At 36.1% G+C, this 144,179-nt stretch overlaps 2 protein-coding genes across 2 annotated transcripts; one reads left to right on the top strand and one right to left on the bottom strand.

Moving 5' to 3' along the window:
• Positions 1–6,217: 6,217 nt before the first annotated feature.
• On the bottom strand, positions 6,218–22,006 carry ANGPTL5 (angiopoietin like 5). The gene is made up of 8 exons (XM_019923740.3): positions 21,834–22,006; positions 19,490–19,634; positions 17,528–17,631; positions 16,538–16,631; positions 14,273–14,373; positions 12,292–12,412; positions 10,021–10,206; positions 6,218–6,792 (listed from the first exon to the last, which is right to left on the bottom strand). Exons 1-8 carry the CDS (start codon positions 21,927–21,929, stop codon positions 6,473–6,475), a joined length of 1,167 nt encoding a protein of 388 aa, XP_019779299.1. The 5' UTR covers positions 21,930–22,006; the 3' UTR covers positions 6,218–6,472.
• Positions 22,007–26,618: 4,612 nt separating this feature from the next.
• CEP126 (centrosomal protein 126) lies at positions 26,619–127,563 on the top strand. The gene is made up of 9 exons (XM_073808273.1): positions 26,619–27,036; positions 33,384–33,503; positions 62,351–62,496; positions 69,599–69,710; positions 91,205–91,400; positions 95,017–97,177; positions 121,637–121,749; positions 124,637–124,712; positions 126,534–127,563. The coding sequence occupies exons 1-9, from the start codon at positions 26,909–26,911 to the stop codon at positions 126,791–126,793; spliced, it is 3,312 nt and encodes a 1,103-aa protein (XP_073664374.1). The 5' UTR covers positions 26,619–26,908; the 3' UTR covers positions 126,794–127,563.
• Positions 127,564–144,179: the final 16,616 nt, after the last annotated feature.

Below are 144,179 nucleotides of genomic sequence, written 5' to 3'. Positions count from 1 at the left end.
TTCTTCGAAAAGTACGACCTTCTGAGACTGAACCAGGAAGAAATAGAAAATAAAAACAGACCAATCACAAACACTGAAATTGAAACTGTGATTAAAACTCTTCCAGCAAACCAACGTTCGGGACCAGATGGCTTCACAGAAGAATTCTATCAAACATTTAGAGAAGAGCTAACACCTATCCTTCTCAAACTCTTCCAAAATAGAGCAGAGGGAGGAACACTTCCAACTCATTCTACGAGGCCACCATCACCCTGATACCAAAACCAGACAAAGATGTCACAAAGAAAGAAAACTACCGGCTAATATCACTGATGAACATAGATGCAAATATCCTCAACAAAATGCTAGCAAACAGAATCCAACAGCACATTAAAAGGATCCTACACCATGATCAAGTGGGGTTTATTCCAGGAATGCAAGGATTCTTCACTATATGCAAATCAAACAATGTGATATACCATATTAACAAATTGAAGGAGTAAAACCATATGATGATCTCAATAGATGCAGAAATATCTTTTGACATAATTCAACTCCCATTTATCTTAAAAACCCTACAGAAAGTAGGCATAGATGGAACTTATCTCAACATAATAAAGGCCATATATGACAAACTCACAGCCAACTTCATCCTCAATGGTGAAAAACTGAAACCATTTCCTGTAAGATCATGAAAAAGACAAGGTTGTCCACTCTCACCACTATTATTCAACATAGTTTTGGAAGTTTCAACCACAGCAATCAAAGAAGAAAAAGAAATAAAAGAATCCAAATTGGAAAAGAAGAAGGAAAACTATCGTTGTTTGGAGATGACATGATACTATACATAGAGAATCCTAAAGATGCTACCAAAAAACTACTAGAGTTAATCAATGAGTTTGTCATAGTAGCAGGATACAAAATTAATGCACAGAAATCTCTTGCATTTCTGTACACTAACCATGAAACATCTTAAAGAGAAATTAAGGAAACACTCCCATTTACCATTGCAACAAAAAGAATAAAATACCTAGGAATAAACTTACCTAAGCAGACAAGAGACCTGTATGCAGAAATCTATAACACACTGATGAAAGAAATTAAAAATGATACAAACAGATGGGGAGATATGCCATGTTCTTGTATTGGAAGAATCAACATTGTGAAAATGACTATACTACCCAAAGCAATCTACAGATACAATACAAACCCTGTCATACTACCAAAGGCATTTTTCACAGAGCTAGAACAAAACATTTCACAATTTATATGGAAACACAAAAGACCCTGAATAGCCAAAGCAATCTTGAGAAAGAAATATGGAGCTGGAGGAGTCAGGCTCCTGTACTTCAGACTATACTATAAAGCTACAGTAATCAAGACAGCATGGTACTGGCACAAAAACAGAAATATACATCAATGGAAGAGGATAGAAAGCCCAGAGATAAACCCATGCACATATGGTCACCTTATCTTTGATAAAGGAGGCAAGAATATAGAGTGGAGAAAAGACGGCCTCTTCAATAAGTGGTGCTGGGAAAACTGGACTGCTATATGTGAAAGAATGAAATTAGAACACTCCTAACACCATACACAAAAGTAAACTCGCAACGGATTAAAGACCTAAATGTAAGGCTAGACACTATAACACTCTTAGAGGAAAATTTAGGCAGCACACTCTATGACATAGATCACAGCAAGATCCTTTTTGATCCACCTCCTAGAGAAATGGAAATAAAAACAAAAGTAAACAAATGGGATCTAATGAAACAAAAGCTTTTGCATAGCAAAGAAAACCATAAACTAGATGAAAAGACAACCGTCAGATTGGGAGAAAATATTTGCAAATGAAGCAACTGACAAAGGATTAATCTCCAAAATTTACAAGCAACACATGCAGCGCAATATCAAAAAAACAAGCAACCCAATCCAAAAATGGGCATAAGACCTAAACAGACATTTCTCCAAAGAAGATATACAGATTGCCAACAAACACTTGAAAGGATGCTCAACATCACTAATCATTAGAGAAATGCAAATCAAAAGTACAATGAGGTATCACTTCACACCAGTCAGAATGGCCATCATCAAAAAATCTACAAACAATAAATGCTGGAGAGGGTGTGGAGAAACAGGAACCCTCTTGCACTGTTGGTGGGCATGCAAATTGATACAGTCACTATGGAGAACAGTATGGAGGTTCCTTAAGAAACTAAAAATAAAACTACCATATGACCCAGCAGTCCCACTACTGGGCTGAGAAAACCATAATTCAAAAAGAGGAGTCATGTACCACAATGTTCGTTGCAGCTCTACTTACAGTAACCAGGACATGGAAGCAACCTAAGTGTCCATCGACAGATGAATGGATAAAGAAAATGTGGCACGTATATACAATGGAATATTACTCAACCATAAAAAGAAACAAAATTGAGTTATTTGTAGTGAGGTGGATGGACCTAGAGTCTCTCATACAGAGCAAAGTAAGTCAGAAAGAGAAAAACAAATTCCTTATGCTAACACATATATATGGTTTCTAAAAAAAAAGTTCTGAAGGACCTAGGGGCAGGGCAGGAATAAAGACACAGATGTAGGGAATGGACTTGAGGAAACGGGGATGGGTAAGGATAAGCTGGGACGAAGTGAGAGTGACATGGACTTGTATATACTACCAAATATAAAATAGAGAGCTAGTGGGAATCAGCCACATTGCCCAGGGAGATCAACTCGGTGCTTTGTGACCACCCAGAGTGGTGGGATAGGGAGGGTGGGAGGGAGACACAAGAAGGAGGGCATGTGGGGCTATATGTATATGTATACATGATTCACTTTTTTATAAAGCAGAAACTGACACATCATTGTAAAGCAATTATACTCCAATAAAGATATTTTAAAAGAAAACTGTTTATGCCTTTGAAATGAAAGATTTACTGTTAACGTTTGCCTCATATTTATCCAATAATTTGGACTTTTTAATATGTTTAATGAATCTGTAATCTATTTTTGTATAATTAGATGTTCCTTTTTATTTTCAAGTTGTTAGTAATTTTCCCTCTTTGCCATTTTTCAATCTGTCTCCTCCCCCACTAATATAAAACTCTACTTTTCCTGTATACTACATTATATATTTTTTAATAATTGTAGAATTTGTACTCTACTGACCTTTCTGCTTTTCTCATAATAATTATTTTGTCACTTTATTGCAGTAGGCAGAGTTCTAAGATGGCCCCAAGATTTCCAGACTCCATTTTACATATACCTTCTCCTAGTTATTCAATTAAACACTAATTTATGTATGGCTTCAAAAAGATTTTGCAGACATAATTAAGGTCTCAAATCAGTTAACCTGAAGATAAGATTATTCAGGTGCATCTGACCTAATCACATGAGCTCTTTTTAAAGCAGTGAGCTTTCTGTGGCTGGTCTAGTTGGCTGCAGAATAGGAAGTTAGAGAGCTGTTCTGGCTGCCTTTGAAGAAAACAAATATCCACCCTATAAACTGCACATCGGACCACATGGCAAGGAACCACAGGCAGCCTCTATGAGCTGAGAGTGGTCCAAGCTCACAACTAGCTGGACAACTGAGGCCTCAATCCTACAACCACAGGGAAATAAATTCTACCAACAACCAATGAGTTTGGAAGAGGTTCCTGAACCCAGAGGAGAGCTCAGCCTGGATGACATCTTGATTTGAGCATCATAATACCCTGAGCAGAACAGTGAGCTGGTAAATGAGTGTCATTTAATTTAAAGTCACTAAGTTTGTGGTAAGTTGTCCCATAATAATTTTTAAAAAATATATTTACAATATCAATTCTTTTTCAAACATTATCTGTTCTCATTCAATACACTTCAAGAAGCGCTTCAAATTTTCTCAAGTAAAAAAAAATCGTACTGACAATTCATGGTGTCCTTATGTTAAATTTATGGACTACTTTGGTGACAGATCCAAATAGTCTCCCTCCCTTTGGTATAAAGGAACAGGCTCAGAGGATCTGCAGTGGCTCAATGGAAAGAACAAGCTGGTACCAGCTGCTGAGTGAGTGAGCTCCCCTTTCAAACAAAGCCACTTTCTCAACCATGAAATTGTACTGTTACAAAAATGCCCTCCCGGAATGCACTATTCATTAGCATAAGTAGGCTCTCCTACCTGCCAGCCTGTACATTTTTTCCCAATAAACCCTATTTCATATATGCCAGTGAAGCAGTGTGTCAGTGATCTCCTTGGCATGACCTAAGTCCTCCTCACATATTGTTCTTGCAACTCCAAACTGCTCTTGGTTCTCAAACCCACTACTCCATTCATACATCTGGGGATATTTGCACCAAGTCCTCTATTCAAAGAACATGACTGTGCTGCTATTTAGAGTCATTTATGTTTCTTGGTAATGTTTTATAGTTATTTTTAAATAGATTATTAGCCTACTTCTATAGCTCTCAAAGCTATTATGAATGTTAACCTTTTTATTTATAACTAATATATGCTGGTATAGAGAGAAGCTTTTGGATCTGTATAGTTTCCTTTTGATTTTTAACTGGACACAGTTTCAATTTTACTGATAATTAAATTGACAAAATAATAAATTATTTGTATTTTTAAATGGGACCATTTATCCAGAGAAGTCCTCAGATTCTGAAAGAATGAATCTACAATGATGTCATGTAGACCTTGGGTATGATACTCCAATCTTTTATGCTTACTTCTAAGAGATGTGGGCATGGTGTTGGGATAATAGAGAGCACAAAAGGAACCGTTGTCTTGATACCATAACTTCTCCCAAGGTTAAGGTCACTTCATTTCTGGAAGTCTGAAGCTTAGGATTATTAACCAAAATATAGCTTCTCGTTTGCAGTGTGGGTTAAGGCCTCTTAGTACCTTCACACCTTCTCATAAGGCATCCTGGGGGCCATTGTCTCTTACCCATTCAAAGTCAAATACATCTTCTTATTCCCAAACCCAGAGAAATTAAAATTTCTTGCTTTTGTCTGGGTCTGTCATTCCCTTAACATCCCAACATTTATTCCCACTCTGCTTTTACCCTCAGTATCTCCGTAACCTTTATGGTAGGGTAAAAATGTGAAGCCCTTAGACCTTGCAGTACAATAAAGGAGATTCCCCTGTATAGGACCAAGAATTTCAAGGTCCAGAATCCACACATTAGACGTAGCTTGCTGAGTAGCAAAATTATTTCCTTAACTGTATATAAATTTGTTTCTAGTACTCGTATCACTGCAGGCAGTGAACCTACAGTTCTCTGCTCCTGCAACCTAGTAGACATCTTACTCCAATGTAAAGACACAGAACCTCAACTGTGCTTCTATGAGATGGACAGGAAGCCATGGGGAACCATGCTCAACCATTTGCAACTGTATCCCGTCTATAATCTGTACACGGTTTATTCACTGCTTGGTGAGGAGATCAAAGTGAAAGCAATCTTGAAAGGTGACCATGTCATTTTTGCTCATCCCTGAACTCAGATGAGGTTCTATGTTCTGATCAAACTAAGCCCTCTGCTGTACTCAGATAACTCACCGTGATCTCTATACCCTCATATGTATTTTTAATTCAGACCTCCTCCCACCTCACTTTTCAGTTACTTCTACCCACTGTATAGCCCTAACTCTGGACAAAGTACTTTTCCACTCAACACTAATTTTCTTAATTAACTGAATGTGGTCTAGCACATTCCTTGCTGTATTTTCCCATGGAAGCCTTACCACTCCAACTCCTTCCAACTTCCTAAAAAAAGCTTGCTCTTAGAGCCACCTCTAGACCAGTGATTCATTGTTCTTTCTCCTTCACTTAAAGCTCATACCATTCCTATTGCCTTAAAAAGAGTTAGGATATAAATGTGTTTTAGAATGCAACTGATCAGTATGCAAATGTACAGTAAGTTCATTACAAATAAGAATAAACTTATTAACCACAATAAAATAGGAAAACAAGAAGGACTTTATTTTTGCAGCAAACTCTTATTACCTGTAAAATATTATGGAATCACCTGGAAATAGTAAGGTTTTTAAACTATGTGAAGCTTATATATTAATCTGCACAAAATTATTCCTTGTAATTGTCTTCAACAGAAATTATCTGTAGATTATATATTTAGCTATTTCAAATAAATATAGAAATAAATATAACACTTTCTTTAATTTTCCTAATAATGCACTATGGTTTATATGTTTTAAAGAAAAGGGAAAATTTTTTAAAAGGACAACAGATTCCAGGTAGACAGGTTGCAATACACTCAAAACAAATTTTATTACACATTGTTAATATAATTAGTAGTAAAAACATACATTGAACCATGTTTTCCTTTATAAAACTCTACAAAATTAAAGATTTCTATTTAGACTCATAATACCTAGATGTCATCTATGGTTAAATTTTGGCTAATATGCTTGAAACACTCAGTAAAAAGAGAAACTATATAAAATTGTTTATATATTATTAAAAATAACTGTGGAACACTCATTACAATTTAAAATGAGATTACTTAAAATATGGATTGTAAATTCTTCTAATTTTCATTGAAACAGATTTAATCTTGACAGGTGAGTTGTTTTTGGTCCATGTGCCCCATCGAATTCCAGTTGCAAGCAATTTTCCAGGGAAGTAATGAATGCCATTCAGATTTGCGAGACCACACTGGTTGAACCACCAGCCGGTATTGTTACTGAGGTGGCTGCAGCTCTTCACAGGCTGACCATTGATGAAGCATACAGGGCGACATCCATCATTATCAACATCTGATGTGCTAAAAGGCATTGCATTTTGATTATCTTCTTTTCTGAAACCCCGGAATGCATCACCTAGGTAAAATAGATTTTTTTGATGATGAAATTGAAAAGCATTTTTTGTAATTTTAATCAACCTTTACCAACTCATTATGCAAAAGCATTACATCCCAGAACTAAGGTTTAAATTATATTTTAATAGGTGTTATATTAAAATCTCTCCTCCGGGTGCAATATGCCAAAATCTCGTAATAAATTCCTCAACATGATAGGCATGTTTAAGTAGACATTTGTTGGAACAAATTATGGTGGTCTGTGATGGCCTAGGAAAACTTTGCATATTATCAGTTAATAAATTGAAAACTATTAAATCGTTGCATAATTGTATGAAAGGACCAAACAGTAGCAGTATAAATGGAATGATAGTTTCCTTCGTATGCGTTAAAAACTAAATCCCATCCCTTACCCCTGGTAACCAGGGGTAATGTGCTCTCCATTTCTACAATTTTGTCATTCCAATTATTTCATATAAATAGGCTCAGAATATGTAAACATGAATAAGTGGACATTCAATATAAAATCACTAAATGGAAGCTTGGCTGTGTAGACAGAAGCAGATAATTTAGGTCAAAAATATGGTGTATAAACCTGTCATACTTTGGGGAAGAATAATATGGTAATTGGTAATTTAGGAAAAGAAAATAATTTACACACAAATTTTTATACCAGTACCATTTTACATCACTTTAGATAGAGAGGTATGGATGAAAGTGAAACCTCTACCTTTCAGGAACAAATTTATAACTGCAAAAGTTGTTTGATTTTATTTAGTGGCCACCAAGTTTATATTAAATGCCTAATGCCCTCAAGAAAAAAATCAGCTATACCACTGAGGTATGCCTTTTCTTCATGGCTCTCCATATGATATGCATACTAATTGGATAGTAGTTAAAACACCACCATATTTTAAAGACTTACATTGGACATTCTATGTATGGTATCCCTGATAGTCACAGTAATCTTCAAAGATTAAGTATCTTGGCCAAGGCAACCTGGCTAACTAAGTAGCAGGGGTAGAAGTCATGTTTGTTTGTTTCTTTTAAAACATATAAATAAAAGATTCTAATTAGTCCCATTGTACTTAGATTTCACTTATAGATAAAATTTGCTAAGATGTTTGAAACACTAAGTAAAAGTGAAGCTATGTAAAATCTTTGAAGAATTCAAAGCCCATGTTTATTTCATTATGTTCCAAATGTTTGGCATCTTTTGAGATATCTTTGAGGAACCTGGAGAACTTCACTAATGGTAGTGGCCTATCCTGTACCCCAGCCCTGTCTCTGACCATGCACTTCATAGGAACAAAATGCCAAAATTGCACATATTTGCAGGGAGAATATCATTTTCAATACCACATGGTGCAAAACCTTTCAGAAGTTCATGAGAAAGACAACACTTACGGAGCATTACCTAAATTATATGATCCCTCCACAGATACTCTCCCTGGTTAAGTCCAACCATCAGAAGGATCATACATTATATGAGCTCCTCACTGGATTATATTTAATAATTTACTCTAAAAATATAATGCATAGGTCTATTTTTAAAGAAATGGCCCATTAAAACTCACTGTTACGTTTTCTGTCCGAGTGTAATTAGAAAACATGACACTTTGTTTTCGCTAAGAACCCAGAGAAATGTCTCTCAAGTTTTAGAACCAGGGCAATGTGTCCTCATGGAACAACTGTGCTCCTCAAATGTTCAAATTTCATATTTCTATTTTTGTTCTGAGCTCAAAGTCAAATGTCTGGCTCACCTCTACCAAATACCTGATCATACTTAACTATACTGCTATCTTTACATTCTTTTGACATCTTTTTCTTTATCTTGATTATATTATGTGATCAACATTTGAAAGTTACTTAACAACTTTATGGGGAAAAGGCAGAATAAGGCATGACAAAATTTGAGGCTTCCAAAATGAAAAAATTCTTGCCATTATAAATTGTATCCTCTAATGAGATCCTAGTCATCTTCTAGAGAAATCCCACATAAACTTTTCCTAACATTGTATGTTCCATATTTAGATAGTTCGTTACTCTTTTAGAGATGAAGCCTCAAAAATTATATAACTCCTTAAAATTGCCTCTATATGTCAATATTTAAATTTCAGACTTTTACTTAATATCCTAAGTCTAAACCCCCTCAGATATCAGAGATTCCATCCATACCAGACAACCTCTCATGCCCAGTAATTTTCCTTCTTCTGTGCCTTGACTCAAGCTGCTCTGTTTGCCACCATTCATTTGCCAAAAGCCTATCCATTCCTCCAAGTACAGATCAGTGATTCTCAACTATAAGGATGCCAACATATCCATCTAGTGAATACAAATACCTGGGCCCAGACTTACTGAATCAGATTCTACATGAGTATGTACTTTCACAAAGCATCCCAGGTTGACTCTACCATTAATTCTTTGTTGAAAACTACCCTTCTCTGGATGTAATCCATTGGAATCATTCTTTCTCTTTAGCCCCCAAAGCTCTATCGGTATTCTGTGTTTTCAGTTTTATTTAATCTCCCTCTCTATATTGTGATCAGTTAAAGAACTGGAAACATAACTCATTCACTTTTGGATTTCTAACACTAAACATACCTAATGAACAAGTACAATGATGAGCAATGAACAGGAGAGCTGAATTTAGTATTAACTCAAGTTAAAAATATCAGCATCAAAATATGAATTTAATATCAAGTATTTTGAAGTTCTAAAAATTTAACTTATTTAGAAATGAGTAGATGTACCGAGATATAGCCAAAAAAAAGAAAAAACCTCACTAAACTAGTTGTTCTATCAACCTGGGTCCTTGCCCTTGCTCAGATGTGATGAGCTGGGACTCTTGGGCAAGTCACTTAATCTTTCAGGTTTCTTAACCTGCAGAGTGAGAAGAGTGAAGATCAGCTCTAACATTCTATGACTTCTAAACACCAGCCTCTCAGTACATGAAAATGTAAATAATGCCTTCCCAGCCTGCCCCACAGATTTGCTATCTAAATAATCAATTGTGATTACATATGGCAAAATTGTTTTAAAGTGTATAAAGCACTTCAAAATCACAAGGTGATGCAACCATCATAGCAGAGTTTCATAACTCAAGACTTAGCCAGTTTTCGCATTCCTAACCTATTCTGTTATCAGTTATGTGTCATATACCAAAAGAAATGCATTACTTTTATCTTCATCTAATATTGAGTCAGCTATATTTAAATCTTTTGGGTAAATTTAGGAATAAAAAACTTACCAGCATTTCCCGAATATCGTCCTAAGTGCATTTTAAAAAATCTTGTTTCATCCTCTAGCCAAAAATTATCATATGATGCATAAGCGAATGTGTCATCTTCAGATTCCAGTGCCACATACAGCATAAAACTGGTATTCTTCTGATTCACTATGTAAAAAATCTTTTTCAGCCCTAGCCAAAATTCACCTGTTTAAAAAAAATGCTTTTTTAAATATATTTTAATACAAGTTAGAATAACCCTTTGTTATTAAGTCTTTGGTTTTGCTTAGTGTTTCAATAACTCCAAGATGGCACACATAAATTATTTGAGAGACTAGATTGCCCTGGTTCAAATTATCAGTGTTTGCCTAATTTACCAAAACATATATAGATGTGTATCTTCCCACTTCTCCTTTACTAGACTTGGGATAACTAGTCTCTGTTTCATTTTTTTATCTCCCCAAATTAAATTCAAAAATTCATTTAAAGATCACATAAAAAGTCAAGTTTTACCTTAAGGCATGTCAACAAAAAATGAGTTCAAATATTATGACAGGTAACAAAATGATGTGTACCAGTAAATATAAGAGGTTTAGCCTCCAAATCAGCAACTCCTAAAGAACTATTTTCTGAAAATGCTCAGTAGAAATTATTTTTTCTGTCTTTGAGAATAATGTTTTGTGAACAAATATTTCTTTGTTGTAATGAAGCTCGTCAGTTACCTATGAATGAAGACATAATGTAGCAACACTGGAGCATACTCAGGTTAAGGGTCAATATTTTCAAGATGATTATAGATCCAAGATGGATTATTGAACTCCCTAATTCAGACTGCATTCTTCTTGCATGTTCTAGCCAATGACGTTCTACCTCCCTCTACCGACTGTGGCATAACCTAAATGTAGACACTCCTGCTCTGAAGTATATCCCTCTGCTTGAATCATGAAATTACTGAAGGAAGTAAGGTTCCAGTCAAAACAAACTTCAAGAGCTGGGAGACAATGTGACAGAATTCAAATCTTAAAACTATAGCTAAGATACTAAGTCACTCTCCAGGCCTTACAGGGGCATTTTAGCTACATACCCACTTAGAACTGAAAAGTATTCTGAAGAAATACTGGAAGAAAGGGAGTATAGGAAGTAAAAAATAAGTACAAGAAGGAAGGTGGGCCTGCTTAGTTTCTCACAGTCTGACACTACTATTTAAGTGTCCTTGCCATCTTTCCCCTCTACCCCAACCTCAGATTTAACTGAACAATACATTTTCCTTAATCCCAAGTTTATTTTTTTAAATAGGCCAAGTACAAAGCAGTCTGCTTATGTGAAGTATACCTTCCTGAAGACATTTTTTGTCAAAACTCAGATAATTTTCCCATGGAAATAAGCATTAAGTAAGGAAGATAACAACTTAGAGCCTGCAGATCTATGACAGCTCAATTCAGAAGGCAGCCCTTACTGGAAAATTGGAGGTAATGCTGAGAAAACACAAGTATTTCAAAGGCATTCCATAGCATGGCAGCTATTTGGCCTTACTTATGACATTTTATTACATTTCATGTCCCTTCTAACACCATTGGCATGCTGTAGGGTTTTTAGCAGTAGGACAAACACCACCACTTATTAAATCCTTGGATGACATTATTATGGGATGTTAAAGACTCTAAATTATAACAACAGTAACTTAAAATAATAGCATGAAAATGATCAAAGTCACCTGCAAATGTTCCAATTAATGTAAAATTCTGCAGGGTTCAGAAATACTGGTGCTTCTATTCACCAGCAAAAGTTGATGCTGCCATTTGGTAATAACGTGAACAGATTTTACAGTTCACCTGGGGTTTACATTTTTCAAGTTTTGAGCATAGTGATTTTATTGACATTTACATAATTTGAATTCCTACAGCTATGGACCTCAATTCTCTATTTCATTTGCTTATGTAGACACAGCACAAATCTCAAGAATTTCAAGGTCCCTGCTCATTCAGGTTTTCATTCTACAAATAGTTATTGAGTATCTGCCAGAATTCTGCTGAGAGCATAGTCAATACTTAATAAATAACACAATTTAGAATTTTCACTCAAATCACATTTCAACTAAAAATAAAGATTTTCATATCTCAACTGAAGACCTATTTATTTTAAGTAATTTGGCATATAACCAGAGGGTAATTTGTCATATTTTTATATTCACAAGGATTTGCTATTTTTACTAACTATTTGACCAATAGAGACAGAGTCCATAGGCATATTATCAAAAAGAAGAAAAAAGAGGAGAAATAAATAAAATTTGACCTAAAAGGTCACCAAATCCATCCAGATAGTCACACCATAACCTTTGGAAGTCAATTATCCCATCGATCCTTTTCTGTATCACAGTCCATCCACCTCCTCTGTAATCCATGTCACACATTACCTAAAATAAACCCAGAAAAGACAAAAATAATATAATATTATTTTCATTCTTTTATATAAAACTCATACTTCACCCTTAAAGCCTAGAGAAAGAGAAGATACTTCCACTGAAAGCTTCAATGCAACTGTATGTCATTAATGTATTCAGATTTTTTAAAAATCTCTAGAAATAATACTGTTTATTATAAAACAAACCTAATTGTGGTCCCTGTATCAGTCATTTTTTTAACATATGTGTTTGTAGCATTTTAAGGTTACCCTCTTATTCCTCAACTCCATAAATATTTTTCAGTTGAGTAATAACTGTACCAATCTGATATGGCAGAGTGATGTATTTCTTTATAAATTAACTCTTCCTTTTAATTAAAACACTGATTTTTTAAAAGAACAGTGTTAAATGTGCCTGTCTTTGATCGCTTTTTTCCTCCAAAAGCCTGGAAGGCCTGTGTTCAGACTGGGATTTTCAGACAGAAAGGCATGATTTGTGCCCCATCTCAGCAGGCACTCATAGGTGCATCTGTGGTGCTCTGTTAAATGCCTCTAAGAGGACAACTGTAGGGGACCCATAGAAGTGACACAGCGAGAAAATCAGACCAATCCTCCCCATCAGAAACTTCCCACACACAGACAGAAAAAGGCCGTGTGGAGGAAGTTAGGGAACCAACACTTTCCCACAAAAGAGGTAATTATGCATCCCACTCTTCACAAAATTAGAAGCCTTCCCTTTTCACATCTGTTCAGGTCCATTTTTGAATCTGTAGGTGAAGTAATTTAGGTAATTTAAAATTATTTCCCACTTAATTCCCAATTTTTGACATCCTGTCAATAGATGTCAAAAAATAACGTTAGTAACTCTGAGACGAGAAACTGGTTTAGAAAAAATATTTTAATATTTTAATAAAGACTATCAATAAGGTATGATATTGGTATTATAAATTTCTTATGCACAAAAAAGTAACCAGAAAATTATATATATATAATGTTTATATATTATATATACTGTATGTAATATAGTAATATTATAATACTAATTTTAATAACACAATTTCTAGTAGAAATTTCTTCTAGAAATCATGGTATAGAACTACTAAGGATAAATATGAGTAATATATTTTATTTGATTTAAGAAATGGATCAGCTTCTCAATCTGTCTCGCAATTCAGTGAAAGGATTTTTTAATTATTAATTTTTTATACAATCACAAAAAATCACTTATCATCCAAAGAAAGTATAAACAAGTGTAGGAAGAGAAACTGAAGTATTTTTAGCAAGCCCCAAGGCAAAGCACACAATTATTTTTTAATATCCATCAGCTAATTCAAGCAAGTATTTATTTTGCATAGTTCTGCCTACTGTAAGGATAATATAAGATCTTGCACCAAATGGATTTACTTTAAAGAGTGTAACCATGAACACTCAAATAGAAAAGTGAAAGACCCTCTAGTTCCTTTATTGGTTTGTGGTTTGGGCAAAGAATTCCAGAAAACAAAACTTTTTTTTTTTTTTTTTTTTTTTTTTTTTGCGATACGCGGGCCCCTCACTGCTGTGGCCTTTCCCGTTGCGGAGCACAGGCTCCGGACGCACAGGCTCAGCGGCCATGGCTCACGGGCCCAGCCGCTCGGCGGCATGTGGGATCTTCCCAGACCGGGGCACAAACCCGTGTCCCCTGCATCGGCAGGCGGACTCTCAACCACTGCGCCACCAGGGAAGCCCCAGAAAACAAAACTTTTGAAACTGGAACTTACACTGATTTATTTTTAAATTGTTAAGAAAAAATAAAATATTAAAACAATTAAAATTCTAATATTATTTAAATAAATTAGATGTCTATCCTATTCCATATAATAAGGGAAAACTTTACCTCAAATGGGTAACTAGATCCTTCTGGGTGGATTATATACAAACCACTTGGTGTTTTAGTGACAGAGCCAATGGTATCTTTAATATCAGTACAATCTAAACCTAGAAAAGTAAAATTAGTTATTTAGGATATTTCCACATATACATTTAAGACAATCATTTTATAAAAGAGAATTGACAGTGCTATCTGAAATTGTTATTATTAAAATGTTCAGTAATGATGATGATTTTAACTTTTGAAAATGAAAAATTATCTCAACTTTAGAAATAAGAAGAAACTAGATAGATAGGTGGAGGAACTGGGATTGAATAAGTTATGCTGCAATAAACCTTCACTAATAACTAACTCACTGTTATTGATTAGTATTCCATTTGGTATCAACATTTATTTAATATATTTTATGATTATGCATACTCTTGTCCAATAAATTATGCCCTTTAAGAAACCTAGGCTTACTTTGGGAACATAATATGTAACAGAAATCTGTGTGAATGAGGAGGAGAAAATCCAAAGGAATAAGTAGATTAATTACTATTGACACATCCTTTCTCCACTATTTGAAATTTCAGAGATTCTGGTGTTTTGGGGCCCACCATTACAAACAGGCAAAGGGAGAGGAGGGGGGAAATCACTTTCTTCACCAGAGAAAATGATGCTGAGGCTAGAGCCTGCTCTGTTGACAATAGCTAGAACTGTAGCAGTCTATAATCACCTTCTCTTAAGCACTCCCCTTTCTAGGGGATTGTAAATATATTATGTAGATATGATATTATAGTTTACACTTTGTGTTATCTTTTATGTAGATATGTAGATATGTATGTAGATATGATGTTATAGTTTACTTTACTTTGTGTTATCTTTTATAAATGTGATAAAACAAATTCAACCCTTACAGCATCAGTTACCAAGAGAAAAAACACATGAAAGCCTGATACTTCAGAGCCAGAAGCTTGGGTTAGATTCCTAGTACTACTATTTACTAGCCAGAACCATTAACTAAGTTACTTAACTACTTTTCTTCATGTGCAATATTGTTATAATAATAATACTATCTACTTCATAGTGTTATTCTGACGATATACATAGTAAGACATTATATCAATATAAAGCACTTAGCACAGTGCCTAGCGCACAGTATTTTGTTGCCTTCTTCTGAATTGCTAAGAGACATTTTCATAATAACTTTATGCTCAGAGATATGATAATAGAAGTTTACAATGAAGGACTAATCTGAGTTGGAATATCTGCTTTGCCATCACCATCCAAATAAATATGAACAGGTTATTCAGATGTTTCTGGGCTCCATATTCCTTATCTGATGATGAAGATCATCATAGCGAATGCTTATACTGTCTTACTATGCATCAAGCAATATTTTAGGAGCTTTTGGTGTATTTATTCATTTAATTCTCATAAGAACCATATGAGGTAGGTACTATCAGTTTACTGATGAGGAAACTGATATCAAGGAAACAGTGGATGAGGGATTTGAAGACAGGTGATCTGACACCAGAGTCCATGCTCATAACCACCATGTTACACTACCTACCTACACTACTCACTTATGGGAAATAAATGAGATATAATAGAACAACAAAAAATAACATGTGAAAGTGCCTGTCATAGTACCTGACACATAGGTGATTCTCAGTAACAGTTTATTTCCTTCTCTTTGTAAGGAAAAAAGATCATTCACTAGGCTGTCAATAAATATTTACTTGCTTGGAACTTTTTGTTATTAATTCACAACTGTAAGATATATAGGGCACTTTTCTTAGAAACCCATGACTTTAGGAATTACTATATATTGTTTTAGTATAAACAGTGCTAAATTCCACTTTCTTTTGTCTTAAGTTTCTTTTTCTTTTCAAATTTTGTGTCCCAATTTGAAACATCTCAAACATGTGAAAAATAGTTTTTACAGGTGGGAGGAATTCTGAGACCTTCTTTTCTTCTAGCTGAAGGTTGATTATTAATATTAAAATGCAAAAGGAGAGCCTGAATTCAGTTACATAAAACTATGCTATTTTCAACAGATTCAGAATATCTGTATACAGCCATAGCTTTCAAATGGTCAGAAAAGCTTCCCAATTCAGGAAAGTACACATTGTCTGGGTTGAAATTTGGCAGGTATTACTCCTCCAGTCTGTTAGATGATAATGAGCTGTATTTTTTAAACAAAAGTTCTAAATGCTCCAACCTGTCCAGGAAATTTTTAAGCAATAAAAGACAAGTATGAAAAGGGTGAAATACCAAAGTTCTCACCATGTGACTGAACTGGTCTGTGAGGAAAAGTATCCAGCTGTTTTCTAAAAACTTCCGTAGTCAAAATGAGAACTCGATTCATGAGCTCATTAACCTAAACACACATGCATACATTTAAGCAAATTTATATTTGAACAAAACTCTCTTAGCTGAATTTTATAAGTGATATCTCTAAGCCTCTTATAAATCCAGCTTTGAAATATATATATAATGTCCATTTTTCTTTTGAATTCCTTACTGCTCTAAGCAGTAAAGAAAGGCATTACTAAATAGCAGTCATTAAATTGAGTACTGTTTTCCTCCTACACATTGCTTTCATCTGCCCAGTTCTGCATTTGACTGCTCTTGCAGATCTGTTCTTTGTATCTTGCCTGCTCCTTTGCTGTAGTTTCTTATCTGATCTCCCTGTCTCCTCCCTCTGCTCTTCCTCAAGTCATCCTCCTCACTAGCTGTCAATCTAATCATCCTCACTAGCTGTCAATCTAATCATCGCATTTCCCTCCTTGGTGTGGCATGAGTTAGCTCCTATTTCTTTAAGTCAGTTTTCCTTATACACCTCAACCTCACCAGCCACTCCACCCCTGCACCACTTCAAGCAGTTCCCCAGAATGGAAGGTCCTACTCTTCTTACCCCACATTTGTGACCTTTGAAGCATTTATCCATCTTTCATGATTCAGTTCATAATCTCTGTCATCTGGGAACACTTCTCATAGCTCAGATATTGAATTTCTTTGGTGCATCTTTCTGACAGCAGTCACAACATTTTCAATACATTTTTCTGCTCTCTTAGACTGTATAAGCTTTAAGTGAAGATCTTTTTTTGTTGTTATTGCTTTCTGTTTGCCTGAGGCTTACTATGGTGCCTCTAACATAGTAGGCACTAAATAGATGTATGGACTTTAATGCATTAAAAAATTAAACAATTATACCTCTAGCTAAGTATATCAATGTACACATACAATAACAACACAATTCTAAAAAATCCATACCTGATTAGATAAATAATCCAAGGAAGCTTGCTGCTCATCCATCATATTTCTTAGTAGTTTTTTGGTACTTCGTGTATAAGAAACAATAGAATTTTGCAAATTTCCTTAAATCATAACAAAATGTGTTTGCTAAATATTATTTTGTTATAGAAAACAATTACAGTGAAAAATAATTTCAAAATGATTTTGGATAAATATGTAACAATAAAGCTCAATCTAATACATAGAATTGCATATTCTAGTCAGTACTTTTTTGTTTAACTCAGGATTATCCAAGAAAACAATTATTTCAATACCTCACAATGAAAGTATGCTTCCTAATAATTTAGATTACCCCCAAATAAGTTAATCTGATATAAATGCGAGACAACATTCTGAATATCAATTCTCACTTTATAAGATGAGAGGTACAGAAGCAGGAGGTCCAAGACTCATCAATTCTTACTACATAAGAAAGTAAAAGGCAATAATTCCATATCATGTAAGTTAATTTTAAAAGTAAATCTTTCTTTAAATTTTTTCTATTAATGATACATTTTTATATAAACAAATTACAAACACACATACATATATACTCATAATAAATCTTAGTCAAAAGTTTTAGCTGGTTGGTTTCTGGTTAAATTTTACTATGTATTTTTGTTTTTATTTTAAAACAATCTTACTTATAGAATAGTTTCAAGAACAGTATGAAGAACTTTTTCTTAATTCTTTTGAGCATGCCATCATGATGCCCCTGGATACTTCAGTGTGTTTTTCTTACACCAAAGACATTCTCCTCAACACAGCCATAAAAATCAGGAAATAAACATTGACTACCATGCACTTCTCAGATTTTATCCAAGTTTATTCAGTTATACTGATGATGTCCTTTACAACAAAAGGAGTCACACATTATGGCATACATTATTCTTTTAAAAATTATTTATTTCTATGTTCCTAACTTTTACTCTAGCAGTAGAATCACATTAATAATTCATGATATTTTAAAATCTACCTCACCCAGCTTCATCTCTCATTTTTACTTTCAGTCTCTCACTTTCTATTAGATACTCCCTGGATTTAGACATCTGTCTTAATGGATCTAAAGCCACACTCATAGGTTTGAGAAGCCTGAGATACCTGTGTTACACATAGAATTAAACACAATAAAGTGAGCTTTTTATACTTTCTGACCTAGGAGTTACAGTCCTATAAGAACTGGATCAGAACCTCCTCCCTTTCTGATCCCCTGTCTCATTTCACCGCCTATGTACATATAAATAGATCATGAAAATTACTGCACTATTACTAGTTTTAAAGAAAAATGGAGATTTAAAAACTTTTTATTTTTTATGCTTTGCTACATAAATTCGCTGTGAATTTGTATTATATCTATTGTAGCATTTACTCAATATTAGTGAATTCCTTCTCAAAACTCAGGTGAAATTTGCCATTTGTTCAGACGGAAGTAAGAAAATAGTGCTAGGCGAATTGATACCATCAGTGCGTTGCGGCTCGCCCCTTCCCTCTGTGGCTAGTTGGTGTCACTGGGCCATATTATACAAAAGAAGGATTTGTTCATTTACCAAACACTTACGAAGCACCTACTATGTGCCAAACACATAAAACTCCTGGCCTAGGATGATCAGGATATATATAAAATGACCCACACAAATGCTAATGTATATTTTTCCATCTCTACCCTAGAAATAATAAATCATATCCCTGTATAATTGTGGGTGGGGGTTTGTTTTGTTTTGTTTGTGGTACGCGGGCCTCTCACGGTTGTGGCCTGTCCCGTTGCGGAGCACAGGCTCCGGACGCACAGGCCCAGCAGCCATGGCTCACGGGCCCAGCCACTCCGCGGCATGTGGGATCTTCCCGGACCGGGGCACGAACCCGTGTCTCCTGCATCGGCAGGCGGACTCTCAACCACTGCGCCACCAGGGAAGCCCAATTGTGGTTATTTTTAATACTTACTACACATGAAATGTTTTTCTTCTCGTGTAATTTTAGTTTTAACATCACATGATTCCTCACAATCTTCTTTATAAACAGTAGCATTACTTTTACTTTCACCTTTTGCATTAGATTCATCTTCTACAATGTTAACTACTGGAGAATCCTTTATATTAAAAAAATAGAAATAAGAAAAAATATATGAAATATGTTATATTACCTAATATGTCATAAATAAGAAGAGTGTAGAAAAAAAGATGAGATTTCAGGACATATACAAGGATGATCATTAGAAAAAAACATAATTAACTGGTTAGTTCAAACTTCCACAAATAAACCTTATGGGTAAATTCTAGGTATGAACAATAAATGTATGTTAATTCATTATTTTTGCTCTCTGTTTTTCTTCTCCAATTCTAAAAGGAATCATTTAGGGTCTACGTTCTAGTGTGGTGGCTCTATGGCCTTGACCTTTAACTTTTACACAATTCCATGTGCGATATAGTTCTGACCATCCCTCTTCCAGAAATTGTGCAATTTGAAGTTCTTTGAATGGGTACTAAGAAGGTTCCCTGAGATGCCTACAACATTTCTATGCCAAAAACACTTTCTGCCACTAGTTATTAGGAATCGTGGTTTGGGGAAAATGTGCAGGAGAATTGTCGCTCTTGTATAAGCTAAAGTATTTACAGATTTGAAAGGTAAAGTATGCATAGATTTAAAAGGTACCGCTGAATATTTAAAAAGGATACCCAACAAGGACCTACTGTATAGCACAGAGAACTCTGTTCAATGTTATGTGGCAGACTGGATGGGAGGGGAGTCTGAGGGAGAATGGATACGTGTATATGTATGGCTGAGTCACTTTGCTGTGCAACTGAAACTATCACAATATTGTTAATCGGCTATACTCCAATATAAAATAAAAAGTTAAAAAAATTTTTTTAAAAAGGTAGCAGTGATAACAGAAAAAAAGCACGGAATTTTGCTTTGCAAAATCAACAACAGATATCATTTTAAAAAGCCAGCAACCTTATATATAGAATGGATAAATAACAAGGTCCTACTGTGTAGCACAGGGAACTATATTCAATATCCTGTAATAAACCATAATGGAAAAGAATATGAAAAAAGATATATATATATTCAGTTACATATGTATAACTGAATAACTTTGCTATACAGCAGAAATTAACACAACATTGTAAATCAACTACACTTCAATAAAATAAATTTTAAAAAAATTAAATTTAACTTAAAATAAAAAGCCAACAACCAACTACAAACCTGTGATTGCTAGTGGGGAGAAGGAAGGAGAAAGGTGCAAGATGGGGTAGGAGATTAAAAAGTACTAACTACTATTCAAAAAGAAAAAAGAAAGAAAGCCAATTACAGATGTCATTCCAAAGGTATCTATTCTTGTTGGCACACTACTGGTTTTTTTAATGTTGAAACATCCTTTGGTATAAGTTATGTGATTTAGAATAACTCTGTAATTTAAAGAAAATAATAGCAAGCTTTGTCCTCTTTGACCTGGATATTGAGAGAAAGGTAAAGAGCTAATCACAATATAAAAGATATTTGCCCAAAAAGATGCTTACATTTTGTTACATAGATCTACTTTTAACTTTTTGCTCTTTCCCCTAAACTCCTATAATAATTGACATAGTAGATGTTTTCAAAAACTTAGGTTACAACTATATTTTTTAGATCTAAATAAGATTCTTAAATTTTTAGTATAGAGAATTGTTATTAATATTTCTGTAGCTTTTTTAGAATTTATTCTTGCTTCAGCTTTGGAATTTAGTATTGATACAGTGGTAAATACATTTTATAACATTTAAAAATTATAAGCCAACATTTATATGTATAGAGATTCAAATCACAATCTACTCATAGTATTGCATACACTATCTTAGCTATCAATCACTCTGACATTGTTTTGAATAAAATTTTCTAATTCTAAATTTTAACATTTCCTAGGTAACCAGTCACAAGACTATATTTGAAGTATGAAAGTTTCTAGAATAGTTTTTTTTAAGCAAAGTGAATTTTTTTACTACCTACCAGATATTTCATTATTAAAGTTAACTGGAAAGTTGTTGGCTAGTTTTTAACCAAGGCCTGCAATTTCTTTAACAATTTTTCACAAGAAATGTATTAAGAGTCAATCTTCAGTTTATGGTTTCCTAAGTTTAAAAGTCATATTATTTAAGCATAAGTCTCAGCATTTCTAAATAAACACTTTAATTTTCCCATAAATTATATTGAGTACTGTAATTAATCTTTTCAAACATCTAATATATATCTTGAAAACTATATAATCATGCTTTCCTAGATGAAATAATATTGCTGAAATTCTTACCGTAGAATGATGAACACAGTTACATTGTATAACTTCTCCACAAGTAAAAATACATAGATTTAAAAACAAGAGTGAAGCTTGGAAAAGATAAATCATATTTTTCTTGGTTGGAGAAATGAAAATTTTCTTCAAATATCAGTCAGCTCTGTGTGGAAAGAACTCTAGTACACAGAGTCTTCAGTCAAAAATTTCTGGAAGGTGTACAACAAAAACAGAAGCCAGTACTTACTAGTTTCCATGCCCTCATTTGAAACACCCTTCATATGAGAAACAAGGTAGCCTCTAGAGATCCAGTCATTTTAAGTTATACAAACCTTTTTTATCACTACATGCCTGCCTTGTAAATCCACACTTTTGGAATACAGGCAGTAGCCAGCCAGCTAGGTAGCTAAATCAAGTAAGCAAGCAAGAATTTATAGCATCATCTAATTTTTATGTCAGATTATATTTTTTTTGCCCTTAGGAAAAAATACCTTTGATACGGTATAACTCTATAATTGCAAACCAGTTTGCATAAAAATAGTAAGAAAGTAGAAATGAGTGATGTAGAGGGAAGAATATTACATTGGAACTATTTCTACAAAATACTAAGTAGAAATTTAATCAGTGTGGACACCCAGAGCAGATAATTCAGACTTAAAATATGTTTGCAACTGAATTTAGCTATCAGTGATGGTCACATTAACCACATAATGCCAAATTTCTAGGACTCTAATTGATTTATATGTTTTACATCAATAGTGTCAAAACTTTAAAAATTGTGACTATAAGGGGACTATTGTTATTGAAAATTACCACTCTCTGAAAGTTGATAGATCAATGTCTGTGATGAATTTTCAAATTCTCCATGATAGTGGCTCCTGTTTTTCACCACTTAAGCATGCCTAAGTCTTCACTATCCTAAAATTAAGATTTTCCTGAGTCTTGCTTCCTATTCAAGGTATTATTTTATCCATTTCCTTTCCTAGCCCAAGAACAACAGGGCAGAGATCATAGTTTTTATGGTACTTGCATAGTGATTGGTATGGTATAGGCACTAGGATATCAATTAATGAAGTAATATCTTAAACAAATTATCTATTTTCTGACTTTACATCCTCACGCACTATTTAAATGCAAACACTCTTATCTCTTATTCTACTGAAAATTTCTCAGTTTCTCCAGTGAGGCAGCTTGGAGGGGGGGTTGGGAGTGCTGGCTCTGGTACCAGAATGCCTGGGTGAATCTTGACTCACCACTCCCTTGCTCTGGAAACTTGGGCAAAATTACCTAATATCACTATAGCTTACTTTCTTTGTAGAATGAGGATTGTTGTGTGGATTCAGTTATTTAATATATGTAAGCACTTAGCACAGTGCAAGAGACACAACAAGTACTCAAGTGTTAGGTGGTATAATTATTTTTTTTTATTATTATCATCATTATTATTTGACTTGCTCTAAAATACAGTTCTAACATTGCTGGCAATATTGATGACCTTTAAAATCTATATTAGAACTAGACGAGTATGTATCTTTAATCTTAAATTTCTAGTTGACGTCTCATAAAATTGAAAAGAAGATGGCAGAACTTTAGCAATTTTAAATCAATCAGACATTAATATACTTTATTCTTTCACAGCATGCCCAGAGACAAATTCAGGAAATTCTTACTTGAGCAAGAAAATACTTCAGCAGAAAAAGTAATAGCCTCAGCAAGAAAATACTTCAGCAGAAGAAAAAACAGCCTCAGCCAAGATGAAAGTGAAAGCTCAAGAAATTGTCCATCACATGCTGCCTCACATAATTCACAATGTTATTTATAATGGTATCCAAATTAGATAAATTACGTGAACATGTTTTGTAACCATAAATTGGTTATTATATTTTCTTTTGTAAACAAAACATCATTAACAATTTCTGAAACCATGTTAATGAAGTTGGGTGTCTAATAGGCATCTCACATTTAACATATTTGAAACCTAAATCTTATTCTTTCTCCCACCCTCAACCTACTCCTCCCCATTTTAGGAAATGCCAATACCCTTTAGGCAGTTGGTTCCAGCTCCAAATCTGAGAGTCACATTTGACTCTTTTTTAAAAAATTCCACTCACTTGCCACAACCATGCACCAACACATCTTACTGGCTCAAGTTTAAAATCTGGAAGACTTCTTGCCACCTCTATTACTACCATCCTAGTCCAAGCCGCCATAATCTCTCACCCAGCCTACCATTACAACATTCAATCTAGTCTCGTTTCTAGCCTTATCGACTGTAGCCTAGTTTCTCCATAGCCACTAGAGTGATCCTTTTGAAAGATTAAATTAGATCTTAATCTCCTACTCAAAAGTCTCCAATGGCTTTCCCTCCACTGGAAGCTGGATTTTATATTAATCCCTTGTATACTACATAAGTCTCCACTGCACTAGAAGGATATCCCCCATGCACTGTTCCAATTTCAAGTCCTAGCACACTTCCCCTACCCCACTCTTTTCTAGATACAGTGATCTTCTTGCTGTTCCTTGAACATATCAAATAAAATTCTGCCCTCAGAGCCTTTTGTATTTAAAGTATCCACTGCTTCTAGATAATATTCTTCACCCAAATATTTGAGTGGCAACCTTCTTTCTTCATTCAGACCTCTGCCCTAATTTCCCTCCTTGGAGGCCTTCCCTGAGCACCGTATCTAAAATAGAACTGACATCAGTCTCTATCCCTCTATACTACTCCATTTTTCCTCATAGCACTTTTCACTACCTCATATATTCTAGTAGGAAAGAAAAATAAATGTAAGCTTAATGAGCATAGGGACTTTGAAGTTTTGCTCACTACTGTATCCCAGCACCTAGAAAGTGCTCGGCACATAGTAGGTGCTCAATATTTATTTCCTTCATAAAAGAATGAATTATTTTATGGTTTTTGAAGTGTGAAAAGTTAACCATTATATTTAATTCATATGTCTCTTTTAACAAAATAGAGAGACTTTAATGTAATACTCTTTTTTATTGCTTAAATCATACTCATCTTTCCTGCCAAGAGAAAAAACTTATAAATGTCTCAAATTATCTTTCTATTATCCAAATATCTAACCTTAAAGCCTTTTTTTTTAGAATCAATACAACTTAATAAAGGACTGTACAACTTAAATAAAACATGAAAAACCTGCTTAAAATTTTGAAGAAAGAAATAAATAATTTAAAGGTGAAAAAATAGATCTGTAATTTTTAAAAAAGTTGGTAACATTGTGTTTAAATTTTCTTTTTTCTTGGGTATCATTGTAAAGCAACATTTGAATGAAGAATGATTATAAGAGTTAACATCTGTAAGCAACTAAGAAACCAAGTTATGCTTCTTAATGCTAATACACCATGTGACAAAGCAATAAGGTGCCTATGAGTGATGAGATATCAAACTAATAATATAGAAAACACTAGACTTTCAGGAAGGCTAACCATGCCCAAATACTTCAAACAGTAAGCACAACCTTCTCATTTTTATTTGCACTTTACACTGCCCTACTTTGCTTACTCTCTCTCAAATTGGCCCTGGAGAAACAGACTTGTGATGATAGCAATGGGAATAGAATCAACTTAAATTCCTGTGACTAGGCCAGTTAAAAATTTGCAAAGATAGCTAATCGTCCCAGTATACACATTTAGCCTTTCTTTGTGAAGATCATCTATTCTACCCTCTTGGCATGGTCCTGAAGGGGGCTTATGTGTTTTGTGTTTTAACTCAAAACTGGATTCGTTGTGGCACTTTTGAATCTCAGTCACCAGAACACATTCCAATTTGAGTCATTGTATCCAACTTTGCAAAAACTCTGTTTTAAATAGCTTCAACTGGAAAAGTTTATTATTTGAACTCTAAAAATGAACAAATTGATTCACAAAGACAGAGGCATTTGAATGGTGGGCGAGTGATTTTTATTCTGTTTGTACATTCTGCTTCCAATCTGGGAGTTTTTTCCACACAAAAAGAAAGAAAGAAAGAAAGAAAGAAAGAAAAAAACCTGGCTGAAATACAGTCAGAATTTATATGTACTTTTAAAATGAACTCCAACAAGGAGTTTCAGCCTTTTTTCAAATTTTTACTTGCAAAACCACTAAACCTGGTGGCTAAAATATCCAATTTTCCATAAGAGCTTGAAACAATTTCAATATGATGACCTCTTTTGGCATATCTTCCCAGGAGATTACTGAATTAAATCTGCACTACTTTCCTGGCCGCCGATGATCTATTTCCAGAATCTGGCAGCAAGGCTGGCACCATTAAAAGCCTTGAAATGCGACGTTATAAGTAGGGAAATGGCAAGGAGGACGACTTGCAGACGGAATGGCAGAAGCGTCAGGGAGTGGGTGAGAGAATGTAGAGAAAGGAAATTTCCACTCCACAAAGCCTTTTAAAAGAGATGGTGTTTGGGGATAGTGATGCTCCAGAAAGACACAACTCAAACCCCACAGCAGGACTCGGTAGTTAAACAACAAATCCTACCCTGAATTATCCCCGAGGCAATCATTTCAGAATCCCCACGGTGGCGTTTGCCTGTATCTGAAGATTCTGCATCTCACTGTCTTTCATCACTCTCAATACCCTCACGAAAACATCATCATAAAAAGGGAGGTGGAACGGAGTCAGGCTCCGAGGAACAAGTCAGCTCCGCATTCCTGCGAAGACTTGCGTCCCTGAGGATGCTAGGCTTCCAGGCCGCCGCCCGCAGTCCGCTCAGAGGGATGGGGGGAGTAGGCGGCAGTCCGCTCCTCCTATTGGCTGCCCCTGGAGCCCCGCCCCCACACACTGGTAGCCGTCGCGAAGGACGCGGTGTCGGTTGGCTGTCAACATGGCGGAGGCGTTGGGGTCGCGGCCGCCACCTCTGCCATTGCCAGGCAAGGTCGCCGCTGCTGCAGCTGCCGTCGCCACAACAGCCAAGAGCGCCACTGTGCGGGAACCAGAGCTGCCGCGGCCAACCTTCCCGCCGCAGTGACGCGGGGCCTGAGAGACAGAGTGCAGGGAGGGGCGGAGGAGGAGGAAGCCGGAGCTGCCATGAGGGAGACTCTGGGGGCGAGCCGAGAGGCGACGCTGAGGTGAATGAAGGATGATGACCGGGAGGCCCGGAGCCCGGAGCGCGGTCTCGAGACAGGGCACTGAATCCTCGGACACGCGCGTCAGAGCCCCCCTCAGCCCTCGGTTGAGCGACGGGCGTCACCGACCTGGCGCTTACCTGTATCCTTCCAGCCGTGGCTGCCGGCGTAGCGATGTTGGAAGCGGGGCCCATCTTTTTTCCCATTCGATTCCCGTTATCACAGATGCAAGGTGATAGAAACTAGCTAGTCATCTTAGTGCGGATATTTGATTCAGTAACTGTCGTTGCTCCCCTTAAACCTGAAATACCATTTTATCCTATTCTAGGACCGCTTTCCCGGCCACCTTGTTATCTCACCCCCATTCAACTTTGGTGTAAATTTTTTGTGAGTTTTCAAATAGATTAACCGTGTGTTCTGTGGGGATTGTTTTGTCTTCTAGAGTTATGCCATTATGCTCTTTACTTCATATTATCCACACCCTGATTAATCATGCTGCTTGGAGAAAAGAATTCCACAAACAGGTAAAATGTTTTGCTCTCCTGAAACAGTCCGTTTTAACAGTTAACCTATCACTTCCCTAATTTATTTACCAGAGCTGCTAAAGCCTAACACAGTTGGTTAATTTGTTTTGTTTTCCATCCTCTGCCCAGGCTGTTGTCAGAGAGACAACAGACAGAAAATTAGAAGCAAAGGACCCGGAGGCTTCGCACTGGATTATCTCTGACCTGTCCCTAAGAATTGGTCTAGCCCACCTTTGAGATTGCTGTTGGTTGCATTGTAGAAAATTGAAAGAGTGAAAGAGTTTTGTTTTCAAAATATGTAAACTATGTTTATTCCTTCAGAGAATGTTATGATAATTAGAGTGTAACCTTTGTATTCTCAAAGGACTTGGTTGGTAGAATCTTCATTCTTGTCAGAGAATGGAGTGTCTTCACTTTTCAAGTTAAACCCCATTTTCTTATCCTTATTGTCTTCCACTTCTGGGATGTTGCACTTTTAAAAGCAAGTCAATCAATTTTCATTTAGTGCCTGCTCTTTAACTAGGTGCTTGGGATACAACTCTAGTGAGGAAGACAGATATGTACAAAGCTTAACTGATGGTAAAATATCCCCCCCTCTGATCATGCTTTCCTCAAGCTTTTAACCCTTCTGTCTTTTCTTTCTTTAGTCAACTTCTCAGAAACCCTAACCGCAATAGCAGCTTCTAATTCTTTTCATCTATTCATTATTAACTCCATTCACTTTGGCTTTTGCCCTTACTACTCCTCAAAACTGTCCTCGCTCAAGAAGTAATCTGAAATAAACTATTGCTTTCTGTATGGATTTGATTCTGTCCCTTGACATTGTATTTTCTTGGACCCCGAACTCCTATTACACCGACCCTGATTTACAGCTAAATCAGAAAATAGGGAAGCACTGTAAGTGGCTCATTGACAAAGTGTATCTTTCCATCATTTTCATTAGTGAAATGGTCATAAACTTAATATTTTTAAATTTATGAGGTATGAATATTGATACAACAAAGGAAATATTTGTAAATAAGTTCAGTAGTACCTCAAATGAACAAAACCAAATAGACATAATTCCAGAATTATGTTGGTTTCCTATAAAGAAATGCATTACTAAAAATATACTTGAATTATAAATATATAGTTAAAATTAAGAAAGTTGTAGATGATTATTTCAATAGATGCCCAGGGCTTTGCTAAAATCCAACAACTTTTGCTAGTATGTGTGTATATATATGCATCTGTATGTATATATAAGTATATATACTTTTTGCTAGTTTATATATATATATATATTTGCTAGTATATATAAAATTAGTATATATATTTAAATTGGGATAGAGGAATTCTTTTGAACGTAATAAAGACTATGACACTAAATCAAGAATATCATTATGTTACTAGTTGGAGAAACACTTAAGCACCTTTTGTATTATTTTGGATGTTCTTAGTATCTGTAATGTTTCATATTGGATACCTGGTACAAAGTAGGTATGCAAATTTATTGAATTAATGACTAAATTTAAAAAATGAACTGCAGACTTAAAATAAGCAAGTGGCTTGGTAAAATTTCTACATGTGATTTCCAAATATGAATTCAATACTCAGAGGCCATCCAGCTTTCTGTTGAAGTTCTCTCACTCAAGTTAGAATTCCCTGACTCTAAAGGCAAGGAACAAAACCTTATGAAGTTCATCTAATTAAAATTAGCTGAAGTTCTATAATTTCAATTTCTTAAAATAATTCAAATATATATAGAAATAGAATAAAAAAGTGAAGTTTTCATGTCCCCTTCACACTATGCCTCTTATTTTCTCATAAATATCTCCAGTCTTTTCCCCTTCCATTTTATCCTAGCCCCCACTTTGCCTCTCTTTATTCGCTACCCAGTTTACACCCTATTCTTAATTATCTACACATATTCTCTCACCAACATCCTTGGTTCTTTGCACTCCTATTCTTCCTCAACCACCCAGTAACTACTACAACCCTATTTCTCTACTCCTTCACTCAACAATAAAAATGCTGTCAGAGAAAATATCACAAAACCGCTACAGCTTGATGGTTTCCAGCTTCACCAGAACAAGAACAGAGTTCTCTCTTGTTCCTCTTAATTAGTTTCTGTGCCGGATCTTGATCACCTCCCGTCACTCGCAGTAGACTGTCTTACTACAATACTTCATAAGAGAATGGATGCCATGAACTCCCTCAGGTCCCTCCCAACAAACAACACAAACCTTCTTACTCCCATCACCACCCTCAATCCCCTACCCTGTTTTTATTCCAGGCTCACTGATGGGATATCACTTTTACTGTAGAAGGTGAATCCATTCACTTGTGCCCTATTTTCATCACCTCTCTTCTCAGTAACCCTGGATTGTAAATTATCCTAACTCTCTCTTACAATTTACTTACAACTTTTGTCAAATAGCCTTCTTTCCCTACAGCCTGTAAACATGCTCTGGTCTTAACTATCCTTAAAACTAACAATCAAACCCTTTTAACTGTGTTCTAATATCTCCTGTCTCCTTAGTCAAACCTCTAAAAAAGCATAGTCTAAATTCACCATCTCTATCTTGAGTCACATTTTACACTAAATTCCAAAATATGCTTGAACTGATAAAAAGGGTAAATATAAAAATAAATACAAAATCATAAAGGAAAACTGACAGAAAATAGAACTTCAACACTTTCATAGTTTGAAGGTATAGTAACTTTACCTTTTGAAAAGAAAGAATCAATTTCAAGTGAAAAATATCTCAAAAATAACTCATTAATTTAAAACAGTGTAAGGAGAAATTGTATAATTAAATAAAACAAATTATCTGGGGAAAATACTTGTAGTAACTATGATAGAGGGTTAATATTTACACTATTCTATCTCTATTGAATTTACTGAAATTGATTTTTTAAATGACATTCTCAATAGATAAATGTCCAGTGACTCTGAACTAACGATTCACCAAAAAGGAAAATAAAAATTAGTTGCCCAACATGGCAATTATTCTATTTTGCTAATACATACATAATAAAACATGACTTTCCATTCGGTCTTTCTATAAAAAAAGTACTACCTTATGCTTGTGAGGTGTAGAAACTCATGTTCATATATTTCTAATGACATGTAGATTTATAGAACCCTTTTAGAAACCAATTTGTCTGTGAGGCACTAAAAGCTATAAAAATGTGTATACCTTTTTTCCTAGTTTATCTACTGAGAATTTTCTCCAAGGAAGTCATTCAGTAAGCTTTTATTAAGCCATTACCATATTCTAAGCACCATGCCAGGCATTGGAATTACAGAAATACAGAGGAGACACATATGACGTACCCATGAGGGTGTTAAGTCATCCAGTGAGGGTTAGAAGAAGCTTCACAGGGGAGAAACTTCTTGAGGTGTCCCTGAAAGGATGAGTAGAATTAGCCAGCAAGTGCCAAAAGATAATGGCATACTACATCATGGCTTGTTCTGTTAATAAGTATCTTAGTGTGGCTGAGCATCGGAGACATGCAGGGAAATGTTGAAAAATGAAGTTGAAAAAACAGACCAGATTATAAAATGCTGTATATTCCAAGAAATTTTTAATGCATCATGAAGGTGATAGGGAGATTTTAGAGAATAACAAAGAATGAGAAACCCAATTAGATTTCTGTTTAGCTGGTTTTGTGGAGGTTCAAATGGAGGACGGCAAGTTTAGGAGTACTGTAATAAGATGAGTTAGAAGACTACTGAAGTAGTCCAGGCAAGGGATTTAGAACATCTGAGCCAAGTCTGTGGAGAGGTACAGAGAAGAAGAAAAAGAATCTGGATGGCTCTAATAAACTTGACAAGAGTATGGGTTATATGATTCATAGTTATTAGTGATGGTAACATATTTAAAACAACCTAAATAAGCTACAATTAGAAAAAGACTAAATTGGGAGAAGAAGAGATGAGGATGAGGTGGGGTAGATTAGGCTATGCTTTTAAATTATAATCATTATGTATTACGTGCCCGTAGTATTCTCGGGTTTGTTGTTGGTTGGTTATTTTACTGTTAAATATATAAAAATTACCTTCCTTTGAACAAGTATTTAACAGTGATTCTTATGGAAATATCTTACCTTTACAACACAGCTTGTATGAAAAATAAAAATTTAACCAACCATCTAATATTTTTTAAATTTGGATACCATACTTTGAAGAGATGCAAAGGCAGCAGTATATTTTACAACTCGGCAGGCAATATTATACATATATTATATATAATACATGTGTATATTATATAGAGTAAGAGACATTTAATTAAATCTAACAATATATAGTTGTCAGAACATTATTACAAACGTTACGTTTGTGATTTTCTTTATGTTCCTGTGGTGAGACTTCAAGCATGTTAAACAGAGAACAGAATTATCTCCACATGCATCTTAGTCCTGCATATTTCTCACCTGAGCCAAAGCAACGTCTCCCTTTTCTCCCGACAATGCTGCTCTTGGGTACCCTGAAAGGAAGTTGCACTTTCCTCCACTGCCATGTTGTGACTTCGTAGTTAGCCATCTTGTTAAAGTCTGACTCCTTCTAATAAAGTACTCTATTAGAAAAGAACAAGCTAAATCTTTAGCTGTTTCTATGCTAACAAAAAACAAAAACAAAAACAGGTTGCTTCCCTTTCTGTTTCACTTTTATAAATCCTTCAAAAGAAACTTTAAGTAAAAATATTGTGTGTGAGTGCATGTATTTGTTTATGGTGAGGTAGTGCAAAATTTTTAATACAGGTAAATTAATTATGAGCAATGGCATAAAAATGGTTAAATAGCAACATAATTGAAAGCTCCCATTAGCAAAGTTTCAAATGACCAAAAATTTCAAATAGACGTGCTTGTTTTGAAATATATAAGGTTTTTTTTACTATGTTGATGCTGAAGCACTGCAGGATCCTAAAATTAACACATTTTGAATTAACAACTTATGTATAGCATAATTTATTATTTAATGTATTTCTTATATTCTGTTTTACCATTAATATTTATGACATATAAAAAAACTTGATTAAATAGAACTCTTAAAGAGAATTTCATACCTTTATTTTGAGGGGAGAAAATTTAAACACACTGTTTATTCTAAAAAGACAAATAGGCATGCCCTGCAATAAATAACTTCAGTACAATCTTGTATGCATCTACATCTAATGATGAGGTACTGAAAATGGTAATTGAATGACCACTTTTTACAACTTCAAAATCATTAAAAACAGAAAAATACTGTGATAAATTTGGTAAAGGCATTCATTAATGCCAGTTGAAATGTTACTAAATAAGCTCGGACATCAATTAACCATATCAATTCAACTTATTTAAAGAAAGTTTAATTTTATACAGTAAATTTCAAATGAATGGATAATTAGGATAACTAAAATACTCCATATTTGGCAAAATTCTGAGTAAACATTACTGTGTATGATTTTCCTAATGGCTTGTTTTTTAACTTATGAGTAAATCACTAAGTAATCTATATTCCCAAACTTCCCAGTTATATTGCTATTTGATTTTTAATATTTGAATATGACTTTCATGCTATGGATTAAAGGATCTACTGAAACGTTTAATTCATCGGCTTTCTATTAATGAGATATAACCTTCTTTCATTTTTCTATATACATGCCTAAGATAGTAACTTGTTAATAAGTACTCAAATATCTGTATAATGAATGAAAAGATATGTAGTCTCCTTATCTGGGCTCATGATGTCTAAAAGTAATTAATTTTTTTCCCCAAAGAAAGTAAAATATATCTTCAGTTCTAATACCAAGCCAAGAGTTTTTTTTATATAAAACATGTGCCGGTCATACACTAACAGTGATGTGTACACATACTAATTGTTCCACAAAAAATCATTACATCATTAGTATGAGGCTGTAATTGTACTTATCAGATAGCACTGATACTCATCCAGTAAAGACATAAACCACTGTCCTTAACTTTATGCTACCATTAGAGATATGAAAATCCATTTTGAGAAAAATTTAGAAGAAGAGCGCCAAATCTTACTGCAGCAACAAAAAATATGTCGAAATCAAGCACGTAAATATTTTGTGGAGTCAAACCGGAGAAAAAAGTAAGTAACTGTATTTTATTCAGAAGCATAGAAACTCAAAGGCATAAATTAATCATTTCTCTACTTTGTAGCATTTTATGAACCTAAGTCATGACAGTGTTTTATCTATAAAATTGATCAAGATTTTTGTGGCTTTTAAATTTTATTGTTTTTCTGCCACAGCACAAAGATAGTGATGTATCATCTAGTTTACTGACCATGACTGTAGCAGTCTTTTCTTGTCATAGAACTTATTAGTGTCATATTCACTTCTTAAAATGACTATAAAAAGTATTCTTCATTTTTTGTAACATTTTATGATAAAAGGTTACCAATTAGCATTTAGGCTCTAATAGAACATATTTCATTTTAATTCATTATTCACTTATATATAATTTTTCTATATGTGCTACCCTCATTCATCCAGTCAGAAAAATGGGGAAAATATGAATAGTTGTGGAAATATGATAAAAAAAATTTTATAAATGATTGCCATGAAAAAAGATGCTTTCTAATATAAACTGGAAACTAAATAAAGTAAAAATGCAAACCATCCTATCCCTGCTTGACATTTTTCAAGAGTGTTTGAATTATTAGATTTTTTTAATACAGAGTGGTTATGCCATTTTTATTGTTGTTTTTGCTACCTTGTTCATAGTTCTACAATAGGTGAATAGTAGAAAAGCCCTAGAATTTATTACTACATCATTGGGCATATGTTGCAAATCCCATTTGGGGAATACAAAATTGTTTATCTGTAATTTTTTTCTGGCGCTGAATTATCTTTAGACTAACTCTATATTGCCTGGCGTAGTTGAAAGTATTTAATGAAGCTTGTTTTTGTTTTTGTTTTATATTTGTGTAGTTCTGTTTTTCTCCTACCTTTCAGCTCCTGAAGCTTATAAGAGGCACATGATAGGAGTTCAATAAAAATGAATAATCATATGTTGAAAGGGTCATGGGCTTTGGAATCAGAGATCTAGGTTTAAATCCTAGCTCCATGAGTTAGAGCAAGTTATTTAATCTCTTTGAGGTTCAGTTTCTTATTTATGATTGGAATTAATACAATATTTTTCAAGGAATTGTTGCATAGAGCAAAAAAGGTAATATTAGAGATGAATAGTTGAGAACGCATGTAGAAGTATTTGTCTGTCACATAGTGCTCTTCATTAAGCTTATTTTATTGATTAATAAATAAATATTTGTCAGTTGTATATTTTCTAATAATTGTCTTGCTGTATGAAATAGCAGGCTTTACATGTGGAATTTGATTCATAAAGTTCCAACCTGTCTTCTCTTATCAAACACCCATAAGAATTCTGATGTAGAAAATATAGAAGAAAATTTTTGGTTTAAAATTCTAAGAGGCAGAACATTTTCCAATACAATTTGATTATATTTTATTTTTCTGTCACCCTACAGCGGTGTAAAAAAAAAAACAAACCCTTTTTGTTTTTGTAAAGCCACATAAAAATTTATTTTAAAACACTAATCTTTTGTTTCTATATTTCACCTTTTAAAAGGGGACCAAATTATTTGTACACTTCTGAATTTCAGAATATGTCTATCATTATGGATTTTTTGGCCTATCTATCTATGCTTAACCTCATCTAAGTTTATGCTGTCTATTCATATTATGGTCATAGAATTTATAAAAAAATATTTTTCCTACAAGTAGAGATATTCTCCTAACACTTTTTTTCTACAAAAAGAGACAAATTTATACTTTGACATTGTCAGTACTGTTTTCCCAATAGTACTCAAAAGATGTTCATAGCACCAAGTGCTCTTTGTTTACTTGCATTAATCACTTAAAATCACACACATTTTAATTTTCTTGTTATGTATTATTTTTTGCATTTCTATTGCCAGTATTTTTCTTGTATGTTTTTATCACATTCTTAAGTTTTCCATTCTGTCACTCAGTGTCCATACAGTGGAGTCCCCTTTGTTTCCCTCCAAGTCCTCCTCCTTTCATCACTAGGTACTGCTACAACAGATACAGGTTACCTTTTAGACCTAATGCACAACGGGCATCTGAGACTTCCCTTTATTGGTCTCAGGAACTGGAGCCACAGTTTCTTCCCTCGTAGCATCCCTTTTTTTGTTTTGTTTTATAACATTAGATTGCTGGATTACATCCTCAGGTAACTTTCTAGTAGGCTGCTTTGTGGACCAAGTAATTTTAATATATACACACATAAAGAAAATTAAATTATTTCCTACATTGTTTTTAATTTTCAACTTTAGAACTATCTTTTGATAAATTAGTGAATAAGCATTTATTCATTAGCAAGCATAACTAATTGAGTACCAATTATTAAACATCATATTGGAAGAAAAAAATAATTTTGGTTAACCTATTTTATCACTAAACATTAGAAATGTCAATAATCTGATTTAACGTGACTTCATGAGGAAAATAAATTGAAATAAATTTTAGGAAGTAAAGAACTCAAAAGGAACCTTCAGATAGTTTTAAAATAATATAAGCATGTAGGCTTAAAAGTTCAGATGATCAGACTATATAACTAACTGGCAGAATAAGAAAGAAAAGGACAGAATGGGGAAAACTCCCCAAAAAAAGAGAAGAGGAAACACTACCAAGTGGTGAGAGACAAGCACTTAGGAAGAATCACTAAAATCTATAATTAAAAAAGATTCCTTACATATCCTATAGGCAGAAAAAAAATTACCTAGAGAATCACGGAATGAATTACTTGGTGAACATGAAGTATGGGGTAGCTGCATTATCTATTCGTGAGAATGATGGAGTTTGGAGTTCCCCATGAAGCAGGAAAAATGTACCTTAGAATAAATAAGAAGGAATTATACTTTAAGCAATAAGTCATATTAATCAAACCTGCATATATAGAAGTTTGGTATAAGCTAAAAAATATAAACAGATTCAAATAAATCCAGGTATCAGTAGGTTTAAATATCCATGGGTATATTATCCATAATATATTCATAATGTATTAAAGGAAAATTAAAGGAATTTAGTATATTTAGAAGTTATCTTTGACCATTTAAAATGTCATACAGGACAGCACTTATTCATTCAACTAACATTTACTGGGTTTCATATACTAGAGGATAAAAATAAAATGCATGATTCTTGCCCTCAATTTACTAATAGTGAAGTAATAAAGGATGACAATGCTATGCAATAAATACTATGATTGAGTCACCTACAAGGTGCTGTAGAAGTACATCTCATATACTGCAGGACAAGGAAGAACTCCTGGAAGAGTAAAGTCTTATTAGATAACCAGGAGTTAGGGTACTTGAGAGATAAAGGAGAACAATAGGTGAAAAAGCTTAATGTTATGAAATAAAAGACAAAAGTTTTATGTGATTTAGGCACAGGAAAATGTGGAAGGGTATCAGGAAAGGAAGCTATAGAGATGATAGGAGTCATTTCATAAAATAACTTTTGTGTCAATCTGAAGAAATTAAACCCTATCCTTAGGACTCTGAGAGGTTGTTGAAAGAGTGAAATCATAAAAGTATCATGATTATGTTTATATTTTATCTCATTGTAGCAGAGGGGTAGAGGATGAATTGAAAGCGCAGGCTGGAGGCAAAGAAGACAGGTAGAAAGCTGTTATAGTGATCTAAGCCAGAGAAGGTATGAAGGTAGAGTATGGAGGTAGAGTCGGGATTGAGTAGGTAGGGTCAGTAGGAGTCAAAGGTCAGTTATGTGTGGTGCATGAAGAGCATTGTCAGAAATGGAATACTTATCAATTATGCAAATGTTATTGACATTATTAATATAAATCCTTCTAAATTGCAATGCATATTTCTGTAATCTTTTATACAAATTATGATAAATGCAGTTTGATCTATTCTTTATGCCTTAGAATCATTATTATGGGCATCAAATATTCTATTCTGTTGTATTACTGTATTGTCCTTGAGCTATTAAGCTTTATTTAGTTTACAGTACTAGCCTCAACTGGTAAGCTTGGTGAATTTTTTTTAATTTAATTTTTATTGAAGTATAACTGTTTTACAATGTTGTATTAGTTTCTACTGTACAGCAAAGTGAATCAGCTATATGTATACATATATCTCCTCTTTTTGGATTTCCTTCCCATTTAGGTCACCACAGAGCATTTAGTAGAGTTCTCTGTGCTATACAGTAGGTTCTTATTAGTTATCTATTTTATATGTAGTATCAGTACTGTATATAATCAATCCCAATCTCCCAATTCATCCCCCCCCCGCTTTCCACCTTGGTATCCATACGTTTGTTCTCTACATCTGTGTCTCTAATTCTGCTTTGTAAATAAGATCATCTATACCAGTTTTCTAGATTCCACATATATGCGTTAATATACGATATTTTTTTTTCTCTTTCTGACTTACTTCACTGTGTATGACTCTCTAGGTCCATCCACAATTCTACAACTGACCCAATTTCATTCTTTTTTATGGTTGAGTAGTATCCCGTTGTATATATGTACCAGATCTTCTTTAACCAGTCCTCTGTTGATGGACATTTAACTTGCTTCCATATCCTGGCTATTGTAAATAGTGCAGCAATGAACATTGGGGCACATGTGTCTTTCTTAATTATGTTTTTCTCTGGGTATATGCCCAGTAGTGGGATCACTGGGTCATATGGTAGCTCTGTTTTTAGTTTTTTAAGGAACCTCCATACTGTTCTCCATAGTGGCTGTACCAATCTACATTCCCAACAACAGTGTAACAGGATTCCCTTTTCTCTACACCCTCTTCAGCATTTATTATTTGTAGATTTTTTTGATGATGGCCATTCTGACTGATGAGAAGTGATACCTCACTGTACTTGTGATTTGCATTTCTCTCATAATTAGTGATGTTGAGCATCTTTTCATGTGTTTGTTGGCCATCAGTATGTCTTCTTTGGAGAAATGTCTGTATAGGTCTTCCGCCCATTTTTTGATTGGGTTGTTGTTTTCTGGGTTTTTTTTTTTTTTGACATTGAGCTGCATGAGCTATTTGTGTATATTGGAGATTAATACCTTGTCAGTTGCTTCGTTTGCAAATATTTTCTCCCATTCTGAGGGTTGTCTTTTCATCTTGTTTATGGTTTCCTTTGCCGTGCAAAAGCTAATAAGTTTAATTAGATCCCATTTGTTTATTTTTCTTTTTATTTTCATTACTCTAGGAGGTGGGTCAAAAAAGATCTTGCTGCAATTTATGTCAAAGAGTGTTTTGCCTATGTTTTCCTCTAAGACTTTTATAGTGTCCAGCCTTACATTTAGGTCTTTAGCCCATTTTGAGTTTATTTTTGTGTATGGTGTTAGGGAGTGTTCTAATTTCATTCTTTTACATGTAGTCGTCCAGTTTTCCCAGCACCACTTATAGAAGAGAGCATCTTTTCTCCATTATATATTCTTGCCTCCTTTATCAGAGATTAGGTGACCATAGGTGCCTGGGTTTATCTCTGGGCTTTCCATCCTGTTCCCTTGATCTATATTTCTGTTTTTGTGCGAGTACCATACTGTTTTAATGACTTAGTAGTATAGTCTGAAGTCCGGGAGCCTGATTCCTCCAGCTCTGTTTTTCTTTTTCAAGATTGTTTGGGCTATTCGGGGTCTTTTGTATTTCCATACAAATTGTAAATTTTTTATTCTAATTCTTTATAAAATGCCATTGGTAATTTGATAAGGATTACAGTGAATCTGTAGATTGCTTTGGGTAGTATAGTCATTTTCACAATATTGATTCTTCCAGTCCAGGAACATGGTATATCTCTCCATCTGTTTGTGTCGTCTTTGATTTCTTTCATCAGTATCTCATAGCTTTCTGATTACAGGTCTTTTGCCTCCTAGGTAGGTTTATCCCTAGGTATTTTACTCTTTTTGTTGCAATGGTAAATAGGATAGTTTTCTTAATTTCTCTTTCTGATTTTTTGTTATTAGTGTATAGGAATGCAAGAGATTTCTGTGTATTAATTTTGTATCCTGCAACTTTACCGAATTCATTGATTAGCTCTAGTAGTTTTGAGGCGGCATCTTTAGGATTTTCTATGCAAAGTATCATGTCATCTGCAAACAGTGACAGTTTTACTTCTTTCCAATTTGGAATCCTTTTATATCTTTTCCTTCTCTGATTTTGGCTAGGACTAGGCTAGGACTAGGACTTCCAAAACAATGTTGGCTAGGACTTCCAAAACAATGGCTAGGACTTCCAAAACAATGTTGAATAAAAGTGATAAAAGTGGTGAGAGTGGTCATCCTTGCCTTGTTCCTGAATTTAGGGAAAATGCTTTCAGTTTTTTACCATTGAGAATGATGTTTGCTGTGGGTTTGTCATATATGGCCTTTATTATGTTGAGGCTGGTTCCCTCTATGCCCATTTTCTGGAGAGTTTTTTAATCATAAATGGGTGTTGAATTTTGTCAAAAGCTTTTTCTGCATCTATTGAGATGATCATATGGCTTTTATTTCTCTATTTGTTAATATGGTGTATCACATTGATTGATTTGCATATATTGAAGGATCCTTGCATCCCAGGGATAAATCCCACTTGATCAGGGTGTATGATCCTTTTAATGTATTGTTGGATTCTGCTTGCTAGTATTTTGTTGAGGATTTTTGCTTCTATTTTTATCAGTGATATTGGCCTGTAGTTTTCTTTTTTGTGATATCTTTGTCACCTCTGGGTATCAGGGTGAAGGTGGCCTCATCGAATGAGGTTGGGGTGGTCCTCCATCTGCAATTTTTTGTAAGAGTTTGAGAAGGATAGCTGTTAGCTCTTCTCTAAATGTTTGATAGAATTCACCTGTGAAGCCATATGGTCCTGGACTTTTGTCTGTTGGAAGATTTTAATCACAGTTTCAATTTCATTACTTGTGATTGGTCTGTTTATAGTTTCTGTTTCTTCCTGGTTCAGTCTCAGAAGGTTGTGCTTTTCTAAGAATTTGTCCATTTCTTCCACATTGTCCATTTTATTGGCATATAGTTGCTTGTAGTAATCTCTCATGATCCTCTGTATTTCTGCACTGTCAGTTGTTACTTCTCCTTTTTCATTTCTAATTCTGTTGATTTGAGTCTTCTCCCTTTTTTTCTTGATGAGTTTGGCTAAAGGTTTATCAGTTTTGTTTATCATCTCAAAGAACCAGCTTTTAGTTTCATTGATCTTTGCTATTGTTTTCTTTGTTTCTATTTCATTTATTTCTGCTCTGATCTTTATGATTTCTTTCCTTCTACTAACTTTGGGTTTTGTTTGTTCTTCTTTCTCTTGTTGTTTCAAGTGTAATGTTAGGTTGTTTATTTGAGATTTTTTTGTTGTTGCTTGAGGTAGGATTGTATTGCTACAAGCTTCCCTCTCAGAACTGCTTTTGCTGAGTCCCATGGCATTTGGGTCATCATCTTTTTGTTATCATTTGTTTATAGGTATTTTTTTATTTTCTCTTTGATTTCTTCAGTGATCCATTGGTTATTTAGTAGCATATTGTTTAGCCTCCATGTGTTTGTGATTTTTATAGTTTATTTTCTGTAATTGATTTCTAATCTCATTGTATTGTGGTCAGAAAAGATGCTTGATATGATTTTGATTTTCTTCAATTTACCAAGGCTTGATTTGTGACCCAAGATGTGACCTATCCTGAAGGATGATCCATGTGCACTTGAGAAGAAAGTGTATCTGCTACTTTCAGATGGAATGTCTTATAGATATCAATTAAGTCTATCTGGTCTAATGTGTGATTTAAGGCTTGTGTTTCCTTATTAATTTTCTGTTTGGATGATCTCTCCATTGGTGTGAATAGAGTGTTAACGTTTCCCACTATTATTGTATTACTGTCAATTGCTTTTATGGCTGTTAGCATTTGCCTTATGTATTGAAGTGCTCCTATGTGGGTGTATAAATATTTACAATTGTTATATCTTCTTCTTGGATTGATCCCTTTATTCTTATGTAGTGTCCTTCCTTGTCTCTTAAAACAGTCTTTATTTTAAAGTCTATTTTTTCTGATGTGAGTATTGCTACTCCAGCTTTCTTTTGATTTCCATTTGCATAGAATATCTTTTTCCTTCCCCTCACTTTCAGTCTGTATGTTTTCCTAGGTCTGAAGTGCATCTCTTATAGACAGCATATATATGGATGTTGTTTTTGTATTTATTCAGCCAGTCTGTGTCTTTTGGTTGGAGCATTTAATCCATTTACATTTAAGGTAACTATCGATATGTATGTTCCTATTCCCATTTTCTTAATTGTTTTGGTTTTGTTTTTGTAGGTGTTTTTCTTCTCCTGTGTTTCCTGCCTAGAGAAGTTTCTTTAGCATATGTTGTAAAGCTGTTTGGTGGTCCTGAATTCTCTTAGCTTTTGCTTGTCTATAAAGCTTTTGATGTCTCTGTAGAATCTGAATGAGAACGTTACTGGGTACAGTGTTCTTGGCTGTAGGTTTTTCCTTTTCATCACTTTAAATATATCCTGCCATTGCCTTCTGGCCTGTAGAGTTTCTGCTGAAAAATCAGCTGATAACCTTATGGGGATTCCCTTGTATGTTATTTTTGCTTTTCCTTTGCTGCTTTTAATTTTTTTCTTTGTATTTAATTTTTGTTAGTTTGATTAATATGTGTCTTGGTGTGTTCCTCCTAGGGTTTATCCTGTATGGGATTCTCTGGGCTTCTTGCACTTGGGTGACTATTTCCTTTCCCATGTTTGGGAAGTTTTCCACTTTAATATCTTCAAATATTTTCTCAGACCCTTTCTCTTTCTCTTTTTCTTCTGGGACCCCTGTAATTTGAATATTGGTGGCGTTAATGTTGTCCCAGAGGTCTCTGAGACTGATCTTATTTCTTTTCATCCTGTTTTTTCTTTATTCTGTTCTGTGGCATTTATTTCCACTATTCTATATTCCAGTTCACTTATCCATTCTTCTGCCTCAGTTATTCTGCTATTGATTTCTTCTTGTGTATTTTTCATTTAAGTTATTGTGTTGTTCATCACTGTTTGTTTGTTCTTTAGTTCTTCTAGGTCCTTGTTAAACATTTCTTGTATCTTCTCGATCCATGCCTGCATTCTATTTCTGAGATCTTGAATCATCTTAACTATCATTACTCTGAATCGTTTTTCAGGTAAATTGCCTATTTCCTCTTCATTTATTTAGTCTTGTGGATTTTTACCTTGCTTCTTCATCCGAAACCTATTTCTCTGTCGTCTCATTTTATCTAATTTACTGTGTTTGTGGTCTCCTTTCCACAGGCTGCAGTGTTGTAGTTCCTCTTGTTTCTGGTGTCTGCCCCCTGGTGGGTGAAGTTGGTCCAGGGGCTTTTGTAGGTTTCCTGTTGGAAGGGACTGGTGCCTGAACTGGTGGCTGGAGCTGAGTCTTGTCCCTCTGATCGGCAGGGCCTCATCGGGTAGTGTGTTTTGTGGTGTCTGTGAGTTTAGTACAACTTTAGGCAGCCTGTCTGCTAATGGATGTGGCTGTGTTATTGTCTTGCTGGTTGTTTGGTGTGGGGTGTCCAACACTGGTGCCTGCAGGCAGTTGGGTGGAGCCAGGTCTTGCTGTCGAGATGAAGACCTCCCGGAGAGCTCACATCGTTTAATATTCCCTGGGGCCGGAAATTCTCTGGCATTCCAGCATCTTGGACTTGGTGCTCTTACCCGTGAGTCTCAGGCCTGACCCCTGGTTAGGGAACCATGACCCTGCAAGCTGTGTGGCACAGCCAGGAAAAAGAAAAGAAGACCAACAAAACCCAAGACAAATGATAAAAACAAAATGAAAGAAACAAGGAAAGAAAGATAGAAAAGAAAACCAAAAAAAGAAAACAAAAATCCAGAGAACAACCTAACAAACAAAAGAACCCAAAAACAAACAATAAAAACAAAATTAACAATAAAAACAAAACTAACAAAAACCAAGAACAGAACAAAAACAGAAAACAAGCTGAAAAAAAGAAAACATTAAACACACAAAAATGATAAAAACAAAACAAGAAAAATCACAAAACAATAAAAATTTTAAATTTAAAAATATATTTTGAAAATTTTTAAATTAAAGCAAAAAAAGAAATAAGTAAAGAAAAAGTAAGTAACAAATAAAATATAATTAAAAAAACAGAAAACAACAACAGAACAAAATGAAACAAAAAGGAAAAAGAGAGAAAAAATAATACTAGTAATAATATTTTCCTGAGTCCTTCACTGTCAGTGTCCTTGCCCCCCACTGACAGCAAGCCACAGTCAACCCCCACCTCCCCAGGAGGCCCTCCTGTACCTCTAGGTAGGTCTCTGGACCTGCCATGGGCACTGTGGGGGCAGCTCAGACTCTGACCTGGCCCAACTCCCACATGCACTTGCCCCCAAAGTCCACAGCTGCCAAAGTTAGACCGGTCTAAGTTGTGGGAGTACTCAGTGTCCATTCAGATATTCCACAGGTGCAGGGTTTACCAAGAAGATCACTGGGATTTAATCTGTGGCTTGTGCAGCTGCACAGAGAGATTTCCGTTCCTCTTCCTTAGTCAGACAGCCCCTGGGGCTCAGCTTTGGTTTTGGCCCCACCTCTGCATGTGGGCCACCCTCAGGTTTCTGTTCGCCATCCAGGTGAGAGAGAGGCAAAAGCAGTGGCCAGTTGGGTCCCTCAGTCTGATTGGGGCACTTATTCGCTCAGGCCAGGGAGGGAGAAGGAGACCACAACTGTGGCACATGCAAAGTGCTTGTGGCAGAGACCATCAGGAAGATGCAACAGACTGGGATGTGTCTGGTGGGAGTCCCTCCCAGTACCCATGGAGGCAGGGGTCAGCATGTGGGGAAGGGTTTTGCAGTGGTGACCCTGCCCCTTGTGCACCACTCAACAATGGCACCTTGTTTCCAAGGCAGACCATGCTTCCTCTAGCAGCATTTCCAGCCATGGAGCCCCTCACTCCCGTCTCCTCAAGTTGTCTCTGCACAGCCAACAGCAGTCCTCTCCCCACATCCACTCTTCTAACACCACACTTTAGCACTCAGCTTCTGCCAGCATTGGCGTCTTTCTATCTCAGTCTGGGGTGTCCAGGGCTGATTCTGGATGAGGCTTTGGCATGGGCATCGTGAGCAGGCCCCATGTGCACTCAAAGGAGGCTTTGGCAGTGGTGGAGCTCAGGACTCTGGAGCCTGTGCACCAAAGAGACCTTGGCTTGAGGAGCAGGTGGGCCTGCACAGACGGGTGCCCCTCCCAGTGCCCACAGAGGCAGGGGGCTGACAGGTGGGGAAGGGAGTTGCAGTGGTGGCCCCGCCCCTTGCATGCCACTCAACAATGGCGACTTGTTTCTATAGTGCTCCAGGATTCTTCAGAAAACTTTCCAGGTTGTGAAGCTCCTTACTCTGGTCCCTTCAGGCTGTCTCTTCACAGCCAGCAGCTGTCCCCTCCCTGGGTCCACTCTCCAAACCCCACTTTCCAGCACCCAGCCTCCCTCCACACCTGGAGACACACAACTCAGGCTGGGGTGTGCAGAGCAGCAGCATGGGCCATACACACAGTTCTTACTTTGTCCTGCCTTCCACAGACCAGTTGCTGCATTTCCCTTCAAACCCCTGAAGGTCCCTTTCTGCCCCAGCTGATTTCCCTGCCATGAATGGGCTTTTGTGAGTGCGGGAACCTCTGCTCACCTTCAGTTCCCTGCCAGGGGTGATGGTTCCTTCCTGTTTCCTTTTTTTTCTTTCTTTCTTTCATCTGTCCTGGTTGTGTGGGGATTTATCTTGTCCTTTTAGGTGTCCAGGGGCTTCCACTAGTGTTCAGCAGATGCTCTGTGAGAATTGATCCATTTGTAGATGTATTCTTAATGTACTTGTGAGGAGAGGCAAATTCTGAATCCTCCTATTCTGCCATCTGACTCCCCCCCACCAAATTTATTCCTTTTTGATTTTAGTCTTTCTCTTTCTAGAAGTTCCCTCACCTTTCTTCTTTTATATTTCTAATACATTATTACCTAAGTAAACAAAGGATTTTGTTGGAACTGAATCCAATAAGAATTCATGTGAATAAGGACCTAAGAGACTCTTATGATTAAAATTTATGGGCTTCAGTTAATTGATATTGACATGTTTATTTTGGCTGACACCTCAGCTTTTAGAGAAATGAGGTGCTATTATATTTTGCCTTTGTAGTATGTACATTACTAATTCTCTGTGTTAAATCAGAATATGGATCTTTGTTGTTTGGGTATTTTCCATTCCAATAGTCTGTTAAGGGTCATTTTTAATTTTTTATTTGTTTTCTTTTCCAGCAAAGTGACAGACAATAAGTTGGAAATATGATATTCAACATAGATTGGGGGATTTCAAATAAGTTTAAGTCTTGGCAAGTACAGGATTAATAACCACTGGGACATATGTGTTTCTTTGCCAAGCAGTGAAAACTGACAGTATATTCTTCAGTTGTTTTATTTCTTATAGGATGTTGACATTATTGTTTGTTTAAAATGTTATTCTTTATTTTTAAAAACTATATTTCTCCAATTGCATTTTTTAATTTAAAAGAATAATATTTTATCCTATTTTAAATGTCTTTAATTTCTATCTATCTAAAATAGTGCTGAGTTTTAAACTTAAATGTGATCATATCTCTAGAAAGTTATATTTACATAAGTCTGAATTATGGTTCCAAACAGGAAAAAGAAATACATCACAAATGGCTGGTCTCCAGTTCTAGTGGTGTCCCTTGTGACCTCAGTTACTCTTTCTTCTTTTTATTAACATCTTTATTGGAGTATAATTGCTTTACAATGGTGTGTTAGTTTCTGCTTTATAACAAAGTGAATCAGCTATGCATATACATATATCTCCATATCCCCTCCCTCTTGCATTTCCCTCCCTCCCTCCCTATCCCACCCTTCTAGGTGGTCAGAAAGCACCGAGCTGATCCTCCTGTACTATGCAGCTGCTTCCCACTAGCTATCTATTTTACATTTGGTAGTGTATATATGTCCATACCAATCTCTCACTTCGTCCCAGTTTACCCTTCCCCCTACCCGTGTCCTCAAGTCCATTCTCTACGTCTGCGTCTTTACTCCTGTCCTGCCCCTAGCTTCTTGAGAACCTTTTTTTTTAGATTCCATATATATGTGTTAGCATACGGTATTTTTCTCTTTCTGACTTACTTCACTCTGTATGACAGACTATAGGTCCATCCATCTCACTACAAAAAACTCAATTTTGTTTCTTTTAATGGCTGAGTAATATTCCATTGTATATATGTGCCACCTCTTCTTTATTCATTCATCTGTTGATGGACACATAGGTTGCTTCCATGTCCTAGCTATTGTAAATAGAATTACAATGAACATTATGGTACATGACTGTTTCTGAATTATGGGTTTCTCTGCCTATATGCACAGTAGTGGGATTGCTGGGTCATATGGTACTTCTATTTTTAGTTTTCTAAGGAACCTCCATACTGTTCTCCATAGTGCCTGTATCAATTTACATTCCCACCAACAGTGCAAGAGGGTTCCCTTTTCTCCACACCCTCTCCAGCATTTATTGTTTGTAGATTTTTTGATGTTGGCCATTCTGACTGGTGAGAGGTGATACCTCACTGTACTTTTCATTTGCATTTTTCTCATAATTAGTGATGTTTAGCATCTTTTCATGTGTTTGTTGGCCATCTGTATGTCTTCTTTGGAGAAATGGCTATTTAGGTCTTCCGCCCATTTTTGGATTGGTTTGCTTGTTTTATTGATATTGAGCTGCATGAGCTGCTTGTAAATTTTGGAGATTAATCCTTTGTCAGTTTCTTCATTTGCAAATATTTTCTCCCATTCTGAGGGTTGTCTTCTCATCTTGTTTATGGTTTCCTTTGCTGTGCAAAAGCTTTTAAGTTTCATTAGGTCCCATTCATTTATTTTCATTTTTGTTTCCATTTTTTTAGGAGGTGGGTCAAAAAGAATCTTGCTGTGATTTATGTCATAGAGTGTTCTGCCTATGTTTTCCTCTAAGAGTTTTATACTGTGTGGCCTTACTTTTGGTCTTTAATCCATTTTGAGTTTATTTTTGTGTATGGTGTTAGGGAGTGTTCTAATTTCACTCTTTTATAGGTAGCTGTCCAATTTTCCCAGCCCCACTTATTGAAGAGGCTGTCTTTTTTCCATTTTATATTCTTGCCTCCTTTATGAAAAATAAGGTGGCCATATGTGCATGGGCTTATCTCTCGGCTTTCTAACCTGTTCCATTGATATATTTCTGTTTTTGTGCCAGTACCATACTGTCTTGATTACTGTAGCTTTCTAGTATAGTCTGAAGTCAGGGAGCTTGATTTCCTCCAGCTCCATTTATCTTTCTCAAGATTCCTTTGGTTATTCAGGGTCTTTCGAGTTTCCATACAAATTGTGAAATGTTTTGTTCTAGTTCTGTAAAAAATGTCATTTGTAATTTAATAGGGATTGCATTGAATCTGTAGATTGCTTTGGGTAGTATAGTCATTTTCACAATATTGATTCTTCCAATCCAAGGATGTCATATATCTCTCCATCTGTTTGTATCATCTTTGATTTCTTTCATGAGTGTCTTATAGTTTTCTGCATAGAGGTCTTTCACCTCCTTAGGTAGGTTTATTCCTAGGTATTTTATTGTTTTTGTTGCAATGGTAAATGGGAGTGTTTCCTTAATTTTGCTTTCAGATTTTTCATCATTAGTGTATAGGAATGCAAGAGATTTCTGTGCATTAATTTTGTATCCTGCTACTTTACCAAATTCATTGATTATCTCTAGTAGTTTTCTGGTAGCATCTTTAGGATTCTCTATATATAGTATCATGTCATCTGCAAACAGTGACAGCTTTACTTCTTCTTTTCCGATTCGGATTCCTTTTATTTCTTTTTCTTCTCTGATTGCTGTGGCTAAAACTTCCAAAACTTTGTTTAATAATAGTGGTGAGAGTGGACAACTTTGTCTTGTTCCTGATGTTAGAGGAAATGGTTGAAGTTTTTCACCATTAAGAACTATATTGGCTGTGGGTTTGTCATATATGGCCTTTATTATATTGAGGTAACTTCCCTCTATGCCTAATTTCTGGTGGGTTTCTATCATAAATGGGTGTTGAATATTGTTGAAAGCTTTTTCTGCATCTATTCAGATGACCATATGGTTTTTCTCCTTCAGTTCGTTAATATGTTTTATTACACTGATTGATTTGCCTATATTGAAGAATCCTTGCATTCCTGGGATAAACCCCACTTGATCATGGTGTATCATCCTTTAAATGTGCTGTTGGATTCTGTTTGCTAGTATTTTATTGAGGATTTTTGCATCTATGTTCATCAGGCATACTGGCCTGTAGTCTTCTTTCTTTGTGACATCTTTGTCTGGTTTTGGTATCAGGGTGATGGTGGCCTCATAGAATAAGTTTGGGAGTGTTCCTCCCTCTGCTATATTTTGGAAAAGTTTCAAAACGATCGATGTTAACTCTTCTCTAAATGTTTGATCGAATTCGCCTGTGAAGCCATCTGGTCCTGCAGTTTTGTTTGTTAGAAGAATTTTAATCACAGTTTCAACTTCAGTGCTTGTGATTGGTCTGTTTATAGTTTCTATTTCTTCCTGGTTCAGTCTCAGAAGGTTGTGCTTTTCTACGAATTTGTCCATTTCTTCCACGTTGTCCATTTTATTGGCATGTAGTTGCTTGTAGTAATCTCCCATGATCCTTTGTATTTCTGCACTGTCAGTTGTTCTTTTTCATTTCTAGTTCTGTTGATTTGAGTCTGCTCCCTTTTTTTCTTGATGAGTCTGGCTAATGGTTTATCAATTTTGTTTATCTTCTCAAAGAACCAGCTTTTAGTTTTATTGATCTTTGCTCTTGTTTCCTTCTTTTCTTTTTCATTTATTTCTGATCTGATCTTTATGATTTCTTTTCTTCTGCTAACTTTGGGGTTTTTTGTTATTCTTCTTTCTCTAATTGCTTTAGGTGCAAGATTAGGTTATTTGAGATGTTTCTGATTTCTAAGGTAGGATTGTATTGCTCTAAACTTCCCTCTTAGAACTGCTTTTGCTGCATCCCATGGGTTTTTGGGTTGTCATGTTTTCATTGTCATTTGTTTCTAGGTATTTTTTGATCACCCCTTTGGTTTCTTCAGTGATCTCTTGGTTACTTAATAGTGTATTGTGTAGCCTCCATGTGTTTGTATTTTTTACAGATTTTTTCCTGTAACTGATATCTAGTCTCATAGTGTGGTGGTCAGAAAAGACACTTGATATGATTTCAATTTTCTTAAATTTACCGAGGCTTGATTTGTGACCCAGGATATGATCTGACCTGGAGAATGTTCCATAAGCACTTGAGAAGAAAGTGTATTCTGTTGTTTTGGGATGGTATGTCCTATAAATATCAATTACATCCATCTTGTTTAATGTATCATTTAAAGTTTGTGTTTCCTTATTTATTTTCATTTTGGATGATCTGTCCATTGGTGAAAGTGCAGTGTTAAAGTCCCCTACTATGACTGTGTTACTGTCAATTTCCCCTTTTATGGGTGTTAGCATTTGCCTTATGTATTGAGGTGCTCCTATGTTGAGTGCATAAATATTTACACTTGTTATATCTTCTTCTTTGATTGATCCCTTGATCATTATGTAGTGTCCTTCTTTGTCTCTTGTAATAGTCTTTATTTTAAAGTCTATTTTTGTCTGATATCAGAATTGCTACTCCAGCTTTCTTTTAATTTCCATTTGCATGTAATATCTTTTTCCATCCCCTCACTTTCAGCCTGTATGTGTCCCTAGGTCTGAAGTGGGACTCTTGTAGACAGCATATATAAGGGTCTTGTCTTTGTACCCATTCAGCCAGTCTATGTCTTTTTGCTGGAGCATTTAATCCATTTACATTTAAGGTAATTATCAATATGTATGTTCCTATTACTATTTTATTAATTTATGGGGGTTTTGTTATTGTAGGTATTTTCCTACTCCTGAGTTTCCTGCCTAGAGAAGTTCCTTTAGAATTTGTGGTAAAGCTGGTTTTGTGGTGCTGAATTCTCATAGCTTGCTTGTCTGTATAGGTTTTGATTTCTCCATCGAATCTGAAAGACGTCCTTGCCAGGTAGAGTAATCTTGATTGTAGGTTTTTCCTTTTCATCCCTTTAAATATGTCCTGCCACTCCTTTCTGGCTTGCAGAGTTTCTGCTGAAATATCAGCTGTTAGCCTGATGGGGATTCCCTTGTATGTTATTTGTTGTTTGTCCCTTGCTGCTTTTAATACTTTTTCTTTGTATTTAATTTTTGATGTTTTGATTAATATGTGTCTTGTCATGTTTCTTCTTGGATTTATCCTGTATGGGACTCTCTGGGATTCCTGGACTTGATTGACTATTTCTTCTCCCTTATTAGTGGAGTTTTCAACTATAATCTCTTCAAATATTTCTCAGTCCCTTTCTTTTTGTCTTCTTCTTCTGGGAACCCTATAATTCGAATGTTGCTGCATTTAATGTTGTCCCAGAGGTCTCTGAGACTGTCTTCAATTCTTTTCATTCTTTTATCTTTATCCTGCTCTCTGGTAGTTATTTCCACAATTTTATCTTCCTGGTCACTTATCTGTTCTTCTGCCTCAGTTATTGTGCTATTGGTTCCTTGTAGAGAATTTTTATTTTCAATTTATTTTGTTGTTCATCATTGTTTGTTTACTCTTTAGTTCTTCTAGGTCCTTGTTAAACGTTTCTTGTATTTTCTCCATTCTATTTCCAAGATTTTGGATCAGCTTTACTATCATTACTCTGAATTCTTTTTCAGGTAGACCGCCTATTTCCTCTTCCTTTATTTGGTCTAGTGGGTTTCTACCTTGCTCCTTCATCTGCTGTGTGTTTCTCTGTCTTCTTATTTTGCTTAACTTATTGTGTTTGGGGTCTCCTTTTCTCAGGCTGAAAGTTTGTAGTTCCGTTGTTTTTGGTGTCTGCCCCCAGTGGGTAAGGTTGTTTCATTGGGTTGTGTAAGCTGGGTCTTAGCCTTGAGATGGAGATCTCTGGGAGAGCTTCTTTTGCCACTTGATATTATGGGGAAGTGGGAGGTCTCTGGTGGACCAATGTCCTGAACTTGGCTCTCCCACCTCAGCGGCATAGGCCTGACACCCAGCCAGAGCACCAAGACCCTGTCAACCACATGGCTCAGAAGAAATGGGAGAAACAAACAAAGAAAGAAAAAAAGACAACAAAATAAAGTTATTAAAATTTTAAAAATATATTAAAAATTTTAAAATATTTAAAAGTAATTTAATAAAAGACAGACAGAACCTTGGGACAAATTGTAAAGACAAAGCTATACAGACAAAATCACACAAAGAAGCATACACATACACACTCACAAAAAGAGAAAAAGGAAAAATATATATATGTATATATTTTTTAAAAAAGGAAAAGAGCAACCAAATCAATAAACAAATCTACCAATGATAATAAACTCTAAATACTAAACTGAGATAAACATAAAACCAGAAACAAATTAGATACAGAAAGCAAACCCCAAGTCTACTGTTGCTCCCAAAGTCCAACACCTCAATTTTTGGATGATTTGTTGTCTATTCAGGTATTCTGGAGATGCAGGGTACATCAAGTTGATTGTTGACATTTAATCCACTGCTCCTGAGGCTGCTGAGAGAAATTTTCCTTTCTCTTCTTTGTTCGCACAGCTCCTGGGGTTCAGCTTTGCATTTGGCCCTGCCACTGCATGTAGGTCGCCTGGGGGCATGTGTTCTTCCCTCAGACAGGATGGGGTTAAAGGAGCATCTTATTAGGGGGCTCTGGCTCACTCAGGCCAGGGAGAGGGAGGGGTACAGAATGCAGGGCAAGCCTGCGGTGGCAGAGGCTGGCGTGATGTTGCAACAGCCTGAGGTGTGCTGTGTGTTCTCCCGGCAAAGTTGTCCTTAGTTCATGGGACCCTGGCAGTGGTGGGTTTGCCAGGCTCCCGGGAGGGGAGTTGTGGATAGTGACCTGTGCTTGCACACAGGCTTCTTGGTGGCTGCAGCAGCAGCCTTAGCATTTCATGCCCATCTCTGGTGTCTGTGCTGATAGCCACAGCTTGCACCCATCTCTGGAGCTCATTTAGGAGGTGCTCTGAATCCCCTCTCCTTGCGCACCCCAAAACAATGGTCTCTTGCCTCTTAGGCAGTTCCAGACTTTTTCCTGGACTCCCTCCAGCTAGCTGTGGCACACTAGCCCCCTTCAGGCTGTGTTCACACAGCCAACCCCAGTCCTGTCCCCGGGATCTGAACTCTGAAGCCAGAGCCTTAGCTCCCAACCCCCTCCAGTCCCGGTGGGTGAGTAGACAAGCCTCTCGGGCTGGTGAGTGCTGGTCAGCATTGATCCTCTGTGCGGGAATCTCTGTGCTTTGCCATCTGCACCCCTGTTGCTGCGCTGTCCTCCATGGCTCTGAAGCTTCCCCCCGACCACACGCCGTCTCCACCAGTGAAGGGCCTTCCAAGTGTGTGGAAACATTTCCTCCTTCACAGCTCCCTCCCAGAAGTGCAGGTGCTGTCCCTATTCTTTTGTCTCTGTTTTTTCTTTTTTCTTTTTCCCTACCCAGGTATGTGGGGAGTTTCTTGCCTTTTGGGAAGTCTGAGGTCTTCTGCCAGCATTCAGTAGGTGTTTTGTAGGAGTTGTTCCACATGTAGATGTATTTCTGATGTATTTCTGGAGAGGAAGGTCATCTCCACGTCTTACTCTTCCACCATCTTGAAGGTCTCCCCCTCAGTTACTCTTAATTACTACAGCTTGGGTTCTATTGTTAAAGAAAGTTATTGCAATGGTGGTTATTTGTTCTCTTCTTAAGAATATTTCCAATAGAAGAAAATTATATGTCATAGCTGTAAATTCCCAGGAAACCAGAACAAACAGTTTAGTATATGGCCATCATTTTATGAGGTGTCTCGCTTTGAGCCAAGGTGGTCTACATCTTTCATGAGGCAAATTGTACATGTTAAATAGACCCTTTTAATGTTTCTAAGGCACATTATTCACAATACACAATCTAAAAGTCTGTTAATGGATGAATGGATAAAGAAAATGTGGGATATATATACCATGGAATATTACTCAGCCTTAAAAAAAAGGAAATCCTGTCATTTGCAACAACATGAATGAATCTGGAGGACATTATACTAAGTGAAATAAGTCAGACACAGAAAGATAAGTATTACATGATCTTTCACTTATATGTAGACTCTAAAAAAAAAAAGTTGACTTCATAGTAACAGAGTGGAATTGTGGTTTATGGAGGCTGGTGGGAGGGTGTGGGCTAAAAGGAAAGAGATTGATTAAAGGATACAGACTTTCATTTATAAGATGAGTAAGTTCTGGAAATCTAATGCACAGTGACTGTAGTTAGTAATAATGTATTATATATTGGAAATTTGCTAAGAGAGTAGAGCTCAAGTGATCTCACCACACACACAAAAGAAGTAACTATGAGAGGTGATCGATATGTTAATTATTTTGCTTGTTGTAATCATTTCATAATGTATACATATATATCAAAATATGTTGTAAACCTTTAATATATATACTTTTTATTTATCAAAAAAAATGTTTTTCTGTTGCCAAGACAGACCATGTTTCTTCTGTGAAAAAGGCTAATCCCAGGGTTAATGGGATGCAGCAACATACTCTTCCAACTCTGCATTCTACAATGGTAGAGAAGCTATCTTTCTCATTTTTATCACCAGATCCTTCTATTCCCACAGCACTTACCACAGTGCCTGGCACTTATTAGCATAAAAGAAAATCAGTAACTAGTCATTAACTGAATAACGAAGGAACTACAGTAATCATCACTGCAATTGCTTATCAAAACTTTTTATTATTGGGCCTATTAGTTTAGGAGTGGAAACGTCTGCTTTTTGATCACATTCCGTCTCTGGTTTAATTTGATTCAGTCTATCACAGGCTTTATTTCCTATGGTCCAAGAAAGGGCTGTGTGAAATTATTATTACTATCTATATATGTTTTATCCCAGAGAACAGGGCCACTGTGGAACAATATAAAAATTGTTGAGGATGAGGTATAAGGAATCATTATTGCTACTCATTATCACTTCTAATAATTTCTCTCTCTTTTCTTTAAAATTCCCCAGTTCTTCTGAAGCAAATCCCATCAAACTATGTTGCTCACCACTTCCTCTCTGATTGTAGCCACTTATAGATCCTCTATGTCATCCCTTGAAAGTTTTAGCACCTGGCTCTTTTTGTCTCCCTACCACTATTACAGTGATTGTTCTTTGTAATTTTAATATTTGCCTAGACCACCCATCCAACCTGGTGACCTGTTATTTTCTTGAACTTCACCCAGTCAATGGCACCTCACCTCAGCTATTACCAATTACTCCTCCACCTCCAAAACCTAAATTTCAAGCATCTCAGTCTCTAATCTATACCTCCTATCTTTCCATATCACCTCCTCCTAGTACTCTGAATTCAGCAATTCTAAGACTACACCCCAGTCCACTTATCCTATCACCCTTTCTCTGTTCATTCCATGCCTCATATCTGCACTTTTATTCAAACTGAGCTTCTCACTCCATGATCTGTCATTATCATTCCCTTGCATATACCCTCAAATCCCTTGTAGTTAATTTCTACCTTTATAACAACCACTGCTCTGATTTCTGTCATCAGAATTCGTTTTGCCTGTTTTTGCACTTTTGTTTCTGGCTTCTTTTTCTTAATGTTGAGAGTCATCCATGTCATTACATATATCAGTAGTTCATTCTTTTTTATTGCTGAGTGACATTACATTGTAAGAAAATACCATAATTTGTTTATCCATTTTCCTATTGATGGACATTATGTTTTTTCAATTTATGACTATTAATAAAGCTGCTGACTGAAAGATAATTCACATGAAAGAATCAATAATTAAGAAAATTTTTTTGTGGACGTGTGTTTCATTTCTCCCAATAAATACCTAAAAGTAGAATTGCTGGGTCTTAGGGTATGTGTGTGTTTATCCATATATGAAGCTGTGAAACAGTTTTACAAAAGGGCTAACCATTTACACACCCACCAGCAATGTACATGAGCCCCAGTGGCTTTTATAACCTTCCAATCCAATCTGTTTCATTTTAGCCATATAATAGGTTTTAAATGGTTATATTTTGCACTTCCTTGACTAGCCATTCCTGTATGGTTTTTGTGAAGTTTCTCTTCTAATATTTTGTTCATTTTTTAATTGGGTTGTCATTTTCTTCTTGTAAGTTTTTTAATGTATTCTGGATACAATTTCTTCATATCATAAACATAAATCCCCTAATTCAAAGACAAAGAGTTTCCACAGGAAAAGCAGTAGCCAAAGCAATATCTTGTGTCAATTCCCCAACCTCCAGTCCCCAAAGGGCAGTGTACTGAAGGCCAGACAGCAGTTATACATGCAGTGGGGTTCATTACAGAGTCAGAACCACAGAATTGGGAAACTGATCTTATGCATGGCTACTGCCCATCCTCCCCTCCAGAGAGGGAGAGAGAGGCATCCTATCTTTACTCTGGAATGTAAGCAAGGAGAGATCTCTATCTTTACTACCCCAGGTTGTCTCCAGGAAGAGAAACCTCTCTAAGCTTTACTATCCTGGAATGTCTCCTTATACAAACATTTTGAACTGGGCTGTAAATGCCTTCACACAGAGGACCCGGACTGTGTGGAAACATGAAATATTCATAGAGAATTATCTCCCAAAACCAAGACTCTGCCTTTTAAATGGAGTGTTTCATCCATTTCCATTTAATAATTATTGAAATGGTTTGATTTAGGTCTATCATTTAACTTCGTTTTCTATTAATTCTGTATTTTTTCTACTGTTTGTCTTTTCCTCCTTCCCTGTCTTACTTTGGCTTAGTAAAAAAAAATTTTTTTCAATTTTCCTTTATTCAGTGGCACCTCTAGGAATTAAAAAATCCATTCTTAACTATTTGGAGTTAATATTGGATCATTTCACATAAAATATGAGGATCTTTTAACATTATAATTCTGTCTACCCCACCCCAACTCTGGCATCGTTTGTGCTATTATTGTCATTTCTTTTACATCTTTACATGTTAATAAACCCAAAATACAATGTTGTATTTTTTTGTATTAAACCCTCAGTAGTCTTTTTAACAGTTAGAGAAGAGAGAATTAACATACTATTTTCCATTTACCCACAAATTTATTTTTCCAGTGTTCTTCATTCCTTTGTGGAGATCCATGTTTCCATCTGGTGTAATTTCCCTTTAGCCTGAAGAACTTCCTTTGGCATTTCTTGTAGTGGAGGACATCTGGCAACAAACACTCTCAGCTTTTGTTTATCTGAAGATAACTTTAGTTTGCTTTCATTTTTGAAAGAGAGTTGCACTGAATACACAATTCTGAGTTAAGAGCTATTTTCTTTTAGCACTATAAAAATGCCACTCTCTTGCCTTCTGACCTTCATGTTTCTCACTGAGAATTAGCTGTCATTCATATTGTTGCTCCCCTATATGTAATGTGTCTTTTTAACTACCTTTAAGATTTTTTTAAATCATGCAAGTAATATATGTTTAATATAGAAATTTTTTTAATTTAACTTTTATATTAGAGTATAGTTTATCTACAGTGATGTGATAGATTCAGGTCTACAGCAAAGTGAATCCATTATAAACATATATCCATTCTTTTTCAGATTCTTTTCCCATAGCAGATGTTACAGAATGTTGAATAGAGTTCCCTGTGTTATGCAGTAGGTCCTTGTTGATTATCTGTCTTATATATAGTAGTGTTTGTGTTAAACCCAAACTCCTAATTTATCCCTCCCCTGCACCTTTCCCCTTTAGTAAACATAAGTTTGTTTACTAAGTCTGTGAGTCTGTTTCTGTTTTGTAAATAAGTTCATTTGTACCATTTTTGAAGATTCCACATATAAGTGATATATATGATATTTGTCTTTATCTGTCTGGCTTACTTCACTTAGTATGATAATCTCTAGGTCCGTCCATGCTGCTGCAAATGGCATTATTTCATTCTTTTTATGGCTGAGTAATATTCCATTGTATATTTGCACCACATCTTCTTTATCCATTCCTCTGTTGATGAACATTTAGCTTACTTCCATGTCTTGGCTATTGTAAATAGTGCTGCAATGAACATTGGGGTGCATATAACTTTTCAAATTATGTTTTCTCTGGACATATGCCCCAGAGTGGGATTGCAGGATCATATGGTAGCTCTATTTTTAGTTTTTTAAGGAACTGCCATACTGTTCATAATAGCTGTACCAATTTACATTCCCACCAACAATGTAGGAGTGTTCCCTTTTCTCCACACCCTCTCCAGCATTTGTTATTTGTAGGCTTTTTGATGATGACCATTCTGACCAGTGTGAGGTGATACCTCATTGTAGTTTTGACCTGCGTTTCTCTAATAATTAGTGATGTTGAGCATCTTTTCATGTGTTTATTAACCATCTGTATGTCTTCTTTGGAGAAATGTCTAGTTAGATCTTCTGCCTATTTTTTGATTGTTTTTTTTTTTAATTGAGCTGCATGAGCTGTTAGTATATTTTGGAGATTAATCCCTTGTCAGTTGCTTCATTTGCAAATATTTTCTCCCATTCTGAGGGTTGTTTTTTCATTTTGTTTGTGGTTTCCTTTGTCATGCAAAAGCTTTTAAGTTTAATTAGGTTCCATTTGTTTATTTTTGTTTTTATTTTCATTACTCTATAAGAAGTGGGTCAAAATATCTTGCTGTGATTTATGTCAGAAAGTGTTCTGCCTATGTTTTCCTCTAAGAGTTTTATGGTATCTGGCCTTACATTTAGGTCTTTAATCCATTTGGAGTTTATTTTTGTGTATGGTGTTAGGGAGTGTTCTAATTTCATTCTTTTACATGTAGTTGTCCAGTTTTCCCAGCACCACTTATTGAAGAGACTGTCTTTTCTCCATTGTATATTCTTCCCTCCTTTGTCATAGATTAGGTGACCATAAGTGTGTGGGTTTACCTCTAGGGTTTCTATCCTGTTCCACTGATCTATATTTCTGTTTTTGAACCAGTATCATACTGTTTTGGTGGCTGTAGCTTTGTAGTATAGTGTGAAGTCAGGGAGCCAGATTCCTCCAGCTCTGTTTTTCTTTCTCAAGATTACTTTGGCTATTAGGGGTATTCTGTGTTTTCATACAAATTATAAAATTTTTTGTTCTAATTCTGTGAAAAATGCCATTGGTAATTAGACAGGGATTGCATTGAATCTGTAGATTGCTTTGGGTAGTATAGTCATTTTCACAATATTGATTCTTCCAATCTGTCTGGTTTTGGTATCAGGGTGATGGGGACCTCATAGAATGAGTTTGGGAGTTTTTCTTCCTCTGCAAATTTTTGGAAGAGTTTTAGAAGAATAGGTGTTAGCTCTTCTCTAAACATTTGATCGAATTCGCCTGTGAAGCTATCTGGTCCTGGACTTTTGATTGTTGGAAGATTTTTTATCATAGTTTCAATTTCATTACTTGTGATTTGTCTGTTCATATTTTCTGTTTCTTCCTGGTTCAATCTTGGAAGGTTGTACCTTTCTAAGAAGTTGTCCATTTGTTCCAGGTTGACCATGTTTCACCATGTAGTTGCTTGTAGTAGTCTCTTATGATCCTTTGTATTTCTGTGGTGTCAGTTGTAACTTCTCCTTTTTCATTTCTAGTTTTCTTGATTTGATTCCACTCCCTTTTTTTCTTGATGAGTCTGGCTAAAGGTTTATCAATTTTGTTTATCTTTTCAAAGAACCAGCTTTAGTTTTATTGATCTTTTCTATTTTCTTCACCTCTATTTCATTTATTTCTAGTCTGATCTTTATGATTTCTTTTGTTCTGCTAACTTTGGGTTCTGTTTGTTCTTTCCCTAATTGATTTAGGTGTAAGGTTAAGTTGTTTATTTGAGATTTTTCTTGTTTCTTGAGCTGGGATTGTATTGGTATAAATTTCCCTCTTAGAACTACTTTTGCTGAGTCCCATAGGTTTTGGATTGTCATATTTTCATTGTCATTTGTCTCCAGGTACTTTTTAAAATTTTCTCTTTGATTTCTTCAGTGAGCCATTGTTTATTTAGTAACATATTGTTTAGCCTCCAAGTGTTTGTATTTTTTATGGTGTATTTTCTATAATTGATTTCTAGTCTATAGCGTTGTGGTTGGAAAAGACGCTTGATATGATTTCAGTTTTCTTAAATTTACCGAGGCTTTATTTTTGACTGACCATATGATCCATCCTGAAGAATTTCTATGTACATTTGAGAAGAAAGTGTATTCTGTTGCTTTTGGATGGAATGTCCTATAAATTTCAATCAAGTCTACCTGGTCTAATGTGTCATTTAAGGCTTGTGTTTCCTTATTAATTTTCTGTCTGAATGATCTGTCCATTGCTGTAAGTGGGGTGTTTAAGTCCCCCACTATTATTATGTTACTGTCAATTTCCCCTTTTATGGCTGTTACATTTGCCTTATATATTGTGGAGCACCTATGTTGAGTGCATATATATTTACAATTGTTATGTTTTCTTCTTGGATTGATCCCTTGATCATTATGTAGTGTCCTTCCTAGTCTCTTGCAACAGTCTTTATTTTAAGGTCTTTTTATTTTCATCTCTGTTTATTTGTTCTTTAGTTCTTCTAGGTCCTTGTTAAACATTTCTTTCTTTTCTCGATTTATGCTTGTATTCTATTTCTTAGATCTTGCATCATCTTTACTATCATTACTCTGAATTCTTTTTCAGGTAGATTGCCTATTTCCTCTTCATTTATTTGGTCTTGTCTATTTTTACCTTGCTTCTTCATCTGTAACTTATTTTTCTGTCATCTCATTTTGTCTAACTTTCTGTGTTTGTGGTCTCCTTTCTGCAGGCTACAGTGTTGTAGTTCCTCTTGTTTCTGGTGTCTGCCCCCTGTTGGGAGAGGTTGGTCCAGAGGCTTGTGCTGTTATCCCCTTGATAGGGGCTTTGATTTGTGTCGTGGTGATCAGATATTGCCCTAGATATTGAGCAGGGGCTCCCCTTTGCTCTGTGGTTGTCACTGCCCTGTCAGGGGTGGAGTCTGCTCCCTAGTTGTTGGAGTAGAGGCCCCCAGATCTGTTTCTTCACTGTGATTCTGATCTATGGTGCAAGGTAGGAAGAATTGGAGCATTCCCACTAGGAGAGAAGCCACTGAGTTTTCCTCCTTTAGAGCTGTTCACCTGTGTATATGCTCTGTTGTGTCCCCTTTCACCCACTGTGTGGGGTCAGAAAGTATCTGTTGTTGGCACTGCTCTCAGTCCCACCTTAACTGTGGGTATGCTGGTAATTGGCCCTGGTAACTCTCGGACATTCTTTTCACCCAGCCACCAGTGCAGGTCTACTGAGGTTAGGTCCCAGTACTGCAGTAATCATGCACCTGGACCCACTGTGGGGACTATGGAGGCAGCTCAAACTCGGTCTGGCCCTACTCCCACATGTACATGCCCACAGAGCCCACAGCTGGTAAAGCCAAACCCATCCCAGATGCAAGAGCACTTGTCCTTTCAGATGTTTCGCAGACACTGAATTTAGGAAGCTGTCAACCGAGGTGTAAGTCCACAGTTTGTGCAGCCACGAGGAGAGATTTAAGCTCTTATTTCTTAGTCACATAGCCCCTGGGGCTCAGCTGTGGTTTCAGCCCCTCCTCTGGGTGAATTTCCTAGTGCAGGGAACTATCTGCACCCTCCTGGGACACCATGGAAAGTCCTGGCACCCACTAGCAAATTTCCTAGTGGGAGGCGTTATCCACACACTCCCAGGACACCTGGCTGGTCCTGGAAGCCACTGGCGGATTTCCTAGTAGTGAAAGGTTTCCGTGCACTCCTGGGACAGCAGGGCCGGTTCAAGTACCCACTGATGGATTCTGGGGTAATTCTTGAAGGATATTGTTTTGAGAAGTAAAAATATCCTCTCCCACCTGTGGCACCACACCACTACCTCATACCTACCACAGAGATTGAACCACTTGAAGATCTATGGCCCTACTGCCCAGAATTATAGTTCCTAAAATCTGAGTTATTAAACTAGAATAATGCTCCAGCCAGTGGAGGTCTTCGGAAGGATGGTTAATAGTAACCTATGGCACTGAAAAATTTAAAGAGTTCTTACCAACCACCTCCCAACCCCATGTATTCCAAAGAGGTACTTGGAGGTTTCTCTACCAGTGAGTTGTAAACTTGCTTCTTCATTTTTCTCATTATCCAGAAGATAATTATTGAATCACTCAAACACACACATTCTTATGAACATAATTAATTCTTTGAAATTAATTCTTTGAATATAAACTCAAATGCCTAGGGACAATCAGAAATAAATGAAACAGGAAAGTTAAGAAAAATAGAGATGGTAAGAATTATGGGCAGGTGTTTATAACCATGTGTGAATAAGAGTCCAGGGTTGCCAAATCTTTCATATTTTCAAGAGAAGTCGAGAATCAAGATTTTTATGTAAATTGTCCAGATTTTTAGCACAGTTCAGACTCAACATGACTGCCAATTTTGAACTTTTGGCTAAAAGAAAAAGAGAAATATACAATATTTTCCTGGTTACTCCATAATTTGCAAGACTGATTTTTTTACCAATGAGTTAGTTCTTCACATTATAGAAAATAGTGTAGCTTTTTAGAAAAGACTTTTTCCACAGCAGGGCTTGGGAAGTGGAAGGGGGACGTGTGTGCAGGCCTGCCCAAAATTAGAAAGAGCTTCATTAAAGGCCTTCTCTTAGTTGCAAAAGACCTAAATAAGGTTCTGAAATTACTATTTGCAAAGGTATTTAAATTCTTAGCAAAGGGCCTTTTTTAATTTAAAACTTGTTTTTTCTAAGTAATTAAACTTTTGAAATATGAAAACACTCTTATATAATAAATGTATTGTTTTGGAACTATTTTCTGTGTTGCGATTTTATAAACTTATTGTCAGTTCTGTTGTCTACCTTGTGTTTTAAATACAGAGCTTTTGAAGAGAAACGAAAACAACAAGAAGAAAGAGAACACCAAATCAGAGAACAAATACTTCAACAACGAAAAAAAAAGTTTGAAGAAGTTACTGAAAAATTCCAGCGGGCCCATATTCCTCTTTCACAGCGGAAGAGAACAGGTGCCTTAATTTCTAGAACAATATAAAAACAAAAAATGAAAGTTATAATTACATTCAGCTTGAGTAGACAATAAAATAAATTAAGAAACAAAGTGGAAATTCAGACTAAAAAGGCTACTATGCCTTTTGAATAACAGGACTAAAGTAAAATGAAATGAAAAATTGCAATTTGATATAGGTTTAATTTGGAGAATTAATATTTTGTTGGCTCTATTTGTAAATTTGGAAAGCACACAAGTTTGATTCTACTTAATACTGGCTTACAGTGTTTTGTCTTTTTAAAACTGATTTAATAAATAGCTTAACATAAAAAGAAAATTTAGCATTTAGGTTTAGTAAATTTATATCTATATACATATATATATATATATACATATCCTTTTTTTTTTTTTTTGGCTGCACCACACGGCATGTGGAATCTTAATTCCCTGACCAGGGATCAAGCCCGTGCCCCCTGCAGTGGAAGCATGAAGTCTTAACCACTGGACCGGCAGAGAAGTCGTTAGGTTTAGTAAATTAATGTCAGATTCATTTTGGCATTTTGTCCACATTTTTGCTCAAATTCATATTTGAGAGACTGGCAAAATAAAACAAAAGTACAGAGTGACATAATCCAACAATCTAAGACTGAAACAAATTCAGAATTTTTAAATGATTATGTTTGATTCTTCAATATCACATCTATATTTTTTTATGCCTTACATAGTAACACAGAATTAGCAACAAAATGTCAAAGCTTCAAAAAAATAGGAGAAGCAGAACCTTTATGTATTCAGCAAACATATGTTGTGCTCCATTGTACACAGCCCTGGGCTAAGCTGAGATGCTGAGATACAGAGAAATCTAATTGTACTCTACCATTAAAGACCTCACAGTTTATTTTGGAGATGAGAGTGATATAAACAATTAATGTCAATAAATATAATTGCTATGGTAGCAGAATGTGTAAAGTACTATGAGAGCACAGAGGAAAGAACACTAAACTTATACAGGGATATGAGGGATATCATCCCTGGAAAATTTTGAATCTTAAAGAATAAGCATTTTGCCAAGCAAAGAGACAATTTAAAAACATCCCAGACATAAGGAACAGCTTTTACAAATAAATTATACATTGCAAATACAAAGTGTATCCAAAGCATAGGATGGGGAAAAAAATGGATATAAGGCTAGAAAAATGAGTTGGAACAATTCTCTAAGAACTTTGTATCCCATGCTAGGAATTTTGTCTTTATCCAATATGCAGTCCACTTAAAGTTTTTTAACTGTAAAGAAGCCAGTTAACTGGGTCAATAAAAGATCTTACTGAAAGTAAGGGCAGCTAGTAACACTGCTAAAAATAATAATATCTTAAACATCATAGGGGTTTATTTTTCTCTAGTGTAATATGAAGTCCTCAGTTCGGCAGTCAGGAGCTGGTTTGATGATTATGCAAAGTCACTGGGAACACAGACTCCTTCTGTCTCTCAGCTCAGCTGCCCTCAGTATGTGATTTACATAGCTTTACCCTCATGTTCATATGGTAGCGGCTGAAGCTCCAGACATAATGTCAGTGTTGTAGACAGGAAGAAGGAAGAAATGGAAAGGACAGAAGGGTATACCTCTGAGCTCCCTTTAAATTGTTTTCCTAGAAGCCCCCATCTATCTGCTTATATCTAATTGGCAACTCCATCTGCAAGGGAGACTGGAAAATATAGTTGTTGTTTTTTTTAATGTGGCTGTACTGCCACCCCTACCAATATAGGGTGTGTCACCAAGGAACAAAGGGAAAATGGATATTAGGTAGGAAACTAAGAGTCTGTGCTAAAATTAGATTTGTTGGAAAGGTAATTATCCATACAACATGGAAGGTGAATTGAAGTAGAGACATATTAAAGTAGGTAGACTAGTAGTAGACTATTTCAGTATTTGTGGCAAGAAGTGTTAAGCTGCTAAATTAAAGCACTGCACTGGATATAGAGACAGGAGGTAATATATTCAAGAGATATAATCAATAGATTCAGTTACTAATTTATCAAGATGGCTGGAAGAAAGACTAGGAGAACAGTGCCCCTAGGAACTAGCGCATAGCCTCACAAATTTTTAGCACTCAGTAAGGACTTGGTTAATGAATCAATTATTTTGGTGGATGATGATATTAATCAAGGTTGCAAGTAAAGAAGAAGAATCAGGTTAGAGATAAAGATTATTAAGTTTTAAATGCATTGATTTTGAGCTTCCCATGACTCATGCAAATAGGGAAATCAAATCAACAACTAGAAATATGTATCTGAAACTTAAGAAAAAGATATGGAATAGAAATTACATTTAAGAGTCACTGATGAATAGATATATAGTTGGTAAAGGAAGCCACGTGGAAAGGTAAGGTAAATATTGGATATAGATGCAGACTGAAGATAGGGCCTAAAATAGAACCTTAGTGCACACTAGCATTTATTATAAGTAGAGAAATGAAAACTAAAAATGGATTTTGAAAAGTAGTTATCAAGAAAGTAGGATGGGAAACAAAAGCAAACAAAGAAAATTGTTATAAGAGGCAAAAGAAAAGGTAGTTTTAAGAAAGCGGATGTGGTCAGTTGTATTAAATGCCTCAGAGTACTCACCACTCATGAGTATCATTTGCCCCAGAGGGGGTGCTGACTACCCAAGGGCCTACGTACAGAAAGTGAGGAGTTTTAGTAAAAACAAATGACGTACACATTCACTCAATGGAATATAATGCAGCTATTAAAAAACTGGGAAATTCTTTATGGACTTATATGGAACAAACTCCAGCAGAGATAGATTTACCATAAAGCCAATAAGGTTTCAGTTTCACTGTCATGGCCTCTACATCTAATTTTATATTAGTAGTTTTGCAGTATTTTTTCTTAATGAAGCCCCCCAAATTGCATAGATTCATATCAGTATACATAATATTCTACCTTCTGTGTAAGACAAGAGGGAAATTAGAATATATATTAAGGGAGGAGATCAAGATGGTGGAGTAGGAGGACACAGAACTCACCTCCCCCAACAAACACATCAAAAATACATCTACATGTGAAACAGTTCTCACTGGAAACTGGTAGAAAGACTCCTGTGCAGCCAAGGCTGAAAGAAAGATCCACATGGAATAGGGTAGGAAAGAAAGAGAAGCGATCAGGTTGGGACCTGTGCTCCAGGAAGGGTACTCAGAGGAAAAGGGAGATTACACAGGCAGAAATCCTCCCTGGGGAGTGAGTGATTCTGTTCCAGCCACATATTGGGCGCCCCAGTCCTGGACTCCAACACAGGGAAGATGAGCCCCTAGGCTGGTTGGAGGGCTGGTGGGACTAACAGGAGGGCTGTGGGAAGCCTGTACTTGAGTTTGGGGGGAGTACACGCACACTTGCTTACTCCCAAAAGAGGGCAGAGAGGCATATTGAAACTGCGCAGGTGGCTGACTGGTTTCCTGAAACTGCTCTGGAGCACACCGCAGCCTGAGCCAAGTGAATGCTCAATCCCTGCTTACTTCATGTCACAGCTCCACACTGGAACTAGGGCTGCCACAACCAAAGAAACAGCTCAGCCATGAGACACAGAGGCAATTCAGAACCAAAGTGGTATCCTTTGGGTGAGGGCAGCCATTATGGACACTTGCACAGGCAGCACATCAAAAGCAGCCCAAACTCTGTATGTGGCCAAACTGTTGCAGCCTGCACCTGGTCACACACCAAGAGCTCACACTGGCCCCTCTTGTTTCAGCACTGCTTACGTCAGGGGCAAGGGTGCTGGTGCTGGGAGAGGGGAAGCTCACCTTAAATGGAACAGAGCTAGCTCAGACCCAACCCTTCTGGGCTTCTGCTCCAGCAACTTGGGACCCGACCCTGGCCCCAATAAGGCGGTGACAGTCCCTGAGCAGAGAGGAAGCCCCAGCTCACTCCTGGCTCTGGACCTCCCCCACCCCCTTCTTCAGCCCCACATCCTTCCAAAGTGATAGCTGCCAGCACACCCTGAGGAAATACATGACTTGTGTTCATGTCAAATCCAGCCCTCCCACCAAAACCACTGGACACACAGGCTGTATAGGGATGCTCCCACATAAGGACACCCCTTCAAGATAGCAATAGGTAGCTGTTTCACCTAATTTCATAGAGACAGAGACTGTTAAGCAAAATGAGAAGACAGAAGAATTTGTCTCCATTGAAAGAGCAAGAGAAAAAAACAAATAATGAAACAGAAATAATTTACCAGATAAAGAACTCAAAGCAACAGTAATAAGAATTCTAACTGAATTAGGGAAAATATATACAATGGAATATTAGCCGCAAAAAAGAATGAAATTCTGCCATTTGCAACAATGTGGATGGACCTATAGAGTATTATCCTTATTGCAATAAGTCAGAGAAAGACAAGCTCTGTTATCACTTATGCAAAGTCAAAAAAAGAAAACAAATGAATGTATATTTAAAAACAGAAATAACTTTACAGATACAAAGAACAAACTAGTGGTTACCAGTGTGGAGGTTGAAAGGGTGGAACAAATAGGGGTATGGGTTAAAACAGGGGTCCCCAACCCCTGGATCGTGGACCACTACTGGTCTGTAGCCTGTTAGGAACAGGGCCGCACAGGAGGAGGTGAGCAGTGGGCAAGCGAGTGAAGCTTCATCTGCCACTCCCCATTGCTCCCCATCACTCGCATTACTGCCTGAACCATACCCCCCAACCCCATCTGTGGAAAAATTGTCTTCCACGAAACCAGTCCCTGGTGCCAAAAAGGTTGGGGACTGCTGGGTTAAAAGACACAAACTACTATGTATAAAATAGACAAGCAGCAAGGATATACTGTACAGCACAGGGAAATATAGCCATTATTTTTTAATAATGTTAAATGGAGTATAATCTATAAAAATATTGAATATCTGTGTTGTACACCTGAAACTAATATAGTGTTGTAAATGAACTATACTTCAACTTTTTAAAATAGAATATATACTTATGTATGTTTGTATTCGCATAAACAGTGATAGAATACACAAATGACCAATAAGAGCAAGATTTCCAAATGTGTATTTTATTTTTTTGATTTCTGAACATGAATATATTACCTGTACAAAATATTAGATTAAAATTTTAAGAAAATGTAATGCCATGAGTGAAGAGCAACAACAAAGCTATGATAAATAACTGTTTATTTAATTGTCTATTGGTTTAGTTTATTCCCAAATTATGAGAGTTAAACCAAAGGTTCACCCTATGTGCATGATAGCTGATGCTTCCCCTTGCTTCGAAAAAGGGATTGGGAGTTCCGATGAGGTCAGAAAATTTTTGGAGTCAGAGAATGTTGGAGTTAGAATATTAGAGCAAAAGAACTGGAAGGAGGAGTCTAGTGGTTTAAATGAAATAATAAAGCCCGAATACACCATAAGTACACAAAAAATGTAAACTTAAATTTTCATCAGTGAATATGAGGTAGTGACTAGAAGGTCATTAGACAACAGCAACAAGAAAGAGTAATGGGTGTTTGTAAACTGTTTGTAAAACTACCTTAGTTTTAAAGGTAGTTTTTAAGTTCTCTTTGATAGACAGTAAGTGGTGAGTGTTAATAAAAGCAAAGTCTCAGACTATAGTCTAGCACAACTAAACATTTTTTAGCAAAGCAGACAAAAAACGATTGATACTACTTGTTCGCTAAGCTCAATAAAGCCCCAGTTCTGTGTCCTTTTAGGTGCTTTGACTACACTTTATATGAAAGGTTCACTCAGACTTACACAGTCACATTCCAGAGACAAAATTTACGTGCCTTCTGGTATTGGACCATCAGAAATATTCCTGTTTAACAGCTGGAGCCAAGACTAATCAGAGATCAAACCTCAATACCATCTGTAAGGGTATAGGGTATAGACCTCCCTAGATTCTTATTCTCTGTTCATGCAAGGGTAGAGAGTGATTAAAATATTTTAGGAAAGTCCACTTAAATATCTTAAATTTCAACAAAGAAAATCCATTTTTAACATTCATCAGGCTGTGCAACTGGCCATTAGTTTTTCCAATAAGGAACCATTTGAGACATTGATTATGCTAATTAGAAAAACAATCAAAATCTAAAGCTTGATAGTTTCTGCTTCAAGACGATTGGCCCTTTATGATTAGAATATCCAGCAAACCATCTTGTAACTGTGCATTTTTCACTGGTATTTTATGCAATCACCCCTTGACTCTAGAGTTCAAGTTTGAACTAACCCATTCATAAAAATATACTGGTTTTGCTTAAACATTTTAAGGTAAATAACAAACATTATAATAGTGGAAAAGTCTGAGGACATGGGTTTTTTTAAAGAAGAAAGGAGGAAACAGTTTGTTAGTGTCATTGGAGAGCTAGAAAGTCACCTATTCTACCTTCAGATGTTGAGTTATTTTTAGTTATTTGTGCCTCCCCATAAGAGGGCTGAAGGAAAAGCAATATCCTTTAAAAAGAAGCTATGTTTCAACTGAAACAAGAAGGTGTGTACCAAAGTGCACAATGGAAATTCTTGGGAAAGTGGATACTTACGGGATCTAGGGTTGGATTAGAGGTTGTGCAGAGTGGTATGTGGAGGAGTGTCCATATAATGTATGACCTTGAACAAGTTACTTAGCTTCTCTATGCTTCAGTTTCCTCAGATGCAAAATGGAGATTCAAATAGCATCTGCCTCAAAGGCCTTAGTAAGAATTAAATTAGTTAATACTTATACAGTGCTTAAAAATAATGTATTTAACAGTAAATGCTCAATAAATGTTAAATGGTGTTTTTATATCTTCCCCTTTTCTTCATAAGAATATTTATAAATTTTGTCAGAAGTTTATGGAACTATGAAATCAGATATCATGGAGTTTGCATGCCACACTAAAAAGGCTGGACATTTCTCAATGTTTCATTTTTCCAAATAAATATTCTTAAAATTGGTGATGATAATTTTGAGGTAACTGTTTCTTATTGGGGAATTGGGTGTCTACATTTAAAATATTTACACTATTCTAAAAAATATTTTTTACAAAAATTTTAAGGTAGTATTTTATCATTGACCAATTAAGTTATATATAAAGAGAGTGTTGAAGATGAAGTGCTTCTGTACTATTTGACCTTTATTATCCCCTTAGTTTTTCAAAAACCAGTTCCTCCATTAGAAGAGGCCCTCAAACAAATTCAGGAATCCAACTTAAAATCAGAGGTAAACCTTCCCTCTTCCCACAGACCAATAATAGGCTGGAGGTAAGTAATTTATGATTATCATGTGTAATTTACTAATATATAATAATTAAATAGTTCTCTAGTTGCTGAGTTTGTAGGCCTTTTCATCAGTTACTCCTTACCTCTGTTTTAGAGTTTACTATTTTATTTTCACACATTGAATTGAGGTAGAGTACAATATAAGCTGCTTCAAGAGTAAGGAATTTTAATTTGTTGTCTTTGGTATTACAATGCTGCCTATGTTAGTACTTTTCTATGGGAATTATCATAAAACCCATTTAAAAATATTGATATTGGTTTTACTGAGAGAAAAAAAATTTTGAGTTGTAATGATATAAATTTAGGTAAGAGGAGTAACTTTATGGTAGAAATGGGTTTTTCCTCACTGAAAATCTTTCCTGGATATCTTTAAAAAGCTACAGTCCCTCCTGGTTCCTCTCCAGGTTAGTTTAAATGAATTATCTTGAAGCAATAGGATGGACCAACCAACCAGAGAGTACCCTCTGACATCCTGTATTTTCCATTTATTTATTATAAATGTTTCTTGAACCTACTATGTATGTAGCATTATATCAGGCATTGAGAAGGGGATATGGAGAAGTGTAATATTCAAAAATATAATCCCAAGAGTATAATCTAGGAGAGAAGTAAAATAATGCTTCAAAAAGTATAGAACAGTACCAAATGGGTAATGATAATAATATTTAATATTAATTTATGTAATGATGTCTACAATTCATATGTAATTTATGTTAATATTTTACCTGTTTATAATGTTATTTACTAAAGTACTTCCATTTTTAGAATACCTGTGGCAAATAGTTCCCTTGATCAGATCTAAGAACGATTAAATTCATTCAGTCTTTATTATAGTTCAAGAAAGACTTCATGGAATAAAAAACTCTTCAGCAAAACTTTGAAGAAAATAGGAGTTAATCATGAAACAAGTGGATAGTTGGTATTCCAGACAGAGGGATGAGCATGTGGAAAGGCCAAGAGTAACAGAAGGAATGATGTGTTCTAGGAGTCAGAGATGGCTGAATAATAGAATGCAGAATACCAATAGCTCACTAGATGTGAGATTGGAGAGGTAAATGACCTACATGCTAAGGAATATAAACTTTATCCTGAGCATTTAGGAGAAGTTAAGGATTTGAGCAGATGGGAGATAAGATCAACTTTTCTTTTTTAACATATCTTTCCAATCTATTGTGAACAAGTGTTGATAACTGATTGAAAGAGGACAAAACAGGAGGCTATTTCAATATATGTAATTGAAATTATATGGATCTAGAGCTCAAGAGAAAGATCTAGGCTTAAGACATTTGAAGCCAAAACAATGGATGAGATCACCTGTGGAGATTATATACTATGACAACAGAACTAGGTTAGAACACTAAAGAACAGTAACATTTAAGGAAGTGAAAAAAAGAGAAGCCTACAGATAGGAACAGAATGGTTGATACAGGACTATATAGTGAGAGAAGGTAGAACTAAGGAAATACAGACTTTCATGGGGAAAAAAGCAGTTTACAGAGATCAAATGGCTTCTAGGGAATCAGTAAAATAAAAAGTTTGTATCAGGATACTGGCAGAAAACATGTAATGTTTAAAAGGGGTAATGAAAAAAGGTTAGTAAGGAGACTGGGAAGCCAACAGTGGATGATGAAGCAACCCTAGAACTGACAACAAAGTCAGTATTACCACCACAGACCTGAACTGAAAAGAGCTATAGCTATACGAGAGGGCTGCTAGGTAGAGTAACATTGCCACTACTAAACCAAGCCCAGAAGAGAGGAAGCCAGAGGAACAAAGTCAGCCATAAATCAAAAGGCAAGGGATCATTTGGTCTCTGCCTAGCAGAGACAAGTAGAGAAGTACGGGAAGTGAATCAGGAGGGGCAAAGAAAAAATATCCAGCTTAGAGGCAATGTGTCCACTATACTTCACAACAAAAAAGTCACACTGGCAACTTTTGTCAGAGAAATTTCAGTGGAGGGATAGGGACAGAAAAGAGATTGTGATGAGTTGGAAAGAAATGGAGAGCAAGAAAGAAAAAATACCAAGTGTAGCTTGGCTGTGAAAGGAAAAGAACTGTAGAACAATAGCCAGAGGGGATATAGGGCCAAGATATGGCTTTTTCCCTTAAGATGGAAGAGATGTTATCATGTTTAAATATGGATGTCAAACTGATGAGTAACAGAATTGCAGTCTAGAAAAGTAGAGAATAAAAATGTTAAGTGTCTTAAGTACCTATTATTTGGACATTGATTAGCAAGGGTTATACATATGAAAGAGATATGGTCCTCTGCCCAAGAAGGGTTTGCAGTTACATTATAATACTCTTTAATGGTAGTTACAGTTACAGAAATACTAGCAAAATGATAAAGAATTATGAAATTTGACGTTGGAGAGGAGACTTAAAGAATGAGTACCCATTGTCTTCTAAAGTAGCATAGGTTGATTTTAGGCATGTTCAGGCCTACATTGTTGTAAAAGACAAAGACACCTAAGGAAATAGAACTTGTTCAGAGTGGCAGGGCTGTAGTATGTGTTGCTGGTAGGACAGGAGATTATCTAGAAATGTAGATTGAGATCAGATATGAAATGCTTGTATGTCTAGGAACTTTTAATTTCTATCCTATAACTAGTAGAGAATCAGTGGAGGTTTTTAAGCATGAAGTGATATAATCCTCTTTATTATTATTGAAAGATAATTGGTATGAATGTTGGAGAATGAAAAGAGTGGAAAGAAATTGGAAGCAAGGAGACTAAAAAAACTTAATGGGCTAATCCAAGGGATAGAACATTACTGCCTAAACTAAAATAGTACTATTTTGTATAGTGAGAAAAGGATAAATCTGACAAAGAATAAAAATATTTTCGGTGGTTAGAAGGAAAACATGAGAGAAGAAAAAATGAAAATGCCTTTTCACAGCAGAGAAGAGACATAAATAAGAGTTTAAGAATATTGATCAAATAGAAGTGTAAGAATTGGAGTAGGGAAGGTGGGAGATGAAGAGGATGTGAGCTTACCTCCCCTGACAAAGAATTCAAAAATACATCCACATGTGGAACAATTCTAATGGAAAACTAACTGGAAACATGTAGAAGGACTCCTATACAACCAAGGCTATAAGAAAGATACACATGTTATTGGCTAGGATGGCAAGAAAAGCATTAGGTAAGAGGCCTGTGCCTCTGGGAGAGGACTAAGAGGAAAAGGGAGATCACACAGGCAGACATTCACCCTGGGAAGTGAGTGGGTCAAGCCACAGACTGGACATCCCCCTCCTGGGGTCCTACATATAGGAGACAAGCCCCTTTGGCTGCTTGAAGAACCACTGAAAGGCTAGAGAAGCCTAGACTCCACTCATGAGGAGTGTGCAAGTGTTAGCTTACCACCAGACAGGGCAGAGAGAGGTGTGCCCTCATGGCTGCTGCCTTGCCACACCCCCCAGTCTGAGCCGAGTGAATGTCAAGCCCTGCTCACTCCAAGCCACAGCTTGGCCCTGGATCTAGGCCAGACAGGACCTGGGAAAAGACTCAATCTAAAGATGCAGAGGCTACCTAGGGCCTGGGGTGTGGTCTAAGTGGAACAGTGTCCATTGTTGGCAGTTACTTAAACAGCACCCCAGAAGCAGCCCAGATTTCTGATGGCAGTGCAGGTGCTTGAACTCCCATGACCACCATTCCATGCTCCCCAGTTCCAGACAAGCAAACGCTCCAACCCCTCCCACTCCATGCCATAGCCTTACACTAGATCTGGGACAATCACAACAGGGGAAAAGATGCAAACTTAGGCTACATCTGAGTGGAGTCACAGATGCCTACAGGGCAGCATATCAGCCCTCTATAATCACCTGAGCCCCATTTGCTTCAGCACTCCCCACCTTTGGGTCAAAGGCCCAGTGCAAGAAGAAGGAAAAACACACACTTAAAGGAAGCAGAACCAGCTTGAGCCGAAATCTCAGGGCCTCTGCTCCAGCAACTTCAGAGCAGATCTCACCCCTGACAGGGCAGTGATGGCCACTAAGCAGAGTGGAAGTACATCTCACGCCCCACACAGGCTCTAACTCCTCCATTACTAGCCACATTCCCTACCAAGGTGATAGAGGCCAGCATACCATGAGGAAAGATATGACTGGCATCCACATCAAATCCACCAAATGCACTGAGCACACACAGTCTGCATAGGGACACACCCACATAAGAACACCCCTTCAAGACCACAATAGGTAACTGTTTCACCCAAAATCATAGAGATACAGAAAGTTAAATACAGTAAAAAGGCAGAGGAACCTGCAACCTAAGATTGTCTACCCAGCAAGATTATCATTTAGAATAGAAGGTGAGATAAAGAACTTCTCAGACAAGCAAAAACTAAAAGAATTCAGCAATACTAAACCTACCCTAAAAGAAATGTTGATGGGTCTTCTCAAAATGGAAAAGAAGTAAGAATCTATCAGAAAGGGAAAAATCCCAATAGGAAAGACATATGTATGGGGATTGAAGATCACTTAAATAAGCCAGTACATAGATTAAAAGACAAAAAGTTGTAAAAGCAACTCCTACTACAATAAATACTTATGGGATAAACATGAAGCTGTAAAAAATACATCAAAAACAAAATATGGGGGAGGGGAGTAAAAAACGTAGATCTTTTAGAATGTGTTCAAAGTTAAATGACTATGAGTTCAAAGCAAGTAGATATAATTATGAGTTAACATATATGAACCCCATGGTAACCACAAAGCAAAAACCTACAATAGATACACAACAACCAAAAAGAAAGAAACTCAAGCATACTACAAAAGAATATCATCAAACCATAATGGGAGAAACAAAAAGAAGAAATCAACAGAGGAAAAAACACAAAACAACTGGAAAACAAGTAATAAAATGGCAATAAGTACATACCTATCAATAAATTACTCTAAATATCAATGGATTAATGCTTTAATCAAAAGAAATAGGATAGCTGATTGGTTAAAAAAAAAAAAGAACAAGACCCTTCAATATGCTGCCTACAAGAGACTCACTTCAGGGCAAAAGACACAAACAAACTGAAAGTAAGGGGATAGAAAAGGATATTTCATGCAAATGGAAATGACAAGAAAGTAGGGCTAGCAATACTCTTATCAGACAAAATAAAACAGAGGCTATAATGAAAGACAAAAAGAGCATTATATAATGATTTAAAGGGATCAATACAAGAAGAGGATATATACTCTTTAACATATACACACCCAATACAGGAGCAACTAAATGTATAAAGAAAATACTAACAGACATAAAGGGAGAAATTGACAATAGTACAATAATTGCAGGAGACTTTAACACCCCATGGATATCAATGGACAAATCATCTAGAAAGAAAATCAATAAGGCAATAGTGGTCCTAAATGACACAGCATGACTAGTTGGACTTAACTGATATCTTCAGGACATTTCATCCAAAACCAGCAGAATACACATTCTTTTCAAGTGCACATGCAATGTTCTCCAGGATATATCACATACTAGGTCACAAAACAAGCCTCAACAAATTTAAGAGGATAGACATTATATCAAGCATTTCTTTCAACCTCAGTTGTATCAATTAGAAATCAACTACAGAAAGAAAAACAGAAAAGAACAAACACATGGAGACTAAACAACATGCAACTAAATACCAAGGGTCAATGATGAAATCAAAGAGTAAATCAGAAAATACCTCAAAACAAATGAAAGTAGAAAACAACTTTCCAAAATTTGGGGGATACAACAAAAGCAGTTCTAAGAAGGAAATTCATAGCAAAACAGGCCTTCCTCGAGAAATAAGGAAAATCTCAAACAACCTAACCTACCATGTAAAAGAATTAGACAAAGAACAAACAAGGCCCAAAGTCAGCAGAAGGAAGGAAATAATGATATCACATACACATGGAATCTAAAAAATAATGCAAATGAATCTACATACAAAAAAGAAACTGACAGAAAGATTGGTTCAAGATGGCGGAGTAGAAGGACGTGTGCTCACTCCTTCTTGTGAGAGCACCGGAATCACAGCTAACTGCTGAACAATCATTGACAGGAAGACATTGGAACTCACCGAAAAAATACCCCACATTGAAAGTCAAAGGAGAAGCTACAATGAGACAGTAGGAGGTGCTCAATCACAATAAAATCAAATCCCATAACTGCTGGGCGGGTGACCCACAAACTGGAGAACACTTATACCACAGAGGTCCACCCACTGGAATGAAGGTTCTAAGCCCAACGTCAAGCTTCCCGACCTGGGGGTCTGGCAATGGGAGGAGGAATTCCTAGAGAATCAGACTTTGACAGCTAGAGAGATTTGATTGCAGGATTTCAACAGGACTGGGGGAAACAGAGACTCCTCTCATGGAGGGCACACACAAAGTAGTGTACACACTGGGACCAAGGGGAAGGAGCAGTGACCGCATAGGAGACTGAACGAGACCTGCTACTGTTGGAGGGTCTTCTGCAGAGGTGGGGGGGTGGCTGTGGCTCACCGTGAGGAAAAGGACACTGGCAGTAGAAGTTCTGGGAAGTACTCCTTCGCGTGAGCCCTCCCAGAGTCCACCATTAGCCCCACCAAAGAGCCGGGTAGGCTCCAGTGTTGGATCGCCTCAGGCCAAACAACCAACAGGGAGGGAACTCAGCCCCACCCATCAGCAGACAAGCTGATTAAAGTTTTACTGAGCTCTGCCCAGCACAGCAACCCCCAGCTCTACCCACCATCAGTCCCTCCCATCAGGAAACTTACACAAGCCTCTTCGATAGCCTCATCCACTAGAGGGCAGACAGCAGAAGCAAGAAGAACTACAGTCCTGCAGGCTATGGAATAAAAACCACATTCGCAGAAAGATAGACAAGATGAAAAGGCAGAGAGCTATGTACCAGATAAAGGAACAATATAAAACCCCAGAAAAACAAAAAAAAAAAATGAAGTGGAGATAGGCAACCTTCCAGAAAAAGAATGCAAAAAAATGATAGTGAAGATGATCAAGGACCTCGGAAAAAGAATGGAGGCAAAGATCGAGAAGATGCAAGAAATGTTTAACAAAGACCTAGAAAAATTAAAGAAAAAACACCTACAAGAATTAAAGAACAAACAAACAGAGATGAACAATGCAATAACTGAAATGAAAAATACACTAGAAGGAATCAATAGCAGAATAACTGAGGCAGAAGTATGGGTGAGTGACCTGGAAGATAAAATAGTGGAAATAACTACCGCAGAGCAGAATAAAGAAAAAAGAATGAAAAGAAATGAAGACAGCCTAAGAGACTTTTGGGACAACATTAAATACACCACCATTCTAATTAGAGGGGTCCAAGAAGGAGAAGAGAGAGAGAAAGGACCCGGGAAAATATTTGAAGAGATTATAGTCGAAAACTTCCCTAACATGGGAAAGGAAATAACCACCCAAGTCCAGGAAGCGCTGAGAGTCCCAGGGAGGATAAACCCAAGGAGAAACACGCAAAGACACATAGTAATCAAATTTACAAAAAATTAAAGACAAAGGAAACTTATTGAAAGCAACAAGGGAAAAATGACAAATAACATACAAGGGAACTCCCATAAGGTTAACAGCTGATTTCTCAGCAGAAACTCTACAAGCCAGAAGGGAGTGGCATGATACACTTAAAGTGATGAAAGGGAAAAATCTAAAACCAAGATTACTCTCCCCAGCAAGGATCTCATTGAGATTCAAAGGAGAAATCAAAAGCTTTACAGACAGGCAAAAGCTAAGACAATTCAGCACCACCAGATGAGCTTTGAAACAAATGCTAAAGGAAATTCTCTAAGTGGGAAACACAAAAGAAGAAAAGGACCTACAAAAACAAACCCATAACAATTAAGAAAATGGTAATACGAACATACGTATGGATAATTACCTTTAACGTGAATGGATTAATGCTGCAACCAAAAGACACAGGCTTGCTGAATGGATACAAAAACAAGACCCATATATATGCTGTCTAAAAGAGACCCACTTCAGACCTAGGGACACATACAGATTGAAAGTGAAGGGATGGAAAAAGATATTGCATGCAAATGGAAGTCAAAAGAAAGCTGTAGTAGCAATACTCATTTCAGATAAAATAGGCTTTAAAATAAAGAATGTTACAAGAGACAATGAAGGACACTACATAATGTTCAAGTGATGAATCCAAGAAGAAGATAGAACAACTGTAAATATATATACACCCAACATAGAAGCACCTCAATACATAAGGCAACTGCTAACAACTATAAAAGAGGAAAACAACAGTAACACAATAATAGTGGGGGACGTTAACACCTCACTTACACCAATGGAGAGATCATCCAGACAGACAATTAATAAGGAAACACAAGCTTTAAATGACACAATAGACCAGATAGATTTAATTGCTATTTATATGACATTCCATCCAAAAAAAACATATTACACTTTCTTCTCAAATGCACATGGAACATTCTCGAAGATAGATCACATCTTGGGTAACAGATCAAGCCTCAGTAAATTTGAGAAAACTGAAATCATATCAAGCATCTTTTCTGACCACAACGTTATGAGATTACAAATCAATTTCATGAGAAAAACTGTAAAAAACACAAACACATGGAAGCTAAACAATACGTTACTAAATAACCAAGAGATCACTGAAGAAATGAAAGAGGAAATTTAAAAATATCTAGTGACAAATTACAACAAAAACACGATGATTCAAAACCTATGGGATGCAGCAAAAGCAGTTCTAAGAGGGAAGTTGATAGCAATGAAAGCCTACCTCAAGAAACAAGAAAAATCTCAAATAAACAATCTAACCTTACACCTAAAGGAACTAGAGAAAGAAGAAAAAACAAAACCCATAGTTAGTAAAAGGAAAGAAATCCTAAAGATCAGAGCAGAAATAAATGAAATAGAAACAAAAAAAACAATAACAAAGATCAATAAAACTAAAAGCTGATTCTTTGAGAAGATAAACAAAATTGATAAACCATTAGCCACACTCATCAAGAAAAAGAGGGAGAGGACTCAAATCAATAAAATTAGAAATGGAAAAGGAGAAGTTACAACAGACACCGAAGAAATACAAAGCATCCTAAGAGACTGCTACAAGCAACTCTATGCCAGCAAAATGGACAACGTGGAGGAAATGGACAAATTCTTAGAAAGGTACAACCTTCCAAGACTGAACCAGGAAGAAATAGAAAATATGAACAGACCAATCACTAGTAATGAAATTGAAACTGTGATTAAAAATCTTCCAACAAACAACAGTCCAGGACCCAGATGACTTCACAGGTGAATTCTATCAGTTAGAGAAGAGCTAACCCCTATTCTTCTCAAACTCTTCACAAAACTTGCAGAAGAAGGAACACTCCCAAACTCATTCTATGAGAACACCATCACCCTGATACCAAAAACAGACAAAGATACTACCAAAAAAAAAAAAAAATTACAGACCAATATCACTGATGAATATAGATGCAAAAATCCTCAACTAAACACTAGCAAACAGAATCCAACAACACATTAAAAGGATCATACACCATGATCATGTGGGATTTATCCCAGGGATGCAAGGATTCTTCAATATACACAAATCAATCAATGTGATACACCATATTAACAAATTGAAGAATAAAAACCATATGATCATCTCAGTAGATGCAGAAAAAGCTTTTGACAAAATTCAACACTGATATATAATAAAAAAAACTCTCCAGAAAGTAGGCATACAGGGAAACTACCACAGAATAATAAAGGCCATATATGACAAACCCACAGAAAACATCATTCTCAATGGTGAAAACTGTAAGCATTTCCTCTAAGATCAGGAATAAGACAAGAATGTCCACTCTTGCCACTATTATTCAACATAGTTTTGGAAGTCCTAGCCACGGCAATCAGAGAGGAAAAAGAAATAAAAGGAATACAAATTGGAAAAGAAGAAGTAAAAGTGTCACTGTTTGCAGATGACATAATAGTATACACAGAGCATCCTAAAGATGCCACCAGAAAACTACTAGAGCTAATCAATGAATTTGGTAAAGTTGCAGGATACAAAATTAATGCACAGAAATCTCTTGCATTCCTATACACTAACGATGAAAAATCTGAAAGAGAAATTAAGGAAACACTCACATTTACCATTGCAACACAAAGAATAAAATACCTAGGAATAAACCTACCTAAGGAGGTAAAAGACCTGTATGCAGAAAACTATAAGACACTCATGAAAGAAATTAAAGATGATAAAAACAGATGGAGAGATAAACCATGCTCTTGGATTGGAAGCATCAACATCGTGAAAATGAATATACTACCCAAAGCCATCTACAGATTGAACGCAATCCCTATCAAATTACCAATAGCATTTATTACAGAACTAGAACAAAAAATCTTAAAATTTGTATGAAGACACAAAAGACCCCGAATAGCCAAAGCAGCCTTGAGGAAAAACACTGGAGCTGGAGGAATCAGACTCCCTGACTTCATACTATACTACAAAGCTACAGTAATCAAGACAATATAGTACTGGCACAAAAACAGAAATATAGATCAATGGAACCGGATAGAAAGACGAGAGATAAACCCATGCACATATGGTCACCTTATCTTTGATAAAGGAGGCAGGAATATACAGTGGAGAAAAGACAGCCTCTTCAATAAGTGGTGCTGGGAAAACTGGACAGGTACATATAAAAGTATGAGATTAGATCACTCCCTAACACCATACACAAAAATAAGCTCAAAATGGATTAAAGACCTAAATGTAAGGCCAGAAACTATAAAACTCTTAGAGGAAAACATAGACAGAACACTCTATGACATAAATCACAGCAAGATCCTTTTTGACCCACCTCCTAGAGAAATGGAAATAAAAACAAAAATAAACAAATGGGACCTAATGAAACTTCAAAGCTTTTGCACAGCAAAGGAAACCATAAACAAGACCAAAAGACAACCCTCAGAATGGGAGAAAATATTTGCAAATGAAGCAACCGACAAAGGATTAATCTCCAAAATTTACAAGCAGCTCATGCAGCTCAATAACAAAAAAACAACCCAATCCAAAAATGGGCAGAAGACCTAAATAGACATTTCTCCAAAGAAGATATACAGACTGCCAATAAACACATGAAAGAATGCTCAACATCATTAATCATTAGGGAAATGCAAATCAAAACTACAATGAGATATCATCTCACACCAGTCAGAATGGCCATCATCAAAAAATCTAGAAACAATAAATCCTGGAGAGTATGTGGAAAAAAGGGAACACTGCTGGTGGAAATGTGAATTGGTACAGCCACTATGGAGAACAGTATGGAGGTCCCTTAAAAAACTAAAAGTAGAACTACCATACGACCCAGCAATCCCACTACTGGGCATATACCCTGAGAAAACCATAATTCAAAAAGAGTCATGTACCAAAATGTTCATTGCAGCTCTATTTACAATAGCCAGGAGATGGAAACAACCTAAGTGTCCATCAACGGATGAATGGATAAAGAAGATGTGGCACATATATACAATGGAATATTACTCAGCCATAAAAAGAAACGAAATTGTTATTTATAGTGAGGTGGATGGACCTAGAGTCTGTCATACAGAGTGAAGTAAGTCAGAAAGAGGAAAAGAAATACCGTATGCTAACACATATATATGGAATCTAAGAAAAAAAATTTAAAAGGTCATGAAGAACCTGGGGCAAGAAGGGAATAAAGACACAGATCTACTAGAGAATGGACTTGAGGATATGCAGATGGGGAAGGTAAGCTGTGCCAAAGAGAGTGACATGGACATATATACACTACCAAACGTAAAATAGATAGCTAGTGGGAAGCAGCCACATAGCACAGGGAGATCAGCTCAGTGCTTTGTGACCACCTAGAGTGTTTGGATAGGGAGGGTGAGAGAGAGAGGGACGCAAGAGGGAAGATATATGGGAACATATGTATATGTATAACTGATTCACTTTGTTATAAAGCAGAAACTAACACACCATTGTAGAGCAATAATACTTCAATAAAGATGTTAAAAAAAATAAAACCATAAGAGAATACTATGATCAGTTACAGCCAACAAACTGGACAACCTAGAAGAAATGGACAAATTTCTACAAACATAGAGCTTACCAAAACTGAGTCAAGAAGAAACAGACAATTTGAACAGACCAGTCACTAGATGTGAAATAAAATTTGCAATTAAAAAAAGACTCCCAGCAATCAAAATGCCAGGATGGGACAGCTCCACAGGGGAATTCTATCAAATGTATAAAGAAGAACTAACAACTGTCCTAATCAAACTATTCCAAAACTTTAAGAGGATAGAACACTCCCAGATTCATTCTACAAGGCCACACTTACTGTGATACCAAAACCATGCAAAGACACTACAAAGAAATTAAATTACAGGCCAGTATTTTTGATGAATATAGATGCAGAAATCTTCAACAAAATATTCACAAACTGAATCCAACAATACATAAAAAGGATCATATATCATGATCAAGTTGGATTTATTCCAGGGTCACAAGAGTTGTTCACATTCACAAATCAATCACTAGGATCCACCACATTTAGAAAAGGAAAGATAAAAATTATGATTGTCTCTACAGATACAGAAAAAATATTTAACAAAATTCAATATTTATCATAAAAACTCTCATCAAAGTTTGTATGGAGGGAACATATCTCAACATAATAAAGTTCATTTATGACAAACCCACAGCCAAATCATACTCAATTATGAAAAATGAAAGTTTTTCTTTAAAATCAGGAACAAGACAAGAATGCCCACTTTTGCTGCTTCTGTTTAACATAGTGTTGGAAGTCCTAACCACAGCAATCAGACAAGAAAAAGTAATAAAATATATGCAGATTTTAAGAGGAAGAGGTAAAACTGTCACTAGTTGCAGATGACATGACACTCTATATAGAGAACCCTAAAGTCTCCACTGAAGAACTATTAGAACTGATGTATTCAGAAAGGTTGCAGGATACAAGAATAATATACAGAAATCTGTTGTCTTTCTATACACTAGTAATGAAATATCAGAAAGAGAAAGTAAACAATCCTGTTTATAATCACATAAGAAAATAAAATACTTAGGAATAAACTTAACCAAGGAGGTGAGAGACCTGTACTCTGAAAACTATAAAACACTGATAAAGGAAATTGAAGATGATCCAAAAAAATGGAAAGATATCCCATGCTCTTGGGTTGGAGGGAGTGATATTATTAAAATAGACATACTACCCAAAGCAATCTACAGATTTAAGCACTCTCTATCAAAATACCCATGACATTTTTCATAGAACTAGAACAAATAATCCTAAAACTTATATAGAATCACAAAAGATGCTGAATTGCCAAAGCAATCCTGAGTAAAAAGAACAAAGCTAGAGGCATAACCCTCCCAGACTTCAGACTATACTACAAAGCTACAGTAATCAAAACAACGTGGTATTGGCACAACAACAGACACATAGATTAATGGAATGGAACAGAACAGAGAGCCCAGAAATAAACCCACACACTTATGGTCAATTAACCAATGACAAAGGAGGCAAGAATATACAACGGAGAAAAGACACATAGTCCAGGGAAAACTGGACAGCTACATGTAAAAGAATGAAATTAAAACATTCTCTAACACTGTATGCAAAAATAAACTCTTAATGGATTAAAGACCTAAATGTAAGACTGGAAACCATAAAACTCCTAGAAGAAAACATAAGGGTAATGCTCTTTGATGTAAATTATAGCAATATTTTTTTGGATCTGTCTCGTAAAGCAAAGGAAATAAGAGCAAAAATAAACAGATTGGATCTAATTAAACATAAAACCCTTTGCACAACAAAGGAAACCATAGACAAAGCAAAAAGACAACCTACTCAGTGGGAGAAAATATTTGTAAATATTTTTTACAAGGAATAAGGGGTTAATAGCAAAAATATATAAACAGCTCATACAACTCAACTCAATACAGCAAAAAGAAACAACCCAATCAAAAAACAGACAGAAGACCTGAATGGATGTTTTTCCAAAGAAGACATACAGATGGCCAACAGGCATATGAAAAGATGCTCAACATCACTTTCGACTTAGTAGAGAAATGCAAATCAAAACCACAATGACGTATCACCTTACACCTGTCAGAATGGCCATCATCAAAATGTATACAAATAACAAATATTGAAGAGGATGTGGAGAAAAGGGAACCCTAGTACACTATTGGTGGGAATGTAAACTGGTGCAACCACCATGGGAAACAGTATGGAGATTCCTCAAAAAACTAAAAATAGAACTACCGTATGATCCAGTAATTCCACTCATGGGTATATATCTGGAAAAAATGAAATCACTAATTCAAAAACATACACGCACCCCAATGTTCATAGCAGCACCGTTTACAATAGCCAAGACATGGAAGCATCCCAGGTTCCCAGATGATTGGATTAAGAAGATGTGTTTTATATATGTGGTGGAATATTACTCAGCCATAAAAAAGAATGAAATTCTGCCATTTGCAGCAACATGGATGGACCTAGAGGATACAATGCTTAATGAAGTAAGTCAGACAAAGACAAAATACTGTATGATATTACCTACATGTGAAATCTAAATAATAATACGTATGGATGTACATGCAAAACATAAAGACACACAGATAGAGAAACAAACTTATGGTTGCCAGAGGAGAGGGGGGGAAGGACAAGTTAGGGATATGAGATTAGCTGATACAAACTACTATATATAAAATAGATAAACAATAAGAATATACTGTATAGCATAGGAAATTGTGCCCATTATCTTACCTGTAATGGAGCATAATCTGCAAAAATACTGAATCAGTTGCCATATACCTGAATTTAACACAATATTATAGATCAACAAAAAATAAATCAATTTTAAAAAATAAGAGTAATGTGATAGGTTTCATATAGAATAAAATGTCCCTTGATAGTAAAAAAAAAAAAAAAAAACTGGAGTTTGGATAAAACAGTGCAGGAAAATCAAGAGGTATCCAGCCATGAGTTTAAAAGGACCTATGTTAAAAGGGTGGTAGTGAAATAGAAAAGAAAGACAGAAGGAAAAGGTATTTCATGGAAAGACTAGATTATGACTTTGGTGTATGGTGGAATAATGAAAATGAAAAAAACAGAAAAATCAAAAGAACCTGAAATTTTGAGTCTTTGATAATTGAGGGAACTTGATGAATTTAAAAATTAAAAAGAATGTAATGAAAACGTACAGGTTTGGCAAGATATTATTAAATGTCATTTGAGCCTTCTGAGTTTAGGGAGTAAATATCCAAGTAGAAATGTATAAAACCAGTTTGACCTAAGATGAAACAAGAGGTCAAGGCTATGGAAATAAATTTTAAAGTCCTGATTGTGTATGTTGCTCAATTTTTATGTGTACTTATGTCTCCCCAACCAGATTGTAGTATTGTAGAGAACAATGGCTAAATCCTACACATGCAGATATTCCCTATGGTGCTTAGCTCAGTGCTATGCATGTTGGAGGTATTCAATAAATACTTTGAATAGAGAAACATCACTGGCATAATGAAAACTTCTCAGAGGATATAAACTTGACCTGAAGTTTAATAGATGAGAAAGATATTCATCAGAGACATTGAGAGGGAACTCCAGAAAGAGGGAACTCCAGAAAGAGGGAACAAGTAGTGCATGAAAAGGAAAGAAGGTATGAAAAGACATGTTGTATTAAGGGAGCTGAAAGTAGGTCATTCATTTTGTGGGGTTTTTTGTTTGTTTTTTATTTTATTTTATTTTATATTGGAGCATAGTTGATTAACATTGTTGTGTTAGTTTCAGATGTACAGCAAAGTGATTCAGTCATGCATATACATGTATCTATTCTTTTGCAATTTATTTTCCCATTTAGGTTATTACAGAATATTGAGCAGTGTTCCCTGTGCTATACAGTAGGTCCTTGTTGGTTATCTATTTTAAATAAAGTAGTGCATACATGTCAATCCCAAGTCTATCCCTCCACCCCACCCTTCCCCGCTGGTAACCATAAGTTCATAGGTAGTTCATTTTGACTAGTGTGTACAGTGAGAAATTGTAGGCAGTTAGGTTGTTTAGAAAGGAAACCATGAGTTAAATCATGAAGAGCCTTGTTAAGGAGTTTGTCCTAAAAACAATTGCTGAAAAATTTGAAGAAAGCATATAACATTTACATTTTAGAAATATTACCAGAATGAGAAAGAGTAAGGTAAGACTAAAAGTGGGAAAATCAGATAAAATGGTACTTTATTTAATGAACACAATGGCTTCTTAAGACCTGTTTAGGAGGTAGAATCAATGTGATTTGGTAATTTTTTAAGAACTGAAAAGTGAATGGGAGGAATCAAGGATGACTCTGGAGATGGAGTTTGGTCAGTTAATGGATAGTGAAACCATGTATCAAAATAAGGACCATTCAGTACAAAGAGGTTTAAGGGAGAGAGTAACTGGAAGGATGATGATAAACTGTGAGTTTGAGATACTTATGGGCTACTCTGGAGTCAATTTCTCATTTGTAAGATGTCTGGGCCGTGAATATAGATATGATAGCTGTCAATGAATGGATGAAGTTAAAGCCATGGTTCAATACCCACCAGTGGGGGTCTTGGTTCAGCTAAACAATCAAACTCCCATGACTACAATAGACCAGGTTTGCCTCAATTAGAAGACATAAAACATTGCATGTCGATAGGCAACATTCTTCAACAGGAGGACTTCTCATGGCATGCCACAAAACAGTCAAAGTGCTGATCTTTTCTGTGCCCCTATTCCCACAAGTGATGACATCACAATGAGCAGACAGCCACCCTGGGTTAGAAATCCCATGTTCCAAACAGAAGCCAATATTTCTTGTAATGGCTCTATATGAATAGTTTCCATGCAAGAGATATGTCCAGTTATAAGAATTACCACACTCAGGGAAACCTAAAGCTATAGCTTCCTACCAGGTATCTATGATTTATTCACAGTTGTCCCAGTACAGATAGAGTTTACCAATAAAGGGTCATTTTTTACATAGTCAATGTGCCTGAAACACAGTTCAAGTCCTGCTAGTAATCCAGGGAACAGAGTTAGAAAATTAACCCAAAATTGAATTGGTCCACAGAGGATGGATTTTGTTAACCCTTCACTCACATACAGATACAGATAAGATCACACAGACAGTATAAATAAGATTACACAGAGTATGGATATATAAGCAAAGAAGAGGATGACATAACTCTCAAAAATTCCAGCATATCCAAGCAAAGAAAGAAGAGCTCAAAAAGACCCTGAGAAGAAACAACCAGAGAAGTCAGAAAATAACCAGAAATGTATGATGATATGGAAATAAAGGGAACTAAAGTCAGGAAAGATAGTGGTCAAGAAGTGTCTAGGTCTGCAATTAGGTCAATTAGTTAATCGCTAGCAAAAGCAGTACATTGGAACAGTAGAGGTAGAAGCCAGATAGCAGTAAGTTAAGGATCAAATGGAAGTTGTGGCAGTGAACACAGTATAATTTTAGAGTACTCTGTGGAAAGTTTTATCTGAAAAGGAAGATGACAGACAATTAGTGGGGATGGGGGGCTAGGGTCAAGGGGAATTTAGAGTGATAAAAAATTCCAAATCATTTAGTATAGAAGTAATGTGCATTTTTGTATACAGGTTTTCTTCACTATTAGATTTCTTTTTCTGTGCATTATTACCCTTTGTGTTATCAGACATTTTCAATTAAAAAAGCTCTTTTGCATTATGAATGAAAAGATAGACTTTTTTGTTCAACAATGTCTCTTCTAAGACTTCCTTAAAGTCTTAGAAGAGATAACGCGTCAGACAATTTTGATTTCCCTGTAGCAAACAAACATACAGTTATTATACCAAATCTTGCTAGGACCATTATATCAACTTTGTTTTATGAGAAATTATCTCCATTCTAAATTAGAATACATAGTTTTCAGTTGTTATTGTAATATACTATTATGACTATGACTTCATGATATTTATATCTACCTATACATACACACACATAAATTTTATGTGTTTGGAAAACAAATGTATATAATTTATAGAGAGAACACTATTGTTTACTTATTTAAAAGTTGAACTCCTCTCCACAGATAACTAACAGTATTAAATCATGTATGTGAAAATGCTTTGTAAACTATAAAATGCTATACTATAAATATGACAGCTTGGAATATTAAAGATCAAGTATTAGGTTAATAGAAATATATGTACTGTTATTGAAAATATAATTAAACTACAAATACTTATAAGCTATTGTCACATTAAAAATACATTTTCTGTACAATATAAGCCTAAAATGTGTTAGAGAATAAAGTAATGTCAAGAAACAGGGAGCTTCCAAAGAAGGGGAGGTATATCAGTACTCACAAATGATTGTTCTAATGTAGAAAATATTAGTTGTAGATTAAAATAATTTAAGATGTTGTAATGTGATAATCTAAAGGAGAAAAAAAGTTGTATGAAAAAAATGGAGGGCATTCAATGCTTAAGCCTCAAGAAAAAGCAGAGACTTATGTCCATATGAAAATAAAAGCTACTTAGGAAATAATGAGATATAAGAATATTAATAAATGACTAATAAAATAAAAGCCTTCCATCACAACCAAATCCTTATCACAAAGATAATGTACTTGACCGTTCTTCTGGTAGATGTAGGGTAAAATAAGCTATATTTTCCCCATATTTTTATACTTTAAAATGATGTTATTAGATATCTATCTCCAATATCCATGTATTTGTGGTGAGACAGTTGATCCTGAACCACAGGCTACCCTGAGAAATCTGACCAGAGCTAAGCAGTAATCTATTTGACCTCTTTTTGCCCTTTGTACCAGTACTTTAAACCAGATTTTCTAGCCCATATTCATTATCTGTATGACTATCAGACTTCTGAGAGGTGAAAATACTCTAAGAGCAAGGAATGAGAAAGAGGAACCTGAATAAGTAGGCTATGTACATTTCTCAGCTCGTGAGAGGACACTGGGTGATCAGAAGAACATCATGCATGGACCCTCAGAACAAAACATAATATGAATTGAAAGCCTCGAGGCAGCCCAATAAATCAAAAAACCATCTTAATAAGGCTGTCTCTCTACTTCCTGTTCAAATGCTTTTCCACCTGTGCAGATCCATTCCTGCCTGTCCAGCTGTCTCCATACCTGATCCCCTCTTACCTAATCAGCTGTCTCCTTTAAGAGCCCCATTGCTGTCCCACTCCCAAATTCTTCCTAGCTATCCAACTGTTTCTCCCACCCACCAGCCCCATACCCTGCCTATCTGTCCATCTGTCCCCTCTACTCTTCCAAAGAACTTCTTACCAGCCCCATTACTGTCCTACCCAATCAAATATCTTCCTCGCCCTCCAGCCCCAGTTACTTCCAGCTTTTCTAGCAGTTTCCCTCGTCTACCAGCCCCAATTCCTTCTGCCCAATTCCTATTTACCCCACCCACCCCGAGGTTCACCAGTCATTCCTGATTCTGACTCACAGAGTAAGTTATTTTACAAAACTTTCAGACCCAAACATTTCCTTCCAGCACAACGTTCTACCCCAACCACTCTAATGCCGGCCCTTGTTCATCATTCCCTTCCAGCTCAACTGATTGTTTCCCCAAACCCTTTGGAAGGTCTCCCAGTTTTGAAGCCTTCCTGTTTGTCCAGTCATCCCCCTCATCAACCTATCCCCACTCTTTCTTCTATCACTCCATTGCCTGAACATCCTGCTAGCTTAGATCATTTTCAGTCAGTCCAGCAATCTGTTCCACAAACCATAACATTATCAAATCTGCCCCAGGCCTTTGTAGATCATCCACCTACATCAGTTTTCTCCCATCCACCTCCCTGTCATTCTCCATCCTCTTCTTTGTCTTCATCTTCTACTTCCATATCCTCTTCTTCATCCCCTGTACAGTTTCCTTCCTCCTCATCTGTTTTTTCCTCTCCTTCACCTTCCACTTCTACCTCTCCATTCTTACCGCTTTCATTTATCCCTCTTTTTTCCTCTCCTTTGCATTCATCTCCCTCTCTGTATTTGCCTCCAACAAATTTAGATTTCCCGCCTCTAATTCCTCCTGTTTCTTCTTCCTTTATGATTTCTTCTTCCCATGCTTCACTCTTCCTCTCTTTCTACCTCCCCATCTCCTCTTATTCCTATCCATTCCTTCAATCCTCCTCACGAATTGAAAGTGGAGAAGAGAAGAGAAGCAAGTGGAGTAGAGAAGAAAGAAATAGAGAAGAAAAAGTTGACAGATGACAACTTTAAAGGTAAAAAAAATTAGTTTATTAGGTATTTTGTAGATTTAGCAATACTTCATTTGGGAAGGGTGACTGAAGAGGAAGGAATATGTAAGAGTATAAGAGTAGGAAACCTAAAAGCAAGAGAGAGAAACATATTCTCAGTGTTCAGGAACTTGTGTTAGGTACCTTTTTGCTCTTGTTGATCCCTCTGTGGTCACAAAATGATAGTCAGGAATCTAGTAATCATTGACTTTGACTATTCCAGTCTGTCCAAATAAAGATATATATGGGTATTGGAGATAGATATATGTCACATGTGGCCATGTGTCACCTTCCAAAACATTTGAATCCTCATTGAACTGGGAATAATTCCAATGAATTGGGAATAAATACCCTTGGGGTTCTCACTACTGCCCCTAATGCAACAGCAGTCAGCTATTTGATATACTTCACCCCCCAAAAAGAAATTATTCCTTTGTTCTTTTCTTTTCACTTTGTACATATATTGAAATGTTACATGCTATAAGTTTCCAGAAGATGTGAAATTCTAAAAGAAGATGATGTCATCCACTAATAATTTGCGGATGGCACTTTAACACACTAAAAATAAAGGTAGCCCCCTCTGTGGCATGAAAACCATGCTTATATTTGTGGTACAACTGAAAATAAATATGTACACTCTTGTCCATGCAATAAAATCCAAGCTTCCAAAACTAGTAAAGTTAGATGGAAATTCCTGTCTACCCTAACAAGAAATTTTATTTTCTATCTGCTTGAATCTTCAACCAACTCTATTAGGGTTATAGGGATACCTACCATCCATGACATCAACTCAGATCTAAGGGTATGCAGCATATCATTATCCAGATAGGAATTCTCTTAAAGAGCTGAGGACTAACTCTATACATCTACAGGAATTACTTCTATATCTATCCCAAACAGTAGATAGAGGAATAGGATTTAATAATCAGAGCCATGAATAATTGGATATTCCTACATGAAGACGGAGTGCTTTATTGGCACTGTAATCTCACATCCACTTTTATTCTACTGTTGACTCCTTGAAATTCCCATTCTAATATGTCTATATATTTCTCCAATATCCTTATATGTGATTATCTGGACACACACACACACACACACACACACACACACATACATATGAATATATCATATGTATGCTAACTTTATTTAAATGTACTAAACATTTTTTATGTATGGTTCACAGAGTCATAGATAATTCCTTGCCTTCATCATTGTCAAAAAATGATCACAAGCATCAGAAACATCTATCCAAAATCAATTCTGATAAAGAAATGAAGGAAAACAGCAAGGCAAACTTGACTACTAACAAAGATGCATTCCAGCTTAAACTGGAGGAAACTCAGAAACTCCTAGAAGATCAGCATCTAAGCAGTTTGCAAGTATGAAACTCTAAATACATTATTAATATTTTAATATCTAGAAATAATTCTGTCCCATTTTTGCAGTGTTCTCCACTAAAGAAATGTATACCACTAGCCAAGGGTGTGTTTAGATGAATCAGCACAAATTCATCACAGATACTAATGAAATAAGTTTTTAATATTTTTTTAACCTTTTACTCCATTTTTCTCTCTGCTTTTATTCTTATTTTTCCATCTCTCATATTTAGAAAAATATGCTTTATGGATGCTATTTTCTGAAAAACATGAAAGCTATTTGAAAGTATAATGTAATATAAGTAACATTATTAAAGACTGGATTATAAAAAGCAACTTGAAAATTATAATACATATGGACATAAGGTTCTTAATGAAAATATGGCACAATTAGCTAGAAATGGTGTCTCTATTCTGACTCTAATATGGTATTTACTTTGGTTTTTCCCACAAATGAGCATGGAGTTCATACTACATTTCCTGAAATATTCATGCACTTTATTTTTTATGAGTAATTACACACAGTTATGAGATTCTTAGTAGGCTGATATCAAGATTAAATTCATAACCTTGGCCTAATTTATCCAATAACTGAGCAATTATGGCAAGACTAGAAAAGCGAAGCAGGAGACTTCTGGCTATGATGAAGTGCCTTACTGCCATAAACAACTATAATTCTGAATAAATAATATGAAACAATTATTTTTAGACAGTATAGAACAGGTAGTATAAGATATGATCACTAAAAATAAGGGAAACAAATGAGGTAAGCCCTATGATTACATAAGCTTTTTACCTGTACATGTCCTCTGGAAAAGCCTAAAAAAATTCCACAGGTATTCCAACTACCTGTCAAAAAAAAACCCAACCCTTTCTAAAGAAGATTGACATCTAAACATTCAGCATAATGTTCACAACGTCCAACACTCAATCAGAAATTACTAGACATATGAAAAAGCAGAAACCTGTATGGCCCATAACCAGGAGAAAAATTAGCCAATATAATCAGACACATAAATGACAGATATAACAGAATTATTAGGCAAGAATTTAAAGTAACTTTTTAAATATTTTCAAGGAATTAAAGAAAAATGAACATAATGAAAATGGAATATTTGGAAGAACCAAATAGAACTTCTAGATCTGAAAACATATTATCTGAGATTAAAATTACACTGGATGGACTTAACAGAGCAGGCATTATGGACAAAAAGATCAGTGGACCGAAATCATCCAAACTGAAGCATTGGGAGAAAAAAGACGGAAAAAATATATAACAAAATGTTAGTGACCTGAGGAACAATATCTAAATCTAACATACATTTAATTTAAATCTCACAAGGGGTAGAGGGAACCTTTAAAGAAAACAGTGGCTGAAAATGTTTCAAACTTGATGAAACTATGAATCCACAAATCAAAGAAGCTCAACAAACTCCAAGAAGGATAAGTGTGCACCCATGTGCATGTGCACACACACCCTTCATAAAAGCACATGAAAATTAGATTAAGCTAGAGGGGGGGAAAGATGTATTATGTGCAGGTGAACAAAGATAAGATGGACCATACTAATTTCAAGCCAGAAGACAGTGAAACAATATTTTTAAAGTTCTGAGAAAAAAACATATGACCAACTTATAATCTATATCTAACTAAAATGTCCTTCTAAATGTCCTTCTAAAATGAAGGCAAAATAGGCATTTTCAAACAAACATCAGCTGAACACCACCACCAGTATCTGCACTATAAGAAATGCTCCCAGAAATTTTTCAGGCAGAATGAAAATGATAACAGATGAAAACTCAGATCTATAGTGACAGAAAACAGATTAGTGGTTGTTAATGGGTAAGTATTGACTACAAAGAAGCATGATGGAAATTTCAACAGATGGAAAGGTTCTAAAATATTTCAGTATGATGGTTATGGGTAAATAATTTTTCAAAACCTATCGAACTATACATTTTAAATGAGTGCATTTTATTGTAGATAAGTATATCTCAATAAAGTTGATTTAAAGACTAAAACACAAGGCATGTTAAGTCTAGTACAGTTTATATCAGTAACTTACAAGCAAAACTTGAAGCTGATCATAATGTTTCATTTTTTAGTATAAGAAAATTTCTGAGGGAAAAAATAGTATAATTTAGTGAAATCAGAAGTTGATGAATTTCTTCTGAGGTGCTTTGGGAAATGAAGCCATCACAGACATATGTGAAGAGAAATCTTAAAGCCATGAACATCACACTTACAGCTAGAAGGACCTTCTAACCCAGATTTCTATATCTCATTAGATGCAATCTCAAAGAAATTCATATTAGAGTCATAGAGGTTTTAGGAGCCTCATTATCAATTAATATAACTCAATTCCAAAAACAGGCACTGAAGAAGCTGTGCTTTGATTTGTTCTAGTTAGGTAGAGTGACCATCTCTTTAAAAAGATATCACAGTACTGAAGGATGTGACAGGCAGGGAGTAAATGCTAGTAATAACAAACTCTTATGAATCATTTTCAAAACATTTCACAATAGTATATCAATAAGCATGAACTATACAAAGTAAAATATTTTATCTGTAATTGATTTCGTTGGTTTCTCAGTTTATTTGGGGGGCTATAAAAATAATAAATTTTTGTTTAATACCAAAATATTTAAATTTTCTAAAATTTTAAGGGAACTAATTTTCTTTGAGTCCAGTTAACTTCTTGACTAGATTAACAATTTAAAGTCTTCTTGAATTTATTTCTACATATGTGATACAGATTAATGCATTCTAAACATATGTCATATATGTGAGAAATTAGAAATAGTTTTAAACATTGACTATACTTTGAAGTGATCATGAAATTTTATTAAAAACTGATAATTTCCATGAAATTTCATTGAAGTAGCGATAAGAACATGTAAGGAATTCATAGAAATTATTACTGTGCTAAATCTCCAAAAACGAGTCATTAAAATCAATCCTAAATCCACATTAGAGTTACCTGGGGAATTTAAAAATAATAATAATACCACCAGTACCTGGACCCCATCCAAGTATTCAATCAGCAGGACCTGGCATGTTTTTACAAAGCTTCTTATGTGGTTCTAATATGCAGCCAGAGTTGAGAATGCTATTATACAGACCATGAGATTAACTTTTATAAAAAGATGTAGCCTGACCAATAGGAAGCTCATATTAGAGTCATAGGGCTTTTAGGAGCCTCGTTCACGTCCAGTGAAGGTTTCAGGAAAAAAATACCATTTGTAAATTACTATTTTTCAGAATTTCACATGCCATTATGAAATCTTCAAGAAACTCCATTCTCTGAATGGAATAGCAATAGCAAAATTATTTTTTAAGCTATAACTATGGCTAGGATAATTAAGTAATTATCAATACTTTAAGGTGAAGAAATTAAGGCACACACACTTTATTGTAAGTCTTTGTTGGCTCCCTCTTTTTCACTCTGAGGGCTACTCCAGGGATATAGATTATTTATATAACTATACAGTTTGTAGTCGTACTACTCTATTTTATATGCCAAATAGAATTGGGCTCAGTAACAATGGTGTGTTGAATCATTAATTTTGGCACTTAAAATTTTCTAAGCTATAAAACAATGTTCTTTTTTTTCTTTCAGAAATTTTGTGATGAAGTTAATCATATAACAAATTCTGAAACCCTCTCAAGTATAGACAGTCTTGAGGCTAGGGAATGTGAAGAAATATATTTAAAGCTTAATAAGGAGCCTTCTACATCAATCCAGCAGCAGAATTCTATTTCCCTCAAATCCACAAATCTTCAATCAACTAATCTAAGCTGCTTTGATGAAGATAAGCTGTCATTCTCTAAAACTCAATATATAAATAATTGGCTTGTAAATTTAGATGATCCAAACACTCAGACTGTCACACCTTTCTCAGATATTTTAAGTAAACCTAATGTTCTACCTTCACGTAAATGTCTTAATAGTGAAGAACAAAATTCATCTGCTCTGAGTAGAACTGTGGAAAGAGCCACAAATACTGCTAACAATTCAGTAGCCTTTGTATATAGTCCACCCATATTTGTAAAAGATATAAAAAGCAAAAAGACCTCTGAAACTAGTGCTATGAGGACAACTGACACCACTCCTGGATCATTCAAAAGGGAGAGACCATTAGTTACTGAGAGCCCAACATTTAAATTCAGCAAAGCCCAGGCCAATCCAGATTCTCCAACCCAGGAAATGGCAACAATTTCAGACCAAGAGAAATATTCTGAATTGACTCAAGAAAATAGAACTACTTCAGTACCCACTTCATTTGTACCCGTGGCAAAACCTTTAGTTTTGCCATCGAATACACAATCAGCTAGGCCTTTACCAAAAAAAAGTATACATATAAAAGAAATTGACCCAGTGCAGTGTTCTGATAAGTTAGGGGAAATGAAAGACATTAAAGATGAAAAGATAAGATATTCTAACTGTGATGAGGAAGAGTTGTCTTTATTTTCAGATAATTTTCAAGCTGGCTGTATACCTTACAACTCTGAATCAAAAGATAAAAAACAGAAAATAGCTGAAGCATCAACATCATTGTATAATATAATTTCTAATTGTGACTTAGTTGGTCAGCACAGGAAAATGAAATGCAATATTCATGAGAGAAATGGTGTGAGGTTTCTTAAAAGTATTTTAAAGAAAGAATCTAAATACGAACATGATTATTTTAAGGCACTGGTTACAAACCAAGGCTTTAAGTTAGGAAATCAAAAAGCAGCAGATATCAGAGATAGTATTGAATTAACAAAAGAAAAAGGGAAAAGTGCAGAAATTCCAAAGATTATTAAAAAACTGAGATGGATTGATGAAACTGAAGATACAGAAAAACATGTTGAAGATAATCATTCACTGAAAAATAGAATAGGAATAACTCAACAGTGGTCTCAACAATTCCACATTCAAACTAAAAGTGTTGCTGCCAGCAACATTACTAGTATTATTCCTGCTTCTTCTGTGAATTCTGCTGATAAGAAAAAGCCCAAGGATGATTTTATCTCTGAAAATGTCACTGCTTTAGGAGGATCTGGAATAGACCATGTGCCTTTGAACTGCTTTATACCTTCAGGTTATAACATTGCTAAACAAGCCTGGCCAGACTCAAAAGAAGAGGAAAGTAAATCCCCTGTAAATAGTGGTGGTTCTAAAACTCAGAAAACTAATCCACAAAAGGGTGGAGCAAAAGTAATTAGAAGAACAAGATCTGCTAAAGTTCAATCAGGCTTTATATATACGAACAGAAAAGGTGCTGTTATTCGACCACAGTCTGCGAGCAAAGCCAACACATTTTTACAAGCTCAGGGTAAATTAATTGTGCCTCATCCTCCTCCTAAATCTCAATTAAATATTAGAAGTTGTAAAAATATACAAGTATCTCAGTATCAAACTGTAATGCCTGAAAATTCTCAAAACATCAGTACATGTGACTATGTTAATTCAAAACATGTGCTTCCAACAGAACACAAGTTAAATCAGTGGAATCAAGAAAGTAGTCTTCCACTCTCACATGTTTGTCCTGACTTAGTCACTGCGATGCCATCTCTACCATATTGTTCTTCTGAGTGCCAAACTTTAGCAAAAATAAATCATTCAAATGGCAATCAAATGGTTGCCCAGCAAGATGGGACATTATATTACACCCAAAGATGTCCAGCATATGAAGAAAGTCATTCCTCTGTGACTCTTAAAACTACTAAAGAAGAATTTGTTCCCTTGTGGAAAATACAGCATAATATTCTGGGTCAAAATGAAAAGGCCGCTGGTAAGAATAAATTTATATATTTTTATAGGTAAAGAGTACAAGTTTTTAAATTCATGTGAACTTTCTCTTCTTGAGATATGGCAATATGCACCTTATAAGATATTAATATTAAATAATAACAGCTTTATAGAAATAACTTATCACCCTTAATATTGTACCCTTGTCTATCTAGTAGCTATTGCTTTTAAGCGAATGACCCAACCTTTGCTCAACTGAAACTAGAAACTTTTGCCAACCTCCATTTTTTCCATGACTTTTCTTGTTAGTTTAAAAATAAATTCTGTTATTATCCCAATATTACAGTCAAAATTTCTGTCAAGCACAGTGAAAAATGTTGTTTAAAATATTCTAAATAGGTGAATAAATGTGATTATAATACTTTTCTTTATTCTTCTTTAAAATGTTTGTTAAATTTAATTGTTATAAGCTAATAATAGGTGTGCCTACCCCTCTCATTCTCTTTCCAAAAGAGTGGCAACTTTACTTTTATCTGTTATGTATGTAGGGTTTCATATGGAGAAAAAATGATAGCATTCCTTTAAACATTTTTGAAAATTAATTCTCTATATTATGCCTTTGCCCTTAGTAGCTGGTTGATGCCTCATGAAGCTACTTTCCTCTAAGCGAATGGACTATAGGCCCATAAATTTTCCTACCAGTAGAAATCAATTGCCTATTCAGAAATAGATAAGACTTGGGAAACATCAGAAAAGCAACCCTTTTCTTCTCCCAAAGGTATGAATAAATATAAAGAGGATATAATGAGGTAGTTAGTTTAAATTTAAACTATTTAAAGCCTTCTTCAATTAGACCATGAGATTTTAAGGACAAGGGACTATTTTTATAATTCTTCACCTTATCCCCAGGTTTTAACACTGCCTGGCACTTAGTAGGCATCCAGTCTTTTCTTGAATTGAATGGACACAAGCCAGATTAGCAGATGGGAAGCTAAATGCAAAGACCTTAATCTAAACCTAGATTTTTAACTATTATTTCTCTCACTAAAAGGTTTCATTTTCTTTTTATCCAGCCACTTCACAATGTAACTTCAGTTTTCACACTCCTTCCAGAAAATGAAAGCATCATGTAGATTTGATATTTTAAAGGAAATTATGGTAAATAAATTATAATGGTTGCCTTTCTTGAATTCCTACTCTGTGCCAGTTATAGTGCTAAGTGCTTTACAATTATTGTCTCATTTAAACCTCACAGCAACCCTGACAAATAAGTATTTTTTAAAACCCCATTTTGCAAAGAAGGAAATAGAATTGCCCAAGGTCATGAGCTAGGAAATAGCAAAAATGGTACTTTCATTCAAATATCTATGGCTCCAAGTCCCATAGTTTTTCTACTAAAACTATGTAATAAATATAATTATTAAGTGAACATGTATCAGAGTCTGAGCTGATCAGGAAAAATATTAGGAAATATAGTTTCCCAATAGCTCAAGCATAAAAGGGTAACATATGAAAATTATGATCTCCTTCTCTGCTAAAAGAAATATATATATATATATATATATATATATAATCTAAAACACCAATAGTTTTCTAACATTTAACCAAAGTAGGTAATAGTTCTTAGGGGTCTTTGTATGATGAACACTGGAAAATGTAATGAATTTTAACATTTTTTGCCATGTTTTTAAAGAAATAGAAATATTGAAATTGTTATATATGTCTATACTTATTTTTTTGTTCATTGTTTTGCTTTTATTGAAGTATAGTTGATTTACAATATATTGGTTTCAGGTGTACATCATAGTGATTCAATATTTTTATAGATTATACTTTAAAGTTATTGAATATGATGGCTATATTTTCCTGTGCTGTACAATATATCCTTGTTGCTTATCTATTTTATACATAGTAGTTTGTATCTCTTAATTCCATACCCCTGTCTTGCCTCTCCCTCATTCCCTCTTCCCTCAAACCACTAGTTTGTTCTCTACATCTGTGAGTCTGTTTTGTTATATAGATTCATTTGTTTTATTTTTTAGATTCCGCATATAAATGATAACAGAGTATTTGACTTTCTCTGTCTGGCTTATTTCACTAAGTATAATACTCTCTAGGTCCATCCATGTTATTGCAAATGACAGAATCTCATTCTTTTTTGTGGCTGAGTAATATTCCATTATGCACTGCTTCCATATCCTGGCTATTGTAAATAATGCTGCTATGAACATTGGGGTGCAAGTAGCTTTTCAAATTCGTGTCTTCGCTTTCATCAGACATATATCGAGCAGTGAAAGTAGTTCTATTTTTAGTTTTTTGAGGAAGCTTCATGCTGTTTTCCATAGTGACTGCAGCAATTTACATTCCCACCAACAGTGTATGAGGGTTCCCTTTTCTCCACATCCTCTCCAACATTTGTTATTTGTAGACTTTTCGGTGATAGGCATTCTGACAGATGTGAGGTCATACTTCATTGTGGTTTTGATGTGCATTTCTCTACTAATTCTAAAGTGATGTTGAGCATCTTTTCACATGCCTGTTGGCCATCCATATGTCTTCTTTGGAAAAATATCTGTGCAGGTCTTCTGCTTTTTTTTTTTTTTGATTGGGTTTTTTGCTGTTGAGTTGTATGAGCTATTTATATATTTTAGATATTAATCCCTTATTGGTCATATCATTTACAAGTATTTTCTCCCATTCATGAGGTTGTCTTTTCATTTTGTTGATGGTTTCCTTTGCTGTGCAAAAGCTTTTAAGTTTAATTAGATTCCATTTGTTTATTTTTGCTCTTATTTCCTTTGCTTTAGGAGACAAAGCCAAAAAAATATTGCAATGATTTCTGTCAAAGAGTATTATGCCTATGTTTTCTTCTAGGAGTTTCCAGTCTTACATTTAGGTCTTTAATCCATTTTGGTTTTCAATCTTACATTTAGGTCTTTAATCCATTTTGATTTTATTTTTGTATACGGTATTAGAGAATGTTCTAATTTCATTCTTTAACATGTAGCAGTCCAGTTTTCCCAGTGCCACTTATGGAAGAGACAGTCTTTTCTCCATTGTACATTCTTGCCTCCTTTGAAGTAAGTTAATAGACCATAAGTGCATGGGTTTATTTCTGGGCTCTCTATTCTGTTCCATTGTTCTATGTGTCTGTTTTTGTGCCAATACCACTCTGTTTTGTTGTATATGTCTATACTTCTTAATACTGTAATTATACTTGGAAAATCTAATACTAACAGGATTACATCTGTTCAGTATTACATTACTGAACATCTTTGTATGTTCAGTCATTCAAGCTTTTTTTTTTTTCAAAACTATTTAAATATTAAACATTTCAAATGAACCCTTTGCTAATACTGGATTATAGTTCAGTGAGCATCTATTCATTTTTTTTCTACTCTCCTATTTGCCAGGTCACTTTTATTCTCACAGTGTACCCAGAGTTGACAATTGTGGAGGGCATCTTGCTCTCCATTAGCATATCCAGAACTCTCCAGCAAAACTCTCAGTAAAAACTCTATTTCCATGAGACCCAAGTCATTCAACTATGCCAACTCCTGATCTCTCAAGTAATTTTTCCCCTGAAAGAGGACTTTGGCATCTGGTTCACAGTCATTCTTTATTGGAAAAGTCTTTGCCAATATACTGGTGATTCAGTATTGATGTGAATGAACAATCCAATGCCCTGATCTCTCTCAATCCTTTCTCACCTCTAATGAATTTCTCTACCATTCTGCCTCAAGTACCCATTCCTTTTGTCATACTCTGGACCAGGTCAACATCAATAACTTATTTCTAAAATCAGTAATTATTTACATCCTTCTCTCTGACTACAATATGCTTTTTGCACCAGGATATTTACACCAATGGAACAGAATAGAGTCTAGAAACAGACCCACATATTTGAATGCTTGATTTTTGGCAAAGGTGGTACTGCATAGCAGGGAGAAAAGATTTGTCTTTTTTTTTTTTTTTTTTTTTGCAGTACACGGGCTTCTCACTGTTGTGGCCTCTCCCGTTGCGGAGCACAGGCTCCGGATGCGCAGGCTCAGCGGCCATGGCTCACGGGCCTAGCCACTGCAAGGCATGTGGGATCTTCCTGGACCAGGTCACGAACCCGTGTCCCCTGCAACGGCAGGTGGACTCTCAACCACTGTGCCACCAGGGAAGCCCAATATTTGTCTTTTTATTAAATGGTGCTGAGTCAATTGAATGATTATATGGAATTAGTAAAATGACCCTTACCTCACACCATACACAAAAGTCAATTCCAAGTGAACTGTATATATGAATATGGAAAGTGAAAAAGAAATGCTTCTAGAAGATAACATAGGGAATATGCTTATGACTTTGGGATGGGCAGGGATTTTTTACACAGACATAAAAGCACTAACCATTAAGGAGAAGATTGAAACTTTTTCATCCAAAACACCATTAAGATATTAAAAAAGCAAACTATAGAGTGAAAGAAGATAGTTATAATGCATAATACCAACAAAGAGCTCATATCCAGAATCTATAAAGAACTCCTACAATCAATAAGAAAAAGACAACCTAATTATATCAGTCAGGTTTGAACCAGAGAAACAGAACCAGTAAGATATATTAAGATTTAGTTCAATAGGTTGGCTTACATAAATGTGTGTGGAGTCGGGGGAGGAGGGTATCTAGGCAAGTCTGAAATTTTTAGGGCAGGCCAAGAGGAAAGGCAGGAACTCATAGGAATAGACAAACGTTGCCATTCACAGGCAGAATTTTGTATTCTCTCAAGAAAGCTTGCTTCTGAAGCCTTTGAATTGATTGACTCAGGTACACTAAGATTATCTAGGATAATCCCCTTTACTTAAAGCAAACTGATTATAGACTTTAATAACATCTACAAAATACCTTCACAGCAACACATTAGTGTTTGATTGAATAACTGGGGACAGTAGACAGATGACACATCCAAAAGACCATCACACCGATTTATTTTAAAGGCAAAATATTTGAATTAGCTTCTCATAAAGGAGGATAGCCAAATGGTCAATAAACATGGAAAGATCTCAGCTTCAGTCCTCAGAAAAATTCACATTAAAACAATTAGATACAACTACACACACATTATCAGAATGGCTAAAATTTTTAAAATACAATACTAAGTATTAACAAAGATGTGTAACACCTGGAAACTCAATGTCTACTAAATTTGAATATATGCATATCCTTTGACCTGGCAATTCCAGACCAAGAGATGTGTGTGTGTGTGTGTGTGTGTGTGTGTGTGTGTGTGTGTGTCAGAAATTCATTCATATGTAAAACAGAAGACATGTACAAGAACTTTCTAAAGTTCTAAAACTTTAGCAGCTTTATAGCCATAATCTAGAATGATCTCAAATGTTCTTCAACACTACAATATATAAAGTGAAATTTATTCATTCAGAGAAATACCGTAATAAAAAATGAATTGGCCACTGCTAAGAAACAGTAACATGGATGAATCACCATGATATTGTGCAAAAGAAGCCAGTCATTAAAATGCATATTATATTCCATTTTTATCATGTTGAAGAATAGGTACAACTATGGATGGGGGTATATGGAAACAGGTTATAAGGAAAGCTTTTTCAGTGGGTGTCTGTGCAATCTGGGTGTGTCTACATAACCTGTATACTTATAATTTGCACATGTTTCTATAGGTGGTTATACTTCACTTTTTTAAAAAGCCAAATGATGTTGGCATATCAAATACTTCGAAACCTGATTTCAGAAAGAATGTATTTTTTTTTCTTTTCTAGGAAGTATTAAAAATACCTTCAAGGAATCAAAATTTTGATTGCTAGAAAAGATCAAAGATGCAATTGAGCTTAACTCCATATTTTATGGATGAGGAAATTGACACATGTAACAATGAGATTATATAGCTCAAGATGACACAGGTAGTTCAAAACAAAGCCAGGATTTTGTATTGCAGCTCCAGTGTTCTTACCTTAGAATAAATCTAGTTTTCATGGAATCAGAAATGTAATCAGAGACACTGAAGCAAATTATTTTAGGTAAAAATTAGATAGCATCTACTGTGTGCCAATCACTATTCTGAGCACTTTACATATGGAAACAAATTTAATTCTCTCAATAACTCTGTGAGTAAATAATATTACCCCCATTTCATAAATGAGGAAACTGAAACAGTGAGAGGGCTAATAACTTGTGTAAGTCACATAACTAGTATAAATGGCAGAGCCAGGACTAAAATGCAGGCATTCTTTCTCTAGCATCTGTTCTCTTAATTACTTAGCTATTATGCTTGTTTAAAAAAAAACTCTCTCTGTGAGGAGATGGAGATAACCTTATTGTGGTGATTATTTTGAAATATATATGTGTATCTACTAATCACATTGTATAACTTGTAAACAAAATATGTTGTATTGTCAATATTTCAATAAAGCTGGAGAATATAAATTAATTTAATTTTTAAAATGCTGAATAACTAGATTTTTCAGTGATACACATTTTAAAAATAGTACATTCATCTATACAGTTTGTGGAAAGTACAGAGTAACAAAGGAAGTCATTAATAAAATGAAGAATGGCATGAAGATTTAAAATCATCTTTACTAACTGAAATGATAAACAAAAACTAATAAAGTTTGGTTTAGCAGAGATAACTATAGTCATGTATTTGCACTCAATATACTTTTTAAAGTTTCTCAATTGAGAAATATGTCTTACATACAAATAATGTACATAATGTACAAGAACAAGTTAAAGACTAATAATAAAAGAACCCTGTGCCCAATGCCCAGTTTCAGAAATAGAAAATCACTAGTATTGTTGAAATTTCACATGCCTCTCCTTAATTGCATCCCCCTCCTATCTTACAAAATGACACTACATAGAATTGTGTTAATTATTCTATGCTTTTCTTTATAATTTTACCATGTGTAAATGTATCTCAAACAATATATTGTTTAGTTTTGCCTAGTTTTGTAACTCATATAAATGGAGCCATTTCATCTATATACCTCTATGATTTGCTTTTCTCAATAGATTTGTTTTTTGGATCCATTATTCATTAGTTTAACTGTATTTCATTTGTATTCATTTTTGTATTACATTTCATTAAAATTGCTGTATTCTACAAAAATTTTTCATTCTCCTATTACTGGACATTGGGTTGCTTTCAGTTTCTTGCTTTTATGAATAATGCTTCTGGGAACAGTTTTGCACATCTACTGATAAACATGTTGCTGGGTCATAGAGTATGTGTATTTTTAAGTAGGTTAAGTGTATTTCAATAGGTAATGCCAAATTATTTTCCAGAGCAATATATGAAAGTCCCATTTACTACATGCTCACCAAAACTCCGATAATCAGACTTTTTAATGTTTTCAATCATATGGGTGAGAAATGGTGTCTAGTTATAACGATTTGCATTGCCCTGGTTACTAATGAACTGAGCATTTTTCATATGTTTATGCACTATTTGCATTTCCTCTTTTGTGAAATGTCTGCTCTTGGATTCTGGGGCAGGAAGGTGTTTCCCTTATTGATATAAGTTCCTTGTATACTCTAGGATTCTGCATCAGTTATATGTGTTGCATATATTTTCTGCCAATTTGTGATTTGTAGTTTCTCTCTTCTTGGTAAATAAAACTCACTTTTTTTTTTTTTTTTTTTTTTTTTTTTTTTGGTACGCGGGCCTCTTACTGCTATGGCCTCTCCCGTTGTGGAGCACAGGCTCCGGACGCACAGGCTTAGCGACCATGGATCACGGGCCCAGTCGCTCCGCGACATGTAGGATCTTCCCGGACCGGGGCACGAACCCATGTCCCCTCCATCGGCAGGCGGACTCTCAAACACTGCACTACCAGGGAAGCCCAAAACTCACACATTTTAATGTGTTTTTTGGGGGTTTTTTTTTGCATTTTGCTTGTATCTATTTAGTGGGGGTTTTTTTTTCTTTTAATTTTACAGAAGAAGAAAGATATCCATCTTGACAACTGTTCTTTAAAAAAAAGAAAAAATTCACACAAAACTAAACCAAAAAAAAAAGTTTACTATATATGTTAAAAACTTAATATAATTTTAGGCTATAATAACCAGATCTTTGGAAGTACTGTTATACTCTACATTATTTTAGGCTATATATTTTAAGGGCTGCATATAAAAAATTGGGGTGAGCCACGACTCTGGAAGGAGGGGTTCGGTCTGATGACCAATTAAAGGAGCTCAAGCCTAAGAGACATGATAGCTCTGTACAAATGTTTGAAGGTTTATTATGTAAAAGAAGGAGAAAATAGAAAAAGATGAAGTGGTAAAAAGTGCAAGGATGTTTTCAGCTCAGCATAAGTAAGGGTTTGAGCTTAAACCACCAACAACTGAGGAGGGCACCACATGGGGTAATGGCTCCCCATCACTAAGCATTCAATTTCACCTCTGAGTGATTTAGATCTATGAGTAAGTGGTTGAACTAGTTAATGTCTAAGATCTCATCTGAATATATAATTCCGTGAATGTCTCCAGATTTTTCCCTCGTTTATAATTAAGAATATTGCAAATTTTAAAATATGTAATACTTGGGCTTCCCTGGTGGCGCAGTGGTTGAGAGTCCGCCTGCCAATGCAGGGGACACGGGTCCGTGCCCCGGTCTGGGAAGATCCCACATGCCGCGGAGTGGCTGGGCCCATGAGCCATGGCCACTGAGCCTGTGCGTCCGGAGCCTGTGCTCCACAACGGGAGAGGCCACAACAGTGAGAGGCCTGCATACCACCAAAAAAAAAAAAATGTAATACTTTACTAAAGATTAGTAGCATTATTTTGAGTTTTAGTAGTAAAACTACCATATTTAGAATTTTCATTGAGACTAGAAATTTGGCCAGAGATGCCATTACAAGCTATATTATTTTTGCAAAAATACCAAGGTTGTCAGCTATTATATTAATTAGTAAATAGTATTTAAGTGCATATATGTGAGTGGAACAGTTTTAAGCATAAACTTGTATCTTAGCTTTTGCTTGTCTGTAAAGCTTTTCATTTTTCTATCGAATCTGACTGAGATTCTTGCTGGTAGAGTAATCTTGGTTGTAGGTTCTTCCCCTTCATCTGTTCCTGGGATCAGTCTATAATCCACAAAACTGAACATCTACACAAAGAACACTCAAAAACAATTATGCTACAAATAAAGAAAGTACAAAAGTATTGGTAGATCTTGCCTCCAGAAGATTTATGAACAGGGCTAAAGGAAGGGAAAAATTATTGATACAGCACTCATGTGGCCAAGTTAATTTTCATTTATTTAATATATTTTTAAAGCTGTTCAAAAATAGAAAGATAGAGACTTTATAAGGTTTAGGGGAAGACAATTCCAAGCATACAAAACAGTATAAAAACTTTATACTGCCCAAATGATCTCACTATAAACTATAACATTTAGCATATCTATCATTTAACATATTTAGCATTCCCATATAGGTGAGAATAAACATAATACAGTACTTTTTAAACTACTGGTCATGATTCATTAGCGGATTATAAAATTGATTTAATGAGTAGTGACCAGGATTTTTTAATGAAATATAATTGTAGAATGTTCTAGAATAGAAACTACCAGAGGGCATTATATAACACTAAGTATGTTTCACAAAACTATGTATACATTCTAATTCACAATGCAAAATATCTTTCTATGAGACACAGTCAAATCAGAATGGAAGTTACTAACATAGAGGGTAAGAGCTAGAATTTTAGATTTTAAAGACTGTTTGGAGCTAAATCCCAGCTTTGCTCTTTACTGGCTCTTTGCCCTTGGGCAAGTTACTTACCGTCTCCTGTGCCTTAATTTCTTTATCTGTAAATATGGTGATGATAATAGTGCCTATAGTTTAGAACAATGCCTGGGCAATTACAAGTGCTCAACACATTAGCTAGAATTATGTTATTATTTCTTATTTTAAAAGGTCAGGTGTTCAATTACTAGCCAACTTTCTTGAAAGTTGGAAGCTTTTGTGTCTTTGTTGTTATATAGACATAAATATTTAATTATAGTGTATGTGTATAGCTATATATGTATAGTTATGTAGAGAAAATATACATGTATATTAGCTATGGTAACATAAATTAGATACAGTACTCATGTTCTTTCAGTACTTAATTTCAGGGCTAAAAATATTTGTATCATTTTTTCCTACCTGAACTCATATCACAAAAGCACATATACACACTCCCATGTAATTCCCAAGACATTTGTGTCCTTACATGCATATTCATATTCTATGTCCCAGACTAATTGAATTTTCCACATTTCAGCCCCAAGAATCTTAAACTATGTGTCACTGTTACTTTGTGCTTTAGAACATAGTGTTCCTTTTGACTCAAAGATCCTTTTATTTGGGACCTATTATGCCTTTAAGACCAAGCTTAAACATAACCTCTATGAAGCCTTTTTTTTTTTAACATCTTTATTGGAGTATAATTGCTTTACAATGGTGTGTTAGTTTCTGCTTTATAACAAAGTGAATCAGTTGTACATATACATATGTCCCCATATCTCTTCCCTCTTGCATCTCCCTCTCTCCCATCCTCCCTATCCCACCCCTCTAGGTGGTCACAAAGCACCGAGCTGATCTCCCTGTGGTATTCGGCTGCTTCCCACTAGCTATCTATTTTACATTTGGTAGTGTATATATGTCGATGCCACTCTCTTGCTTTGTCACAGCTTACCCTTCCCCCTCCCCATATCCTCAAGTCCATTCTCTAGTAGGTCTGTGTCTTTATTCCCTTCTTGCCCCTAGGTTCTTCATGACGTTTTTTGTTTTTTTTCTTAGATTCCATATATATGTGTTAGCATACGGTATTTGTTTTTCTCTTGCTGACTTACTTCACTCTGTATGACAGACTCTAAGACCATCCACCTCACTACAAATAACTCGACTTCGTTTCTTTTTATGGCTGAGTAATATTCCATTGTATATATGTGTCACATCTTCTTTATCCATTCATCTGTCAATGGATACTTGGGTTGATTCCATGTCCTGGTTATTGTAAATAGTGCTGCAATGAACATTGTGGTACATGACACTTTTTGAATTATGGTTTTCTTAGGGTATATGCCCAGTAGTGGGATTGCTGGGTCGTATGGTAGTTCTATTTTTAGTTTTTTAAGGAACCTCCATACTGTTCTCCATAGTGGCTGTATCAATTTACATTCCCACCAGCAGTGCAAGAGGGTTCCCTTTTCTCCACACCCTCTCCAGCATTTAATGTTTGTAGATTTTTTGATGATGGCCATTCTGACTGGTATGAGGTGATACCTCATTGCAGTTTTGATTTGCATTTGTGTAATGATTAGTGATGTTGAGCATCCTTTCATGTGTTTGTTAGCAATCTGTATATCTTCTTTGGAGAAATGTCTATCTAGGTCTTCTGCCCATTTTTGGATTACTCCACATTAAGTGCTTTGTAAGAATTATCTCATAGACTATTTATGACTGCATTTCTTAAACATTTTGGCCTCAGGACCCCTTTTCACTCAAAATTATTGATAACTCCTGTATTGTTTATATGTGTTTTATCTGTCAGTATATATTATATTAAAGATTAAAACTGAGCACTTTAAAGTATTTATTCATTAATTTATAAGTAACAATAATAAATACATTACATGCTAACATAAGTAACTTTTTATTAAAAATAACAATATTTTTCAAAGCAAAAAAAGATTAGCAAGAAGAGTGGCATTATTTTATATTTTTCAAATCTCTTAACTCTGGCTTAATATAATAAATCTGAATTCTCTTATCTTCATCTATATTTTTTTTTAACATCTTTATTGGGGTATAATTGCTTTACAATGGTGTGTTAGTTTCTGCTTTATAACAAAGTGAATCAGTCATACATAAACATATGTTCCCATATGTCTTCCCTGTTGCGTCTCCCTCCCTCCCACCCTCCCCATCCCACCCCTCCAGGCTGTCACAAAGCACAGAGCCAATATCCCTGTGCCATGCGGCTGCTTCCCACTAGCTATCTATCTTACTGCGTTTGTTAGTGTGTATATGCCCGTGACTCTCTCTCGCCCTGTCACAGCTCACCCTTCCCCCTCCCCATAACCTCAAGTCCGTTCTCTAAGAGGTCTGCGTCTTTATTCCTGCTTTACCCCTAGGTTCTTCATGACATTTTTTTCTTAAATTCCATATATATGTGTTAGCATACGGTATTTGTCTTTTTCTTTCTGACTTACTTCACTCTGTATGACAGACTCTAGGTCTATCCACCTCATTACAAATAGCTCAATTTCGTTTCTTTTTATGGCTGAGTAATATTCCATTGTATATATGTGCCACATCTTCTTTATCCATTCATCCGATGACGGGCACTTAGGTTGTTTCCATCTCCGGGCTATTGTAAATAGAGCTGCAATGAACATTTTGGTACATGACTCTTTTTGAATTTTGGTTTTCTCAGGGTATATGCCCAGTAGTGGGATTGCTGGGTCATATGGTAGTTCTATTTGTAGTTTTTTAAGGAACCTCCATACTGTTCTCCATAGTGGCTGAACCAATTCACATTCCCACGAGCAGTGCAAGAGTGTTCCCTTTTCTCCACACCCTCTCCAGCATTTATTGTTTCTAGATTTTTTGATGATGGCCATTCTGACTGGTGTGAGATGATATCTCATTGTAGTTTTGATTTGCATTTCTCTAATGATTAATGATGTTGAGCATTCTTTCATGTGTTTGTTGGCAGTCTGTATATCTTCTTTGGAGAAATGTCTATTTAGGTCTTCTGCCCATTTTTGGATTGGGTTGTTTGTTTTCTTGTTATTGAGCTGCATGAGCTGCTTGTAAATTTTGGAGATTAATCCTTTGTCGGTTGCTTCATTTGCAAATATTTTCTCCCATTCTGAGGGTTGTCTTTTGGTCTTGTTTATGGTTTCCTTTGCTGTGCAAAAGCTTTGAAGTTTCATTAGGTCCCATTTCTTTATTTTTGTTTTTATTTCCATTACTCTAGGAGGTGGGTCAGAAAGGATCTTGCTTTGATTTATGTCATAGAGTGTTCTGCCTATGTTTTCCTCAGAGTTTGATAGTTTCTGGCCTTACATTTAGGTCTTTAATCCATTTTGAGCTTATTTTTGTGTATGGTGTTAGGGAGTGATCTAATCTCATACTTTTACATGTACCTGTCCAGTTTTCCCAGAACCACTTATTGAAGAGGCTGTCCTTTCTCCATTGTACATTACTGCCACCTTTATCAAAGATAAGGTGTCCATATGTGCATGGGTTTATCTCTGGGCTTTCTATCCTGTTCCATTGATCTATCTTTCTGTTTTTGTGCCAGTACCATACCGTCTTGACGACTGTAGCTTTGTAGTATAGTCTGAAGTCAGGGAGCCTGATTCCTCCAGTTCCTTCTTTCGTTCTCAAGATTGCTTTGGCTATTCAGGGTCTTTTGTGTTTCCATACAAATTGTGAAATTTTTTGTTCTAGTTCTGTGAAAAATGCCAGTGGTAGTTTGATAGGGATTGCATTGAATCTATAGATTGCTTTGGGTAGTAGAGTCATTTTCACAATGTTGATTCTTCCAATCCAAGAACATGGTATATCTCTCCATCTATTTATATCATCTTTAATTTCTTTCATCAGTGTCTTATAATTTTCTGCATACAGGTCTTTTGTCTCCTTAGGTAGGTTTATTCCTAGATATTTTATTCTTTTTATTGCAATGGTAAATGGGAGTGTTTTCTTGATTTCATTTTCAGATTTTTCATCATTAATATATAGGAATGCCAGAGATTTCTGTGCATTAATTTTGTATCCTGCCACTTTACCAAATTCATTGATTAGCTCTAGTAGTTTCCTGGTAGCATCTTTAGGGTTCTCTATGTATAGGATCATGTCATCTGCAAACAGTGACAGCTTTACTTCTTCTTTTCCAATTTGGATTCCTTTTATTTCCTTTTCTTCTCTGATTGCTGTGGCTAAAACTTCCAAAACAATGTTGAATAATAGTGGTGAGAGTGGGCAACCTTGTCTTGTTCCTGATCTTAGTGGAAATGCTTTCAGTTTTTCACCATTGAGGATGATGTTTGCTGTGGGCTTGTCATATATGGCCTTTATTATGTTGAGGAAAGTTCCCTCTATGCCTACTTTCTGCAGGGTTTTTATCATAAATGGGTGTTGAATTTTGTCAAAAGCTTTCTCTGCATCTATTGAGATGATCATATGGTTTTTCTCCTTCAATTTGTTAATATGGTTTATCACATTGATAGATTTGCGTATATTGAAGAATCCTTGCATTCCTGGAATAAACCCCACTTGATCATGGTGTATGATCCTTTTAATGTGCTGTTGGATTCTGTTTGCTAGTATTTTGTTGAGGATTTTTGCATCTATGTTCATCAGTGATATTGGCCTGTAGTTTTCTTTCTTTGTGACATCCTTGTCTGGTTTTGGTATCAAGGTGATGGTGGCCTCGTAGAAGGAGTTAGGGAGTGGTCCTCCCTCTGCTATATTTTGGAAGAGTTTGAGAAGGATAGGTGTTAGCTCTTCTCTAAATGTTTGATAGAATTCGCCTGTGAAGCCATCTGGTCCTGGGCTTTTGTTTGTTGGAAGATTTTTAATCACAGTTTCAATTTCAGTGCTTGTGATTGGTCTGTTCATATTTTCTATTTCTTCCTGATTCAGTCTTGGCAGGTTGTGCATTTCTAAGAATTTGTCCATTTCTTCCAGATTGTCCATTTTATTGGCATAGAGTTGCTTGTAGTAATCTCTCATGATCTCTTTTATCTCTGCAGTGTCAGTTGTTACCTCTCCTTTTTCATTTCTAATTCTATTGATTTGAGTCTTCTCCCTTTTTTTCTTGATGAGTCTGGCTAGTGGTTTATCTATTTTGTTTATCTTCTCAAAGAACCAGCTTTTAGTTTTATTGATCTTTGCTATTGTTTCCTTCATTTCTTTTTCATTTATTTCTGATCTGATTTTTATGATTTCTTTCCTTCTGCTAGCTTTGGGGTTTTTTTGTTCTTCTTTCTCTAATTGCTTGAGGTGCAAGGTTAGGTTGTTTATTCGAGATGTTTCCTGCTTCTTAAGGTGGGCTTGTATTGCTATAAACTTCCCCCTTAGAACTGCTTTTGCTGCATCCCACAGGTTTTGGGTCGTTGTGTCTCCATTGTCATTTGTTTCTAGGTATTTTTTGATTTCCTCTTTGATTTCTTCAGTGATCTCTTCATTATTAAGTAGTGTATTGTTTAGCCTCCATGTGTTTGTATTTTTTACAGATCTTTTCCTGTAATTGATATCTAGTCTCATGGCGTTGTGGTCAGAAAAGATACTTGATACAATTTCAATTTTCTTAAATTTACCAAGGCTTGATTTGTGACCTAAGATATGATCTATCCTGGAGAATGTTCCATGAGCACTTGAGAAAAATGTGTATTCTGTTGTTTTTGGATGGAGTGTCCTATAAATATCAATTAAGTCCATCTTGTTTAATGTATCATTTAAAGCTTGTGTTTCCTTATTTATTTTCATTTTGGATGATCTGTCCATGGGTGAAAGTGGGGTGTTTAAGTCCCGTACTATGAATGTGTTACTGTCGATTTCCCCTTTTATGGCTGTTAGTATTTGCCTAATGTATTGAGGTGCTCCTATGTTGGGTGCATAAATATTTACAATTGTTATATCTTCTTCTTGGATCGATCCCTTGATCATTATGTAGTGTCCTTCTTTGTCTCTTTTAATAGTCCTTATTTTAAAGTCTATTTTGTCTGATATGAGAATTGCTACTTCAGCTTTCTTTTGGCTTCCATTTGCATGGAATATCTTTTTCCATCCCCTTACTTTCAGTCCGTATGTGTCTCTAGGTCTGAAGTGGGTCTCTTGTAGACAGCATATATACAGGTCCTGTTTTTGTATCCATTCAGCTAATCTGTGTCTTTTGGTGGGAGCATTTAGTCCATTTACATTTAAGGTAATTATCTATATGTATGTTCCTATTCCCATTTTCTAAATTGTTTCGGGTTCGTTATTATAGGTCTTTTCCTTCTCTTGTGTTTCTTGCCTAGAGAAGATCCTTTAGCATTTGTTGTAAAGCTGGTTTGGTGGTGCTGAACTCTCTCAGCTTTTGCTTGTCTGTAAAGGTTTTAATTTCTCCATCAAATCTGAATGAGATCCTTGCTGGGTAGAGTAGTCTTGGCTGCATGTTTTTCTCCTTCATCACTTTCAGTATGTCCTGCCACTCCCTTCTGGCTTGTAGGGTTTCTGCTGAGAGATCAGCTGTTAACCTTATGGGGATTCCCTTATGTGTTATTTGTTGTTTTTCCCTTGCTGCTTTTAATATGCTTTCTTTGTATTTAATTTTTGACAGTATGATTAATATGTGTCTTGGCGTATTTCTCCTTGTATTTATCTTGTATGGGACTCTCTGTGCTTCCTGGACTTGATTAACTATTTCCTTTCCCATATTAGGGAAGTTTTCAACTATAATCTCTTCAAATATTTTCTCAGTCCCTTTCTTTTTCTCTTCTTCTTCTGGAACCCCTATAATTCGAATGTTGGTGTGTTTAATGTTGTCCCAGAGGTCTCTGAGACTGTCCTCAGTTCTTTTCATTCTTTTTTCTTTATTCTGCTCTGCAGTAGTTATTTACACTATTTTATCTTCCAGGTCACTTATCCGTTCTTCTGCCTCAGTTATTCTGCTATTGATCCCATCTAGAGTACTTTCAATTTCATTTATTGTGTTGTTCATCGTTGCTTGTTTCATCTTTAGTTCTTCTAGGTCCTTGTTAACTGATTCTTGCATTTTGTCCAATCTATTGTCCATTCTATCTCCAAGATTTCGGATCAACCTTACTATCATTATTCTGAATTCTCTTTCAGGTAGACTGCCTATTTCCTCTTCATTTGTTAGGTCTGGTGCATTTTTATCTTGCTCCTTTATCTGCTGTGTGTTTTTCTGTCTTCTCATTTTGCTTATCTTACTGTGTTTGGGGTCTCCTTTTTGCAGGCTGCAGGTTTGTAGTTCCTCCTGTTTTTGATGTCTGTCTCCAGTGGCTAAGGTTGGTTCAGTGGGTTGTGTAGGCTTCCTGGTGGAGGGGGCTAGTGCCTGTGTTGTGGTGGATGAGGCTGGATCTTGTCTCTCTAGTGGGCAGGTTCACGTCTGGTGGTGTGTTTGGGGGTGTCTGTGGCCTTATTATGATTTTAGGCAGCCTCTCTGCTAATGGGTGGGGTTGTGTTCCTCTTTTGCTTGTTGTTTGGCATAGGTTTTCCAGCACTGTGGCTTGCTGGTCGTTGAGTGAAGCTGGGTGCTGGTGTTAAGATGGAGGTCTCTGGGAGATTTTCGCCATTTGATATTATGTGGAGCTGGGAGGTCTCTTGTTGATCAGTGTCCTGAAGTTGGCTGTCCTACCTCAGAGGCAGAGCCCTGCCTCCTGGCTGGAGCACCAAAAGCTTTTCATCCACAGGCTCAGGATAAAAGGGAGAAAAAGTAGAGGGAATTAGTAGAAGTATGAGGAAAGAAAGAAGGAAAGGAGGGTAGGAAGGAAGGAAGAAAGAAAGAAAGAAGCAAAGAAGGAAAGAAGGCAAGAAGGAAAGAAAGGAGGGAGGGAGGGAGGGAGGAAGGAAGGAAGGAGGGAAAGAAGGAAAAAAGACAGAAAGAAAGAAGATACAGTAAAAATAAAATAAAGTATAATAAAGTTATTGAATTAAAAACTTCTTATTTAGAAAAAAAAAAAAAGGGACGGAAAGAACCTTAGGACAAATGTTGGAAGCAAAGCTATACAGACAAAATCTTACACAGAAGCATACACATACACCCTCACTAAAAGAGGTAAATGGGGAAAAATCCTAAATCTTGCTGTCAGAGACCACCTCCTCAATTTGGGATGATTCGTTGTCTAAAGGAGGGAAGGAAGGAAGGAAAGAAAGAAAGAAAGAACGAAGGTAAAGTATAATAAAGTTATTAAAATTAATTATTAAGAAAAAAAATTTAAAAAAAAACATGGACGGATAGAACCCTAGGACAAATGGTGGAAGCAAGACTATACAGACAAGATCTCACACAGAAGCATACACATACACATTCACAAAAAGAGGAAAGGGGAAAAAATCATAGATCTTGCTCCTAAAGTCCACTTCCTTAATTTGGGATGATTGGTTGTCTATTCAGGTATTCCACAGATGCAGGGTACATCAAGTTGATTGTGGAGCTTTAATCCGCTGCTTCTGAGGCTGCTGGGAGAGATTTCCCTTTCTCTTCTTTGTTCTCACAGCTCCCAGGGCTAAGCTTTGGATTTGGCCCTGCCACTGCGTGTAGATCGCTGGAGGGCGTCTGTTTTTTGCTCAGACAGGATGGGGTTAAAAGAGCCGCTGATTGGGGGCTCTGGCGCACTCAGGCCGGCGGGGACGGAGGGGCACAGAGTGCGGGGCGGGCCTGCGGTGTCAAAGGCCGGCGTGACTTCGCACCAGCCTGAGGCGCGCTGTGCGCTCTCCCGGGGAAGTTGTCCCTGGATGCCGGGAACCCGGCAGTGGCGGGCTGCACAGGCTCCGCGGAAGAGGGGTGTGGAGAGTGACCTGTGCTCGCACACAGGCTCCTCGGTGGCGGCAGCAGCAGCCTTAACGTCTCCCGCCCGCCTCTGGGGTCCGCGCTTTTAGCCGCGGCTTGAGGCCGTCTCTGGATTCCGCGCTTTCAGCCGCGGCTCGCGCCCGTCTCTGGATTCCGCGCTTTCAGCCGCGGCTCGCGCCCGTCTCTGGGGTTCGCGCTTTTAGCCGCGGCTCGCGCCCGTCTCTGGAGTTCCTTTAAGCAGCGTTCTTAAACCCCTCTCCTCACGCCCCAGGAAACAAAGAGGGAAGGAAAAGTCTCCTGCCTCTTCTGCAGGTGCAGGCTTTTCCCCGGACTCCCTCCCGGCTAGCTGTGGTGCACTAACCCCTTCAGGCTATGTTCAAGCCGCCAACCCCAGTCCTCTCCCTGCGCTCCGGCCTCAGCTCGCAGCCCCGCCCGCCCCGGCGGGTGAGCAGACAAGCCTCTCGGGCTGGTGAGTGCCGGTCGGCACCGATCCTCTGTGCGGGAATCTCCCCGCTTTGCCCTCCGCACCCGTTGCTGTGCACTCCTCCGCAGCTTCGAAGCTCCCCCCTCCGCCTCCCACAGTCTCCGCCCGCGAAGGGTCTTCCTAGAGTGTGGAAACTTTTCCTCCTTCACCGCTCCCTCCCACTGGTGCAGGTGCCGTCCCTATTCTTTTGTCTCTGTTTTTTCTTTTGCCCTACCCAGGTACGTGGGGAGTTTCTTGCCTTTTGGGAGGTCTGAGGTCTTCTGCCAGCCTTCAGTAGGTGTTCTGTAGGAGTTGTTCCACGTGTAGATGTATTTCTGGTGTATCTGTGGGGAGGAAGGTGATCTCCGCGTCTTACTCTTCCACCATCTTCCGCCTTCTCCCCCTTCATCTATATTTAATCTGTTGTGCAAGTTGTTTTAGTCAAAGTTAATGAGGAAAATGTGGTTACTTCACCGATATGAATGCAGAAAGGTGAAATGTTTCTATAATCTTTTCAGGTAACTACTGTGGGTGTTCTTCTTTGATACTATATCAAAACTTGACAAATCGTAGTTTTTTAAAGATTAGTTTCAAGGTAGAATCTGAAACCATATCAATGAACTTTTTGTACTATGTTATAAAAAAATTATCTATCTTAAGCTTTAAATGGACCTTTTACTCATGTGTGTGTGGGCTTGTAAAATCATGTATTAGTTAAATGGAAAATAATGGTTCACTGAATTATAGAGATCACTCAAATGTTGACTTATTTCATTATACAATACCAAAAAATCCTATTTGTCAGTATTATGACCCATCCCATCAGAAAAGTCTTCTGTGTCTTGGGAAGCTGTCATGCTCATGGTGGTGGATACTTGAAAACTCAAACTTTACAATTGACAAATACTATCAGCTGTTTCCTTGAAAAAAACAAACTCACTTCATCAATTTTCCGGAAAGTTTTTGCCAAATACCCAAGACTGAATAATTTAAGTTTGTATTTCAGTCATTTTTTCTCAAGTAAAAATGACGATCAATGAAAATGTGGTTAGTTTAGCTTGCAACTCAAATGATTGCACTTTTTTTTCCTTGGGAAAACCATATGCAATATACAAAAGTACTTTAGGCATACCTCTCATTTCATCAAACAGAATACTATAATGTTATGGACTCGAAAGTAATGATTTTATAAAATTAATAATCTTCACTGCTTCATCAAAGATAATTCTTAAGTAAAACTGACATTTCTTTGTTTTTGTTGTGAATATATGTTTAGTAAAGAATCCAATGATTACCAGTCCACTTTGGTACCACTACCTTGTTTTATTCTAAGGCACCAACAGTTTTACCCACCATTGCTTTTGCACCATCAGTGCAAAGGTAAACATGGTAAGAAAGACAAATAATATCTTGTTATTATGAAAACACTTTTGATCTTGAAGAAATTTTGAGTACTGCTAGTTTATAACCAACACAAAAGCTGTTATTATTCCTTTTTTTCAGATGAGGAAGCTATACTTCAGAGAACTTAAAAGAACTGTTGAGGATCACAAGCCAAGAAGTGGTAGAGATAGGATCTGAACACAGCAGGAATGACTCTGGAGCTTGGTTTCTTAATCCGTTCCAAGAGAGTGGTGCCTAATAGGTTATAGCAAGTGCCCATCTCCATCCCTCTTGGCCTAGTCAAGATTGATAGAGATAGGGGTATGGGTTGAAGGCTTGTTAAATCAGAGCCACAGTTAGTTATTCCCAAGTTACCACTTCAAAGGAAAGTTACTTTTAAGGGACATAAGTTTTTAGTTGTAGGTTGTAACAAATAAGCACCTAGGGTACTGCCAAGGAGTAGTAAAAAGAAAGAACATCGTATGATAGTTCTATTTTTAGTTTTTTAAGGAATCTCCATACTGTTCTCCATAGTGGCTCTATCAATTTACATTCCCACCAACAATTCAAGAGGGTTCCCTTTTCTCCACACCCTCTCCAGCATTTATTGTTTCTAGATTTTTTGATGATGGCCATTCTGACCAGTGTGAGACAATATCTCATTGTAGTTTTGATTTGCATTTCTCTAACGATTAATAATGTTGAGCATTCTTTCATATGTTTGTTGGCAATCTGTATATCTTATTTAGAGAAATGTCTATTTAGGTCTTCTGCGCATTTTTGGATTGGGTTGTTTGTTTTTTTGTTATTGAGCTGCATGAGCTGCTTGTAAATTTTGGAGATTAATCCTTTGTGCATTGCTTCATTTGCAAATATTTTCTCCCATTCTGAGGGTTGTCTTTTGGTCTTGTTTATGGTTTCCTTTGATGTGCAAAAGCTTTGAAGTTTCATTAGGTCCCATTTGTTTATTTTTGTTTTTATTTCCATTTCTCTAGGAGGTGGGTCAAAAAGGATCTTGCTGTCATTTATGTCATAGACTGTTCTGCCTATATTTTCCTCTAAGAGTTTTATAGTTTCTGGCCTTACGTTTAGGTCTTTAATCCATTTTGAGCTTATTTTTGTGTATGGTGTTAGGGAGTGATCTAATCTCATACTTTTACATGTACCTGTCCAGTTTTCCCAGCACCACTTATTGAAGAGGCTGTCTTTTCCCCACTTATATTCTTGTCTCCTTTATCAAAGATAAGGGGACCATATGTGTGTGGGTTGATCTCTGGGCTTTCTATCCTGTTCCATTTATCTATATTTCTGTTTTTGTGCCAGTACCATACTGTCTTGATTACTGTAGCTTTGTAGTATAGTCTGAAGTCAGGGAGCCTGATTCCTCCAGCTCCATTTTTTGTTCCCAAGATTGCTTTGGCTATTCGGGGTCTTTTGTGTCTCCATACAAATCGTGAAATTTTTTGTTCAATTCTGTGAAAAATGCCAGTGGTAGTTTGATAGAGATTGCATTAAATCTGTAGATTGTTTTGGGTAGTAGAGTCATTTTCACAATGTTGATTCTTCCAATCCAAGAACATGGTATATCTCTCCATCTATTTGTATCATATTTAATTTCTTTCATCAGTGTCTTATAATTTTCTGCATACAGTTCTTTTGTCTCCTTAGGTAGGTTTATTCCTAGATGTTTTATTCTTTTTGTTGCAGTGGTAAATGGTAGTGTTTTCTTAATTTCACTTTCAGATTTTTCATCATTAGTGTATAGGAATGCCAGAGATTTCTGTGCATTAATTTTGTATCCTGCCACTTTACCAAATTCATTGATTAGCTCTAGTAGTTTTCTGGTAGCATCTTTAGGATTCTCTATATATAGTATCATGTCATCTGCAAACAGTGACAGCTTTACTTCTTCTTTTCCAATTTGGATTCCTTTTATTTCTTTTTTTCTCTGATTGCTGTTGCTAAAACTTCCAAAACTATGTTGAATAAGAGTGGTGAGAGAGCACAACCTTGTCTTGTTCCTAATCTTAGTGGAAATGCTTTCAGTGTTTCACCATTGAGAATGATGTTGGCTGTGGGTTTGTCATACATGGCCTTTATTATGTTGAGGAAAGTTCCCTCTATGCCTACTTTCTGCCTACTTTTTATCATAAATGGGTGTTCAATTTTCTCAAAAGCTTTCTCTGCATCGATTGAGATTATCATATGGTTCTTCTCCTTCAGTTTGTTAATATGGTGTATCACACTAATTGATTTGCATATATTGAAGAATCCTTGCATTCCTTGGACAAACCCCACTTGATCATGCTGTATGATCCTCTTAATGTGCTGTTGGATTCTGTTTGCTAGTATTTTGTTGAGGATTTTTGCATCTATGTTCATCAGTGATATTGGCCTGTAGTTTTCTTTCTTTGTGACATCTTTGGTTTTGGTATCAGGGTGATGGTGGCCTCATAGAATGAGTTTGGGAGTGTTCCTCCCTCTGTTATATTTTGGAAGAGTTTGAGAAGGATAGGTGTTAGCTCTTCTCTAAATGCTTTATAGAATTTGCCTCTGAAGCCATCTGGTCCTGGGCTTTTGTTTGTTGGAAGATTTTTAATCACAGTTTCAATTTCAATGCTTGTGACTGATTTGTTCATATTTTCTATTCTTCCTGGTTCAGTGTGAAGCCTTTCTTGATTCTTACAAATACACTGTAGCCTCTGTGCTTTCGCTTAATTCTGTTTATTGCTCCACATAGAATTTATTCACTTTACTGTAATCATTTAAATTTATATCCATTCTTCTGGACCACTGGACTCCAAGAGTTTTTATTGTACCACTGTTAAAAGTGGTACAATAAACTATTAAAAGCAAATATCATATATATGCCATATATGTACATATATGGATTATACACATATATGTATGGCATATATATAATGTATATGCCATATATTAGTACAGTATTACTGTACTAATACATACATTAAGGACCTTAGCCAGAATTAGAAATTTTTTTTAATGAGGTAAAGATGAAGTACAAGCATTTTAAATAATTTTTCAATTTTGTATTTATAAATCATACATTTTAAGATAATTATAAAAATAATTTTATGTATTAATATACAAAAAAAAATCTCATGTATTATAAGTAATTTTCTGAATGCTTAGTTTCAAATGTCTTATCAATTTTGATGACTTCGTTCCACATACCATCCTTAGATAATATCTCAAGGAACAATATGCATTTAGGGTGAGGTTTATTGTTATTTTTTTTCATTTTTAAATTTGTGATTCTTTGTTACAATATAACTATACTGTCATTGTTATTATGTGGCAAAGAGTTTGTAATGAGAATAAGATGTGTGTGAGCTCTGTCTTTTTCTTATTTACCTGTGCTTGCATTATTAGTATTATCTTTATGATTTTGCAAGACTATGTTTTTGGTTAGTCATAGAGAAAGCATAGGAAATAATATAATTATCCATGTACCCACCACTCAGCTTAAATAATAAAACATTTCACGTACAATGGAAGCCCTAAAAACATCATTTTTATTCTCTTTTCCATTTTGTGAGGACTCATTCAGATACTACGAGTTATCCATAAATCGAGGGCACACATAAAGTTTAGTGCATTGAAGGACACAAAAGAACACTAATGAATGATAACACTGCCAACCTTATACACTTAGAACCTCCACTGTTCCTCCAAGATAACTTTGTTTACTGTATGCAGTGTATGACCATCTACCTTGCAAACTGACAAAGGTGCCAGTGTCAATCATATATTACCATAGTAAAGTTTAAATTTCTAATTTTTAGATAATAAATTTAAACTGGAATTTTAATATGTTCTTCCTGTGCAGCAGTGATTTATTCTGGTGCTCTACCACCACCTTTAGAGGTCACTGCTCTAAACTATAAACCCCTCAAAAACAGAGATTTTGTTCAATTCTTTATTGTAACTGTGCCATGCACAGTACATAAAAGAGAAGCTCAATAGAAGTTTGCCAACTGAATGAAAGAAACAGGGTTTTCTGTGATGTTTGAAGGTAACTTGGAAGTTTACAGTGGGTATATACTGTCTACTCAGCTTGTGTAAATTTTGACATTGTCCTGGCATTTGTTTAAGATTCTACTGTTACAAGAAGAAAACAAATTTTTGAAAATAAGCACAGAAGTCTTTTAGAGCAAAAAAGACAAAACCCTGGATCTGTAGGACAGAAGTACAGTGAGCAGATGAATGTAAGTACAGTGTTAGTAAAAATCTTTATTCAATAGTGAAAAATTGCTTGGAAAACAGAATATTCTTACAGGATTGTGCTTTTCCTGTAAACTGTGCACCACAACATAAATGATATAGCCAAAGCCATTGTGAAGCAGTGCAGACTCTATGCTAGGGGCTTACTGCACTGTACTAATACACTATATTCTAGTTAGCCTAAATGATCAGTTACTAATGAATATTTTAAACTAACTTTAAGAAATCACATTATTTTACTTGTTATTATTTACTTGTTATTATCAACTCTGGGAAAAAACAGGTTATTCACAACAGTTATTTAAATATACATTAAAAAATGAAAAAAAAAAAGAAGAGTAAATTAGAGCCATGGAAACAGGAAGCAAGTATGCTTATCATGAAGACTAATATAGTTCCATGTGTTTAAATATCCTATTGGTATCTAAGCTTCCTGGAAGACATGGCAAGAAGGAAAATAAGGTGTTGCATAGTTATCAGGGGATATCAATAATGATTTCATATGAGGTATACTGTATTAAAAGCCATTTTCCATTGAGAATCCTCTATAGGGAACCTTGAAGTTCATAATAGATATATCCCTATTAACAGTCAACAACAAATAAATAAGGAGTTTCATGTGCTGTTTCAAATAGAGATCTTCAATAAAGGTCCATAGCATAATAATGTTGATTTAAAAATTAGTGGATGTAATTCTGTAAGAGCTAAGTAAATGTGACCTAAATATGACATTTTCTAGAGGTCTAGCATGATCCAAGGGTTCAATTTAAAATATTAAAAAATCTTGGGGACTTCCCTGGTGGCACAGTGGTTAAGAATCCGCCTGCCAATGCAGGGGACACGAGTTCGAGCCCTGGTCTGGGAAGATCCCACATGCCACAGAGCCACTCAGCCCGTGCGCCACAACTACTGAGCCTGCACTCTAGAGCCTGCGAGCCACAACTACTGAGGCTGAGTGCTGCAACTACTGAAGCCCCCACACCTAGATCCCATGCTGTGCAGCAAGAGAAGCCACTGCAATGAGAAGCCCACTCACTGCAATGAAGAGAAGCCCCGGCTCGATGCAACTAGAGAAAGCCTGCATGCAACAATGAAGACCCAATGCAGCCATAAATAAATAAATAAATTTTACAAATATTAAAAAATCTAGATGGATAAGTGAATAGCATTTCACTTGAAGTTTCTACCTTAAATACCACTTCTGATTTTTAATAGAACTGGAAATAGAGTGTTTTATGAGGAATTTATATTCCACGTCAAAGGTTGAGGGTCCTATTATTTGCATACTGTAGAAACTATTGATTTTTATATAGATGATTATTAATATGAAGAATTATCAACAGTGATTTAATTTTATCAGCAAAACAAGTCATTTAGTTTTTTATTTATGTAAATATTGTCTCATTACCAATATATTTTTACTGTTTAATAACAAACTTAATTACAAACATAACTTCCTGATTACAAATAGAATAATGCCTAAGTCCTTCCTTTTAATTTCCATGTTGTCCACATCGAACATCTCAAAATCTATAAAGTGAACAAATTTTATCTTTATTTTTTCTTTATTTTTATTAATATACATTAAATTTAAAAGTGTAGTTGTTATAACAAAAATAGAACAAATTAAATTTTAAATGCCACTATTAGTGCCCTTTCTAAATTCATCTTTATTTTTCTGTGTCTTATTCTGTTCTTCTGTGTCTTGCTCCTTTGCATTCTATCTTGCTGTCTTTAGAGTCCATTTATATTCTTTCCAGAAGCTTCACTTCCACTTTCACATAATACACATCTTCCACTCACACACCACTTATACATCTACCAAAGTCTTGTTAGCTTTAAAATAGGTCAGTGTTCCTGAATCAAAACAAAGTTTTGAAGTTTATTTGTTTTTCATCCTTGTTTCGTTTTGATATTTGGTTTTGGGTTGGGTTTGATTTTGTTTTCACTCAAGAGCTTAAACAAGCATTCAATTACTATAGCACCGGCCCTGTCACCTTGTATTAGGAAATATATTTTATCACAGTGGATATTTTCCCAGCCACTACTTCTACATGGAGAGAATCTAAAAGAGGTTAGTGAAAGATAGATAAAGCACAGTTGCCACTTTGTGCCAGGGTCTCAGTCCAGGTTGTCTCAAGTCTATAATGGAGTTTAGGTGAGGCTATGAGAGCTATCGAAGCAGGGCTGTTGAAGAAACCTGCATCGGTTACTCTTCAAATTAGACTGAACAAAAGCTAGGTATAGTCATAGCCAGGCAATTTTATCTAAGAGAAACAGTCAGTTCTTAAGAGTGGAACAGAATGGGGGTAAAGAATCAAAGTAGACCATATCCAAGGAAGGAGAGTTGGTATCACTCATAGTATTGAATGGGAGTGCTAATTGCCAGTGCTCTGATATTTTTCATTTCCCAGTACTGTGCAACATCGAGGCAGCTATTTCTGTTTTAAGTTTTGTCACCTAAGACACTTACCTGTCCTTTGCATTAGCCATAATCAGAGGCTTTTGGCTACTATCAATAATTGTGACTTACCCTTACAAGGATAAACCAGCCTTAAGGTAATTTTTTACCTTTCCTTTAGTTAGCACTTCTGATTGCCACCCAACTTACTTCCTTCTTTCAAATGTCCAAGACAATATTGCAAACTGAAAATTTACCAAACTCTACGTAAAACATTTTTCTAATCTTTAGGCATCATAGAAAGGTCTTATTCCCATAATTCTTGATTTCTGCTCCAAAAAAAAAGAAAATATGTATTATATGAACAGAGATAGCTGAAAATATAAACAGCAAGTAAAAGTCTGCTAAGTCAATATATCATTAATTTTAAATATGGAATTATATTCTGATTCAATATTCTATTTTTATAGAATTTTGGACAAAGTGTCCAACTAAGTTCAAGTGAGCCAAAACAAACCACAAGGGCTACTTCTAATATTGAAGAAGGTATGTTTTAGTTTAAACATTTTCCTCTTAGCTTTGTTCCCAATGATTTCTTTTTTGTTGTTCTTATACATATTTTCCCAAGTACTTACATATTACATGACTGTTAAATGACCATTTGGGGACCTGAGTTTTCCACACCCTGCACATTTAGATTGTTGCCAGTTTTTTTATTTATTCTAAATAGTAATGTACTGAACATCTATCTACATTGTTTTTTCGGACTTTTCAATTATTTCCATATTTAGATTCCCAGAATTAAAATTACAGTACTTGGCATTAATTGGCACTCAATTAATATTTGTTGAATGAAACTCTGTATTAAATGAGTACTGGATCAAAGGAAATAAACATTGTTAGAGGTTATTATACATATTCCTATAGCATTTTCCTGAAAAGTATTATCATTCAAAATTCTTCTGGGGTGTATGCCAACTTGAGGTAGAATCACTTCTATTATTTACTTATAAGACAGACAAAGAAATGATATATTATTAGTTTTTATTTGTACATCTTTTATTAATAATAGGCTTAATTTTTTTGTTTGTTTGTTTGTTTTTTGGTTTTTTTGCTGTACGCGGGCCTCTCACTGTTGTGGCCTCTCCCGTTGCAGAGCACAAGCTCCGGACACGCAGGCTCAGCGGCCATGGCTCACAGGCCCAGCCGCTCTGCAGCATGTGGGATCTTCCCGGACCAGGGCACGAACCCATGTCCCCTGCATCGGCAGGTGGACTCTCAACCACTGTGCCACCAGGGAAGCCCTGTATATTTATTTTGATGAATTATTTCTTCATATTATTTTTCCCTGTAAATACTGGAGTTTTAGTATTTTCTTAATCATTTCTGAGAACTCTAAATATCAAGGATTCTGATCCTTATGTTAGTTACAAATGTTTTTACCACTTTACTATGTGCATTTTATTCCACTTAATGTTTTATTTTTACATATAGAAGTCTTACTTTACATTTTTTCATTCAATAAATAATTATTGAGAGCCAATCTCCTGCCTGCAACTAAATATTTTGGATATTCAATAATTAACAAAACGTACAAAATTCTTGGCCTTCAGAATTTAAAATCTATTAGGGAAGTCTGACCTTAAATAAACATGTTTTTAGTCTTTTCTTAGTGATTTGTCCATTACTCAAAGAAATTTCCCAATGCAGAAAATTAGAAATGTTTCTTTTCCTCTAGATTATTTTAATGGTTTGATTCATTAAATTTAATTCTTTAATGTCTTTGGAATTTGTTTAAATAGATGATGTGAAGTGATACTCCAAATTGATTATTTTATAAACAACAAACTAATTTATTGAGTCATCTTTCCCTTCTCTCAAGTCTTTGATACTTCTTTGATCATATATTCTTTTATTGAATTTGGTCAGTTTCTAGGCTTTCAATTCTGTTCAGCTGATCATCTAATTTTCTAAAATTTCCATAAGTTCCTTTTCTCTTACTTTTATTTATAACTCATCATAATTGCTATTATAAAGACAATCTACTTCACCTTCTCCTTGAACTACCAATGAATAACAAAAGCAAAACAGAAATAATATACATAATGTATTTTTTTTTCCTTAGTTCAGGTAACACTCTAGAAATTATTACCTCACTGCCATCATTTTGAGTATTTTTTTTAAATTAGAGATGGGGAAATGGTAGCTATAGAAGATCCTGGTAAATAAAATGCAAAGTAACAAAAGATTTACTAGGTTTCTGTTTGTGAAATGAATACATACAGACATATGTCAGTTAAGTATGTATAAGGGCTAATCCCAAAGACAAAAAGGGATCAAAGAATAGATAATGTAAAGTTTCTATAGTTTCAGGCAGTACTTCTGAATTTTTGATGGCTGAAAACCTAGTGAAAGCTTCAGTGCCTGAGGATGAAATTCTAACTGTCATGAATAGCAAGCAGCTACAGAAATCAAATCTGACTTTAAATAAAACCCAGCAATTTAACATCTGTGCACTATCAGCTGAAGAACAAAAGATCCTACAGTCCCTTAATCATCTCAATGCAAGGTTACACTGTAAGTATGGAAGAACACCTTTTGTAAGAAATGTTGAATTTTATACTTAAACAGTTTTAATTTAAAATTTAATTTAAAAATTGAAAATAAAAATACAAAATGTATCCAGATTATCACCTACTTGAATCAAGTATATAACAAAAATTTATTTGAATATACCATACTATTTCGGGTATACTGTACTCATTTCATTTATGCTGATGCCAATTTCATTGGCAGGCTTAACAGTCTTTTGGGAATGTTTGAATAGACTTCATTTCAGCAGTGTGACAGGCTATCTGTACTGACCATCCATCAAAAACAACCATAAATTCAGGATTAAGTACTTTAAAAATCTTAAATATAGCAATGAGCTGGTAAGAATATAAGAAATTCTTAAGACCAGGAAGTAAATATAAATAAGAACCTAGAATGATAAGGAGAGTGCTGCTGCTAGTTTTTCTCTTGAGAACATTTAACCCATAGAGTGAAATTGAGCTTTGCTTTTCATGGCCTCACAGAAAAATGGGAACAGAAGACAAAAGCCATGGCCTACTTAAGATGAGTAGCCTCGTAGAAGATCCTCCCACCCTAAAGTTGGGCCTCCCAAAGAGCTATATCTTATACAGACTTACACTGCCAGAGAAACAGAGAGAGGGGTAAAAAGAAAAAAAAGAAAGCTTACATAACTTAAGTTTCAGTATTAAGCAGATGAGAGGAGAAGACATGCAAGCTTTTTTCACCTCTCTGCATGTATGTCTGTGTAGGATGTAACTCTTTAAGAGGTTTTGTCAACAGCAGTCTCTTACTAAAGGAAATTCTAAAGAATGTACTTCAGCAAACCAAAAATAATCTCAGATGGACAGTCTGAGAGGGTAAATTTGAACATTGTATAAAACAATAAATGTAATTTAAAAGTTGTATGTGGTTCAAAGAGAAAACAGAATTTAAATACCTATCAAAAATAATACATAAGTTGGAGAACATAAATGGTGTTAAAGTGTGCTAGGATTCTTGTATTATTAAGGAATTGAGTAAAGATACAGGTTAACTTTAGATGTTGATAAATGAAGCATGTCTATGGTAATTACTAAGGTCACAACTAAAGAGTCAGAAATAGAGTATACAAATTCCAGACTCTTAGAGAAAGAAAGTGACATGCAAAAGAAAAAAATCAAATCAAACCAAGTTAACACAAGAAAGGAGATAAAAATAATCATAGAAGAGATAGGACAAAAGGACAAATACAAATACTATACTATAAGATGGTGTATACAAATGTATATAATAAATGTAAAAATATATGTGTATTTTCATATATACAGTATTCATATATAATGCATATATATAAATAAATGTGTATTTACTGTGTGTGTGTATATTCCACTTCTGCCTAAAATGTAGAAAATTGGAATATAGCAATCGCACACTAAGAATAAGAAAAAGCAGATAAACAACACAAGTATAGATTTTCTTAAACCCATTAGAGAGCTGAGGTTCCAGCACAACCAAGTAGCCTGACATCCAAGGAAAGACAGGAACTTCCAAGGAGAGACATGACATGACAATTGGCTCAACTGTGGCTGAATAAGGGAGAAAAAAAAATGCCAGGCTCCATACAAGTTGATATTAGGAATTATACATATATTTTTAGCAAATTGCTCAAGGATAAATGTGAACTATTGTGAGAACATAAAATCCCCAGGAGCCTAGACACTCTTCTTGTTCACACCACTCACAGATTCTTCTTTATGAACCTACACTGTGTGTTCATGAGAAAAAGAGGGGGCAGAACAAGAATCCAGAGAAATCCTCTCTCAGTGGTGCAGGCTTGGAAAAGGGGAGCAGCCACCACTGTAGGAATGGTATGAAGCCCCATGCAGAACCTTCTCTCCTACAGAATAAAGGTCATAAAGTACTGGGACAGAGGCAGCAAACTTCGTTGATTGCCCCCAGGGCACAAATGAAGACTTACTCCGGATAGGGGAAAGGTAAAAGAAGTAAGCTTCTACTTCTGGAGAAGGGGCAAGAAAGAGGCATGGGCCCAGATTATTAGAGGTATCCTGCTATAGGAGGAGGGACGCAAAATTGTCTTGCGCAAAACCTGCCAAAGATACAAGGCAAAGTTGACTGCCATGGGAAGGAGGAGCAGGATGACTAAGAAGGAATAGAGGACATGCCTAAGACAGCCTCGACCAGGACAACAGAAAAATCTCCCTACTCCCCGACCACAAGGCCAGCAAGTACCAAAACACAAGCCATAGAAATCAGCTGGAGAAAGGCAAGGGCATAGAGAGAATCTAGCGATATTGTGCAGACACACAGGAAGGCCAAAAGCTGAAAGTAGAGCAGGAAAATTGAAGGAAAAAATCCTCCACGACTCCTGCAGAAGCACAAAATAACACCAGAGGATTTTGAAACCATTGGTGTACTGAAGGTCACCATAGCAACAATAAAACCCAAACCTAGCTCAATTCCTAAGTTGATTAACTACACACAGACACACACACACAGAAACACATATACACACACACGTACACATACATACACACATCAATTGCCTAACAGAAAAGACATGCCCATTTCCAGGCACAAACACTATTTACCTCAGTATCCACTATTCTAAACAAGAAGTCCAACATTCAATCAAAACTTACAAGACACAAAGAAGCAAGGAAAAAATCTCTATCAAGGGACAAAGCAATTAACAGATTGAGACACAGAGATGACCCAGATGTTGGAACTATCAGGTAATTTTAAATAACTATGACTAATATGTTAAAAGGTTATAGTGGAAAACGTGGACAACATGGGAAAGAGTCTACAAAAATGGACAGATACAGAATTTCAGCAGAGAGATGGAACCCATACAAAAGACTCAAATAGAATATGAAAAATAAGAACACTGTAACAGAAATGAATAATGTATTCTATGGGCTTGTCAGATTCAACAGAGATGAGGAAAGAATCAATGAATTTGAGAACAGGTGAGAGAAAATTTCCAAACTGAAACACCAAGAGAAAAAAAAAGATTGAGGGAAAATACAAGAACTGAGGATCTAAGAGCTGTGGGACAATATAAATCAGTCTCACAAATATGTGATTGGGATCCCAAAGTGAGAAATTGCAGCCTTTTTTGCTGGGAGAAGGAGCTACTGATTGGGTATAGGTAAAGCCCCTCTGACATGAGGTGAGAACATGTTTGTGGGTCCCAGGTAACTATGAAGAACTTCTGGGGTCATTTTGAGACTTCATATTGTAACAATTGGATACCAGATAGAAAGAAATTAAATTGAACCCCTACCAAATAACATACATAAAAGTCAGTTACAAGGTGATTAAAGATTAAATATGAAAGAAAATATATAAAGCTTTTAGGAGATACTATAAGAAAGTATTTTCTAGCCTCAGGGTAAGGTAGGATTTCTTAAGTAGAGTACAAGGATCAATATCCATAGAGGAGAAAAATAATAAATTTAACTATATTAAAATTACAAACTTTTCTTCATATCAAAACATCATTAAAATAATGAGAAAACAGGCCACAAAATAAGAGAATATATCTATAATACATAGGAAAAAGACCCTTGTCCAAAATATATAAAGAACTCCTACAGGGGAAGAGGGGGAAGATGGCGGAAGAGTAAGACGCGGAGATCAGCTTCCTCCCCACAGATACATCAGAAATACATCTACACGTGGAACAACTCCTACAGAACACCCACTGAATGCTGGCAGAAGACCTCAGACCTCCCAAAAGGCAAGAAACTCCCCATGTACCTAGGTAGGGCAAAAGAAAAAAGAATAAACAGAGACAAAAGAATACGGACGGGACCTGCACCAGTGGGAGGGAGCTGTGAAGGAGGAAAGGTTTCCGCATACTGGGAAGCCCCTTTGCAGGCAGAGACTGGGGGTGGTGGAGGAGGGAGGCTTCAGAGCCGTGGAGGAGAGCGCAGCAACAGGAGTGCAGAGGACAAAGTGGAGAGATTCCCGCACAGAGGATCGGTGCCAACCAGCACTCAGCCCCAGAGGATTGTCTGCTCACCCGCTGGGGTAGGAGGGGGCTGGGAGTTGATGAGGCTCGGGCTTCAGTCTGAGTGCAGGGAGAGGACTGGGGTTGGCTGCGTGAACACAGCCTGAAGGGGTTAGTGCACCACGGCTAGCAGGGAGGGTGTTCGGGAAAAAGTCTGGACCTGCTGAAGAGACAAGAGACATTTTCTTCCCCCTTTGTTTCCTGGTGCGTGAGGATTAAGAGCACTGCTTAAAGGAGCTCCAAAGATGGGCGTGAGCTGCGGCTAACAGTGTGGACCCCAGAGAAGGGCATTGGATGCTAAGGCTGCTGCTGCAGCCAACAAGAAGCCTGGGTGCGAGCACAGGTCACTATCCACACCTCCCTTCCGGGGAGCCTGTGCAGCCCACCACTGCCAGGGTCCTGTGATCCAGGGACAACTTCCCCGGGGAGAATGCACGGCACGCCTCAGGCTGGTGCAACATCACACCGTCCTCTGCCGCAGGCTCGCCCTGCATCCGTACCCCTCCCTCCCCCCCCCCCCCCGGCCTGAGTGATCCAGAGCCACCAAATCAGCTGCTCCTTTAAACCTGTCCTGTCTGGGTGAAGAACAGACACCCTAACGCGACCTACACGCAGAGGCGGGGCCACATCCAAAGCTGAACCCCGGGAGCTGAGCGAACAAAGAAGAGAAAAGGAAATTACTCCCAGCAGCCTCAAGAGCAGCAGATTAAATCTCCACAAACAACTTGATGTACCCTGCATTGGTGGAACACCTGAATAGACAACGAATCAACCCAAATTGAGGAGGTGGACTTTGAGAGCAAGATTTATGATTTTTTCCCCTTTTCCTCTTTTTGTGAGTGTGTATGTGTATGCTTCCGTGTGAGATTTTATCTGTATAGCTTTGCTTTCACCATATGTCCTAGGGTTCTGTCCGCCCGTTTTGTTTTTTGTTTTTTTTGCGGTATGCGGGCCTCTCACTGTTGTGGCCTCTCCCGTTGCGGAGCACAGGCTCCGGACGTGCAGGTTCAGCAGCCATGGCTCACGGGCCCAGCCGCTCCGCAGCATGTGGGATCTTCTCAGACCGGGGCACGAACCAGTGTCCCCTGCATTGGCAGGCGGGCTCTCAACCACCGCACCACGAGGGAAGCACTTTTTTAAAAAAAATTTTTCTAAATTATTTTTTATTTTAATAACTTTTATTTTATCTTTATTTTATTTTATCCTCTTTCTTTCTACTTTTTCTCCCTTTTATTCTGAGCCGTGTGGATGAAAGGCTCTTGGTGCTCCAGCCAGGAGTCACTGCTGTGCCTCTGAGGTGGGAGAGCCAACTTCAGGACACCGGTCCACAAGAGACCTCCCAGCTCTACATAATATCAAACGGTGAAGATCTCCATCTCAACACCAAGACCCAGCTTCACTCACAGACCAGCAAGTTACAGTGCTGGACACCCTATGCCAAACAACTAGCAAGACAGGAACACAACCCCACCCATTAGCAGAGAGGCTGTGTGAAATCATAATAAGGCCACAGACACCACAGAACACACCACCAGACGTGGACCTGCCCACCAGAAAGACAAGATCCAGCCTCATCCACCAGAACACAAGCACTAGTCCCCTCCACCAGGAAGCCTACACAACCCACTGAACCAACCTTAGCCACTGGGGACAGACACCAAAAACAACAGGAACTACGAACCTGCAGCCTGCAAAAAGGAGACCCCAAACACAGTAAGATAAGCAAAATGAGAAGACAGAAAAACACATAGCAGATGAAGGAGCAAGATAAAAACCCACCAGACCTAACAAATGAAGAGGAAATAGGCAGTCTACCTGAAAAAGAATTCAGAATAATGATAGTAAAGATGATCCAAAGTCTTGGAAATAGAATAGAGAAAATGCAAGAAACATTTAACAAGGAACTAGAAGACCTAAAGAGGAAACAAGCAATGATGAACAACACAATAAATGAAATTAAAATTAATCTAGAAGGGATCAATAGCAGAATAACTGAGGCAGAAGAACGGATAAGTGACCTGGAAGATAAAATAGTGGAAATAACTACTGCAGAGCAGAATAAAGAAAAAAGAATGAAAAGAACCGAGGACAGTCTCAGAGGCCTCTGGGACAACATTAAATGCACTAACATTCGAATTACAGGGGTCCCAGAAGAAGAAGAGAAAAAGAAAGAGACTGAGAAAATATTTGAAGAGATTAGAGTTGAAAACTTCGCTAATATGGGAAAGGAAATAGTTAATGAAGTCCAGGAAGCACAGAGAGTCCCATACAGGATAAATCCAGGAGAAACATACCAAGACACATATTAATCAAACTGTCAAAAATTAAATACAAAGAAAACATATTAAAAGTAGCAAGGGAAAAACAACAAATAATACACAAGGGAATCCCCATAAGGTTAACAGCTGATATTTCAGCAGAAACTCTGCAAGCCAGAAGGGAATGGCAGGACATATTTAAAGTGATAAAGCAGAAAAACCTACAACCAAGATTACTCTACCCATCAAGGATCTCATTCAGATTTGATGGAGAAATTAAAACCTTTAATACAAGCAAGAGCTGAGAGAGTTCAGCACCACCAAACCAGCTTTACAACAAATGCTAAAGGAACTTCTCTAGGCAAGAAACACAAGAGAAGGAAAAGACCTACAATAGCCAACCCAAAACAATTAAGAAAATGAGAATAGGAACATACATATCGATAATTACCTTAAATGTAAATGGAATAGATGCTCCCACCAAAAGACACAGACTGGCTGAATGGATACAAAAACAGGACCTGTATATATGCTGTCTACAAGAGACCCACTTCAGACCTAGGGACACATACAGACTGAAAGTGAGGGGATGGAGAAAATATTCCATGCAAATGGAAATCAAAAGAAAGCTGGAGTAGCAATTCTCATATCAGACAAAATAGACATTAAAATAAAGACTATTAGAAGAGACAAAGAAGGATACTACATAATGACCAAGGGATCGATCCAAGATGATATAACAATTGTAAATATTTATGCGCCCAACATAGGAGCACCTCAATACATAAGGCAAATACTAACAGCCATAAAAGGGGAAATTGACAGTAACACATTCATAGTAGGGGAATTGAACACCCCACTTTCACCAATGGACAGATCATCCAAAATGAAAATAAATAAGGAAACACAAGCTTTAAATGATACATTAAACAAGATGAAGTTAATTGATATTTATTGGACATTCCATCCAAAAACAACAGAATACACATTTTTCTCAAGTACTCATGGAACATTCTCCAGGATAGACCATATCTTGGGTCACAAATCAAGCCTTGGTAAATTTAAGAAAATTGAAATTGTATCAAGTACCTTTTCCGACCACAACGCTATTAGACTAGATATCAATTACAGGAAAAGATCTGTAAATATTACAAACACACAGAGGCTAAACAATATACTACTTAATAACGAAGTGATCACTGAAGAAATCAAAGAGGAAATCCAAAAATACCTAGAAACAGGGCTTCCCTGGTGGCGCAGTGGTTGAGAGTCTGCCTGCTGATGCAGGGGACACAGGTTCATGCCTTGGTCTGGGAAGATCCCATGTGCCACGGAGCAGCTGGGCCCGTGAGCCATGGCCGCTTAGCCTGTGCGTCCAGAGCCTTTGCTCCTCAATGGGAGAGGCTACAACAGTGAGAAGCCCGCGTACTACAAAAAACCAAAAATACCTAGAAACAAATGACAATGGAGACACGATGACCAAAAACCTATGGGATGCTGCAAAAGCAGTTCTAAGAGGGAAGTTTATAGCAATACAATCCTACCTTAGAAACAGGAAGCATCTCAAATAAACAACCTAACCTTGCACCTAAAGCAATTAGAGAAAGAAGAACAAAAAAACTGCAAATTTAGCAGAAAGAAAGAAATCATAAAGATCAGATCAGAAATAAATGATAAAGAAATGAAGGAAATGATAGCAAAGATCAATAAAAATAAAAGCTGGTTCTTTGAGAAGATAAACAAAATTGATAAACCATTAGCCAGACTCATCAAGAAAAAAAGGGAAAAGACTCAAATCAATAGAATTAGAAATGAAAAAGGAGCAGTAACACCAGACACTGCAGAAATACAAAAGATCATGAGAGATTATTACAAGCAACTCTATGCCAATAAAATGGACAACCGGGAAGAAATGGACAAATTCTTAGATATGCACAACCTGACAAGACTGAATCAGGAAGAAATAGAAAATATGAACAGACCAATCACAAGCACTGAAATTGAGACTATGATTAAAAATCTTCCAGAAAACAATGGCCCGGGACCAAATTGCTTCACAGGCAAATTCTTTCAAACATTCAGAGAAGAGCTAACACCTATCTTTCTCAAACTCTTCCAAAATATAGCAGAGGGAGGAACACTCCCAAACACATTCTACGAGACCACCATCACCCTGATACCAAAATCAGACAAGGATGTCACAAAGAAAGAAAACTACAGGCCAATATCACCGATGAACATAGATGCAAAAATCCTCAACAAAATACTAGCAAACAGAATCCAACAGCACATTAAAAGGATCATACACTATGATCAACTGGGGTTTATTCCAGGAATGCAAGGATTCTTCAATATACGCAAATCAATCAACGTGATACACCATATTAACAAATTGAAGGAGAAAAACCATATGGTCATCTCAATAGATGCAGAGAAAGCGTTCGACAAAATTCAACACCCATTTATGATACAAACCCTGCAGAAAGTAGGCATACAGGGAAATTTCCTCAACATAATAAAGGCCATATATGACAAACCCACAGCCAACATCGTCCTCAATGGTGAAAAACTGAAAGCATTTCCACTAAAATCAGGAATAAGACAATGTTGCCCACTCTCACCACTCTTATTGAACATAGTTTTGGAAGTTTTAGCCACAGCAATCAGAGAAGAAAAAGAAATTAAAAGAATCCAAATTGGAAAAGAAGTAAAGCTGTCACTGCAGATAACAAGATACTATACATAGAGAATCCCAAAGATGCTACCAGAAAACTACTAGAGCTAATCAATGAATTTGGTAAAGTAGCAGGATACAAAATTAATGCAGAGAAATCTCTGGCATTCCTATACAATAATGATGAAAAATCTGAAGGTGAAATCAAGAAAACACTCCCATTTACCATTGCAACAAAAAGAATTAAATATCTAGGAATAAACCTTCCTAAGGAGACAAAAGACGTGTATGCAGAAAATTATAAGATACTGATGAAAGAAATTAAGATGATACAAATAGATGGAGAGATATACCATGTTCTTGGATTGGAAGAATCAACATTGTGAAAATGAATCTACTACCCAAAGCAATCTACAGATTCAATGCAATCCCTATCAAACTACCACTGGCATTTTTCATAGAAGTAGAACAAAAAAATTCACAATTTGTATGGAAACACAAAAGACCTCGAATAGCCAAAGCAATCTTCAGAACGAAAAATGGAGCTGGAGGAATCAGGCTCCCTGACTTCAGACTATACTACAAAGCTACAGTAATCAAGGCAGTATGGTACTGGCACAAAAACAGAAGTATAGATCAATGGAACAAGATAGAAAGTCCAGAGATAAACCCACACACTTATGGTCCCCTTATCTTTGATAAAGGAGACAAGAATATACAGTGGAGAAAAGACAGCCTCTTCAATAAGTGGTGCTGGGATAAATGGGCAGGTACATGTAAAAGTATGAGATTTGAACACTCCCTAACACCATACACAAAAATGAAATCAAAATGGGTTAAAGACCTAATGTAAGGCCAGACACTGTCAAACTCTTAGAGGAAAACATAGAACACTCTATGACATAAATCACAGCAAGATCCTTTTTGATCCACCTCCTAGAGAAGTGGAAATAAAAACAAAAATAAACAAATGGGACCTAATGAAACTTCAAAGCCTTTGCACAGCAAAGGAAACCATAACACCAAAAGCCAGCCCTCAGAATGGGAGAAAATATTTGCAAAGGAAGCAACTGACAAAGGATTAATCTCCAAAATTTACAAGCAGCACATGCAGCTCAATAACAAAACAATAAACAACCCAATCCAAAAATGGGCAGAATATCTAAATAGACATTTCTCCAAAGAAGATATACAGACTGCCAACAAACACATGAAAGAATGCTCAACATCATTAATCATTAGAGAAATGCAAATCAAAACTACAATGAGATATCATCTCACACTGGTCAGAATGGCCAATATCAAAAAATCTATAAAAAATAAAAGCTGGAGAGTGTGTGGAGAAAAGGGAACACTCTTGCACTGCTGGTGGGAATGTAACTTGATACAGCCACTATGGAGAACAGTATGGAGGTTCCTTAAAAAACTACAAATAGAACTACCATATGACCCAGCAATCCCACTACTGGGCGCATACCCTGAGGAAACCATAATTCAAAAAGGGTCATGTACCAAAATGTTCATTGCAGCTCTATTTACAAGAGCCAGGAGATGGAAGCAACCTAAGTGTCCATCATTGGATGAATAGATAAAGAAGATGTGGCACATATATACAATGGAATATTACTCAGCCATAAAGAGAAACGAAATTGAGTTATTTGTAGTGAGGTGGATGGACCTAGAGTCTGTCATACAGAGTGAAGTAAGTGAGAAAGAAAAACAAATACTGTATGCTAACACATATATATGTAATTTAAGGGGAAAAAATGTCATGAAGAACCTTCTGGTAAGACGGGAATAAAGACACAGTCCTACTAGAAAATGGACTTGAGGATATGGGGAGGGGAAAGGGTAAGCTGGGACAAAGTGAGAGAGTGGCATAGACATATATACACTACCAAACATAAAATAGATAGCTAGTGGGAAGCAGCTGCATAGCACAGGGATCAGCTTGGTACTTTGTGACCATCTAGAGGGGTGGGATAGGGAGGGTGGGAGGGAGGTAGATGCAAGAGGGAAGAGACATGGGAACATATGTACATGTATAACTGATTCACTTTGTTATAAAGCAGAAACTAATACACCATTGTAAAGCAATTATACTCCAATAAAGATGTTAAAAAAAAAACCTACAAATCAATAAGGGAAAAGGCAACTTAGCAGAAAAATTGAGGGGCGGGGGGAAGACTTGAACAGGAACTTCACAACAAAGGAAATGAAAATGACAATAAACATTGATAGATATTCAACATTATTAGTAATGCAAAATAAAACAATGCGATATAGTTATATACACATCAGAAATACATGACTTTATTATTTTTTTTTTCGTCACCATGTGGCATGTGGGATCTTAATTCTCCAACCAGGGATCGAACCCGGGCCTCCTGCAGTGGAAGCATGGAGTCTTAACCACTGGACTGCTAGGTAAGAAGTCCCAAGACATGACTCTAAAAGCCTGGCAATGCTCAGGGTTGGCAAAGACGTACAGCTATTAGAGCTCTCTTATAATGCTGGTGGGAATGTAAACTGAGGTAATCTTTTAGGAAATTTTTTGCCACCACCTAGTAAGTTGAACATGAACATACCCTACAATCCAGCAATTTTACTTCTACATGCATACCTAGTGAAAACCCTGCACATGTGTATAAGGAGACATGTATAAGTATATAGAGATCATCGTTACAAAATCCAAAAATTAAAAATATGTAAATGTGGTATATTCATGTGCTGGAATACTAATCAGCAAGGAAAATGAATAAACTATGGCTACACATAACATCATGGATGAATCCAAATAACATATAATTTTGAGCAAAATAAGAAAAATCACAGGAGAATAAAGACAGTTCAATACTATTTATGTAAAATCAGAAACATGCAAAACTAAACAATGTTGTTTGGGGGATATACACATATGTATTAAACCTATAGAGAAACAAAGTCAGTTTAGAGAGTTACCTCTGTGGAGAAGGGAAGGGAGTACAATCCACAGGGCAGTGTGGAGGTAAGGAGCTCCAGGATGCCTCCGAAGTGGTGATAATATTCAAATGTCTTAGCCTAGGTGGTTACACAAGACGTTAGCTTTATTATTATTAATTAAAATATGCATATATGTTTTATATACTCTGTGTTAATTTCAAAATTAAAATGTTTAAATAATATATTAATAAAAGGCAGGGTGCTAAAACACAAAGCAATACAGAACTAAAGCTATAAGTTTAAGATGTAAAACTATGAAGATAAAGAGTAAAAACCTCAAGTCAGTTTTTTTGGAGGGTTCTTTTTTCCATTAGATATTTCCACATATCTTAAATGCTTCATGTAAAAGATTCCACCTGAATTTTTTTCTTTTGCCCAGACCCTTGTTATTATATGGACAAAAGCCAAAAGCCAAAAAGGCAAGAGCTGATCAAATTACTAAACTTTTTCGTGCCTCATTAATTAAATAAACATCTCCTACTTTTTCCTGAGATGCTCCAAGAATGAAATTCACTTTTGGTTTAAAAAGAAGAAAGAAAAATTTAACAGAAAAGATAACCTAGCATTTGAACAAAGATTGGTTTAGAATAGTCAAGGTACTAGGAATGCCTTTTTAGCAACTAAATTTTATGTAATTGTTTTTAATCAAATTAACTCTATTTCCTCACCTAATATAAGTATAAAGACTGTTTCTGGGGACAACAGGAAAATAAGTCTCTTACTCGATTTTGAATATTTTGACATATCAGAATTTAATATTTGATTCTTTAGTCATTCTTCTCTTTCAATATACATAACTAAATTATTTGTATATCATGGTATAATTATTTCAGATGTACAAGAAACCATTTGTAAAAATCCATCCATCTAAAAGTACTTTAGGGCTTCCCTGGTGGCGCAGTGGTTGAGAGTCCGCCTGCCGATGCAGGGGACACGGGTTCGTGCCCGGGTCCGGGAAGATCCCACATGCCGCAGAGCGGCTGGGCCCGTGAGCCGTGGCCACTGAGCCTGCGCGTCCGGAGCCTGTGCTCCGCAACGGGAGAGGCCACAACAGTGAGAGGTCCGCGTACCGCAAAAAGAAAATAAAAATAAGTAAAAATAGAAATAAAAAATCATAATATAAAGATTTCTACATTGAGAGTATTTCATCAGTCATGGGAACAGAAACAAGCATCAGTGCACTATTCTTCAAATAATTTTAGATATGTAGCCTAATTAGAAGATTGTTAAGGAGTTTACATTTATAATGAGCGCATCCTTGCTCATATCCCTTCCATGTCTTCAGATTTCAAAACTGGACATTACTAGTTTGATTTTTTTTTTTTTAAGTTTTGCCTTGACTCTGGATTCTGGCAGAGATATACATATAAATGAAAAACAGTCATTGCATTCAGGAATTTTCAGTCCAACAGGGATAAAGACATAAATGCATAGTATAAACAAATAGCTGTAATGTAAGGTAAGATAAGACTATGTGATGCACAATCTTAGGAAATCACAAAAGGAAAAAATCATATCTGGCCAGATGTGATCAGGAGACATTCAGGTCTATGGAAAGGGCATCCTCAAATTAAGATATTATCTGTACTCTCACAATCCTCAATTTAAATGTTCAACAAAGAAATGTTATTTTAGAGAATTAATTGGATGCTTGTTCAATTGATTTTCATCGTGTGCCCTCAGTTATGAAATCTCGACAGGAGAAAGTAAGTTTATGCAAATACACTTCATTTCTTGTTATTTGGTTTTACATAAATAAAGTTATACTTGTCTTACTTACGTTTCATATTTTTGCTATGCTCTGGGTATAGTAGTGAATAATAGTAAGTAAGAAAGAGGCTGTCCCTGCTCTCATGCAGTTTATTATTTACCTCTGAGCACATGGTTCTTAGAAGTGACCTTTTCGGTGTGGCATTTTTAATGCTACAATTTTTAGACGGAACTCTTGGCAAAGGTCATTTCAATTCCTGATGTATTTTTTCATGGTTACTTTTTACATCCTAGTTGTGGTTTTTGCTCAATTTTTCATCTCCAGCAATTTAAGTAATTTTTGCAGTGTTAATTTTTCTGGGTCTGAATTTTGATTGTGACAATTTTTTGTCATTTATGATATCTATGATTCTTACTTCACTTAAGTGAGATAATACCTACAGTGACTGAGATCACTCTTCTATACACTTCAAATTAAGTTGAAAACAGTTCACTAAACACAAATGACTGAGCATGAATTGTAAATACTACTCAACAGGAAGAGAAAGTTACCTACTCAGCAAATTACTATCTTGTGCACATTGGTGCACTGTGTCATGTTGCTAGAGTATCTACTAACTGTAAAGTTAATGGTGTGGATTAGGGTCTGGTAGGATTGAAATCATTTTTATCTCATATCTTTTTCATTCTTTTTGACAGGTGGTAACCATTAGCTTTCTTAGTCTCTTTATCTCCAACATGTTACTCTTCCGTATTTTAACATCACTAACATAGGTCAGGAACCTTCTTTTTTTTCAGGGAAAATGGTATAAATTCACAGAATTATTAACTCCCTGTTTAAGCAGCTGGCATCAAAATTACTTGATCCCCCTCCTCCATCAATACTGCTTCATTTGTCATATTCTGCATAGGGATTTGAACATTTTATTCTTGTTTGCCCTTTTGTCTGCTATTTTTATTTTGTGTTACTTTACTATTTACTTAGATTCACCAATTGTTGACATTTTGCCACACTTGATTTATCTGATAGAGGGATGGATGGATGGATGTATGGATGGGTGGATGGATGGATGAAAGAGTAGAAAAAAATACATAGAATAGGATAGGATAAGACATACTTACACACACACAAACATACATTTTAACGAACTGCTTAAAACTAAATAACAGACATGATGATACTTCCCCTCTAAATACTTCAGCATACATCTTGTCCTAAGAACAGATACTCTCCTACATAACCACAATACTATCATCACACCCAAGAAATTTAATATCAGATATGGTATTATCTGATACCCATTCCATATTCAGAGTTCTTCAGTTGTCTATAAAAAAGTCTTCTGTGGCTATTTTATTCCTCTGATCCAGGATCAAACCCAGGATTATACATTGCAATTAGTTGTCATGTCTTTTAACCTAGAAAAGTCTCTTTGCTCTTTTTCAATCTTTCATACACATTGACACTTTCAAAGAATCCAGACCAGTTATCTTGTTGAATATCCTGTAATCTGAATTTGTCTGATTGTTTTCTCATTATTAGATTCAGTTTAATATTTATGGTAAATGCAGAGTTTCAAAGTTTATGCTTTTATAGCCTGTTTGTTTTCTTTTAATCACCTGGACTAACTCCTACCTATATATTGCCTTCAAGTCTTCTATTTAACTGCTTGTTATTTAGAGTCCAGAAAACAGATATGCAAGCTTTTCGAGTTACGTTAAAGCAAATAAATAGGTACTTATTGCCTCCCCTGGGAATAAAGTGCATGGGCTTTAGATATACTTTGGTCTTCTAAAAGATTTCAAAATTTGTTCCTGGATCTCCATTGTATTTTATATACATAAAATTATTTAATATGCAAGTTCTAGAAAGGCAATATATAACCATATTCTTACACTTTCTGTATGTATGACACAAGAGACCATTAAAACTGTATTGTATTTACCAGGACAACTGTGGTATAGCCTATTTCTAGTCAATAGAGATTTTTCTAAAACAGATTTCCATCTCTTCAAACAATGGCAAAAATAGCTACTGAGGAGTATTTGTTATTTTGGAGATGTTGCAGGTAAGCTTTTTATCAATGTTTTTTATTATACATTTCAGTTCCAATGTTTTCATACCCATATGAACTTAACAAGAATTTTGTTTTTAAATTATACTGTCTTATATAACAACTTTACAATGTACAAGTATTATGTAGTTAATTCAGAAACTGAATTTCTCAGCCTAGCAACATTAATTATATAATATCAGGTGCCCCAATACTGAAAACCCAAATGTTCTTGGTTTAAGATTTGAGAATTGGGCTTCCCTGGTGGCGCAGTGGTTAAGAATCTGCCTGCCAATGCAGGGGACACGGGTTTGAGCCCTGTTCCGAGAAGATCCCACATGCCGCGAAGCAACTCAGCCCATGCACCACAACTACTGAGCCTGCCTGTCACAACTACTGAAGCCCGTACACTTAGAGCCCATACTTCGCAACAAGAGAAGCCACCTCAGTGAGAAGACTGCACACCACAACGAAGAGTAGCCCCCACTCACCACAACTAGAGAAAGCCCGCACGCAGCAACGAAGACCCAATACAGCCGAAAATAAAAATAAATAAATAAGTAAATACACTAAAAGAAAAAAAAGATTTGAGAATTGATGCTTAATTCCCAGAAATTGTATCTATCTCTGGAAAATTCACAACTTGGGTGAAGTTTATATATTAATCCACTACTTCCCACCCCACACATGCGTGGTTTTGTTGTTGTTGCTGTTTGTGTATTTACCCCTTCTATTGCCCTTTGGGGTTTGTTCCCCCACACGAGTGATTGATGGTGTTGATTTGGGTTTATCTCAGGCATAGAAGTAAGCTGATGTATTCATTCTTGTTAAGGTGTTTAGCATGAATCTTAAAAGACACTTTACCATTTCAAAAAATCATTTTAAAAGATCTAAAACAATTTCAATCATTTAAAACCATTATATGGAAAGAACAATAATGAATTTCTAATAGTGGGATTTCAGGCACTTTAACACTTGAGTGAGAGGAATAATTTTGAGCAGGAAGCCTTCTCAGTATCTTTCATAGCACAGGCAATCTTCTGCTATTTCTTAGAGCAAGTGCAGTTCTGAGATTTCCAGAAGAAAAGTATTCAACCCACTCTTTCCTGTATCCCTTCACTGAACACTCATAATCAACTTAATAATTATAGTATCTATCCCCATGGAGCACCTGTGAGGATTATGTGAGATAATCACCCATGTAAAACATTTAAAACAGAGCCTGTAACATAATATATGCTAAATACATGTTAAGCTAAATTATTAGTATTATTGCCACCATAATGATTATCTTAATAAGTTTAAATTGTCTCAAAAAAAAGTAACATTCCAGAAAGTACTTACATGAAATTTACATGCAAAGTATAACTTCCCTTCAAAAAAATAAGAATTATTCTAACAATTTGTAGTCCCACTTGCCTTTCCTCTTACAGTATCAATCTTCCATTCCAGCCAAACACATTTAGAGTGTTTCACTTAGGTTCATGCCCTCTTCACTTATGTTCATGCCCAATTCCTATCTACATTATATTTTTGCTCTGCTCTTCAGGTACAACCATCAAAGCTCCAACTTAATGTTAGTTCTCCCATGAAGTCTGTGATCGATCCAGCTATGATATTCTCACCCTCCTCTGAACTTATCTGTTTGTATACATATACTCCATATGCACTTTTTTTAACATCGTTATTGGAGTATAATTGCTTTACAATGTTGTGTTAGTTTCTGCTGTATAACAAAGTGAATCA

The sequence above is a fragment of the Tursiops truncatus genome, chromosome 8 (assembly GCF_011762595.2).
Source record: "Tursiops truncatus isolate mTurTru1 chromosome 8, mTurTru1.mat.Y, whole genome shotgun sequence".
Lineage (NCBI taxonomy): Eukaryota > Metazoa > Chordata > Mammalia > Artiodactyla > Delphinidae > Tursiops > Tursiops truncatus.
Note: the sequence above shows the minus strand (reverse complement) of the source record. Positions and strands in the feature narration are given on the sequence as shown.

Bases quoted from the DNA above. Each gene is read 5' to 3' on its own strand.
- CEP126 (XM_073808273.1), top strand. From the start codon at position 26,909: ATGATGACCGGGAGGCCCGGAGCCCGGAGCGCGGTCTCGAGACAGGGC. The intron at 91,401-95,016 runs GTATGAAACTCT...TTTTTCTTTCAG, and splicing joins AGCATCTAAGCAGTTTGCAA to AAATTTTGTGATGAAGTTAA. The intron at 121,750-124,636 runs GTAAGTACAGTG...CTATTTTTATAG, and splicing joins AGTACAGTGAGCAGATGAAT to AATTTTGGACAAAGTGTCCA.
- ANGPTL5 (XM_019923740.3), bottom strand. From the start codon at position 21,929: ATGATTTATCTTTTCCAAGCTTCACTCTTGTTTTTAAATCTATGTATT. The intron at 19,635-21,833 runs GTAAGAATTTCA...TTTAATATAAAG, and splicing joins ACTGTGTTCATCATTCTACG to GATTCTCCAGTAGTTAACAT. The intron at 12,413-14,272 runs GTAAAGTTTTCC...GGTTTATTTTAG, and splicing joins GATCTAGTTACCCATTTGAG to GTAATGTGTGACATGGATTA.